General features: G+C 32.7%; 12 protein-coding genes, 1 non-coding gene and 1 pseudogene across 18 annotated transcripts in view; 10 read left to right on the plus strand and 4 right to left on the minus strand.

Annotated features, from left to right (window-relative positions):
* Nucleotides 1-1,929, minus strand: part of LOC25492992 (phytanoyl-CoA dioxygenase) — a 4,195-nt gene extending 2,266 nt beyond the window's left edge. The window contains exons 1-5 of one of the 2 annotated variants that reach the window (XM_013601359.3): nucleotides 1,725-1,929; nucleotides 1,512-1,636; nucleotides 1,369-1,429; nucleotides 1,183-1,251; nucleotides 597-715 (exon numbers count right to left, since the gene is read on the minus strand). In XM_013601359.3, coding sequence (XP_013456813.1) covers nucleotides 597-715; nucleotides 1,183-1,251; nucleotides 1,369-1,429; nucleotides 1,512-1,636; nucleotides 1,725-1,770 — 420 coding nt within the window. In that variant the 5' untranslated portion in view covers nucleotides 1,771-1,929. The remainder of the gene's footprint in view (nucleotides 1-596; nucleotides 716-1,182; nucleotides 1,252-1,368; nucleotides 1,430-1,511; nucleotides 1,637-1,724) is intronic. The other variant, XM_024781251.2, reaches the window with a different exon arrangement.
* Nucleotides 1,930-4,155: 2,226 nt separating this feature from the next.
* Nucleotides 4,156-10,612, minus strand: LOC25492993 (protein ESMERALDA 1). Its single transcript, XM_013601361.3, has 10 exons — nucleotides 9,999-10,612; nucleotides 8,471-8,540; nucleotides 7,567-7,634; nucleotides 7,382-7,470; nucleotides 7,022-7,219; nucleotides 6,026-6,230; nucleotides 5,744-5,911; nucleotides 5,390-5,557; nucleotides 5,111-5,301; nucleotides 4,156-4,973 (listed from the first exon to the last, which is right to left on the minus strand). Exons 1-10 carry the CDS (start codon nucleotides 10,362-10,364, stop codon nucleotides 4,811-4,813), a joined length of 1,686 nt encoding a protein of 561 aa, XP_013456815.1. The 5' UTR covers nucleotides 10,365-10,612; the 3' UTR covers nucleotides 4,156-4,810.
* Nucleotides 10,613-24,405: 13,793 nt separating this feature from the next.
* TRNAS-AGA (transfer RNA serine (anticodon AGA)) lies at nucleotides 24,406-24,487 on the plus strand. The gene has a single exon. It is a non-coding gene; the product is annotated as a tRNA-Ser (tRNA).
* Nucleotides 24,488-34,574: 10,087 nt separating this feature from the next.
* LOC25492995 (probable sulfate transporter 3.3) lies at nucleotides 34,575-40,658 on the plus strand. Its single transcript, XM_013601362.3, has 13 exons — nucleotides 34,575-34,991; nucleotides 35,080-35,128; nucleotides 35,204-35,411; nucleotides 35,511-35,682; nucleotides 35,989-36,054; nucleotides 38,183-38,296; nucleotides 38,433-38,549; nucleotides 38,700-38,826; nucleotides 39,040-39,326; nucleotides 39,446-39,636; nucleotides 39,740-39,819; nucleotides 40,077-40,153; nucleotides 40,256-40,658. Exons 1-13 carry the CDS (start codon nucleotides 34,701-34,703, stop codon nucleotides 40,439-40,441), a joined length of 1,965 nt encoding a protein of 654 aa, XP_013456816.1. The 5' UTR covers nucleotides 34,575-34,700; the 3' UTR covers nucleotides 40,442-40,658.
* Nucleotides 40,659-41,533: 875 nt separating this feature from the next.
* On the minus strand, nucleotides 41,534-43,142 carry LOC25492996 (transcription termination factor MTERF6, chloroplastic/mitochondrial). Its single transcript, XM_013601363.3, has 2 exons — nucleotides 42,986-43,142; nucleotides 41,534-42,818 (listed from the first exon to the last, which is right to left on the minus strand). Exon 2 carries the CDS (start codon nucleotides 42,810-42,812, stop codon nucleotides 41,814-41,816), a length of 999 nt encoding a protein of 332 aa, XP_013456817.1. The 5' UTR covers nucleotides 42,813-42,818; nucleotides 42,986-43,142; the 3' UTR covers nucleotides 41,534-41,813.
* A 2,797-nt stretch (nucleotides 43,143-45,939) lies between these two features.
* LOC25492997 (probable sulfate transporter 3.3) lies at nucleotides 45,940-49,902 on the plus strand. Of its 2 annotated transcripts, none has more exons than XM_013601364.3 (13): nucleotides 45,940-46,242; nucleotides 46,312-46,360; nucleotides 46,462-46,669; nucleotides 46,740-46,911; nucleotides 47,226-47,291; nucleotides 47,703-47,816; nucleotides 47,903-48,019; nucleotides 48,112-48,238; nucleotides 48,329-48,615; nucleotides 49,018-49,208; nucleotides 49,308-49,387; nucleotides 49,465-49,541; nucleotides 49,641-49,902. In XM_013601364.3, the coding sequence occupies exons 1-13, from the start codon at nucleotides 45,940-45,942 to the stop codon at nucleotides 49,839-49,841; spliced, it is 1,992 nt and encodes a 663-aa protein (XP_013456818.1). In that variant the 3' UTR covers nucleotides 49,842-49,902. The 2 variants fall into 2 exon arrangements, with proteins under 2 accessions (XP_013456818.1, XP_039689080.1); XM_039833146.1 differs by having other exon boundaries at nucleotides 49,465-49,535.
* Nucleotides 49,903-51,472: 1,570 nt separating this feature from the next.
* Nucleotides 51,473-58,910, plus strand: LOC25492998 (SEC12-like protein 2). Its single transcript, XM_013601366.3, has 10 exons — nucleotides 51,473-51,888; nucleotides 52,274-52,374; nucleotides 53,971-54,121; nucleotides 54,976-55,067; nucleotides 55,230-55,329; nucleotides 56,447-56,522; nucleotides 56,598-56,721; nucleotides 57,347-57,463; nucleotides 57,550-57,614; nucleotides 58,548-58,910. The coding sequence occupies exons 1-10, from the start codon at nucleotides 51,595-51,597 to the stop codon at nucleotides 58,661-58,663; spliced, it is 1,236 nt and encodes a 411-aa protein (XP_013456820.1). The 5' UTR covers nucleotides 51,473-51,594; the 3' UTR covers nucleotides 58,664-58,910.
* Nucleotides 58,911-60,663: 1,753 nt separating this feature from the next.
* Nucleotides 60,664-77,601, minus strand: LOC25492999 (uncharacterized). 3 transcript variants are annotated; one of them, XM_039832566.1, is made up of 26 exons: nucleotides 77,253-77,599; nucleotides 76,358-76,470; nucleotides 76,104-76,222; nucleotides 75,538-75,636; nucleotides 75,393-75,461; nucleotides 75,159-75,293; nucleotides 75,017-75,085; nucleotides 74,033-74,088; nucleotides 73,785-73,944; nucleotides 72,164-72,328; nucleotides 70,466-70,550; nucleotides 69,939-70,172; nucleotides 69,723-69,817; nucleotides 69,560-69,602; nucleotides 67,116-67,267; nucleotides 66,317-66,427; nucleotides 65,600-65,668; nucleotides 65,347-65,490; nucleotides 64,833-64,907; nucleotides 64,571-64,747; nucleotides 64,364-64,449; nucleotides 63,643-63,697; nucleotides 62,445-62,570; nucleotides 62,213-62,326; nucleotides 61,187-61,303; nucleotides 60,664-61,096 (listed from the first exon to the last, which is right to left on the minus strand). In XM_039832566.1, exons 2-26 carry the CDS (start codon nucleotides 76,407-76,409, stop codon nucleotides 61,031-61,033), a joined length of 2,673 nt encoding a protein of 890 aa, XP_039688500.1. In that variant the 5' UTR covers nucleotides 76,410-76,470; nucleotides 77,253-77,599; the 3' UTR covers nucleotides 60,664-61,030. The 3 variants fall into 3 exon arrangements, 2 of the variants coding, with proteins under 2 accessions (XP_039688500.1, XP_013456821.1); XM_013601367.3 differs by having other exon boundaries at nucleotides 76,104-76,230; XR_005645601.1 differs by lacking the exons at nucleotides 60,664-61,096; nucleotides 61,187-61,303; nucleotides 63,643-63,697 and having other exon boundaries at nucleotides 62,303-62,326; nucleotides 76,104-76,230; nucleotides 77,253-77,601.
* A 6,262-nt stretch (nucleotides 77,602-83,863) lies between these two features.
* LOC25493000 (tRNA 2'-phosphotransferase 1) lies at nucleotides 83,864-88,810 on the plus strand. Of its 2 annotated transcripts, XM_013601373.3 has the most exons (8): nucleotides 83,867-84,115; nucleotides 84,203-84,310; nucleotides 84,413-84,560; nucleotides 85,435-85,524; nucleotides 86,990-87,044; nucleotides 87,323-87,445; nucleotides 88,092-88,148; nucleotides 88,564-88,810. In XM_013601373.3, the coding sequence occupies exons 1-8, from the start codon at nucleotides 84,081-84,083 to the stop codon at nucleotides 88,686-88,688; spliced, it is 741 nt and encodes a 246-aa protein (XP_013456827.1). In that variant the 5' UTR covers nucleotides 83,867-84,080; the 3' UTR covers nucleotides 88,689-88,810. The 2 variants fall into 2 exon arrangements, with proteins under 2 accessions (XP_024637154.1, XP_013456827.1); XM_024781386.2 differs by lacking the exon at nucleotides 88,092-88,148 and having other exon boundaries at nucleotides 83,864-84,115.
* A 1,576-nt stretch (nucleotides 88,811-90,386) lies between these two features.
* Nucleotides 90,387-92,352, plus strand: LOC25493001 (pentatricopeptide repeat-containing protein At1g09220, mitochondrial-like; annotated as a pseudogene).
* Nucleotides 92,353-95,942: 3,590 nt separating this feature from the next.
* On the plus strand, nucleotides 95,943-100,081 carry LOC25493003 (uncharacterized). The gene is made up of 4 exons (XM_013601377.3): nucleotides 95,943-96,276; nucleotides 96,375-96,761; nucleotides 97,652-97,921; nucleotides 98,954-100,081. The coding sequence occupies exons 1-4, from the start codon at nucleotides 96,034-96,036 to the stop codon at nucleotides 99,698-99,700; spliced, it is 1,647 nt and encodes a 548-aa protein (XP_013456831.1). The 5' UTR covers nucleotides 95,943-96,033; the 3' UTR covers nucleotides 99,701-100,081.
* A 502-nt stretch (nucleotides 100,082-100,583) lies between these two features.
* LOC25493004 (putative carboxypeptidase C) lies at nucleotides 100,584-102,571 on the plus strand. The gene has a single exon (XM_013601378.3). The coding sequence runs from the start codon at nucleotides 100,736-100,738 to the stop codon at nucleotides 102,110-102,112; it is 1,377 nt and encodes a 458-aa protein (XP_013456832.2). The 5' UTR covers nucleotides 100,584-100,735; the 3' UTR covers nucleotides 102,113-102,571.
* Nucleotides 102,572-106,678: 4,107 nt separating this feature from the next.
* LOC25493006 (agamous-like MADS-box protein AGL104) lies at nucleotides 106,679-110,441 on the plus strand. The gene is made up of 12 exons (XM_024780447.2): nucleotides 106,679-106,824; nucleotides 106,920-107,134; nucleotides 107,658-107,711; nucleotides 107,809-107,841; nucleotides 108,030-108,048; nucleotides 108,137-108,198; nucleotides 108,333-108,360; nucleotides 108,553-108,614; nucleotides 108,727-108,826; nucleotides 108,940-108,990; nucleotides 109,310-109,407; nucleotides 109,561-110,441. Exons 2-12 carry the CDS (start codon nucleotides 106,950-106,952, stop codon nucleotides 109,871-109,873), a joined length of 1,005 nt encoding a protein of 334 aa, XP_024636215.1. The 5' UTR covers nucleotides 106,679-106,824; nucleotides 106,920-106,949; the 3' UTR covers nucleotides 109,874-110,441.
* A 4,470-nt stretch (nucleotides 110,442-114,911) lies between these two features.
* On the plus strand, nucleotides 114,912-120,299 carry LOC25493007 (homeobox-leucine zipper protein HOX3). Its single transcript, XM_013601381.3, has 4 exons — nucleotides 114,912-115,140; nucleotides 116,159-116,328; nucleotides 116,504-116,583; nucleotides 119,643-120,299. The coding sequence occupies exons 1-4, from the start codon at nucleotides 115,044-115,046 to the stop codon at nucleotides 119,890-119,892; spliced, it is 597 nt and encodes a 198-aa protein (XP_013456835.1). The 5' UTR covers nucleotides 114,912-115,043; the 3' UTR covers nucleotides 119,893-120,299.
* Nucleotides 120,300-131,605: the final 11,306 nt, after the last annotated feature.

Consider the following 131,605-nt stretch of genomic DNA (forward strand, 5'->3'; position numbering starts at 1 on the left):
TTCTACATTGTATCAAAAAGACCATCAAATTATACAAACTAAATCAAAGCAACTTTCATTAAGCTGGTACTTTAAAATAATAACCACACTAAAAAGTAATTCACAATCTAGCAACCTATATGCCACTATGGATGAACGACACAGGTTTATATCAAATTTAAACAACCAAAAGTTTCCATGTATTAAACCAGCATAATAACACAGTTTTCCAAGCAACATTCAATCACACACCAGTTTGATTGCTATTTGGTCCATGTCTTATTAGCGAAAGGGGTAGCTTTTCGCAATCCGACAATAAATAAGGGAGAGACTCGCCCTAACCCGAGTGCCCGAGCGATAGAAATAGAACTGATTTGTCTTTAATTTAACAGCATTGGGGTAGGGAAAATGTGTTTGCCAATCAGATAACAATTAAGTACAAAAATTTAAAGATCCAAATCACACAGCTCCTTCACCCCTCTAGGAAAACAAAAACGACATTGTGTCCAACTAGTTTATATATTTATTTCTGCCAATGCTAATAATAAAACATTCAACTTCAGCTATTGCAACCGTATAACTAGAAACCGAACATACAAAAGACAGAGAAAATGTACCTTAAATATATACATAGACTGCATGATTACTGGTCTCTTGTAACCTAAGGAGCTCATCAAACCTGAAGCCTTCTCAGAAGAAGAAAACTTCTTGAATGCAGGCTCAATCTCATGAAGTGCTGCACAAAATCACAACACAATCCCAGTCCACCAAAAGGAAAAGTTAGATTCAAAGAAAACTAAATCAACTTACACCGAACAATTATACGCTGACATCGTTCTGAAACAAACCAATACAAACTAAGAAAAGTAGTGCCCCACTATCTTGCACGCATTTTCCTAAACAAACTAAGGGCTGTTTGGATTGACTAATTTGAGGGTATCTTACTGCCATAAGCACTTGTGAGACTGTTTGCGAGAGCATACGGAAGTAGCTTATGTACATGTCCATAAACTTTTCAGGATAACTTATGAAAACAACTTATAGCTTCTATTAAAACGATTTGACTTTATTTTATCTTGTTATAAAAATAGCTTATCCATAAACACTTATATGATATACCCTGATGCTATAAGCGCGAAATTAATTTGTTTGTCCAATCAGAGCCTAATTCAACCACACAGAATATCGAAGGCATAGGCTTACCGTGGCCAACTTTGTTGAGGGATAATTGCTTTGGCTGCTTTAAGTTACCATCATCACCAAAAGCTTTCTCTAACCCAAAACAAAAACATAAAACAGATAAAAATTAAACTTAAAAAATAAAATAAAAAAAAATAAAAATTATTAGTATTACACTGAAAACCAAAAAAAATGAATTTTTATGAATACCCTCAAAGAAGAACGAAATGTTTTCAGCGCTCTCGAAGAAATAATCATCAGTCAACTGTTGCTGGAAAAAAGAAATAAAAAAGGCAATAGGAAGAAATACTTAACAATTAAATGAAAATAAAGTAAGTAATGAAGTAACTAACTTGGTTTTTGGTGGAGAAAATAGAGGCGGTGGAAGAAGGATCAAATTGATCGACTAACTGTTCCATCCTCTTTACCATGCTATCAATTTCATCCTTACTAGAAAAAGATTCAATAACAAGATAACCTGTGCATTCATATGCATATGATTGAATGGTTAAGAATTAGAATTGAAGTTATATGATCAGAGAAGTGAAAGGGTTTGTTTTGGTTACCTTGAGAGTTGAAGGATTCGAGCTGATCCGGTGTAAGCAAACCCATCGTGTTTTCTTGTTCTTTGTATTTTGCTAGGTAACGTCGATAGATATATATTCAGTCAAACAAAATAAAGAAAATTAAAACATTTATACAACGAATTTTAAGGGATTCGTATCTTATCCCGTGACTCAAAAGAATGACTCAACTCTAGGATGGTATAGTTAATCCATACAAAATTAGAGTTAGAATCTTTGATTTGAAAGTTAACGAGTATATAACATTTTTCATCATATTTTAACTTTTGTAAATTCTAACAGATTAATTATATAAATGATAAATTAATATTTAACGTATCACTCACTCTTCAATTAAATCCTTACAATATATGAATGTATTAAACGGTCGTTAAAATATATAAAAACTATCAATTAAGTTGTTATGAATTAGTGTAACAAAACCACATATTTCATAATTTTGAGACACTTTTTTTTTTTTTGTCAAGTAGCATATTAGTTAAAAATTAACCTTAAAGTGAATAAGTGAGAAATTCGGAGTTTGAATATTAACTTTTAAAATAAATAAGTGAGGAATTTGAAATCTAAATCTCAGCTCTTACATATAAAATGTTATGTTCACGAAAACGAGATTGTATGTTTTAATATATATATATATATATATACATTTTAGTGATTATATTGAAGAGAGAATATGTTTTTAAAATCGGTAGCAAATTTGGTGATTTGCAAAGAAGGTGCGTCGTGATGGTTGGATGTTGATACTTCATAGCTGTCATTATTTGTTGCATTGCATAGGAATGTGATTTCTAAATCCGAATAAAGTTAAAAAATAAACTGTAACAAATTGAAATAAAAATGGAAACATTTTAGCTAATGCATATTTGTTATAAAATTGGCAAAATTACACTTTTAGTCCCTTAACTTAATTTCAGGTAACAGTTTGGTCATTTATCTTTTTTTCATTTCAATTTGATCCTTTTTGTCCATTTTCATACACATTTTCAAGCTTCAAATCTAATATTCTTATGCAAACATAGACGAGGATCATAGATTTGAAGACTGAAAGACCATAAGAAAATAAAATCATGAATTTTAAGTTTAAAATTTCATATGAAAATGGACAAAAAGGACCAAATTGAAATGAAAAAAAGATAAAGGACCAAACTGTTACCTGAAATTAAGTTAAGGGACTAAAAGTGTAATTTTGCCTATAAAATTCAAGCAGGATGTTTCCTCTCTTGGGATTTTGTAAGGTGAAAAGTGAAGCAAAAGCTCAAGGCATGAAAATTTGCATGCTCTTAATGTTTCCTTACAAATGCAGACAGTGGATCTAGGTGGCGTGAACCTATTTTAAGCTCAATAATTGCAATCGTGATCAAATAACAGTGGTTGTGCCAAATGCATGAATGCTACAAATTTGTAACAGCTAAGAATATGATTTATAAATTTCTAGGCTAACCTAAGGCTATGTATTTGGTTGAGCGGTTAAAGTAGCATTGTCAATCTTAGCTTTCATATGCTTGTCTTGTGAAGTTTCTTGATTCCCCTCATTAAAATAAAATCAACATCCTTTTCAGGCACATCTATGATATTTTTAAGGATGTTGCTAACGAATGTTCTAAAAATATTGTTTAAGGAACTTATAAAAAAAAATCTTTAAAATATAAATCAAATACATGTAAAAGTGATAACTATATAATTTTCAATATAAAAATTACTACATTCGGATGTTTAAACATAGTCTTAAAAACATTTATTAGTATTTTTCTATTTTAAATTATCCATCACTGAGTGTTTTCCGAAGTTCATCTGATATTTTGCTATTGCATTGTAAATATAATATAATTTAAGAAATGGTAACCATTGTCATGTGCCCTTAAAATACTTATTAAAAAGTCTAAAGAAGAAATTTTATCCTAATAATCATGTATTCTAACACATTGAAAAGAAATTATTTTTACATAAAACTTAAAAATAATTTCCTCTTTTGAATCCTTTTCCAATTCCCTTTTTTTTTTTTTTTGTGGCTGGGGTTTGAACCCCGAACCTTACATATATTATGCATTGTTCATACCTTACATATATTATGCATTGTTCATACCAACTGAGTTAAGCTCACGAGAACTTTTTTCAATTCCCTTTGTTAGCATGACTCTATGCCTTATCATGTTTATATATAGTTTTATGATAGATATGTTTATTAGTTTCATTATTTTATTTTATTTTTTGACTGGGTTTCTCATTGCTTTGAAGCATATGAAATGGTGAAATGCTTCTCTTGAAAACTTCTAAAATTATCAAACGGCGCTTTATCATTCAATCTAAAACATTTATTAATCTTCACAACAAAACAATCTATCTTTTGAGAACATATTTTCACCAGTTCCTCTTAACTATTTCCACTCTTAAACTCTGTTTCTTCACAACAAAGTTGAGCAAAATTTCTTAATTGCTTGTTATGAATAGTGAAATAGTTACATTCACTGATATCATTGCTAAAACAATGTGGCCATAATGTAAAAGAATAACAAATGTGCTAAGACTAAGTCATATAACTAACAACTAGACCCTCAATGCAAGGGAAAACAAAATACGAAACTGATAACAGGAACAAAAGAAAAATAAAATAACCTAAAACAGACCAAGAAAACGGTATGGCAGGACCCTGAATTTTGTTAATGTACAGAGTTGTTGCTTGCTATAACCTTAAAACATGAATATCATACTTCACATAATGTACAGGTAGGCTGTGAAGGAATGTGAGCTTATCCTTTGACTCTAAATAGCTCTTCGATACAGCAGCTGCTAACTCATGTGTGAAACATAGCTCACTCAATGTTGTGGGAGAGATTCCTGGAAAGGAACATTTTCCATTCTGTTATGAATTGGCATCATGTGCAACAAAACATGCCACTCCCTTGATATTTGATCCAATTCCTTTGATCTTCAAAAATGGTGTGTATACCTTCTCACCGAATGGGAAGGGGGGGAAATAAAACAATCACAGTATCAGAAATGCATTCAGCGGCAAGGCATGCTCACAAAATCATAGGCAACAGAAACACCAGTCAAATTCCATGAGTAGATCAAGCTGCTGATGAAGATTTTGAATCGTCGGTTCTATTGGCACGGCACATACATTCTGGACATGGAAAGCTGTATATAGAGTCATTTGGTCTTTTGAGCTCAACTCCCTTGGAATCACTGTGTGACCTCATGTTCAGCAGTTGGCGCTTGAAACTTCTCCATCTGGAAAGTAATAATAAATTAAAGGGAGGCTTCATATACTTTCTATTAAGAAAAATATTTTCAGACTTTTAATTGATTCATTTTAGCTATGTAAATTCGAACAAGGAGATAAACACTAGTATGTAATGATACATTACCCTATATTGGGATTATCAAACAGCAATGCTAACTTCCGCTTATCAGGCTTAATTGTCTTAGAGTGTCCACCATACAAGTATCTTCTGTGGCCCAGCAGAAAATGGGGAAAGTTACCACCCTGGGTTGTGACAAACACCTCACTATGAAGACAAACAGTGTAATCTATAGCAGCCATCCTGGAAGAATAATTCTAGAACAAGTAACTCAAGTCAAAAACCATAGAACTAAACCGGTACTGGAGGGGACAAATAACATAACATGGGATTTCAAATATGTACCCTAAATGTAGAAAGTTCCTCTTCAGAAGCCAGAGTCTCCTTCGTATGCAAATTAGGAAACATTTGTAGTAGTGGAGCCATTGTTTTCTCAGCATTATATATTATTCCAGATGCCAAAAAGATAGATGTGTTCTTCGTAAAACCCATTCCCCTCAGCATCAGGCCAACCTGAAGAAATGAAGGCATTTACTATAATTAAAATAAATATAATTACACAAAACACTCAACATTTGCTGAATAAGGAAACCTTTGAAATTTTAGCTAGACTAACAACTACACACACACAAAAAAAAATGCATTGCCTGAATTTTTCTTTCTTTTCTTACAGACTAAAATCGTTAAGGAGATAATAACCTCTAGTGGGGTGAGGGGACACTTTCCGTTGATCCTGATTGCTCCAGGACGTATGATTCGGCCAGGCTTTGTAAATTTCCCTTTCCAACCTCTTTCTCTTGCAGCAATCATGTCTTGTTTCTCCTGTTTCCCACCATCAAAAATACAACAGGAGAAAGCAACCATATCCTGTGCATGGAAAACAGTGTATCATCAGTTGCAGTAAAGATTAACATGTAAATTGTAATAATGTCAACATTCACAATATAAACTGATAGACATTCATATTTGATCAAAACCAACCTCTTCAAAACGAAGATGTACAGAAACATATTTACCACCATTAACGGCACTACGTTCTCTCATTCTTTCAACCAAAGATTCACCTATGGTCAAAATAGGACTTGAAAACCGTAAAGCCTCGTAATTTGCTAAGCACCTGAGGCGCTGGACAACTGGAGGAGCATCAAAGGACAATCTATTCGCAAAAGGAGAAATTCTTATAACCCTGCATGAATAAAATTTAATTAAATTAAATACATAATTAAAACTTCCAGCCTAGCCATATTTGATAAGAAAACTCCTATTTATCCGATGGGGTAATAATGATATTTTAATACAAAACAATATGCTATCTGACATGTCCCACATTGGTTATGATTAAGGCTCGATGTGGTACTTAAGTGGTGCAGCTCTCTCCCTCCCAATTGACCACTCTTTTGTGATGTGCTATCGTCACGTGACTGAGACACGGCAATAATCCATATAGATAACCAGCAAGAAAGCAAATACAGTTAAGTGTAGATATTTGCTAAGGTCGCCGTTGTGTTGCCTACACACTTGGAGCTAAAAACTTATAAAATTAATTTTATTTAGAAATCATAAAATGTCACAAGAGCATTAGGAATTGGTGTTTAGCAGATACAGCAACATGGAAAACACCAGCTCCAAACAGCACATGTATATATGCAAAAGAAAAACCCCTTAGATGAAGCTTAAAATAATCCTATGCCATGTATAGATATAGATAAATCATTAGGGATAATTTTGACAAAAAAATATTTTGACAAAACAACAGTTAAAATATTATTTGAACTTAGAAAAAGAAAAATCAAAAGGAACAAAAAATTCCCAATAAAACGATACTTAAAAGGAATGGTGGGAATAACATAGTGCACTCCTTTCTTTCTTTTCCTAACCTTGGACAAGTACCAATCACCCCAAACTGTTTAACTATTAACTATTAGAGATCAATGTCAATGATAAAAATATTTCATACAACAAACATCGTACACTCACTTTTCTTCAAGTAACTTTGGGAGTACTACATCTCTATAATACTGAATGGATGACCATGCCTTGATTCTGAAATTGTGAACATTTGTCATGTTGCTGCCAAATCTTTCCATCAGGTACTCAGGAATCTTGTCAACCACCCGAACATCATTTTTCAGGATATCGACAAAATATTCTTCATCATAGATGTCCCTGAATTTGCTGGAAATGTGAAATATTATGGATCAGTTTGGGCTGTTTCAAACTAAATTAACAACACCATCGTGGATACCAAGAAACGCATAACAACCAATTAATATTAAAAGCACAAATATAAATAAATACAAAATATTACATCCGAAGATATAGTTCAGACGAACCAACCTAGGATCTTTCCATATGCTGTGATAATGGAAGTTTGGAATCACAAGGGTAGCGTTTAGATAGCCAGCCACAGCAACGGCATTGCATACCTATAAGCATTGACATCATTCACAAAATAAATGAGTAAGAATAAATTAAATATGCTTCTAATATTTGAAAACACATAATGTACGGAAAACACTAACCGATGTCCTTTGCTGATTTAGGCCACCATTAGCCTCTACATATATGTATCCATTTGACTCGGGTAGACCTATCAACAATAGAACCGTATATAAATTAATAATTAGAGAAACAAAGTGGTGGCAGAAGATGGTGTGATTTCTAAGATACAATAAATAAACTATAAACAGCAACAACCAACAGCATCAATTCATGCATAAGGTATCCCGACAATAATGGACCACTTCAGAAATTAAATGGCAATTTAATGCCATCATCTGAAAGATTTTATGTCCCAATATTTTTTTCCCTTTGGATAGATAAAGGAAATTCAATTTGAGAGAAGATAGAAAAAATACTAGGGTGAGGAAATGATATCCTTTAAAACAGAAAAGACTAGGCACAACAAAAAGCATGTAAAGACTCAAGAATGTAGCAAAGCTGCACAATCTCTATATGTCGGTATGACTCAGCAAGGTCTTGACACAACTGTGAGCTGAGCACCAAGAGATGCTATACACATAAGCATGAGGGCAAAGGGACATGCCGTAAAATGCAAGTGTTCAGCTCCACCCAAAAGAACCATATGAGTAATGAGTATATAAACTTGGTCAATCTACCCACAAAGCATAGACGAATCAATTGTACCAAAAGCATCGACAAATTATATATAGAACAAATTGTTCAAACGTGGATCACAGAAAATAGCAACTTGTTTTAATTTTACTATGCTACAGTACCATAAAGTTGAAATAGCAGCTATTTAACAATGCTTTGTATTAAATCACATATCGCAAAACAATATTGGTTTGTAAAAACTCTGCTATGCTATAGTGCTATAGCGCGGTTATAGCCGTTACTTGACAACATTGAGAGAGAAGAAAGAAAATGTCATCATTTATGGAATAAATACAAATAACACTATACCTTCTGAAGATCTATTTACACATGGTTTCCATTCACCACCTCTATATGGACTTCTCCATATTGTAGATATCTGAAAGAAAGTTTAGTATCATGTTATTGAAAGTAGCTAATTTCATTCCATAAAAATAGAAAAGTGTGAAGATATATGAAGTACAATGAAAGATAGCAACAAAAACACTCAAAAGTAATAATGAAAACACACACACACACACACACACGATTGGAATCTAATATCTCCAGCAATTATTCGATGGTCAAAATTAAGAATATTACGAAAGACTGAAGAAACTATCCTTATAGAAGAAGCTGAAAAATATACATATACAACTTGAAATTTTTAGATGCCAGCAGTCATGAAAAACGTAAAAAAAAATTAATTGCATGTTTGGAAAAACATAAATCACAGCTAATACATGTGTTTGGTTAACTCTGGAAATTGGAGCTTCTCACAGAATCACGTTGAATTCACCTAGGGACGCGAGGATACAAGGCTCAACGGCAATCCTGGTTAACTCTGGAAATTGGAGCTTCTCACAGAATCACGTTGAATTCACCTAGGGACGCGAGAATACAAGGCTCAACGGAAATCCAAACACATGCTTGATAGAAGAAAATGCCATATTGATAATGACAATACTGTACGTAAATGAAATATCTGCAAGAGATGCCTGAATTTTCAACTTATGAAAAGAGGCATCTCTGATTCTTTCTCCTATGGACACCCAACTTCCTTACCAATCACCTCTTTTCAGGTTTCATACCCTACCGAGTCTCAATGTCACACTTATCCCATCCTATCCAATCAAATGACACGGGCGTACAACAAGGAACTTTGTTGCTATTCGCCTATTACATGAATGTGGCAAAAATTTTGATTCCCACTTCACCAAATAACAAGCTAGAAAACACTTACGAACAATTTTCCACAAATAAATATCCACACATACCAATATAGTAAGCACCATAAGCAAGTAATTCCAATTCCATCCAACCAACTATTTACATAATCATTGCACTTTTCTTATACAGATTGTTGAAATTCGGGGATTGTACTCGAAAATAGAGTAAGCAACAAACTCCTACTTTATTATAACAATAACTAAAGTCCAATTACAAACGTATGTAGTCTAAACCCTCCAATCAATGAGCAGACTCGCGATTCTTTACACAATAACAACCCTACAATACTAACACACATTATTTACTCAACGGCTTTCTAGCAGCTAAAGTCAACAGCACATACTAAACATGAAGCAAATTATGCAAATCAGAATAAACTTACACTATTAAATATCTAACTATGATCCCACATTGCACCATCAAATTCAGACCTAATAACCTATCTGACTACAAAAATCCAATACAATTGAAATCAACCTATAAATCCAAATCTTTCATAAGCTTAATTTGAAAAACCTAAATCGGTATAAGCAAATAATTGACACTTGATTCAAGCATTCCAAATAATTCAAAATCATCAAAATTGACGGAAAAAAATAAGGATTCGAAAAAAGACAGAGAAACAAACCGCATCGGTAGAAGAGTTATCCGAATCCATATCCTTTTTCAGATTAGAATAAAGCTGAGGACTCCGATAAAGCGAGCCAGGAGCAGGACGGTGTTTAATAATCGGAACAACATCGAACGACGCCGTTCCCATATAAAGAAGCATACCGGAGATATAAATCAACGGAGCAAACAGAAAAATCCCCTGTCGCCGGAGAAGTACCGAAAGCAGCATCCAACTCAGCCTCTGCGCTAAACTCCTCCCTCCTCCACCGGAGGGTGAAGAAAATTTGCCCGCCTTGGACCGCCCTTGCCGGAGGCGCGGCGACCGGAGCGGAGATTGCGGAGATGACGGCGTCGAATGCCCGCTGCTCGGTAGCCGGTGCATTTCAGATCAACGATTCTACGTCATCAGAACGCACAGACGCAAACGCGAGTTTCTCTTTCTGTGTGTATCAAAACGGCACAGTTTTGAGAAAACGACGAAGATGAAGAAAGGAATATTTGTTTTATTTTTGTTAAATTATTTTTTGATTCGTGAAGAAAGGGATCAAAATGAAATGAATGTTTTGCAAGGTTTGGGAATTTTCTACGTTTCGCTTTCAGGAAAAAGACTCAACAAGACCATGATTTTAGATTTTGACCTTTCGACAAACAATATTAAATTACAGCTTCATCACTCATGTCCAGTTGGCTTTTTTCTTTCTTAACCAGATTATGTTTTTCTTTTTCCTAAAAAATATATTCTTTCTTTTTTTCCTTCTACTCCAAGATATGTCCAGTTGGAGTATTAATTAACAGATATTTTCTTTTTATTAGTCGATATATTTTATTCCCATAAAATATAGTAGAAAAATTAGTAAAAAAAAAAATAGAGCAAAAAGAATGTATATGAAATGAGTTTAAATTATTATGCACCATTGTATCGCATGGGCATATTTTGTTCTTGACTTATGGATAGTTTAATAGATACTAATTCTAAAAGTTATAAAGGTTATGTAGTGAAGTAGGTTTTTAGTGAGGACATAGCTATTTATATTTTAAACACCTTGTGTAGGGGTCGTTTGCCAACATGTGTTTGTCTTCAGGTCAAAAGAGTCCAAGGTCCAATAAATTGTGTTAGTTGTTGTAATTTCAATCGTGAAGATCTTGCTCATATTATTTTGAAGTGTCCTTTTGTAATGCAAGTGTGGCAAATGGCTGGTATTTGGAGTGAGGTAAACTATGTTTTCCCTGTCACTAACTCGGCCATAGAAGCTGTTTTTTCTTTGTTACAGTATCTATCTCAGGAACATGCTCAGCGTTTGGCAGCCATTTGCTGGAGCTTATGGAAGCAATGTAACCTTAAACTTTGGAAGAATGAGAATGAACTTTGTGCCAACGTAGTTGATAAATCGCGTCACCTCATTGAAACTGGCAAAATGTTAATATCATTCATAGTGTGAGTGACGATTAGCAAACCACTTTAGTTTTGCAAACGAGGCTTCCCATGCCGTCGAGCTTCCCGTCAACTGCAGGTCGTGATGTATATTGACAAAGGTCGGTGCATGGTCATCTCAAGTGTAATATGTATGTTTCTTCTTTGCAATCTATGAATCGTGTAGGCATTGGAATATGGGTGTGCGACGATGATGGAACTTTTGTTCTAGCCAAAACCATAAATTTTTCTCCTTTATGTTTTGTTCCTGTTGGTGAAGCTTTAGGTTTGTTTAATTCTATAGAATGGTTAAGTGAAATGTAGATTGACAATGTCAACTTTTTGGTGGAGTCTAAAACAACCAATGACGTTTTTCAATCCAATAGACATGATGTTTCATAATTCGGTCATATCATACTAGGGTATCAGAGACTCTTTCATTCATAGTTCACAAACTCTCGGGTGGAGTTCAACAGGCGACAAATAAATATGGTAGCTCATGCTTTACCTGGAGAAGTCATGTTATCAACTAGTCCCAATATTTATTTTTATATCTCACATTGTATTATTGATATTAATATTTTCTTCAAAAATTAAAAAAGCATTTTACCCATGAATGATGTGTTGCACAATGTTTATTGTGTTTAAAAGGGTTATGCTAACGATTCAAAAGAGAAAGTTATTTATAAATTTTATATAAAAAATGTTTCTTTTTAAAACTTCAATGGGTTGAATACACAATTTTCTTATTAAAAAAGGAAACAAAATCAACCCTACTAGAGGAAATAATACGGTCCCGGATTCATTTATAAAAAAATCCGTTAGTTTAAGGGATTTGACTATATAAGTTAGAGCATGAGTACTCATGTCTAGTTGGCAAAAACAAAAAATTCCTTTTTCTTTTTGGAGCAAATCTTGTTTTTCTATTTATAAAAAGAGAAATGTTAGGATTACACTCTTTTACACACTCCAGTAATAACTTGCCACGTCACCCAATTTTCTTATTTGAATAACCTGTTAACAGCTTCTCAGTTTGCTAACACATACAAAACAAAATTGCAATATTTTTTTTCCACCATCTTTCTACCTGACCGTTTTGTCGGAGTGAGAAGTAAAGACCATAATCGTCTTCTTTATACCATTCATTTCCATTTGTTTGCCATTCTCATTCTCAATTTCTAACAACCATCCCTATTCTATTGGTGAAATTGAAACATGAAAGAAAGAGGGATGGTGGTGAATCTGGTGATTATGAACGTGGAAGCAAGTACTGGATTCGAGCCCAACGAATAAGTGTTTCGTCTTGCTGTTGCAACGCCGACATCACCGAATTAGCACTATAAATAACAATGTTAACGACGATTAAAACACCATCCAAATAAAAAAAAATGGTCATCTTGAAATTGTCTGCAAAAAAAATAATCGGGGAGAAAGGCGATTGAAAAGGAAAAAATGGTGTTTTTCTGTTTTAACTTTAGCAACTTGTGGAACCGGTTCTCGGTAAAAGAAATAAAATGAGCTATTGGTGTGACAAATTATTATAGAAATATCTTGTTTTACTTCCACTTCAAGTTAGTAAGTTTACCAAAGATATTTTTGTTTTTGGTACATTGTCGAGATTTAGTAATAATATCTAAATTGATTTGGGAAACAAATATATTCTGATATTTTTATCGCAGTGGTTCAATTATATTTTTTTATGGTAAATGCGGGAGTTCAAATGTTCGATAGAATAATAATAAGAGTTTTTCTAATTATATCCTGTTTAATTCTGGTTGCATCTCAAAATGACAAAATTACATTTTCATAAAATTTAATTTTAAAAAAGCATCTTCTTTTTTTCTTGGTTACACCCTGAAATCCACTTCAGTTTAAGTATGTACATTTAAACTCAGTTTCATAGGTAGGTCATGTAAACTTAGTTTCATAGGTCATGTAAACTGAGTTTAAATGTACATACTTAAACTCAATTTAAGCAGGTCATGTAAACCGAGTTTAAGTATACATTTAAAAGTTCAACTTTGTTCAATGATTCTACTTAATCTCAGTTTAAGTATGTAAATGTAAACTTATTTTAAGTAGGTCATGTAAACTAAGTTTAAGTAGATCATGTAAACTTAGTTTAAGTAGTTTATGTAAACTGAGTTTAAGTATACATACTAAAACTCAGTTTAAGTAGGTCATGTAAACTCAGTTTAAGTAGGTCTTGTAAACTGAGTTTAAGTGTACATCTAAAAGTTCAACCTTGTTCAATGATTATACGTAATATCAGTTTAACTATGTACATGTAAACTTAGTTTAAGTATGTCATGTAAACTGAGTTTAAGTGTACATACTTAAACTCATTTTAAGTAGGTTATGTAAACTAAGTTTAAGTAGATTATGTAAACTAAGTTTACATGAACCTACTTAAACTGAATTTAAGTTAACCTCAACAATGTAAAACTGAAACTGTCGTACAGTGCAGTTGAACAAAAAGAAGAAAATTGAAACCAGCGTTATTGAAAAAGAAGAAAAAATTCACATATTTATATGCAATCGAGTATGAATGAAAGATGTTTTGATTCACTCTTTAATCTTCCATAGAGATTAATTGAACATCAGGATTGTTTGATCGTTGGTGGGTGAAAGAGAGTGGAATTTTAGAGTTACAATGAATGAAATCAAGATTTTAAGAAAATTTATATAAAAGGACAATTTTTGTATTATCAAAAACTTTTTAAAAAAATTGGGTGTAACCAAAAATATATAGGGTGCGAATAGAAAAACTCTAATAATAATAACTCCTTCAAAATAAATAAATAAATAATGATAATAATAATAATAATAATAATAATAATAATAATAATAATAATAATGGCAATGGCTCGACATTTCACATGTTGCCGCCGGCGAGGTTGGTGACCATTTTACTTGATTCACTCATATGGCAAGTATGCCTAGATCTTCACATCTATTTTTCAAAGTAATTTGGCTTGCTTGTGTGTGGGTAATTTGAAAAGGGAGGAATGACCGTATTTTCAACGTGACTTCCGATCCTGTCAGGGGCGGATGTATTAAGAGGCTATGTGGGGCTAAAGCCCCACATCCAACTTCCCTATTTTTTATTTATTATAATTATAGTAATAATTATTTTGGTCTCTGAATGTGTAATGAGTAGTCATAATATCTCTCAATATATTAAAATTTTAAAATTTGATTTTGCACTTTATTAGTCAAAATAGCCTTGAAGTGACAACAAGTAAGTATATTAAAAGACTAATGTGACAATATTAACAAATTATTTTAATGTTAGAAACTATTTTGACTAGCAAAGTGCACAATCAAAAACTATTTTAAAATTTTGATACATTGAGGGACTATTATGGTCACTCCTTACACATTCAGGGACCAAAATGATTATTACCCCTTTTAAATAAAACACAATATGTTAAGAATAAGACCAACAAGTCAACAACCTTGTGGAAAACTTTCCTTCAAAAAAAAAAAAAAACCTTTTGCAAAACTTGTGAAAACAAATAAGTGCAACACACTTACTATGATTTTTGAAGTTGGCTTTGCTTTTGTCGGTAGCAAGTGCAAATGTTAGCCACTGAGCCAGATTTTAACCCCACAAGCACCAAACGTCTGGATCGTGTTACTCTCGTTGAGAAAGTCAAGTTGAATTCGTTTCTTTGGTTGAAATCTAAGAATGTTTTGTTTGTTTTTAGCTACCATGAATGGTGGCGCCACCCACTTCATTGTATGAGTGTTACTATGTACTTGTTGTTTCTTGGTGATGTTGGTGTCATCTGTTGTAGACACCCGCTCATCTTGACATTGTAACTTTTAAGGGGTTCACTCTCGGCACGTCTTGTATGGGGTGAATCGCCTTTGGTTTTAATTATATATCTCATTTTGGCTTGTTCAAAATAATAGTAATAATAATAATATTATTAATAATAATAAATTATTTTTATACTTAATTTATTTTTATTTTTTTGACTAATTATATACTTAATTTATTAAATGGTTGGTTCAATTTTGTATAATATACCTTAATTTAAACTCTTAACAAAACCACTCATCTGGTACACACAAAAAAAAAAACAACTCATCACAAAAATTAAGAGAAAAAAAAAAAGTACAGGAATACGATGATTAATATTATGTTAATGTTGTAATGAGTGGTTAATATTAGCTTGTTATATGAAGTAATATTATGTAGTGTGACAAAAAATAATTTGTTTTCTTGTAAAAAAAAGAAAAAAAATTGTTTTCTGATGTTATTCCAATAAAATAAAGTAAAAAAAATGTTATATAAAAAAGACAAGTAAATGATAAAATATTTCTATTTTTTTGGTGGAGGTTCAAATGGGCTGAAGATCACGTTGTCGACCTCCATATGATATTCTTAGTAAATGAGAAAATATTCCTATAACAACGTGTACGCGAGATTTTGACACTTACTTGATTACTTGTTTGACTTTGAAGAAATTGATGGAGTTTAAATTGTTAGGGCGAAGAGGGGAAATGTAGGTTTGTATTTGGTTGGTTTTGAGACTAATGGTTGCAAGTTCATGTCTGTTTCTGGATATACGTTGGAACGAAAATTAACTGCCGTTCGTGAGCAAACTGCGATTATTAACCGCTCGCGAGAAAATAATATTAATTGACCTTGGGAGCATTTTAGTCAGTTTGAGGTGTATGTGAGCAACCACTATGCCTACGATGAAATTTTCAGGTTTTTTTTATCGATTTTGAATTGGGCTAAACCCTACTTATACGAGCTTTAATGGAAAGATTTCTGCTCTTCCCCCAGCACATTTCGCTCGCACCCTGCAGCCATTCCTAATATACCCCTGCGTTAGTTAAGTCACGCACCACTTGCCTATGCGCGAGTTAACTCACGCACGTTGGCCGGTGGCCAGAGCTGAAGAACAAACGTTTTTTGGTCTTTGGTCAGTTTTTCAACATTCAATCTACACGTTTTTTTTATCAATTATACACGTTTTTTTGACCACATTAATGGTGTTTATAACCTATACTACCATTCCCACCTATAAATACCCCTCCATACTTCCCTAATTCCTCACATCATATCACTTTCTCCCCCTCCCCACTCTCTCCCTCTATTTCTTTTTTTTTTTTTTTCTTTTTCTTTTCAATATTCTCTTTGGGAGAAAAAGTGATCAAACTTCTTCGGGGTAAAATAGTGAGTAGCCGACTTGGGGAAGTGATCAACCCTTGGAATAAGTTTAAATGTGCTTTTTTTTACTCCATAAACTTTTTACCGTGGGTAAAAAGATTCTTCTTGGGGCATAAAAAAATCAGATTTAAATTTAGCCCAAGGGTTGATGATGTATTTTCCCCAAGAAGGCTGCTCACTATTTTACCCCAAGAAGATTGGTCACTTTTTACCCCAAGAGGGAGAAAATAAGTAGAATAAATTAGTGAGTTGGAATAAATTATTGTATTGTATGAATTCTATTAATAAAATGAGATATTATTATATGCCTCAATTTTGTTCATTCCTTTTTATTTTATATTTGCTTTTATTTTCTAATTTTGTATTTAATAAAAAAATATTAATTTAGTTCATTTCCTTTTATTTATATTTGTATTTATTTAATGAATAATATCGAATCAATATTTATTTTAAGTGCATAAATAAATTAGAATAAAGTAAATAAAATAATTTGATTAAAGTAAATAAAATAATTTAGAATAAAGTAAATAAAATAATTTGAATATAGTAAAAAAATAAAAATAAAAAGTAGCCACTATGCGCCACTTAACTCAGCGTGAATTAGAATTAAAATTGCGTATTGAATAAATTTGAATAAAGTTACGTATTAAAAAAAATTGAAAAAAGGCTTAATTGAAAATAATTTAGTGCATAGTTTTATATGCACTAAATGCAATCAAAAAACAGTAAAAAAAAACGTGTAAAACTCAATAAAACCAAGGTTAAATAACCGACCAAAGTCTAAAAAACGTGTTCTTGAATTGTGACCACCGGCCAAACTGGCGTGAGTTAACTCACGCCAGTGTTAATCCTGGGCGTGAGTTAACTCATGCTAGTGTTAAACTTTGCGTGTGTTAAGCCACGCTACTGTGGCCGGTTGTTCATGCATTTTAATGCATTGTAAATGGTTTTTACACGCTTTTGTTAATTTTTTTGCATTTTTTTTATGATTGTGTATTGAATTAAAAATTTGAATAAAGTAAATAAATAAATTAGAATAAATTCAGCGTGAATTCGAATAAAAATTGCGACAGTGTGAATTCGAATAAAAATTGCGTATTGAATAAATTCGAATAAAAAGTCTAATTAAGCTCAGCGTGAATTCAATATCATAACTTATATAGCTGATTCTCAATAATACATGTTTATAAATATGTCATATCATTACATTACATTACATTACATTCGGGTTGCACCTTCAAGCTACAACAATTATCTTACCTCTGAAATGGTAAATTCAAACTGGCTAAACACCAGGACTCCAACATTCATCCATAAATACTTTTGTTCCTTTCAAAATATTAAATTCTTGTTAGGCTCGGTTTAAATGAGGGTATTGAAGTGTCAAAAGAATGAGGTACATTCCTTGACACTTCAATACCTCCATCTAAACCAGCTTAATATAAAATTAATCTTTTGAATGGAACAAAAGAACTTCCAGATGAATGTTGGAGAACTGACGTTTAACAAGTTTGAATTTCCATTTCAGGGTAAGACAATTGTTGTAGTTGGAAGGTGCACTCCAACTACAACAATTATCTTACCGTTGAATGAGGCAAATTCAAACTTGCCAAACAACAGCTATCAAGCATTCACCCGGATGTTTTATTGTTTCATTCAAAAGATTAAATTCTTGTTAGGCTGGGTTTAAATGATGGTATTTAAGTGTCAAAAGAATGAGGTGCATTCCTTGACACTTCAATACCTTTAATTTAAACCAGCCGAATAAGAATTTAATCTTCCGGGTGAATGCTTGGTAACTGTCGTTTGACAAGTTTGAATTACCTCATTCAAAGGAAGACAATTGTTGTAGTTGGAATGCACCTTACCCTACCTAATGACGATCTTCTGGCGGAATCAAATTTTTGATGATATCTTCAGTTGATCTCAACAACGTTACCCGCATATCGATCCACTGGAACATGCTGTGCTCCCGAAACATGCTCGTCACGTTTTCGTCGTTCGTTAATTCCACCCAACTGAATGATATTCTCCCTTCGTCGAGTGTTGGACGTTTATACCGAACGTGTTCCACCCTCCTTGTGTCTATGTGGTTGACTCCTTGGTTGAATTCATTCAGTTCATCCTTGAGACCTCTTAACGTTACACCAAGGCACCGAACCTTCAACCTCTGAGGTTCTCCGTCGTTGAATTGTGCATGAACATCGATCCACCCGGCCATTTCTTCAAATCTACATCATAAGAAATTAAAAACAATCAATGAAAAACTCATTCAAACATTTCATCAAACACTTGGAGTGCAAATTATACATAAACCCTAAAACTCATAACGACAACATTAACATGCAAACATCCAAACACAATTAAGCAAGATAAGTCATTTACATGTAACATTGTATCATTTCTTGCAAAAATATCAAAATTTAAACAAACCCTAAATCTAAAATAATTCTCTAAAATTCAAAACTACAACATAAACATGCAAACATCTAAACATTTAAGTGCCAAAAAAACCAAAATTTAAACAAACACTGAATCTAAAATGTTTCTAATTTAAGACAAAAAATCTAACATATAAACATTAAAGGTAAATGATGTTTGATTATGAAAACTTACTTGTGATTGGAGTGTTGTTTGATTTGAACTTGAAGGATTTTTGGATTTGGATGATATGAGAGAGAATTTTGATATTTTTGAGATTTTAGATGAGAAATGAGGAAATGAGGTGTTTTGCCTTGTTTAAGACAGCACGTAGCATGAGTTAACTAACGATGCGCTAGTTAACTCACGCAACGTTAGTTAAGTAACACAGAGTTTAACACATGCGCTACTTAACCTGCGCAAGGGCATTTTTGGCATGGCTGCAGGGTGCAAGCGAAATGTGCTGAGGAAGAGGAGAAATATAATGGAAAGGCCTGATTCAGCCCATAACTGACGACTTGTTGTTTTTGGGCCGAGACTTTCGTTTCCAGCTTTATTTCGGGTTACAACTTTCCGCACCCATCATTGTTTCTATTACAGTACACCTTTTCCTATTAAATTATATTATTAATGATGAGTATAGATAGAAATTTAAAATATAAAATTGTAAATATATGGAATATATGGGAGGGTAGATGATTTTATGAATTTATACCGACGTGATTAAAAATCATGGCGTTCAATTATTGTTTTCATTTAAACAATGAATATTCTTGCTTCTCTTTTGAAAAGAAATAATGAATATTCCTTGTGTTGTCTTGATTGATTGATTTGTATGATTTTTTAACGGAAGATGATGAAGTATCATTTGATATTATCATCGATATTTTATAAAGTAGAATCGTCGGCTGTAGAAAAAAATGTTATGGTGATATAGTATAGTATCAATAAAAGGAAGTTATGCTGTAGAACTTTTTGTTGGACTAATATATTCTAAAAGAACTTTATAAGTTGCAAAATAGAAGTTTGCTTCATCCGAATTATTTTTAAGGGTTTATGATTCTTTTTTTGGTACAAAGAGAAAAGAAAAGAAAAAACAAAAGGTGAAAATCAAAGTCTTAATAGAAACATTTCAATAAGGAAAATGTTACATAGACACCCTTTATTTCCGTACACACAATGTACTAAGAAGAGAGAAGAGGAGATGAAAGAGAAAGTGTGTTTGTATGAGGTCGGCCACGTGTCAGATTTTTTGTGGCTGTCGAGAGATGTATTGTCACCTTAGGATATCTATATATCATTACTCTTTCAACAATGTCAGTTCATGACGGTGACTCATCAACCATAATCAATGTATTCAGGCAATTTATTTTCAATTTCGCTAGAATATTTATACAACCACCGCTCTCACGAAGATTGTGATGGAGAGAAAAGAATTTCCATTGAAAAGGGTTAGAATAAAATTTTCTGTAAAGATGAGAATAAATTCACATGTAACTATCCATTAACGTTCCTATTATAATGTCTAGGAATATATATTAGCAAAAAAAAAAAGTCTAGGAATAAAACTCTCCTCTTACAAACAATGTATATGTCCAAGTGGTAAGAGACTTGTACTCCTTAAGCATGTAGTCATATTTTCGAATCATGACTCTTGCGTATGGAAAAGATATGATTGGATGGGGAGAACCGATCTTGCTTGTCCAACAGATTTCTTGGTAGAGATTAGTCATCGCTAAACGACGGTGAAAACTTCGTGCTATTATCACGATAACCCAAATAAAATAAAAAACAAAAAAAAAACTCTCCTTTTATGTTTTCAAAGGAAAGCTATACCTAGGCCCTAGCAACAAATTTAGAAAACTTAAACAAACAACTTAAATGAATTTCAATTGCCATAGCTAGTCCTTCAACCATTTAATCTTGGCTCACCCTCTCAACTCTAGATTACTAAATTGTGGTCGAATCGGTCAAGATTGACCTAACCCAACCCAGCTTAACTTTAGCTCGAACCACACAAGAACCATAGGAAAGGGACACCCTACTATATGAAGATTCACTTTAATGTTGACTACATATTATCCTAACTCGCAACAATTTTATTATGTTTTTGGGTATAGCCAAAATAAACCACACATATCTTTGGAAATCACAATTTATACAGAAGCCAACCATTGGTTGGAGTTTAGTTAGGCATGAATGATATGCTTGAAATCTCTACTAGTTACATATGCATTGTTATGTAGTACAAGGAAGAATCTTCACAACTATTTTAGCAGCTAACCTTTTGTGGCATGCATATTTGACATTCTAAGGACCACAATTTCCACCATTTACAAAATACATTTGGCACCACAGCGTACAACTTTTTTAGGTTTATATTTGAGGTCCAAAATTACAGTGAAAGAAAAAAACACGTCGTTCAACATCTCGTGTTATTATCATCTTATGAGTGGAATGACTTTACACTAAATGTGGTTTTGGTTCTTAGACTAGTCGCCTTCTATGTTGTTCTCTTTTTGACAAGTGATTTCTCTAGATAGAGGAAATGACATTTTTGTTTTTACGTGATAACTATTGTATTACCCAAATGAAGAGCTTAAACCATGATGACATGAAGGAATTATCAAAATTAAAGTATTTGATGTTGGGTCGGTCACTAAAGGCCAGAGAGACTGTCCACATCGAGGCTAGAACAACCGCACAAGCAAGAGAGACGTCACACTCTTACCCAAAACCTTAAGGCAATGAGTTTATGAGCCCTCTTATTTATAAGGTGTTCAACCTTTACTGTTCTTTCCGATGTAAGACATATAACTCACACTTGCAGACAACATTTGACACTCTAATGATAAACTTAAAGTGATTTTGAGTCGGTTATGAAACTAATCTTTGCTAAGTGATTGTGTGACAATTTAAAACTCTTCGTCCTTTCTCCAATGTGTTTTGTGGAAATTGAACTGAGCTTAATGCCACTTAACCACCTATCATAACCGAGCTTAAAGCCACCTAACCACGTGACGTACAATCATTAGAGGATTTAATTAACCGATTGATATACAATAATACAAAGACATTCACATGTAAACACATTCTCATTTGACATAATAAAACAAAAAAATATCACGAGCTTTTGATTGGGCCAATTTAGTGTATCATAATTAATGGCTTCATTTCACCTTTGTACAAAGAAAGTTTCCAACCAATTACTGCAATCTAAGATTTGCATGACTCTTGTAGATTCCGCAATACGTTCAAGGACACAAGAGTATACTTGTAGGTCATATGAATATTCTAGAATCTCTAACTGGTCTACTTGTAATCATTATTATTTATATTTCAAATTTGTGGTTATAGTCTAGTGGATTTATTTTAGCGTGTGTTTGAAAAAAAAAAATTCAACATTCTCAACTCATGGGGGACAAAAGCTACGTAATGTAGACTTTGATTGATGTGTGTTAAAGCATTATGCCACCGGGTTTTTTAGTTAGGCAGACTCAACATAAGATGACTCGATTCTTGTTTTAAACCTAAAAATAATCACATTTTTCCATAGAAATGTAGGACTCTAAACAATTGAATTTTATTCCATTCCATTTTATATATAAGAGAGTGTTATATCAATAAAAGTTAATGTATTTGATTTAATACAGAACTTTTAAATCCCTAAAAAATTTAAAGTGTAAATTTTATCTTAAAAAATTTGAAATGCCGCGATCAAATTATAGTAGTAATTTTTAAGGACTATTTTAATTTAACATTTGAAGTTATGTATTTATTTATTTATTTATCAGATGCCAACTAAGTCTATGTTTTTATCAAGAACCAATTTAAACATTTGCTTAAAGTATTAAATAATTAATAGTTCACAAATAGAATGGGTGAAAATAGTCTATAATTTTTTTTACATAAGGACTTATTTGGGGTTGGTCTAGTGGTTGGCTTGAGATCTTGGAGTTTACTCCTCCAGAGGTTTAAGGTTCGATTCTCTCTGATGCCAATTTCGGTGGGCTAAGTCCATACAGAGCTTACTCTGGCTTTAAACGGCCCCCCCACAAGTGGACGGTGGGATTGGTCCCCTCGGATAAATCGATTCTTGGATTGGAAACCGAATTTAAAAAAAAAAAAATACATAAGGAAAGTACTACATATAGTAAAAGAAACACAAAAGTTAAAGACATGTGAGAGGAGGAACAAATGGAAGAGTGTAGCTTGTTATTTTCAAATATTTTCCAGCAGGAGGGTGTCGAAGGCAAATGGGACTAGAGTCTATGATCTTGACAAAGAGTACTCTGTTCGAGTGGCCTATCATCACTCTGTTTTATGATAAATCTTTGAGATCAGAATACTATGATATTGTGTAGAAGGAAGAGGCACCTTTGACGGTTTTGATATTGATCTATAAGTTATTACTAAACCGGCTTCTTAGTAAAGATAATTTGATACATCGTGGAATGATTCCACAAGCATCAGATTAGTGTGCGAGTGATTGTGGTCAATTTGAAAGTGCAAATCATCTGTTTGTGGGTTGTGCATTTTATGGTAGCATTTGGGTGCATATCTAAAGGTGGCTTATTATACAAGCGGCTGACAAGTTACCGATTTGTGATCATTTCCACCATTTTACATATTTAGCAAGTGATTATAAAACTTGCGTTATGCTCTTTCTGATCTGGTTGTCAACCATTTGAACTCTTTAGAAGGATATGATTAGTTGTATCTTCTCGCATTTAGATCAATCATTACAAGTTACAATAACCGGTGGATTGCATCAACCTCTTCTTCTAGATGGTTAACAAATATTAGTAACTTAGCATTTGATTTTTATCACCAGTGAATTAATCTCATTCAGTGTTTTACCATGACTCCTAACTAGTTCATTTGTATTAAGTTAGTTATCATTTGTTGCCCTTGTTAGCTCTCTTTGAGTAACTAAAATTTAATTTAAAAAAATATGTTCATAATTTACATGCATTAACACAATAATCATTGAGGGATCAACAACACACCTGTCACACTAAAGAGACTAAAAATGAAATAAATTACTTTATTAAAATAGATTGTTTCTTTATTATCTAGCAATGTCCATCAATTATCGAAACAAATATCTTTTTTGCCGTTATTTCAACATCAATATATAAATGATATATGTGATCAATATTTCTCTCTTAGCATTCGCCTTAGACAATTTACATTCACTCCAAAAATACACAAAAAAATAAAAAATCATTGCACTTAAATAAAACTAAAATTTTGACTTCAAAATATAATTTCTATATGATTATTGTCTTTTTTTTTTTTGTGAAGGATATAAGATTATTGTCATGGACGTAATGATAAGCTTTTACGTGAATTACATGTAAGGTATAAGTACTATTCTAACAAACAATTGAACATCAAACAGTGGACGTGCCGGAGTGGTTATCGGGCATGACTAGAAATCATGTGGGCTTTGCCCGCGCAGGTTCGAATCCTGCCGTCCACGTTTTTGTTTAAGTTCATTTTTTTTCCTTTTATCAACATCGTACATTAAGTCATTAACCCTCGCTCTTTCTTTCTGGTAGCTAATTTTGTTTTATCCTCCACTCGATTTCTAAACAATAATTATACAATATACAAAACATTTTTCATTGATTATATTTCAAGTAACATAAAATTAAACATATGCTAAGTCAAATTAAGATGTAGTATATATGTAGACGCCTTAGTTGAAGGCAATGAAAACATAGTTTTGGCCTTAGTGTGACATATTACACAATATGATGATGATGCTGTGTTTTATCTTCAACCAAATGATCATTTTACTGTTCCTAATGGAAGTTCAATTATAACAATCACAAAATTAATGCAGTTACTCTAACTCCATTCAATTGAGCACTTCCTAACTAATTGGAATTGCTCACATGACAAAAACAATAACAACCAGGAACTATGGAGCACATTATCTGAATTAACTCCACCTTGTTTATAATGTTGTTACATCCAATTAAAAAGTGGATCACTATAGTGCTACTCTTTTGGTTGATTAAGGGTCCCTTCAAAACTTATGATCCCTCACCTCATGTTCCATAATTCTTTTTTTTGAGATTCTTCTTCATTCAAAATAGGTCAATAGCAAACACAATTATTGGTTGTATTAGTACTGTAAAGTGGCTTTATAATTTCACACCCATAACTCTTTTTATCTTACTCAGAAACTCAGTACATTTCTTTTGGTTGAGAAAAAACTTATGGTACGTTAATAACGCCAGAAACAAATAAAGTTGATGTATATACACAACCAGAAAAAGGCTTATAAGTGGGCTCTATATTTCAGCAGATTCCTTTCCCATTACTTTATATAAATTAAATGTGATGTGAATCTCATTCTTAGCTGAATATAATGCTGCCACAACTTTCTTTCATTGATTACTTTTTTCCCTCTTTCTCTGAATGCTCAAACATCTTGATTGACATTGCCAAAATAATCATTGGTATGTTGTCTTTTACTGTAGCCAAGGATTATCTTTTTACATATTTTATTACGTGTAAGCCTAATTCTGGTCAACTATATGTGTATATGAAGTTTTGAACATACATACAAATTAATGCTATGTCATACCCTGCACTTAAGAAAAATCCAATTACTAACACGTCTCATGCTTTGAACTTTTTTTTTAGCTTTGTTAAACAAATAATTAAATTTACTTTAAGTGATTACCATTACCATGACTCTTCTCCTACGAAATGGTCAGGGTTAACCGTTAACACCACAATAATAAAAGAGAAAGACATACATTGACTTTATTGTTCAAATCGCATTATCTCATTTATTATTTGCACTTCTTTATAAAACATATTTGTACTCTTAGATATACTGTAACTTGTGTGTATGTATGTAATGGATAATGCAGTGAGAATCAGAAATAGAACTAATCGGTGCATAGTTTTGTTTTAGGAAATTATTCAATGCATAGTTATCTTCCAGTAATGTAAGCCACAACATTTTCGAGAGGTTCGGTTAAAGAAGTAATGGACGGCTATGAGAAAGCATCATATCAGATCATATACATCACATACAATTGTTTTAACTTTTTATCTCCTTCATCAAAATCCCACTTGTCATTATTCACCACAATAACTGATCTACATGTAAATAAATTTTGTATTAAAAATTGATATTGATTATATTTTTTTTAATTTCTATTAAGATGTGTAAATCTCTCTTGTGGTTCAGGAGCATGAGAGCTAGTGTTGCTCCGGATGTTACTCGGTCTCTCCAACAAGTGGTATCAGATCTCTAACTCAGGTTGGTTGGTACTGCACGAGTAAAATCGTTGAGTTCAATGACGGATTCAGAAATTTTAAATAGTAGAAGCACGATATATAAAAATTTGTAGAATTATATTATGGAAACATTGAATGTTTTTTTTTTCTTCCATTTCAATATCAATAAAAACACCCCTCATTTTCTATATATAAGTAACTAAATAATCATCTAATTAGTCATCTTCCATTTGATTTTGCATCCGATTTTTTTTTTATGATATTCATATTATCAAGAAAGGATTTGAGATAGGTTTGGACCAAGAGAGAAAGGGTTTGTGATAAGTGTGGGCTATGTGGTCAAAATTCTAACTAGTGGTACATTAATACTACTAAAAATAAAAAAAAATCTAAAAACTTTGTGTCGGCACAAGCCCACACAATCTTCAAAATACATCCGTCCCTGATTGAGTTTGGATCAAATATATGATGTGAGAGACTCACACTTGAGGGAGAGATTGCTGGATTAGTGTGATTGTTTATACCAAAATTGACATGTAAATGAGAAAAATATTGGATGTATAATAAGAGAGAATCTAGAGAGGATTCATATACCTAATGCTTTAAGGTTTTTGGTGAATATGTTTAAATCTATTAAGGTCTTGAATCAATCATTGGTATGTTATTACTCGGCTTTTTCTCGAACTCTCCAACAAATTCTCATATTGGATGGAAAACTTAGTTACTTGTATTAAAAGCTACCACTGATTAATGCTTTATGATTTTGAGTTAAGAAGTCCAATTCTACCGGTGAAATCTAATGTGATGATACCTCAAACTTTAGACCCACCATTAATTTCCTTAGTATATGAAAACTTAGTTACTTGTATAAAAAGCTACTACTAAACAGATAAAAAGTTACTACTAATTTCATTTATACATCAGAAAAAAAAAAGTATTCTTTATAAGCAAATATAATATATTAAACATGGAAATAAGAGATACCCAAATACAGGTTAGAGAGTGAGAGTATGTACTAACAGAGTCCTCATAAAAACTCACCTCGTTAGTTTAGAATCTTTGTGTGACACAGTGGTGTGCAATAACGTTACAAAAACATGAAACCAAGCGAAACAATGATGAAATATTTTGTTGAAAATTGCTAGTTATCGCGAAATATAACCTCACGAAAATTTATGAGCCTCTATTTGTTTGTTAAATATCTTTCATAAACTATACCATGACCTCCCTTATTTTCCATCTAGCTAGGAAGAAATTTAATCGGCTAAATATTTTTCGTTATCCGTTCAGGATAAATTCTCTTCGGATAAATAGCAATGTTCTAGAAAGAAGATTGTTAAACTCTAGGGTAAAAAAAATAAAAAAAACTAATGCATGATTTTAGGAAGTTGTTGCTATCCACAAGAGTTTAGGTGGCGTGCATATATAGGTTGTCTCCAATAGAAACATTTTAAGTGCTACTGATTAAATATATGCAAAACAGCGTGACAAGTTCTTTCTTGAATTTACAAATGTATCAGTATCTCCCATATTCTTATACAATAACCTAATGGTATGAGAAATTTAATTGCCATAGCTAGACGTGGGTCTTCTAGGAAATTGAGCCCTTGTATTATGGCACGTAACTATTTGAGGCCACGTGGTGTTACATGTTTGGTCCCATAAGACTAATTTAAAATGAAAAAGATGTACTACCCTACACTACACCCCTTGCTTGCTTATCCTTTGGAGAAAGGTACCGACCTTTTTCATATCAAACAATTAACCCAACTTACTTTCCTTTCTTGTTGTATCTAATTGTAATCTATGTAAACAGACATTCTTTCTCAATATTCGTTGAGACACTGGAATTGATTTTTTTTATTTTTTATCACTTCTATGATCAAATTCTATCTTACTATATTGAAAAAAATTATAACTCAATCAGTCAATCTATACCTTTTTTTAGGGGATCTCAATATACACATTAATGCTGACGTTTATGACGAAAGATATTGTAAATTTTCTCATCATGGGGAATGATTTTTAAACGGGCAGTAGATTGTTTTTCAAGTTTTTTTTCTTTCAAATTAAACTTTCCTCCCTAAACAATTAAATATTATCCAGATTAATCCACAAGAATTGCTTCTTCTACTCATTCCACAAGAATTGAAGAAAATGGAAGAATGGGCAATCAATCCGCCAACTTTATCTTGATAAAAAATATCCAGAACAAAACTTGATTTTAAATTTAATATATAATAAATTTGTAAAGGAGAAACAAATGGCGATACTGGAGAATTAGGAAGGTATGTACAGAGTTCAATTTTTTATAGCTTTTGTTGTTCTATAGTTAATCTTCCGTATACTCGTATTTAATAGATACATTTTTTTTTATATAATTTATAATACATTATAAGGGGTAAAAATGGATTTTAAATAAAATAATAAGGGTAAAAGTGGAAGAAACACAATATGACAATAAGCTATAAACTATAAGCTCAAACGCTATTTAGAATAGCGTCTGAAAAATACTTTATAATATCATAAAATAAGATATAAACTCATGATGAAAAAGTTGTTATCAAACAGAGTTTTTTTTTATCAGACGAGCTTATCCGTTATAAGCTACTCCCAAATACACCTTTAGGTTTTGTTTGAGTGTTTGGAGGGGAAGGGAGGAGAGAGTTTTGGGGGGTTGAAAATATATAGAAAAATGGACAAAAAATTCACATTTTTTGAAAGAACAGTTTTTTAGAGAATGAATAATCTAATACTTATGATTAATATACTTTTATTTTAAGAATATTATAACAACATAGATTGAATTTGAAAAATTCATATAAACCCTCCATAACTCTCGCCCAATACAATTTTTGAGTTCCCTCAAATGAAGGGGATTTTTTTATTATGAGTAAAAGATTAACCATCAAAACCCTCTCCTTCCAATGTCTTCTATTTCTTTCACTTGCTCCTTCCTTTTTTCCGAAACCCTCCCCTCCCCTCCCTTCCAAACTCCCAAACAAAGCCTTAAAGTCAAACTCATCCCACTAAGCTAACGAACCGAGTATTCACTATGATTTAATTTGTTTGAATGAGCATGAATGTAAAAAAGTTTTACACCGAATTTGCATGAAAATGATCCTCTTTAAACTTTGCATGTTTTACGTTTTACTTGCACGTGTGACATAAATCTTTGTTGTATTGAAGAATATGTTGTGCTAACTTATGTCCTAAGATCAAATGTTAAAGAGTTTATACATAGAATTTTATATTAAAAAAACTTTATATATGTAAAAAACATAATGTACAATTTTTAAAATAATATTTATATATTAAGTTTTTTTTAACGAAATATACTAACTTCTTTAACATGTGTATTTAATGCACAAGTAAACATTTATTTACCGAAGAATCCAAGAATATTTATATATTTTGTTGTCGATAGAACTTAAAAAGGAGTTGCAAGATATATATTCGTCTTATAGTATACATATTCACTTTAAACAAAAAGTCAAAAAGTATTATTACTATTCTTTCTTGGTTACAAAAGTATGTATACTATTCTCATAAAATAAAAGTATGTTTACTTTTTGTATCTTTATCTAAATAAAAAAAAATCTCCAATTAAATAAAGATATTAGCAGTTTTTTAACACGCTATTTTGTTATTACACCAAATTTCCCTAAACTGGTAAACCATGTCACTTTAAAAATATATCTCACCAAAAGTAAAACTGATACTCATATAAACTTTTTTTTTGGTCCAAATACACTACTTTATTTAATATTGGAGAATTTATTAAAAAAGTATAGGTAATATTTACATACATGTGTGTAAGAATAAAGTTGTTTGAGGAATGCGAGCGACACTCTTTTTTTAATATTCTTTAACACTCATTTTTTTATTGGATAAAACTAATGTATGATCCACCACTTTAACTGGAACTAATTTCCAAAGTGTAAGACCCACCATGATTTAAGCCAATTAGAAAATGAGCATTGTAGAGAGTGTTGCTAGCACTACTCAAATAAATTTTAGTGGAATATTTTGGACCAATCAGCAAGCTACTCCCTCTGTCCCATTTTAACTGAGCCTTTGACTCATTTCACACTTATTAAAAAAAAGTGTATAAATGAAATAGATAGAAAAATGGTTTTTGAGTGTCTTTATCAACTATTGGTGCATTTTTCTTTATCATAAATGTAAAGTAGAATATATTGAATTGAGAGTAGTGAAAATAATATTAATTAGTGTAATAATTGGAAAAAAAAGTAATTAATATTGTATTAAAAAGTGAAATGATTCTATTTTTCTTGGACAATATTTTTTACAAATAACTCAGTTATTGAGTTATTATGTGACGAAGTGAGTAGTTTGTATGATTGTGATGCGTTAAGATACTTAAATATGACAATTATTGAAACCAAAACTGTTTAAATATAAGGCTTATTGATGTGTTTAGCCCTTGCAATTAGGCGGCATTTAAAAATTCGTCCCAGTAATTGCTAATCCTGGCATTTTAACCCTGCAATTGTTAATCATTTAAAATTTCGTCTCTCTCCCCACTTAATCACTGCCACGCCACATGAAATTCCAAATTTACCCCTGGGTTTTCAATTCTTTCTTCAACATTTTGTCCTCTTCTTAAGGGCAAAATTGTAATTTTATGTGTGACAGTGATTGCCACGTCATCAAATTAGTGATGTGGCAGTGATTAATTTGGTCCAAGGACCAAATTTTAAACGATTAACAATTGCAGGGTTAAAATGCCAGGATTAGCAATTACAGGGACGAATTTTTAAATGCCACCTAATTGCAAGGGCTAAACACATCAATAAGCCTAAATATAATAATGGGACATAACTCGTGAAAGAACTACGTCATGTTGGTGTGAAATGTATGCCAAAAAATCAGTTTGCTCATGATGTTCATCATGTAATACTCGTAGCATGTTTAAAATCACAGTAAATTTGATAAATTACATGACACTTTAATTTTATCAAACTCACATGCACTAAAATAATAATGATAAAGTGATTGTTTTTTTAAGAAGCCTAAAAATCCTAATCTAATACACCCCCTAAGAGAGAAGGGAGGAGAGAGAGGGAGAGATAGTAAAATCTTAAAAGAAAAAAAAAAATCTTAAGAAATCTCATGTTTTCATGAAAGAATTTTTCATGCTAAAATTTCACTAGAAAATCCCACAAAATCCATCAAAATCTGATTTATTAAACAATCCTTCGAAATTTGAATGATTTTGAATACCACTAGACTTTTTTTAAGTGATTAAGAGTCTTGATTGAATACCACATGACTTTTTTTAAATGACAAATAATCTTGATTGAATAACACAAGACTTTTTTTAAATTGAAAAGAGTCTTGATTGAATACCACAAGACTTTTTCATTATAAAAAAGTCTTTTAAAATCCCTTAGAATCATGATCCTTAGAATCATGATTCAATACACCCTCCTTAGGGGTGTACATGGGTTGGATAAACCCAAAAAACCCGTCAAACCCATCCAAAAAAACCCAAAAAAGTGGGTTGGGTTGGGTGATTGGATGGATATGGTTTTAAAAAATGAAAAATCCATAAAAAATAATGGATTTTGGGTAAAACCGGACTCATACCCAATAAACCAATTTACCCAATAATTTTTAAATTTTAATTTCATTTTCATAGGGAGGAAGAAGAATAACAAATGTTTTGATCATAAATTTAGTTTAATTTCTAAAATTGACACAACACATCCTCTATATTGAAAATAAAAAAAATATTAGAGTTACAAATTATGATGTTGCAATTTATAGTTACTTTGATGCTAAAGCAATCTTACGTCATCCAACTTTAATTTATTTCAAGTATTCGATGATCAAAATTTTTATTTAATATTAAAATTTATTATTTTATGATGCTAAAATATAGTGAAAATAGGTTACATAATTATTTTAAGAAAATAAAAAGTTGAAATTTTTTTATGAAAAAAATACAAGGACTCGTCGTTTAGTCATTTCATATTAACAAAAAAAAAAATTGGGTAACCCACTGTCCAACCCAAACCAAACCGGAAATTAGTGGGTTTGTCCAAACCCACCCATTAATTCAATGGATGGATATTTTACCTAACCCAAACCAGAATACCTTATATGGTTCGGGTCTTGGGTTTGGCTAAACCCAACCCAAATCGACCCACGTACACCCCTACTCCTTACTCTCTCTTTTCCTCTCCTCTCTCTCTCTCTCTCTCACTCTCCGATTCCTTCTCTCTCTCTCTCTCTCTCTCTCTCTCTCTCTCTCTCTCCCCCCCTCTCTCTAACTCTAGCTCTAGCTCTCCCGTAAAAAATAAAATAAAATAAATAAAAGAGTCTTTATTGAGATTTTGTGAAAGAGAGTGTGTTATGATATTTTTTCAATTATTTCTTAAAATTTATAAAATCTGTTTGAAATCCTTAAAATCATTTCAAATCCTTTAAAATCTTATGAATTAAATCCATTGAAATCTTTTATAGTCTTTTAAAATTATCAAAGTCATCAAAATCCTACAAAGTCTTTTAAAATCCTCAAGACTTATTTAAACAAAAATTATCCTTTAAAATTCTTATCCAATACACCCCCCTAAATCAATCCATCTAAATTGTCATCGAACTTGAGAACTTAAAGAGGAACACACTTAAGGTAACAAGCGAACATCATTAGACTAACTTATATGGGTTAATGATATATAGTTGAATGAGTAATGAACAAAAAAAGTGAGAGTTGAAAGTTGTGAGTGATGATTTCCTTATTACTTCTTTAAGAATTTAGTAAAATTTTAGGGTCATTTTGATTTTGTTTTATAAGCAAAATGATATTCATTCATTCAAATCGATAGAGTACATCATTTAATATTGATAAAACTGTAATATATGAATCTACGAACAAACTCATAAGTTAATAGCATATAACGACATAATGCCTACAAAAATATAAGATAAAATTAAATTGACCGGAATATCCATGACTCCGGACCTGCAACATTGACGCTCAAATCTTTGATTGAATAATCGTATTTTCAATATGAATTAAATGAACACCGTAACAAGATGAAAATCAAACAACCCGCATAAGACGACAAACAACACACCAACACACTTAGATGACGAAATCACAAAGAAAAAACTAGATCTATGTGAAAAACACTTATTTAATTTGAAATAGAGAGAAAAAGATGAAGAAAAGGATGAAGAGGGATAATTTCAGGTAAAAAAATTGACTCAAAACCACCACTCGATAAAGAAATTGAAAGAGAAAATCTATAGAGAAAAAACTAGGGTCGGAGAGGGTTTTTTTTGAGCAACGGAGAGAGTTGTTTATACCATATATTAATCATTGACGTAGATATTAATATGTCGTTGAATATTTATCATTAACGTAGATAATTTTGGTTACATCATTAACGTAGATATTAATCTATCATTGGATAACATACCAAAATTCCAAAAAAACAAATTATTTTTCACTCTATAAAAATATTGCTTTTAACTCTATAAAAACAATTTGTTGCCTCTTTAGGGTATGTTTGTTTCAAGTTTATCTAATTTATTTCTAGAAATAATATTCATTGGAATATAAAGATGGGAATTTTATTCCAAGGAATTTAGGAAAAATATGTTTGGTTAGCTTTATAATATTTCAAGGAACCATAAAAATAGGGATTATAATAGGAAAACTATTTATGAATTTATTCCCATCTCCATGAGAACTTTATTCCCACCATTTTCCTTGGGAAATTTTTTCTATTCCTAGGAACATTTTATACCCGAGAATAAAATTTAGTAAACTTGTAACAAAGATAGGCATATACATTCCTATCATTTTGTTCCTGGGAATCAACAATTATAACTTGAGACAAACACACCCAATTTCTAGTATACTCCATATTCATAGCACCAAATCAACATACCACTTTTAACACATTATGTTTAATTTGTCCAAAATTCACATCGTTTCTATTAAATTATGCGAGTACTGTATAAATTTGATGAGACCTACGTAAACTTGATCAATTAAAAGTTTATGTTGAAAAATGCGTGTTAAAATTTAAAGTGTATTGTTAACATTATTTTTTATATGATATGATTATGCATAGAATTAACATCACCGTATAATTTCACCGCTCTTGCTTGCCTTCTAGTTTTTTAATTTCTAAAATCATACATATCACATTATATTTATTATTTTGATGCTTTTCCACAGAATTAAAAATTTTGTTTTGATGCTTTTGTACTTTAGTTGACATAGGTATAGTCTTGTTTTATAGCGGTCTTATAGATGAGTTGATTATGGGGAGTGTCTAACATAAAAAGCACCATTATATTGCATCAAATCAACACAAGAACCTTATAGCTACTACTCCTATATAATAACACCATACACATTCCATTACTTCTATTCTCTTCTCTTCTCTTCAATGGATTCTAATACTTTCTCCATGCATTCACATTGTGTACAAATGGAAATACACCAAGTTGTTCCACCACCTCACAAAAGCACCTTACAAAAATTCAAAGTTAGGCTCAAGGAAACTTTTTTCCCTGATGATCCTTTACGCCAATTCAAAGGACAAACACTTCAAAAAAGACTAATCTTAGGAGCTAAATATTTTTTCCCTATTCTTCAATGGGGTTCTATTTATAGCTTCAAACTCTTTAAATCTGACCTTGTTTCTGGTCTCACTATTGCTAGCTTAGCCATCCCACAGGTTTGTCAAATTTGATAAGTACTCATGAAAATAATTAATTACCACCCTTTTGAACTTAACTTATTCAATTATGTAACTTGTTTATTAGGGAATTAGTTATGCCAAGCTTGCAAATCTTCCACCAATTGTTGGACTATGTAAGTGTATTATTTTTTATTTTTGTAAATTTTATTAACATATCTTATACTCATAATTTTTTATATATTTTGCAGATTCTAGTTTTGTTCCTCCACTTATTTATGCTGTTCTTGGAAGTTCAAGGGATCTAGCAGTAGGACCTGTTTCTATTGCTTCACTTGTTTTAGGATCTATGCTTAGACAAGAAGTGTCTCCTTCAGCAGAACCTGTTCTGTTTCTTCAACTAGCTCTTACTTCAACCTTTTTTGCTGGTCTATTTCAAGCTTCACTAGGAATTCTAAGGTAATCATTACTTCTAGATTTTGTTAGTATTATTTTTTTCCCATATGTTCTAAAAAAGGCATAAAGATAAAATAAAGTGTTATTTATTAATGATTGCAGGCTAGGATTTATCATTGATTTTTTATCCAAAGCAATCTTAATTGGATTCATGGCTGGAGCTGCTATAATTGTGTCTTTGCAACAACTTAAGAGCCTACTTGGAATCACACATTTCACTCAACAAATGAGTCTTGTTCCTGTTATGAGTTCTGTTTTCCAAAACATACATGAGGTTAATTATTATTAATTTTACTAATTACTACTTCATTTTATTTTTATCTCCCTTATCCCTATCTAACATGCTATTGTAAACACAAATATACATCCTCGTGAGTTTAGCTCAATTAGTAGGGATATTGCATGTTGTATGCATGAGTCGGGATTCGAACCTCGGACACCCCACTTCTCCACATTTAAAACACTGACACATTCATAATTCCATTTGTAACTAGAGTTGATCTCTATAGGCTAAAGATGAAGTTCTTTTCGACATTCTTTCTTCTTATATAAAATAGTTATGTGTGTTTTTTTTCTGCAGTGGTCATGGCAAACAATAGTGATGGGAATTTGCTTCTTGGTGCTACTACTAATAGCAAGACACGTTGTATGTTATTATTCTCATCAATATTTTCTTTCTCTTGCTTTTAACTTTATTATGTCTTACTAGTTACTAGATTTTTTTTTTCCTTTCTACAATCTCATAACCCTTGTCCATTTTCTGCGTGTAAGCATACCCTTTAAGAAATAGGAAAAGGCCAATATATAAAGTGGTGATAAAGGTATATAGTTTCAGGTGCACAAATAATAAAACACATGGATGAGCCTCAGAGCTACACACTGACACAGTTTGATCAAACCTGGGACGTTCACTCACTGATCTGAACTCAAACCGCTTGTCCTATGATTTTATTCTTTTCCTATGTGTTTCTGTCTCTATTTAAATCGCGATATATGAAGCACATATATTCTTCAGATTAGACATATTTCAGCGTGGGTTGTATCAATGTCTGTGTCATGTTCGTATTCATGCTACATAGATCGCGATAAATCACTTTACTCACATGAAAATAACACGAGAGAAACACTTCCTGTCTCGATTTTTACTACATAATTATGAAACTTATCGTAAAGTTATAGAAAAATAATTTCAAGTAAATGTTTCGATAGGCTTTAAAAGCTATCACTAACAAAACTATAAGAAACTAGAGTTCTAAGCTAAAAAATAAAAACATATTAACTTTCAAACAAAAATAAAATAACTTTTTTATTTTTTTTATTTTTTATTATTTTGGTTCCTTTGTAAGATGTGTCAAAACACTACATACGTGCGAAGATTGCTTTGAAAAGTAGTGTAAACAGAATGTTGAAGATTTGTTTGCAAATGCACATGATTTTTATTTTATTTTATATGACTTTATTATTGAACATTTAGTTTAGAGGGAATCATCAATAATGTTTGTCACATGAGAGTATATCAGTCAAAAACGAGGTTGGCTTGATTTGTTTTTTTCGTTAGATTGCTCTGTCAAAATGTCATGACCGTTTTTAAGAACTATGGGCTGCTTCAAGTAAAGTTTCAAGGTGGATTTTGCTATCTCAAATATTTTTCGATGTTTACATATATGTCCTTCATTTTATTAATTATTTTCTTACATTGGTCAAATTTTTAAGGTTCGTTGATATAGAAACAAGAATTATAATTCAAAATTTTAATGTTAATTTTATACAATTTAAATTGATTAAGAATCTCAAATTTTAAATGGTTATGTAAGTTTAAAACTCTAAATTCAAGACAATTATTATTTTTTTAATGGTAGGTAAAAAAAATCATTTTGGAGGTCAGACAAAATCTCTCGAGTAATTAAATGCTAGTATATTATAGAATCACATACAATCATTTTTTTTAAGGACGAATCACATACAATCATATTCACCAAAAAAGAAAAAAGAATCACATGCATTATTGGATGACCACATGACTTTTTTTTTTTGTGTTTTGATAATGGCCTTATGACCTTTGCAAGACACATACGTAATTTATCGAACTGATGGAATAAAAAAAATCAGTGACAAAAACATATTTCACCTTTTTATTATGAGAAACTATTTATTTAAAAATTAATATTAATTCATTTTTTAAAAACCGATAATACTAATGAACCTAATAGTCTTTTTTTTTTTTAAGGATGAACCTAATAGTCTTATTGATTAAATGACACATTTCCATTTTCTTTTTGAAATCTTAGGTGGTCAACATCACTAAAAGTATTTTTTTTGTCAAGTAATAGTAGCTAGAATTTTACCCGGAGTTCGAACTCCAATTATTAAGTAAAAAAAAAAAAGTTAACACGAGATCTCATAAATAAATAAAAACTAATTAACATGAGAGACAGACACAATTTGCAAATTTTGGGTTGAGATTGAGAATGTTCCAATTTCTTAGACATAAAGTTGAAATTTTTAGGATGTTGGCTCAGAATTAAAAAGGCTTTGAGCTAGTTGTTTTGTAACTCCATAGATTTGCATCTTAAAATTACGATTAAAAGAACAACCAAACTTAAAATTCATAAGTTCAGTTCCAATTGCATGCTCAAATCAATAGGCACCCAATAGGTATCTGATATATTTTCTCTTAAAGAATGATTAAAATGTCATATCCATGTTTCATTTGCATGGTATGGTAAGAGTATACTAGTATTGACAAACTCATCCAAATAAATAAATGCATGCAGAGCATGAGGAAACCAAAGCTATTCTGGGTCTCTGCTGGAGCTCCTCTTATGTGTGTGATCATTTCTACTCTTCTGTGTTTTGCAATCAAGGCTCAAAATCATGGCATCAGTTTAGTAAGCCACTTATATCATCTCCAACTCTCGCCATTTGCTTCTCAAGTCATCATCACACAAGTCTAATAGTTTTGATTCTTAAGTACATATATCCATGAGATTAATCATTACTTTTGTCTTCTGATGTTGTTGCTAGATTGGAAAATTGCATGAAGGAATAAATCCTTCTTCATGGAACATGTTGAAATTTCATGGTAGTCATCTTGGTCTAGTCGTGAAAACTGGCATTATCACTGGCATTTTGTCCCTCACTGTAAGTTTCACGATATTATTTTCCCTCTTATTATTTTTGGAAGTATATATATACACATAGAATTAGAAGCGTGATATTTATGCGTGGATAGTAGGTTTTATAAATGGCAAAAATGGATGAGTGATTTGTTTATTTAAAAAAAATAAACAGGAAGGTATTGCAGTAGGAAGGACATTTGCAGCTCTTGGAAACTATAAAGTGGATGGAAATAAGGAAATGATGGCAATTGGGTGTATGAATGTGGTTGGATCCTTCACTTCCTGCTATGTTACAACAGGTTCTTGTTTGTCACATAAATTCAAAAGGCTTTTTATCACTATAGATCTAGAGCAATTTTGTTTCAAAAGTAATTCATGAAATTGATAATTCTTGATGACATTAGTTTTCTTGAGTAAGTCAATTTCGTCTCTAAAATTGTTCGAGAAGAATAGTGTATTTGACTCATGGTATCAGAAGCACACACTTACCTCATTTAAACTATGAATTTCAGGTGCTTTCTCTCGTTCAGCTGTTAATAACAACGCAGGAGCAAAAACAGCTGCTTCGAATATAGTAATGTCCGTGACAGTGATGGTGACACTCCTTTTTCTTATGCCATTGTTCCAATACACACCTAATGTTGTATTGGGCGCAATCATAGTCACAGCAGTGATTGGCCTCATTGATATACCCGCTGCTTGTCACATTTGGAAGATAGACAAATTTGACTTCCTTGTGATGTTAACCGCTTTCTTCGGTGTCGTTTTTATCTCAGTCCAGTTAGGCCTTGCTGTTGCAGTGAGTTCATTTTTGCTCATAATCTTCACCTTGTGAACATCATATTTTGTGTATTTGCCTATATGTTTTCTTTCTTGTGCTCCTTTTGATTGACAAGAGATGACAATGCTATTGATCAGGTTGGATTATCAACTTTTAGGATACTCCTGCAAATTACAAGGCCTAAAACAGTAATGATGGGGAACATACCAGGGACAGACATATATAGAAATCTTCATCAATACAAGGAAGCTACAAGAATACCAGGCTTTCTCATTTTGAGTATTGAAGCTCCTATCAATTTTGCAAACATCACATATCTCAATGACAGGTTAGTTTCAGCATTGCAAAGTTTATCAAGTATGTTAGTTTTATTTCTGTATATTTTTGTTTCCTCTGTTACTTAACTAGTTAGTATTGACATATCATATTAGGACGCTACGATGGATTGAAGAAGAAGAGGAAGATAACATAAAGGACTCAAGCCTTCGATTTTTAGTCCTGGAAATGTCAGGTAATGTGTGTTTTTGATAGCAAATGTGGAATTCTATATTGTCTATAGCACTGTGTCATTTGCTTCAAAATTGCTGAGAATAACTCTTCTATTGATGAAACTTGTTAAATATTGATTACTTAAAGAATGTTGACTATGGTGGCACCCATGGATGTTTTGAGCTTATTACATGCACTATGTTTTACAATCTATGTTCAAGCATATCATAGAACATATTTCACCTACCCTCTTACATCATATTTATTTGAAATTTTCAGCTGTGAGCGCCATTGACACAAGTGGAATCTCACTTTTCAAGGAGTTAAAGGCAACAATGGAAAAGAGGGGTGTTGAGGCAAGGATTTTTAACTCTGAAATAATATGCTTGATTTGTTTACACGCCTTAATAGATACGTCTTAAATCTCAATACTGACTAATTCATGTGTATTATGACAGCTTGTGTTGGTGAACCCTCTTGCCGAGGTCATAGAAAAGCTGAAAAAAGCAGACGAATCTAATACATTCATACGAGCAGACAACCTTTTCTTGACAGTTGGAGAGGCTGTGGCTTCACTTTCATCAACAATGAAGAGCCAGTCAACCACGACAGAAGAAGCACATACAATCGTGCCACATTACTGATTAATATCAAGATAGACGCAGCAGAAACAGACTGCATAGAATTTGTATCAAATCAATTATTGCAACATTCTACACTTTACAGTTTAAACGATTAAAGTGAAATGTAACTTTATCAGTTGTGTTGCTGCTTATTAGATATGCCTCACAAAATTTTGTTCATAACGGCAACAACTTGATGCTTTTCAATTCAAGGGTTCATGATGATTATTTACATACACTCTCAGCACAAAGATCATAAGTTTGCACTCTCAAAACATTTCTTATTATTGCAGTTAGCAGCTTATTCCATGATATCGATTGAAAATTTGACCTTTTGCATCATACTAAACTGAATGTATTTAAGTTAATAACACAAATTGATAAAAAAAAAAAAAAAGTGTTTTCTGATAGCATGAACAAACTGGAATAAGTCTACGAATAAAAAAAAAACAAAGCCTTAACTGCAATATGATGATAAAAGAAACAAACTGGAAATCGGCAAAAGAGCAAGGTGTGCACTAAAAGTAAAGGTAACCAACAACATCCTAGATGTTGGGGGGAAATAACAGTATAAGTTTATGGATAAAATTTCCTGCCACATGATCCTACTCCACAAAATACATTTCAATTTCCAATCACAATAAAGCGCATTCATGCTTTATGACTTATGATTGAAGGAAAAAAGTGTGTCTAATGTCTACACTACCTATCTAACTAATCACACGAGTTTATATGCAAACAATCATATACTTGTGTTTTAAACAACATTGTGGACACAGATCACAAGTATACTTTGTCCTTAATGAGCTGTGGCAACTGGCAATTGTTTTCTTTTTCTCTTATAATGTTTAACATGGCACTGTTAACATAAAAGCTATGAATCAGTCAGCGAATTCTTTACAACCATTACTCCTAATCCTATTAATTTGAGTATCAGAAACAAAGCATTATGACCTCAATTGTACTTAAGGTAGACATATATCACTTTTTACACGCCAGTCATGAAAGATTAGCAAGAGATTTATTTGATGATAATCTGCAAGATATTGTTGGAATTTACCAAAATCTTGCTTGGTCGTTCACAAAACTAATCAGGCTGTAAGACAATGAAAGTATGACAACAGCAGTTACTGGATATATTACCAGCGTCTTATGATGGCAGAGGAACCCTTTGGTACCCATGCCATGCAAACACGCCTCAATCCTAGATCCAAAGGATAACTTATCATCTTAGCTACAACAGATCACAAGATCGTGAATTTCAATAAAATATCAGACACATACAAAATCACAACAATTTTAATACGAAGGTGTTCAACATCGGCGGAAAGAAAAACGAGTCAACTATAAATTAATTTCGAAAATCATAAACAAACTAAAATAGAGATGAGACCTAGTTACTCAAGGCATGTCCTTCTAACAAGCCAAACTTCAAGTGAAACTTCTTCTCATTACAGTCCAGCATTTCACTCAAGCTGCAATTTAAATTCCTCTTCTTTAGGAGTTTGTGCCGCGACACTAATTTTTTCTTCAGGCCATGACGAAAGAAGCATGGATAATCAATAATTTCATCAACTTCTCTCCCCATTACATCTACCAAAAACTTGATCCTCGGTTCCAAAGAATTCCGAACACTCTTGATCAAAATAGGAGGATAACCAACCACCAAATCAACTATCTGTCGTCCTTGAAATCCACAGTTCTTTAAAAAATCATAATTGTGTACCAAAACCTTATCCACATCTCTACTCAAAATCGACGGAAAGTTCAACGCTAATACCTGAAGATCGTGCTCAGTCAAACCTATCGACTTCAAAAACTCCGAAGTAGGACGAAGCCTTTTATCAACACTATAACCCATAATATACGGGTCCTTAACCATAATTTTTCCAATCATTCCGTTTTTATCAAGACCAACACTAGCAAGAAATTTCACAATTTCCGTCATCTTGGTCTCAATGCTATAACTAATAAGCCTAGGGTTTAACAATAAAATTTTCCCGATATGTTTTTCGGGCACGCCTAATGTTTGAAAAAATGCCAAAAGAGGACAAAGCTTCTCTTCCACACTACAAGAGAGTATTTGAGGGAACTTAGCTATAGCAGATGCAACTTCATGAGGCTTAGTTGCAAGTGTGTTGAGACATTCAACCATTGGAACAATCTTTTCATTAAGACCAAGTACAAGAATTTTGGGGCATTTTGAAACAATTGAAGGAAGTTTTCTTTCTTGAATGCCAATTGTTTTCAAATAATCCCAATTTTCATCCGCTCGTTCGCGATGCGCTGTTTCGAGACGCTTGCATTTTGTGAACATTTTTTGTATGATGGTATCATCAAACCCTCTATGCTTGAAAAACCACATCATGTTGCTGCTGTTACTCATTTCCATTTTACTCTACAAATTATTCGTTGAAAAAAAAAATATAAACATTTAGTTTACACAATTCAAGCATGATTATGATTAACACTGACACAATTATGATAAATAATAGAAAAAATTCTATAAGGTAAAAAAAAAAAAAAAGGAAACAAGAAGGAGAAATGGGTAAATTGATATGTTACCGGAAAGAAAGTTGTTGCATGGGAGCAGAGGGAATTCAGAAGGGGATGTAGATGAGTGGACTGATGATAACGGAAGTAAACTGAGTGTGAAGATGAGAAGACAACGTGGATGAAAAAGAGGATAGAGTATAGATTTCCCACCACGACGTCCTTTACCCGTTTGTTTTAAACTATTTTTTACGGTAGTCCTATAGGAATAATAGAATGCAATATATAATAGACAACGGTGAAAAAATAACACGTCATAATTTTTAGTAAACAAAATAAAACACTTCATAAAATGTATGAAAATATTATAAAAGAAAATTTGTTAATCCTATCAATAATTCGGGTATATATAATTAAGTTTACATAAAAATTAGGGTAGCCGAAAAAAAAGTATAAAATAGAAGGCATCAAACGTGATAATCGATATGCTCATAGAACAAACTTGCAGCATCAAATAAATATAGAAAATATTTTCTTAAAAAAAAAAAAGCAAGAGGATAGGTGAATAAAATATTTTATAACTTGCAGTTATAAAATATGAAACAATACAAAATAAAATTAAAATACGAGAGAAATTACTAAAGTTAATAAAGTATGCTCATTATAAAATGAATTTTATACTCTAAATTATAAAATTAATAAAGAATATTTAAATTTAATTATTAATGATATTTATCATAAATATATATATTTATGGTGATTGTAATTCAAGCATCTCACAGGAAAGGGGGAGTATAAAGTTTACTTTTCAAGAGAGGAGGGTGTATATTTTAACATAAGAGGGGTGTGAATGTAATCCAAGCTTCACTGTGATATAATACGTTGTCACATGAATTAAAAAATATGAAAACACATATGTTGTCATCTTTGTTAATTGATGTGGTAAAACATTATTGGATGCTTCTGTAAAATAATTGTCAACATCTTAATTAAACTTTTTTTTCTTCCAAATTACAATAACTTCTAGTATTTTTTTAAGGGTCTTGCTAACTAGTGCCTCCGGGACATTGTTTAAGGAATCCAAATATAAAAATTTTGTGTTGGATCGGGTTAGGCCGGACCAGACTTTGTAAGGCCTAAGTCTAACATACTTAAAAAGTTATAGGTCCGAGTCTGGTCTATTACCGGTCGTAGAATCATTTTTAAGGCATGACCTGAATTTTTTAAAGGTCTGATGAAGCCTATTTAAAAGACTATTTCATATTAAGACCTAGCAACACGTATAAGTGTACTACTAAACAGTTCAAATCTTATGAAGACCTAAAACACACAAAGAGGTATGCTGCTAAATAGCAAAACCTTACAAAGGTCTAATCACACCGTATATATGGTACTAAATGACCAAATCATATGAAGGCTTGAATTTATAAAAAAAAAACTTCAACAACATCCTTGGTGGAAGAAAAAAATACTTTTGACTCTGAACCTTTATCTACTTAACATTCAACTACCAATATATTAATACTGTTAAATTAATAAAATATTTTTTAGATAAATTTGAATTTGAGAACTCGCAATTGTATGTGTAAATTTCAATAATTTTTTTCCATGAAAGTTTTATAGAATTGAAAGTACATTAAACAGTTAGTCATATTCATTTTTTAACTTTCATCAAATCCGTTCTGGCATAGTTTGTACTTGAATGACTTCTTTAGTTAAGTTAATATATCTCATTTTTGTGTTTAAAAAAATATTTATTTTTTGAGGGGAAAAACTATTTATTATTCTCTTTTCATTTTGTCATCAATATTCTAGACATACAAGACAACACAATAGTTACCCAAAAGCAGTTATTCATTTTCTTGATCAAAAAATAAATATTGATCGATAATTTAAACTCCCTCGAAATTCTCCCTCCCTCAGATTTTCCCTCACATATCATCCTCTCAACTAAGAATACTAATATATACTCAGTGCAAAAAAAGAAAAGTTAACGGATGGCAAAAAAAATTGTTGACATTATTTTGATTTCATTCACACTCATGTGTCAAGTGTTAAAAGAAAATTTGTGTGGTGCAATTCTAAAGAAATTATGTACGGCATGCACCATTACTCTCATGTGTCAAAAAAATGTTACAGAAAATCTCCTTCTCCCAAACCTTGAAAGAGTAACCCTTCATTATCCCCTAATTCATTCTCTCTCCCTAGCTAGCTCTTTCATTTCACGTTGTCCCAGCCCTTAATTTGATCAATTTTCTCATGCCCCTCGAGTATTCTAACAATGAGAATAACTAGAACCCATCGTGGTTGGGGATGGTATGGACGAAAAAATGTTCCAATGTGATGATTTACAAGAAGATAACAATGAAGACGTACACAATAAATAGTTTTTTTACGCATAGGTTTGAAGCTTGCGGCATGAGTACCACCTTTTCCAACCGAGACTCTTAACTTGGTTTTCCTCCACGCTATGCCTTCTGGTAATGAATAGGGGTTTCATCTTATACTCTTGTTTTTATCTTTTATTTCATGTCAAGTAATCATCAAATCTAATGTCTATGGTTGTTAATATAGTATAGTAGACCTTTATGTTAATTTGGGATTAACATTGTAACAATAGCATGAGTTTAATATGTACCAAATATATATAGGAGGGGTCTAAAAAATGAGATGAAGTGCAAATTATATTTTAAAAAGACACAAAATACAAGATGTTTTAAAGAGGATTCAAATATATTCAAAGCTATTAATTATTAATGAAAAATGTTAATGAGTGCGTATTGTTTATAAGTCTAAAAAAATATTACATCGAGATACCTCAACACACATAACCATTGTGCCACACACCAGTTTTTCATACATGTATACATTACTTGTTTGGTAATTTAGCTATATCTTGTTTTACAGAGGTGACTGGAGTGTTGATTAATGGGTTAGTCGAAGCAGAATTCAACAAAAAGCAGGCAACATTGCTAAAACCTAAAGAACCAATCTAGAGTAGTAAGATATATAAATATAATTCCAATATGGAACCTAGTACTAGTAGCAATGTTACAGATTCAGAGTTCGTGGAAATACAATTGGATGTACATGAAGTTGTTCCACCACCCCACATGAGCACTGTACAAAAAGTCAGGACCAAATTCAAGGAAACATTTTTCCCTGATGATCCTATGCGACAATTCAAGGGACAACCATGTAACAGAAAATTAATCCTTGGAGCTCAATATTTTTTTCCTATTCTTCAGTGGTTACCTAATTACAATTTCAAACTCCTTAAAGCTGACCTTATATCTGGCCTCACCATTGCTAGCTTGGCCATCCCTCAGGTTAACTTGTTTAATAATTAATAGCTTTTTTAATACTCATCGTATTTAATTATTGAAATTATTTTCCAGGGAATTAGTTATGCCAAGCTTGCAAGTCTTCCTCCTATTATAGGACTTTGTGAGTATGTTAATTAATTCTAGTTTCCTATAAGTTCACAAATGCCAATGTGATAATAGGTTTTTTTTTTGGATATTAATATTTATATATATATATTTCAGATTCTAGTTTTGTTCCACCACTAGTTTATGTTGTTCTTGGAAGCTCAAGAGATTTAGCAGTGGGACCTGTTTCTATTGCTTCTCTTGTATTAGGATCCATGCTTGCAGAGGAAGTATCTCCCACAACAGAATCTGGTCTTTTTGTTCAGTTAGCTTTTACTTCAACATGTTTTGCTGGTATTTTTCAAGCAGCTCTTGGAATTCTAAGGTAATATCACTCATTTTGTTTTACTTTTAAATTTAAATAAAGTGTGATACAAAATGATTGAATTATACAGGCTAGGATTTATCATTGATTTTCTATCTAAGGCAACCTTAATTGGGTTTATGGCTGGAGCTGCCATAATTGTGTCTCTACAACAACTAAAAAGCTTACTTGGCATCACACATTTTACTAAAGAGATGGGCATTATTCCTGTCATGCATTCTGTTTTTCACCACACTGATGAGGTTGCTCATTAACACTTTCTCTCTCATAAGTTTGTAATTTAATTTAAGATGAAGCTTATATTTAGGGCCTGTTTGGCAAGCCCAATAAGCTAACTTATAGCTTATAGCATATAACATATAGCTTATCTGCTATCAGCTATCAACTATAAACTATATAAGATATCGGCCATCAGCTATCAACTATAAACTATCAGCTAGTTTATCAACTATCCGTTATTTTTACCAAACAAAGCCCTTAAACACACTTTTTTCCCTTTCCCAAAAGACTTATACTTGGTAGATTTTTAAAAATGTTATTTGTGGTTTTTCTGCAGTGGTCATGGGAAACAATAGTCATGGGGATTTCCTTCTTGGTAATACTTCTGCTCGCAAGACAGATTGTAAGATTTTTTTTCTTATTTTAATTTTTTATAAATTAAACTAATCTAAAAATTGTTGTATTTAAATTTAATAATGTGTTGCGAATTCATATAATAAATTTGTTATAAAAATAGTTAACATGAGAAAGAAATAAAAATAAAAAAATTCCTCAAACTAACTATGATCATGTTTTAAACTTCATCTCAAACAAAAATGTTTTAAACTTTTCACATATGATAAATTCAGAAATCTTTGGAAGTCTATGTTGCTCCTTAGGCAAAATAAAAATAAAAATCAAGTACAAGACATGCATATAGAAACAGTTTAACAGGTGGTTCAATCTCTTTGTGACTGTAGTATAATTTTAATTGCAATATCTTGAACATAGTGCCTAACTTGCATTGCATCTTGTCGATAAAAAATGTGAGTAGAGTATATGGAAGCCACAGCTTTTCTGGGTTTCAGCTGGAGCTCCTCTTGCATGTGTCATCATTTCAACCATCATCACTTTTGTAATCAAGGGTCAACTTCATGATATCAGTATTGTAAGTATCTATAGTGCTTATGTTATCATCTATATTATTATGATTTAGTTTCTTAACTAAAAAAAAAATGTCATGTTACTTACTAGATTGGTAAATTGCAACAAGGAATAAATCCTGCTTCAGTGAATATGTTGCTTTTTCACGGAAAGTATCTTGGTCTAACCATCAAAACCGGGATTATCACCGGCGTTTTATCACTCACCGTAAGTTTCACTCTCTTCGGTTTAATATTTTATAGGAACTAAACATATATTTAACTAAAGAATTAACGGATAGTTATGTGGTTGTGAAACAGGAAGGAATTGCAGTTGGGAGAACATTTGCAGCTATAAGAAACTACAAAGTTGATGGAAATAAGGAAATGATGGCAATTGGGTTCATGAATGTGGTTGGATCTACAACATCATGCTATGTTACAACAGGTTCTTGTTAATTTTTAGTGGAAAAACGAATGAAATCAATGAAGCATGATGGTGGTGACAAAAACATATATTAACCCATTTAAATTTCAGGATCATTTTCTCGGTCAGCCGTAAATCACAACGCAGGTGCAAAAACTGCAATGTCAAACTTAGTAATGTCTGTGACAGTCATGGTGACACTCCTGTTACTTATGCCATTGTTTCATTACACACCTAATGTTGTATTGGGTGCAATCATAATAACAGCAGTGATTGGTCTCATTGATATCTCTGCTGCTTATCTCATTTGGAAGATCGACAAATTTGATTTCCTTGTGTTGTTGGTTGCATTCTTCGGTGTTATTTTTTTCTCTGTGCAGTACGGTCTCGCACTTGCAGTAAGTTCACTCATGAGCTATACAATTTGTCTTAAAATGCTTACTCAAGAAACATCATAATTTTATGGATTTACTGTTAATGTAATTTTGTTATCTATATAAGGGCATCCGTGCAGACGCGTGGTCTGAGAGATGGTCTCACCATTTTGTTATCTAAATAACAGTCTTAATCCTCTCACAAATCATAAGTTTTGTAGTCTAGGATAACATAAGAACCATTTTCATTTTGCATAAATCATATGTTTGCATTGTAGAGTTAAACAGTTGAATGTCTATAACCCAAAAAATATTTGATATGAGAAAGCTTTTAACACTTTTATTTGCAAATATATCACCTTTTGCTTGTAGTCCTTCCAAACATGCCACTTTTTATTTTTGGGTATCATTGTTTTGTTTTATCAGGTTGGACTATCAATTTTTAGGATACTACTGCAAATTACAAGGCCTAAGACAGCGATGTTGGGGAACATACCAACAACAAACATATATAGAAACCTTCACCATTACAAAGAAGCTACAAGAGTACCTGGTTTTCTTATTTTAAGTATAGAAGCTCCAATCAATTTTATTAACATTACATATCTCCATGAGAGGTTGGTTTCATCTTAGCATATTTTATCAACTTTGTATTACCTTTTTAGCTGCATTGTATATTGTCTTCTTAGTTATTAAACCATACAATTTATTTCTAGGATATTGCGATGGATAGAAGAGGAAGAGGATACTAGAACAGAAAACTTACGCCTTCAATATGTGATTCTTGAAATGTCAGGTAACTTAAACAAATTTTGGGACTATACTATAAAATTGGAATTTGGGAACACACGCATATGATCTTTGCATTTTCAGCTGTGAGTTCCATAGACACAAGTGGAGTCTCACTTTTCAAGGAGTTAGAAGTAACATTAAAAATGAAGGGTGCTGAGGTAAGATTGCTGAAATTTGACAAATTTATTGATCTACACACCTTGAAAGATTAAAACTCATATATCAACTCTGTGGCTAATTGGAACAACTTATGGCAGCTTGTATTAGTGAATCCTCTAGCTGAGGTAATTGAAAAGCTGAAAAAAGCAGATGAAGCTAATGATGTAAGAACAGATTACCTTTTCTTGACAGTTGAAGAGGCTGTAGCTGCACTTTCATCAGGATTGAAGAGCCAACCACCTAGCACAGAAGAAGAAGAAGAAGAAGAAGAGAAGCATACACTTGTGACAGAGTGCTAATAAATCATTACCACAAGAAAACATCACAAGTTAAATAGAAGCAGCATCAAACTAGAATAGAATAGAGATTGTATATAAAGTTATCATTGTATATATTCCGATTAGCACTAGGCATCTCTTGTAGACTTGAAATGTATATGCTTTTGAGCACATTTGGCTCAGCAAAACTGCTTGTGAATATCTGAAGTTTATGCATAGAGGGAATTTATTTTTTCTTCAAATTTTGGCAAGTCATAAGTAATTTAAAACAATGATACCATTGAACTATGGAGCATCACATCCTATGTCCTTTTCATAAGTGTTGTTTTTAACTACCAAGTATACCACTACTCCAAACAAAAATGAAAAAATATACACCCACATTGCACCTTATCTACCATTACCAATAGTAAGAAAAAACAGTATAAAAAAATCATCTACTTTGTCACTTTATATTCGTCCAAAAATTATAGATAAAAGTTGAATTGAATTTTTCTTTGGTGGTGAAAGTTGGATTGAATTATACAGAAGTTGATGGCTGTCGTCTCGAGATCCAAGCATGTTAAATAAAGTTTATCTCATAAATTTTATACACAATTTATTCATGGTGATATCATTCAACATAATATGTCAGGAACATCTAACAAGAGAATGAAAAAACGTCCTTTGAGTCTAACTTAGTTGGTAGAAAAATTGTATTATCTATGTAAGAGTTGGATTTAAACCACAAATTTCTCACTTATTATCTTAAATGGTGAAAATCTAGCCGCTAAACTATTTTAAAAAAATTAAGAAAAATACCATTAACATAACATATTGTAATTTTAAAGTTATATTTATTAATTTGTAAAATTTAAAAACTATTTTAACTCGTTCGAACTGATTTCCATTCACTCTAAAATTAAAGCTAATAGAAAAATTAAGAAAATTTGTTTTAAGAAGAAAAAGGAAAATTAACTGTATGTTTTTTTTTTTTTTTTAAGAAGCAAAAAGAAATATAGATTAAAAAAATAGCGACAATTGTCCAAGCACTCTGTGTAACCATACAAGGTATTAGATTAGACCACCAAGAATTAAAATTCCAAAACTAAGCTGATTTTTTAGCCTTCACAAATGAGATTGAAGCTTGATCCTATCTGACTCAAACCCAAATATTACTTGGAGAGACAATGATGAATGTTCCTATTGAACATCAATTGAAAGAACAAAAGAAATATCGATCAATGTAGAGCACAACTCTAAATACTTCTAAAAAAAAGTCACATTCCAAGAACAAATTATTAATATATCTTTCCTTCCCATACCCACTAGAGAACATTATAGATCCTCAATGAGAAAGTTAGCCGCATGTTTGCATTTATTTTTGAGAGAGTCAACCATTTTTCTAAAAAATTACTAAAATTTATTTTAACATACCCTAGATTTCTCATTAGAATTGATTATTTTTTTTTATATCTAAAATAGATTTTAATTTAAAATAAAATTTGTAATTTTTGCCTTCAAACATTTTTACATTGAAATCCAAATTAAATTATTTTCACATAACTCATTTTTCATTACAATTAATTTTACGAATTCAGTTCAACCAAAAAAAACCGTACAAAGTCAATTCAACGGAAATTAGTTTTTTTTCTTTCTTCATGTTGAACCAAACACGAAGCAAAATCGCGTTAAGAATAAGTACTTTTCTGACAGTATAAGTCGTCAGCATAGAAAGCACGCACGCAGCTGAATTCCATTCACTTTCAAACAGAAAAACTTTTCAAACGCGAGAATGGTGAAAAAACACGTCCCAGACCCTCCGAACCTGAAGAAATACGGCGTTCCTTTATACTCCGTTGCTTGGATCCCACAATCCATTCTCAAATCGCTCCAAAACGTAACCACCGATGATGATCATTCCTCCGACGACGCTGCCGATCATAAATCTTCGCCGGAGACGGAAGCAGTTGACGCCGGAAAGTACCTCGTGTTTGCCGGTGGCGGTGGAGATAGCCGCAGCGGTATTCCTAATTCTGTGTTGCTCGCGCATTTTGATGTTGTATCGGATTCTCTCTCTGATCCACCGGTACATGTTATATTTCTTATGATTCTTGTTATGTTCTGAAATTTTGATTGATTTGATTTTGTAGTGAAAAATGAATTGGATCTGAGTTTGATTAGGATTTTTGTTGTTTGAGTTGTGATTCAATTGAATTGAATGCTTGTTTCTGTTTGTTACAATGTGAGGAATCTGTAGCCCTAGAATGCGTGTCTGATGTCCGATATAGTGTTCTCGACACTTGTGATTATGTTCAATTATGTCATTTCGTCAAATTGTGTCTGGATCATGTTTGGTGTCCGTATCTGTGTTAGTGCTTCATAGCTCTACGACTGATTTTGTAGTAGTGGTAGTGGTTCATATCACAATATTTTGTACTGCATAAGGATTCCTGTGTTTATCAATATTTCAGGTGTTTAAGCTAGGAACTAATTCCGAGTTGCCTTATAGAATGGCACTTCACCCCAATGGAGAAGGCATTATTTGTGCAATGGAAAAGCCAAAGTGTTGCAGGTCTTCTCTTCTTTTTGCTTCATACAACTGTCATTTTCATTAACTAGAAATAAATCCATATAGAATTCATTTCTCCCTTAAATTTTAATGTCGCATATTTTGAATGAATGAGGCTAGACATTTTTTTTGCTATTGGCCTACCCATACTCGAATAAACACACACACGGGAGGGGGGGAAGTGTCCTCACAGCCAAACCACTAGGATGTAACCATGAGGACAAGTGAAGTCAGACTAGTTTGACCAAAATTTTAATCCGTGCTTGGGTTGACCAGCTGGAAGATGGAAGCACTTTTCATTTGAATTTATCATGTTCCTTTGCATTTACTCTCCCACCTTATAAACCAAGTTATCAGAAACACAGATAAAGAAAGAAAAGTTGGATCCCGAATTCAGTGGTTTCAGATTTGTATGATCTATGATCCAACAGAAAAATAAAATCCATGAAGTATGATTAGCTGTATAGTATGTCGAGGAACTTCATGAGGTCTATATAGTTTGATTGTAGATCCAAATTATAGCCTTTTTATGTCGATCTTCTAGGATGGGTGCACTTCAATTATGAGATATCTTTCAATAGCTATTTATTATATTTTACTAGCTGCACATGGACTGAAGTAATCCAGTCACTTAGTTATACAACTCTCTAGGAATTTTTACTCAAAAATATTATCTCCTACCCAAATAGACTGCATGGTATTTAGTAATTCCAACCATAGCGTGTGTTGTAAGATGTTTGATAACTAGATTTTGATCTAGCCAGCATTGGAAAAAGTTGGATTGACAAATCGGCATGCACATAATTTTCTGTACACCAGTTATCAGCGATCTAATCTAATTAATTTGAAATAAATCCCAACTATAAAATATAAATAGTTTAAAGAATTCACTGTGTTTATTTATCAAAGGCAGTTTTATTGTTGACGGATTTTGTTTAATTTAGAGCAATGCAAGCAATGTTCTTCAATGTGGAAAAATTATCTGAAAAAACAGTTCCTTCTACTTTTCTTTTCCTTCTTGTGAACTGCTTTTAGAGGGTTGGCAACTGGATGATTGGTGTATGCCACTGTAAATTCCCAGAACATGTCCTAGTGCTGCCACTAGCTAAATGAAAGTATGGGTTTACTGCATTGCAGGAGGAAGTACAATGAGTTAGAAGGCAGTTAAGGTCATGTGTTGCGTTAGTCCATAATATTGTATTGATAGTTTATACTAACAAATGGCTTTTATATTCTTTTGCAATGTTACTATTGGAAAAACGAACTCCCACATCGATTAAATATAAGACCTGACTAGAGTTTATAAAGAGCGGCACCTCTCACCTTACAAGCCAGTTTTGTAAGGATGAGTTAGACCAAATATAAAAACCTAATATGGTATCATAGTCTATCAATTTGGCCACCCACCATTTATATACACGCATGAAGCCCAATAGTGCTGGGGGTGAGGGGGTGATTAAAGGTAACGCCTGACTAGAGTTTATAAAGAGTGGCACCCCTCACCTTACAAGCCATTTTTGTATGGATGAGTTAGGCCCAACCTTATAGTTACAACTAACTATAGAACATCACGATCAATACTATGCCTTGCACTTGCAGATGGTTTGACTGGGATCAAAACGAGGATGCTGAAATTCACAAGTTGGGTCTGAAGGTTTCAGAGAAGCTGCTCACCCAGTTGGATAATGTTGGACAACAATTAGCATTGGCATTCAACAACGATGGTACTACACTGGCTGCTGGTGGAGAGGTATTGGCTTCCTTTAAATTCATATAAATGAAGAGAAACTGTTTGCTACCACTGATTGCAGTTTTTAGTTACTGAAGTAAAAAGATAATTTATGGAAATTATCTCCACTCATTAATTTATTATTTTATTCTTTGTTCAACTAAGGAATATTTTTTGTAGAGATTAAAAACCAAGCTATTTTTTTCGTCCTTCAGTCAAACCGTTACGAATGTTGAATCTTCAGTAAGAAGATTCTGATGTAAGTAGGTAGTAGTATCACAAGGTTAATTTAACACATGCACTTAATAGGAAAAGTAATTGAGTATTACTTTAGTATATGAAAAGTTAATCCAGGTTATAATGGTAAGCCCAATTCATTTGTAATAGACATAATCGCGTAACCATTTGTTTGGCCCCTGACCTAGTGGGAATATACTTTGGTTGCTGTTGTAATAATCATTTGTTTGTCCATAGTACAAATATGATTTCCTTGTATCTGTTAACCCAAACCTGAAAACATTGCCGTCAATATATGATTGATTTGTGTTTTCAGAAGATTCAGCCTAAATGGGTGGCAACCGACAAATTAAATTGTAACTTGTAGCTTCAAAAGGTGTCAAAAACTCAATATGTGTCCTTTTATGTTGCTGTTCCATTTTGCTTCAACTTTCATTGTGTGGTGATATATGGTTTAACCTTTTGTTTTTCTTGGTTGAGGATTATTTTTTTTCAATAGGATAGTAGTTGCACCATATGACGTTTCAAAATTACAGTTTTTTTTTTTTTTTTTTTTACTAACAAACATAAAATTGTAGATAATTTCATTTTTGAAGAATTGACATGCCATATGATATTTGTATTTTTGTGCAGTACAGGATGGCAGTCTAAGGGTTTTCAAGTGGCCTAGCATGGAAAATATTCTCAACGAGTCCAATGCTCATTCTACTGTGAAGGACTTGCATTTTAGGTTTGATGCACATAGCAGTATAATCATTTCACTTAATTGATACTATTGGACTTAATAATTCCCAAGGAAAAGAAAAAGTTGAGAAAGGATAAGAGAAGAGGCTCTATAAATCTTGTTATTTCTGATGGGTTGTGGCTTAGTCTGGTTTTGTCTGTCTTGCAGTTCTGATGGCAAGTTGATTGTCTCTTTGGGAGGTGGCGGCCCCTGCAGGGTTTGGGATGTTTCTTCAGCAATCGTCTTAGCTACTCTAGCAAATGAAAATGTGAGCAGTTGATTAAAACCTCACTAGTGTAAGAAGTTATTTTTGATTTGATGGTTTTGTATGCATTTCTTGAAAATGTCTTTTCCTTGAAGATTAATTTTGCTTGAAATTTGGAATATATGTATATATTAATTAACTAATATAGTTTATATATAGACTTATTTAGTATAGACTTTTAGATGATATATATGTTGGCTTTAATACATTTGTTTCAAAACATACTTTTATTGGATAATGTTCATTTGCTTTATATTTTCTGGTAGAAATTATTAGCTAGTACCTACATGCTCTTTCATAGATAGATGACTTAATGTTATGGTAAAAAGTCTACAAAACAGTTGTTTATAGTAGTAGATGACATGTTGACTTAGTGGTCTACACACTTGAGCCGTCAGACCAGCACTGGTAACCAGCTTGTTTGCCCTAAACTTGACTCATTTTGCATGATTGTCAGTAATGATGATTGTTACTAATTGGTCAGACCAGCATGCGGGCAGATTCCCAGTTCAACTGATTAAATTTGCTGGTCTACTCTGGTTCTGAAAATTTGATAGTTTTTTTATGATATCCTAAAGTAACCTAAAAAGGTATAGAAGGTGAATTTGTTTTCCTGGAGTTGAGGGGCGAAATAAAGGGGATAAGGAGGTTAGGACCAAATATTTTAGAGCCAACAACATACTCCCTCCTTCCCTTGTTACAAGCCCTGACTGCATATTTCGCATATATTACTAAATTACCCTTTATGTTTAGAAGTATTCAATATCGAGTTTTCATATTCCAAAGCAAATTAGTAGTATTAATTAGAATCATGTTTGGAAGCATTTTTAACCAACATGTTCATGAATTCTTTATATTTGGATTACGTTCCTAAACATTCACGTTGAAATATTGGGAAGTATCTTATATGCATTAATTCTAATCATGAAGATGCACCCAACATTTATAATAAAGTAAAATCTATCTTTTAACATCTAAATGGAAAAAATTCTTAATGCCTTGGGCGAACATGGAAATATATGGTGCCTCAATATGATTTCCATGTTTTCAGTGCTGTTGATTGTGTTGTCATTAATTCTATATTGTATGTACTAATCATATTTTATTGAATTTCATACAGCGTGAAAATTTTAGCTCTTGCAGATTTTCTCAAACAAATGATGGGACTCAGGTCCTATATATTGCTGCCAGAACAGGTATATATTTTGCAGAAAAAATCATCTACTTTTTGTATCTTCATTTAACTGACGTTATTTTATTGTTTTGTATAGATAAAGGTTTCGGAAGCATTGTGACCTGGAATACACAAACATGGGAAAGGATTAGTTCAAAGCATATTTTGCGCGATCCAATATGTGCATTCAATGTCTCAGCTGATGGAAAGTTTCTGGCATGGTACATATTTAGACTTTGGCTAGGTTGAGGTTGTGAGACATGGAGTTAATGATGAACCCTAATTATTGACCCTTAGATTGATTTAATCCTTGCAATGATATTATGTACCCTACACATTGCAAGAATTTTTTTTTCTCATATTACAGAAAAATTGTGCTTTCTTGACCGACAGTTTTTCTGTTTACATTATCAAACCTATAGATCTAAATATTGCATCGTTAAGCTACAGTGTGCTTGTGGATGAACGAGAGGGCTTTTGAAGGTGGTGTTATGGTGGACAGTGAGTGGAAAGAGAGTTGTTTAGAGATTTTGGGAGGAATATCGTGTGCTGTGTATGATATCATCTTGAAGATTAGATTAATCCAATAGTGAATAATAATTGTCCACAGTGAACCACATGTTTGACTTGTCCTCCATAGAAACAGCTACATATTTATTCTTTATTCTTCTGGTACTTGCAATGGTACCATTGTCTTTTTCTTAAGCTACCTGGAAGCAAGTGGCAACGTAATACTTTTTCAAAGAAAAAAAAAGTGATGACTTAATTTTTGTGGTTTACCTTCTGACCTCAAGAGTTCATTTTTACAAAAACTTACATCTTTTGTTTTGGTGGGTTGATATGCAGCGGAACACCTGAAGGAGACATTGTAATTGTAAATTCAACAAATATGCAGATTCAGACAATGATAAAAAAGGCTCACCTTGGTGTAGTAACTGCTTTAGCATTTTCCCCTGATTCAAGGTTTGTGATGAATTGTTTTGCTAGAAATTTACTGTTTATGATCTGTTTGAAGGTATTTTAGTCATAGTTTTGGCTTCTATATTCAGGGCGTTGGCTTCTGTATCCATGGATTCAAGTGCGAGGGTAACAATAATTGAAGAGAAGAAAAATGGTATGTGCATATTTCATGATTTGTTGAGTTGATAATGCTACAACACATGTTCTTGATTTACAGATTTATAAATGGTTTGCACTGCTCATAATAATCCATGTAATCCTTTTTTCCTATCAGTCTGCTGATTTAATAAACCTTGAATGTTAGAGCATCTCGGATGGGGGTATTTAAAAGGATTCCATAGGGAGAATGAACATGTTCCTTATTTTTCTATCCATTTGGAGGAACCTGAAGCGGCAAAGTTAATTGCATAGATTTTGTTGAAGTAGCTTAAGTAAAATACGATAGCATTGGAATAAAAAATTGTTTTATGCAAATAAAAATTTATGAAAGTGTGGTTTACAGTTTGTTTACTTTTTTCTTTTGACCAAAAGTGTGAGTTGCATATTTTTTGTATCATTGGAGCAAAATGTGTTAGATGCATAAGTATCATGTGCATTGTAGAGACCATTTGGTAGTAGTGTATGAAACTCAAAGTGGGTTCGCCAAAAATTAACCATTGGATATGCTCGTGCCGAAATTTTGTTGAATGACTAAACATTTGTATTAAGTTAGAAAGTTAAGCACTCACTTTGCCTGATATGGATATCTGGCTCCTGAACATAGTGATGATTTATATAATATGTGCGATGTATACAATTGTGTATGCACTATGAATAGCCCTATATTTGTATTAGACTGTTATTACTTATTTCAAAGCATGTCTCCTAAAAAATTTCTGTTGTATATGAAATGAGTCAACTTTTTCTGTTGGCTTAAACATCTGTGAAAATTTGTAAAATATGAAATTATCAATGAAATATGGGATGCATAGTTCAAGATATATATTTCCACATTTGGATGATTCATCGATTGTGTATTAAGTGGCACGCCCAATTTAGCACCAGACCCAGTGTTTCTAATATTTTATTTTTTTTTCCTTGTTTTAAGGAGGAGGACTGAGCTTGTGGATTGCAATATTTATCTTCCTACTTGCAATAGCTGCTTCCTTCCTGAAGGTTGAAGGAATTGAAAAGTTAAAGCTTCAATATTACAATCAATTGTAGAAATATTTACTGCTGGTTAAACATCTTTATCAATATTACAGCTTACCTTTGAAGCATTTCCATTTTTGGGGGAAGTTTACTGATAATTTTTTCGTATTTTCATCATTCTGAGTGGTTGTACCATTGGATATGATCTGTCTCTCCAATGCTCTGTAGATTGTTTAATTATGGTGTTAAATTGTTGTGGATAGCTACATATTTATACGTGCTTGTTCAATCATATGAGTAAAATTGTTTGGGATATCAATTTGGTGTAATGATTTTATGCCATTCATATTCTCGTTTTCCTTTTCTCTTTTACATATCTTGTCTGTCTGTTTCCGACTTATAACGTAACATGGATTACATTTCTCACTCGTCTCTTTCAAAAAAAATAAAATCACTCTCGTCCATTTTTTTTACTACCATTTTTCTCTTTTAATGTTGTATCTCATTCGTTCTCCAGTTATAAGGTAATATTAGTTTTTACTACATTCACAAAAATAATCGTTATTACTACTTCCATATTTAAAATTAAGAAAGCGCTAACAAGGTTAATAAATATGGTAAAAAATATCAAAAAATTTGTGTAGTCACTCTAAAAAATGTAAAAAATGTTTGTTTCAATGCAAAATTTACTTTTTATTGCTTCATTAACTAGTGCTCTTAGGGCATTAGTTACCGCAACCTTTAAAATTATAAGGTTCTCCTGAGATTTTTCTTTATCCTTCAGAATTATTTATAACAACATATTGTTAGTCGTTGCACATCGTTTTCTACAACCTATAATACACATGATAAAAATATAAACTAATTATTTTTCTTATGGGGCGAACTTTTTTTTTTGTCAATTTTTTTAATTTTCATAATTTAGCCAATAAGACTGTTTTTTGTGTTAACCATCCGGTTCATATGAAAAATGGATCTTATTAATCCGTAGTTCAATCACAAAGTAAGTAGAGTCTTGTCAAAAATTGTTTCACCTAGGAATCGAACAATTCCTCCTTTGGGAGAGTTCATTAACCCATCGAGTCTAATTATTTGATTATAAGATTTTATATTTTGGATGAATGAAAAGTTATAAAGACTCTTCAATAAAAGGAAAAAAAAAGTTTTGATATTTAAATCACGTCAAAGTGAAACCAAACAATTTTCTTGTTCAATCAAAATGAAAATCCATTAAATGTGCTATATTATTTGATAATTTTTTTTTCCGTAAACTTAGCTCAGTTTATAGTGATAATATATAATGTGTAAGAACTGGAGTTCGAATCCCAAACAAAAAAAATTCTTTTCCTACTTTCCAAGTCTCACGCACGCCCTCTGATTTTTCAATTTTACTTTTATTCAGATTGTCTGTCGAAAGTTTACTAAAATTATTAGTAGTTTAAAGCTGCCATTGTGACTATCATCTGACCCCAACGAATAGTTGGTATATTGTGAAATTGAATTCATAAAAAATTTAACTGGTTCAGATAGCCAGAATTTGTAATTTTTTTATTTCTAAATTACGTTTATCTTTATTTCTTAACCAGATGTTATTCAACCTTAAAAACTTCAAGCAACTTGGAACTTATGATACTGCAATGAAGCAGTTGGACGATTATTGCTAACTTTCTTGCTTGGTATGTCTTTTGTGTTATTTGAATATCAAAATATAGACACCTTATGTGACATCATGTGTTTATCTTTATCTCTTATTCGTACTTCCTCCGTTTCAAAATGAATGTCGTTTAAGGTTGTTGTTACACACATTAAAAAATGCAATAATATTGTCCAAAAATATGACACTTTTACTAAAATAGCCTTATTAACTATTGATCATTTCCCATCATTATAAATTAAAGTAGAAAATGATACTTTGGAAGTTGTGTGCATAATAATAATTAAGGGTACTATTGGAAAAAAGTAATTAATAGTACTGAAAAGTGAGAATGACATTCATTTTGAAACAAATTATTTTTGCTAAAGCGACACTCATTTTCAAATGAATTGAGTATTTTGCACAACTTGTACCAATATAAAAAATATGCATAAATATCGAATAACGCCGTATTTGACATCAAAATATTAATGTCAAAGTAACATTTCTCTGTCTTTAGATGTTCATCAATAATTCATCTTTCATTATTTGAAAATTTGTATTGCGGAAAGTGGGCCATGGCCATTGGCCCCATCATACCACATTTTTGTCATCAAATTATTTACACATGGATTGGTCGATACTTCAGTTTACCTTTGAGATCGACAAACCGGTTGAACCTAGACTCAATAAATTAGTGACTGTCGTTAGCTTGTATGGACTCGCCACTTGAAAACTCGAGCCCTGTATATGAAGGTATTTCACGAAAAATGCCTATGCATAATCCTGAAAAACTATGACGACCATCATCGACGTCTCCTTTGATAAAGAGAATAGCCAACAATAGCTGACATTAGAAATGTCCACAGAACCTGGCCAAAATATCAAATAAACAATAAAAACGAGTGAAGCAGTGAATTCAAAGTCAGCAATCACTTGAGGGAATAGGGTTTTGCAAGTACCGTATTTATAGCAAGCCACCTTTCAAGCCTTCTAATCTTTGATTGCATCTCCTCAATAATGCCTTCAATCGGAGAGACTACCCTACTTGATGAGGATTCTGAAGAAGAACTGCATCCCTGTTCCAACAAGTTATTTCCGCTAAATGATAATGCCTACAGAATGATAGTGAATGCTTCACACATGCAAGGAAAAAAAATGGTACATTCAGGAATGCAGTTGCTTTGAACCAATGTAGGAGTCCTTTGCAGTGTGTAGTTGTGCACATGATCAGGCATTAGCGAGTGAAGTTTAGGATCAATCAGGTCATATTATTAAGAGGCTGTAGCTGTAACAGCCCTTATGATGTTGAAGTATCTTGGCTTCATCATTATATTTAAGGATATGATATGTTACAGCAAAATATGAAGCACCCGCTCAGCTTCTTTTTGGCTTGCCACGTCAGCATCTAAGTTTTTTTAAGAGTTAACAGAGGTTCAACATGTGTTGTTTTCCAAACTGTTCAGTACTTTCTTTAGTACTAAAACATCATTCAGTCTCTTTTATCTTTCCTCTCCTCCCATATCTAAACCTATATTTTCACAGGGTACAGTGATGATGGATACCATCCTCCATTACTATTCCTTCTCATCACTATTCTACCCAGGGATGAACCTATAAATTCAATGTTCTGAGGGCGAAAAAAGCGTGTAGATATCTCATGATATCATGATTACATCTTCCAATAGTTAAGGAATACTTTTCATATTTGTTTATATTTCATTATTTGATTTCTAATTTAATTATAATTACCGAGTCTAGAATTAGTATAAATAAGGGTTAGTATTTTGTCTGTTGTGTCACATTGTACTACATCAACAAAAAAAGGAAAGAGAGAATATTATTCACGATCTCGTTGCCTTCTTTTTTTTTGGTGATTATCTCTTTGCCTCCTTTTGTAAACACAGTCAAGTACTTATATAAATGGATAATATTTGATGAAGGCTTACATAAATAAACTAAATTTTATCCAATGAGTAATGGGGTACCTGAGATTGAATAAAATCAACAATCTCTAGCAGCCTTGTTGATTGCTGAAAATTAATCCCACCAGAACTTCTCTCTATTGTTGGTAGTCTTTCCAAAACTATTTCAAGGTAACTCTACCAAAAACAGACAAGAATACTAATAAGTTAACCGCCACCCGGACATCACAACAGACATGATTGATTCAGCACCAGAGAAAAGAAAGGGACTAAAATAAAGCAAAAATGCCAATACCTTAGTAGTATATGAACCATCCAATTTAAGCATCGAACCTGCTGCTGCCACAGCATCTTTAGAAACACCCTTTATCTGAATGTATGGACCAGGGACATCTTGTAGATGGTCAACCTCAATTAGAATCTACACAAGCAAAATCAGGGGAAAAAGAAGAAAACTTCAGTGGCAAGTCAGAAGATGATTAACCATAAATAAGCCCAGAGGTGATGATGTCAAATAATCCTCTTCCAGCAGAATAATAACATGATTTAATTATTTCAATATGCATATGCAAAAAAATGTAGTAGTATAATAATAAAAATAAACTAAGGTGGTACAACTACATAACAAGGCAGAAAGTGATTCTTGTACTTGCTAATGAGCTACTATCAGCCAGATACAATCGGAATGCTTCTTGAAAATCTACGAACTCGTGCAAAATTTTACATAAAATTCCACACATTCTCATTTCTCTGAACTCGTGAAAGTCGAAAGTAATCAGTATTTCTCATGTACCAAAAAAGAAGGCAACGAGGGTCATTGTTCAGTCTAAGCTTTAGTGAAAACACATGTCTAAATGGTAATAACCATTCTGCCATTCTGAGTAGTTAGTGGAAGAATATCAACTGTATCTTGAATCTCTCGATTGTTTTCCAATTTTCCTTCTCACTCCCTAAAACTCTCATTTTTCAATTATATAGCATAGCTTTACTTCAAACACCAGTTCTATTATAAAAGAATGATGTTCAAAAGGACTTAAAATGATTATCGTGAAATTTTCTGCTGCCTAATTGACATTATAGTTGCACCAAGTTCTATCTTTCTGAGTCACATTAGAAGGAATATCAATGTGGTTAACAGTCCAAGAGTTCATCATCATAAATCTTAACTATTCTAGTGAACATAACCCATTATAAAACTGAGTTGCTAAAACCGAATCTAACATGGTTAGAAGGAATGTCAATGTGGTTAACAGTTCAAGAATCCATCATCATAAATCTGAACTAGAGTTCTAGTGAACATAACCCATGATTATTCTTAGTTGTTAAATCGAATTTAATCATTGTGAATAAATTGTGATACTAGGATCAGCCAGTTTAGAAAAGGGGGTAACTAGGTGAAACAGGAACAAATTCATTTCCGACTGTAACTTATATCTGCTAATAACCGGAAACATGTATTTTCAGTTAAATGTAAATCATAAGAATCATGTGACCTTTCCATCCTGATAGATGAATGCAGACGCTTCAATGTAAGCAACTGCTTGATACCTGATAGAAAAGTTCTACCAATCAATAATATGTAAATACAACTGTTGGAAAAATTGGAAAAGATACATAAAGAAAGAAATGTGCAACATGTGTCTATTCTTTTGTCAGATATAAAACATCCTCAGGTTTGGGAGTCTTGTGTTAGTACAAGTGAGGGTTATTGCTTAATCTTTTGTATCTAGCGATTAACAATCATATTACACCACTCATAGCCCTAATAGTTACCAATGCTTCTACGTTTAATCTTCATTTTTCACTCGAAGTTAATGGGTTTTGATTTCCTGCAAGACAACAGTACCAAAACATGGTGGGAAAAAAACAAACACCATCCCAAATGGCAGGACAAGAACAATATATTGGAGTAAGAGATATCGCCGAGCCCTTACTGTTTCGTTGAATATTTTACTCCCACCTACTTAAGTTCAATAGAAATGTAGGGTATGTGAAATGCAAACTAGAGCATTGGACTCTGGTACACAGATTTTACCCTTCCTAATGTCTTAAATATATTATTACATAAACTTTCCTTTAATATAACTCTGGACAACATCAATAGGAACCGTGATGTTACTCTACTACCATTGTTCTTGAAGAATTCGCAGCTCAAACTCCATAACTTAATCCATAAAGGGGATGATTATCTTTTTGTATAGAAATGTGGCTTACCCAAGGTTCAGAAGACCAGCAACCGTAGTAATGCTAATATCAAAATCCACTTTAGGCTGAATGATGAAGTTTCCTTCTCTGATAGGCTGGATAGTACAAGATAACATGATATTTAATGAAAATAAAATTAAAACTGATACAGAAGATATACATGTGCAAAGATATAAGCAAATAAATGATGTGGAGAATAGAATTTTTTTTTCCAACCTCACGTATCAGTAATGCAAATCTGCCTTCACATATTCTGACCCGAATACAATCACTATCTGTTAATTGACCATTAGAAGGGATCCCAGGAAGCCTCATGTAAATGTCTATGAATTTCTGCACTGAACTGCAAAATTTTGCTGGATCAAGAATTGCTAGAATATCTTGATAAGCTACCTGTTATTTATTGCTATCTTCAGTAAAAATGTTGAACAAAACCTGGTGACATATTATGATTTACTGATAGAGACAAACCACTTACTTTTTTGTTACTCTTCAACACAAACAATGAACTCTCAGCAGAAAGCACAGGGTCAAAGTCATTTCGAATTTTAAGCTGCAATTCAATATTAAACGGTTATATATACCAACCAATTTTCTGAAAGCAACTATCTACTATCTAAAAATAAAAAAAATATTGAAAGACAGTAGGGGCAGAACTTCTATTAAAGATCTGTGAGAGCGGAGAGAAAAGGAAAGGACTATCAAAATTAACTAAAATCACTAAGTTCTGAATTATTGTTCCTGTGTCGGTAATCATGCATGAAAACTTTTGCCGCCAAAATATTTTTCAAGATTTGCAGAATCACACTATTGTAATGAGTAATAGTTAAGAGATCAGTATAAACTGAAACAAATGTGCAGTGCTTCTTGTTTACATATGGAAGTCATTAAATGGTTCAAACTAAAATCTGAAATAATCAAAACTATTGAAACCGTAACTTCCCGAGCAGCTTTATAATATGGAGGTTAAGAAAAGCACACTATCCACTAACATGTGCATGAACAAGATGCGGTTCAATAAGCTGCTGGAACATAGGAAACACTGTCATCATGATCTCATTTTGGGAAATAAAACATCCCACTCTACTCTTATCCCTTTGAACTCGTGAAATCAAATGTGAGTGAACACCTCCTACCTATTTCAAGTAAGAAAACAAGTTATTACATAGGCTTTCTTTGCTACAGATAAAAATAAATAAATGAAACAGAATAAGGCTTCAAAGATGGATGTAAATTCATTCTTACAACAGCAATCCACAAGTCAAGGGACATTCGGATATCAGGATGCAAAGCATAGACGCCTTCAAATATAATCTGGTCAAAATTAGGAATGAACACTCAAGAACTAGAATGAACAAATAGGAAAAAGAACTAACTAGCATAACATGACTAGCAACTACATCAGGAAGTATGCATACAGACAACCTAAGATGCATTGGATGCTAAATTTTGTTATTATGCACATCTGTACTTCATTTTCTGATGCCCTTGAGTGTGAGAAAACGGGAAACAGGTAAAACGTGGGTCAGGACTCTGGACAACTTTTGAATATGAAGTGTAAATGGTATAGCGTTCCTTTGTGGAACAAATTGATCAGTAAATTCCGTTCCTAAACTGATCGTTAGATACCCTTCTACAGTGTGATCTGGGATTTCAACAAGTACACTATACTGCAGTTAATATCCTCAGTGTCACTGAATCCCAACAGCAGACCAATAGTGATTATGATTCTAAGGCACAGTTTTAGCTAATTGGCATGGCCTGAATCCTAAGGAAGTAGGAAGGTTAGGCACAGTTTTAGCAAAGTGGCATGGCCTGAATCCTAAGGAAGTAGGAAGGGTTAAGCTCTAACACCACTTGTCAACTTTTGTGCAGCTATTGGCATGGTAATTTTAAAGAAATGCACAGGTCAAATATGGTCTACAGCTTTCAAGTTTCAGGGGAACAAATTTAATGACTCACCACTCCACAATCTTCAGAAACTTCAAGTTCCTTGAAGCCACTCCGAGCACCACTTTCCAAGTCAAATATAGGTACTTTTGTTCTTCGGCCATTTCTTATGTCATCAATATTCTGCAAGGGATTCAAGAATACGAATGTCAAATAATCCACAAGTACAATGGCCAAAAAGTTCCCAGAAACTTTGACTAACCAAGCATTTAAGTCAATGAAATTTAACATTGTGTTTTCAGGTGAAAATGGTGAAAACAAATAATTAAAGAATTATGCAACGCAAAACAATAGCTATTTAAACTGTGTTGAAGATACAATTGGGAAACAAGTCGTTACCGATAAACTCTACAGCCAAAACTAATTAAAGGGCCCAATAATAGATGGGTTAACGGCACTAAATCAGCATGATCATTATTAAAAACACCTACACTAGAAACCCATTTGGGGTTGGCCTAGTGGTTGGCTTGGGATCTTGGAGTTTGCTCCTCCAGAGGTCTCAGGTTCAATTCCCTCTGGTGCCAATTTCGGTGGGCTAAGTCCATACAGAGCTTGCTCTGACTTTAAATGGGGCCCCCGCAAGTGGGCGGTGGGATTGGTCCCCTCGGAATAGTCGATTCTTGGATCGGATACCGAGTTTTCAAAAAAAAAAAAAAAACCCTACACTAGAAAAGTTTTACAACAAGAAATAATGAGAAGGTTCAGGCTAGATTCTATGGGATTGAGTTGGAAGTGCTAGTGACATCAATTTATTATAAAAAATAAGTTGAGTAACCCAAAAAATTGCATTATAACTATTCAATTACCGTACCTTTGATAGCAAAGATAAATCAAGTGAGTTGAAATCATCATATTTAAAATCCTTTCCTTGTTTGTAATAACTTTCTAGGGAAACTATTTCACAACCAATGATATTTGCCATTTTATGAGCCAAACTTGTCTTCCCACACCCACTTGGACCGCCTGAAATGCATAACTTTCCAAGGATCAGTCATTTCGCATAACTAAAGCTATTATATACATGCTTTCAATGAAAATAATTGGTTAAACAAAATTCAACCCACTCTTATACAAAGAATTTGATTCATTATTCTTTAGGGTAGGATAACCTCAATATGTATTTTCCTTCTAATAATCATGTCTCATTCTCGTTTAGTAACACATGTATTCTGGTCTACCATGCCAAAGTAAATCCATATTTTCTCCTCTTTAATTACTTGTTCAATCAAAGAAGTTTTTATTCCAATCAAATCCATGTCATGAATGATAAAATGAGCATCTCCTTGATTGTGTTTCAAACTTTTTTAAAGATTGAACTTACACAAGCATGTATGAGCACCAAAATCAAACAAAAAACATCTCAAGCTATAATGTTCTTAACAACAATTCTGTTAGCAGAAAGACAAGAAGTGAGTAAAGCCAGCTCATGAGCATCTTACAACTGGGCTCGTTAACAGCTAAATGAGCAAAAATATATATATATATATATAATTGATCGTTTATAAATTAGCTGAGGGTGAGCTTTGACATGTTCCACTTGTTAGCTTGTGAGCAGGCATAATATATAAATATATACACATTGTTAAATAACAATAAGAAAAATACTTTCATAGTCCAGATGTCTCTCATTTTACTGACCAAAAAAAAAAAAAAGAAAAATACTTTCATATAATATATATTAGCATTTGCATACTTGATTACTTTTTGTTGAAATTTAGGGCCTAAATCATCCTTACAAAACCGACTTGTAAGGTGCGGAGTGCCTCCTCTTTATAAACTTTTCTCAAGAGTACTATCCATAGTTTTGAAAACCGGACCGGACCGGTCCGACCGTGAACCGGAAGGGTAACCGGTCCGTTTGCCAAGTTGGATCGGTCATGTTATTGAACCGGTGTGAACCGGCCAAACCGGTTTAAAACCGGCGAACCGGCAAATTTCTGAGCGGACCGGGTCAATGTTTTTTATTGAATGAACAGCTATTTTATATATTAAAAAAAGAGAAAACAGCCCCTGCCATGGATCGAACAGGAGACATGAATATGTCATGGGCTTCTCTTCACCACAGCAGCATTCGCTTAGTTGTGATAGTTTTTGGATGTTATTAGCTATATATATTTAAAATACCAAATGTTGTGAGTAAATATGCTTCTATTTTTTATTTTTTTTTGACATTATGATTATACATGCTTTAATTCAAATTTTAACATGTATATTTTCTCACTTTTTTTATTTCAATTTATTTTTATCTTGATAATATATAGTAAAAAGAAGTGTTTCAAATTTATTATACTCATAACTATATTATAATTAATTTATGTGTTTGATAAGATAATAATTATGTTATAGTCGTTAAACTTAAAATTTGAAAAATTATCTTAATTTATTTGATGATTTCTTTAATATTTATTAGTGTTATTTTCATTTGTTTAGACCGAGTCAACTTGTTTAATACAAAGATTAGACCGAGTGAAATGACGAGTCATCCGATTCTTTCATGCGGTTCGACCAATGACTCAGTGGTTCGACCAATGACCTAGTGACCCACTACCCTCACCGAGTCGATGGCCGGTCCGAGTTTTAAAACTATGGTACTATCTATCCGATGTGGGACTAAATCCACCACCTCAAAGCCAACACAATGAAGGTGTTGGGGGCTGCAATGAAGGCTAACCAAAAGTCGCAATTTAGGTGACTAGCGGCGGACCGCAATTAAGGCGGAATTTCCAACACTTTTTAATTGAATAAATGAAAGAAAAAAAATATTACTAAATTAAAAATGTAAGCTTGACACATTCTGCATAAAATATTACATTACGCCCGGTGAACCAAGCTTGAGCTCAACTAAACTCACGTCCAGTCCTATCAGCAAACATTGGAAGAACTGACTTGGTATCTTCAATAAAATATACTGCCTGTTGTTCATTAATTACTTATCAATTTTAATAACTCATGTTATGACCTATTTATAAGGCCTCTACCTTAAATGACATTCCACTCTTTCTGAAATACCACCTTTCATTCGTATAGATATATTATTTCATTTGTTGTTAGATTTATCTTCTTAGCCAACCCCTGTTAGTGGGATAAGGCTTGATTGTTGTTGTTAGATTTGTCTTCTTATACACATTTAGCTACTTTTGTACACATGGTTCCATGCGGTAGAGCAAGACAGCAATGTACAGGCAGTCTGCATGGAAAAAATGGAGAAGCACACAAAATGGAAGAGCAGGTATGAGGAAAGATTCATATTATTACCAATTCCAACAATGACCGGAACACCTTTATTCTCCAACAAAGCCTGGAACAAAGATAAATAAGCAGATAGGTTTCAATCAAACAAATAAATATGAATTACTTATGGAATTGCAATCTTCAAAAAATGAGATCCAAAAGAAATTTCCAAGCTTCTCCTTCTTACTTGTATTGCCTGAACTGCCAAAAGCAATCCCCTGTCCAGGTCATATGAATCAGGCATTGGAGCAAGCCTAATAGTGTCCCTGAAAGATGAGGGATCTGTGGTTGCTTCATGAGAGAAGTCTCGATACAAAGGAAATCTTATACAAACATACAGGAAAATATTACCAAAAATATCAGAAAAGGTTTAGGATATGTCCTCCAATTCAAGGAAAAATACCTAAGACTGTGTTGTCAATATGGGAGGAATCTGGAGATGTGAAATGCCATGTAGCCACAAAAGGTTCAATTTTTGATTTTGTTGGGGATCGGGTCCATGGCTGAGATAAATCCTCAAGCCCAGTAACAAGGTTAGGGGTGACACGAATTGGCTTTGGTGCAACGACTGCTGTTTCTTGACTGCCAGCCACAGCTCTATTAGGCACAAGTGGCGGTGTACTAAGACGGGGTACACCTGCAAACAAAAGTTAGTAGAAGCAACAACTGCACTGTTCACTGACAAATACAAGTCAGGGCAACAAATTAAAATCATTCTTGTTATTATACTCATGATTCAATTAAACATTGGATAGACAATTTAAGTAACTGGAAAACTAATTGAAAAAGCTTTAGCCACAAAGCAATATTATCCTATTGCAGCAGTCATCACTGATCACCACATATAAGGAAAGAGTACCAACAACAAGAAAAATAACTAAATTAACTGAATATGAAAAGACTGAGAGGAGTATGCATCCAAATCCATACCTTTTCTCTCAAGAATCATTTCAAGATATGATTTAGTAATCCAAGGTCCATCAATACCCATCCTCAATGCTTCTTTTCCAACAGTCTGCAGATTTTTTTTACGGTTCCTCACATAAGTAAACCACAAGCCAAAAATGCTATTTATTATAAAAATTAAAGAAAATAAAATATTCACGCTTAGGAAGCTTTTCATAAAATAATTTATTAAGGAAAAAGAATAGTCTGCAGAAAATAATTTCTTTCAATCTTTTGGATAAGTAACCAGGGTTAGCAGCAAGCATAAAACATGGAAAACCTCTAGTAAAAAATGCTATTCAACGAAGAACTAAAGAAAATATTACATTCATGTTCTGTAAGGACTAAGGAAAACTTTTTATAAAAGAATTTGTTGAGGATATAAAAGTGAGGGGAAAAAAACTCCCAAAAACTAGGAATAAACAACTAAACCGGAAAACAGAAAATAAAACTCGAATGAGAAAAACAAAATAGTGTTGATTCTCACTCATGATTATCAGATTAAGGATGTAATTTATGCTGTTACAAACTCTGCCATCATTAATATTAAATTGAAAGTCTCAGGTTCGATTCCCTTTAGTGCCAATTTCGGTGGGCTAAGTCCATACAGAGCTTGCTCTGGCTTTAAACGGGGCCCCCGCAAGTGGGCGGTGGGATTGGTCCCCTCGGACTAGTCGATTCTTGGATCGAATACTGAGTTTTCAAAAAAAAAAAAAAATATATATATATATATATATATTAATTAAATTGAAAGTCGCTAGTTGAAACAAATTTGAAACAGCCCATGACTATGAACATTGATAATGAATGCACTAGGAAGCATAAATCTATGCAATCAACTAAGAATTGACTTTTAGAGATATGTGCAAAATGTCATAATAATTAAAAACTTTCACGGTGATATGTGCAAAAAGAAAGAAGGTAACAAACAAATAGTTTATCCTAAAATAGTGTTATTTACAACCAAATTTTAACACACTACTGTAAAAAAATTGATAGGGTGTCAGAGATGATGGAGAGATCAATATTTCTGGAGTCGGAATGTTCATCAACTTGACAGAAATTTTTGGCCATTAAATAGGCACATCAACATTGAAACCTCCAAAACCATATTTGGAAGCTTCAAATAGCCGAAAATTATTGTAGACCAAAATCTTTGAAATTGAAACTAACGTTGGTTGTATAGAGCCAAGGAGAATTCATCACCTCCATGAAGGATTTCCAAATTTTGGGAAACTCAATAACAAAATAGTGACGGGATTGCTCACAAAAGGATGAGTCCATTCTAATACTATGTTAAAATTATAAAGGAAGGAGAATAGGAGTGATAGAGACTCGAAATAAAAGGTATTAATTATTAAATAGATATGGAGTATTAAGATGTGACACAAAATACAAAGCATTTAAACCGATTTATACTAATACTAGACTCTAAAGCAAATAAGGAAAAACAGGAAATATGATAAAATATGGAAACCACTCAAAGGAGGCTATCTAATGTTGTCTAAAATAATCTAGGATGCTATAAATAATATTTTATGATATTTTTCAAAAATTGTATCATGGTTAACACTATCTACATAAAACCAACATGGTGAGGCACCAAAAAGTGAAGAATATGTGTAGTCAGAAAGATTTTATTGAAAAGGAACATAATTTAGAGTCATAAGAAAAAGTCCATACCTTCCTATCAGTTCCTCTCATGACCATGAATGTCTCACCAAGAACATCAATGGTTTCAAACGACATTGAGACCTTGCCATAATTGACAGTTGTGGATGCACGTTTATAACTAACCACAACAATGTACCCAAGAGCCAGCAACCCACCCAATGTCATTCGTCCAACCTGTTCCAACACTACAATAATGAATGGCAAACAAAATCTGGTAAAGAGAAGAATGGGCTCATTTTTTCTCAATGGACAACAGGACAAGTTCAACGGATGGAAATTTTTTAAATGGCTAACCAAGGAATATTAGAAGCCTACAAAGTGATGAACACAGAGGAACTAAGACAATACAGCAGAGTTAAGTAAAGCTTAACAACAAAAAACACCATTTGAACAAAGACTCCAGAAAACCATTTAATCCTGAATTCATGTATAATATCCTGACAAAAACATAACCTCGCCTACTTCAATAGTATACAATGATCTTTCTCTTGTTCCCATCGTACAAACTGCAGTCACTTTCATAATACAAATTGATATATCGACAATGATCAGTTCTATTCCCTATTTAGTAATACCAGTAAATAGTAATAATACCTTATTATATTAGGCTGTAATTATTATGTTATTAGGCAAGAACAGTCAGTTATTATGTTTTATGCATCAGTTAGCAGTTATGTAATTAGACCAGCAGTTATCTATGCGACAGATTTTAAATAAATAGGAAACTGAAGGAAGAAAACAGTAGGCATTTCATTTGGGACAGGATATTAGTTGGGACTTGGGAGAGACAAAGCTCTCGAGTTCTTGGAGGGAGAGACCCAAGACTCTCGAATTCCTTGGGAAATCCATTGTGTAATTCTATTCTATAATCAATACAAGGTATTTTTAGTATATTTCTATGTTTGGTACTGGTTTCTATCAGCTCCCTTCCAAGCCCAAAAATGAATATAGGAATATTATTATAAGGTTTTCCATTGTCAAAAGAAATTCCAAGTCCATATTTTGCTATATTCTCAGGTTTAACCTGATTGTTGGCTTGGGACCTTGGAGTGTGCTCCTCCTCAAGGTCTCAAGTTCGATTCTCCCCGGTGTCAATTTGAGTGGACTAGTTTAGCTTCTTCAATAAAGAAAAGGAAACAATAAATAACTTCGTCATTACTCTGTTAACTTCCATCCAATGCAGCTAGCCAAAATTATTATATCGACAAGTGCAATCTAGGGAGAACGCTAACTTGTGCCTTTTGAAGTTCCATCTCCCTAGCCTTATTGCTACTGATAACATCTACGTTTTGGATGTCGCTCATGAGCAGAGGGAAGATGATTGGCAGTCAACTGCTAAACTTTTTTGTGTGGCGTATTAAGATTGGGGGCACATTTACAACTTCCGCAGACCCCAATATTCATTTAAGCATGGAGGGGGGGAAAAACATACATGCCACGTTCTTGTTTAATAAATAGTTTTGTTGCAGTCAGCAGGTTAAAACTTGAAGAAAGGTACAGTCTTTTGGTTATATATCCTTCAACTAAACGCTGAACATATGAGGTAAGCCCCACTCATGTTGTTTAATATAGTTCTGTTATCAGAAAAAGAAAATGATTAAGATGAAAAATAAATTGAAAATACTCATACCTCAAACTCAGCTTTCGGCCTGATAATGAAATTTTTGTCAACAATCCTTTGGTCACCAAGGGATAAATAATACCTAATTCCAGACTGCCGCACTTTGATCCAGTCATTTACCCCTGCTTCTTCACTAGCCGAAGGTGGTCTAAGGTACATTTCGATAAAACTGAAAACAAGACAGGTTTTTTAGTGAATATATTTGAAAATTTCTAGTGTTTACAAAACTCATTTGCTTCCTAAAGTGAAATACTAACTTATCTGTTTGAGCTTGATTTCCTTGAAAAGAAGAACCTGGATGTCCATCTGAAGACTGTCACAATTTAAAATATAGTAAAAAGCTTGAATTTCCCCCCGCAAAAGTCCCAAAAACATATAAATAAATAAATAAATAATCAGACAATAAAGTTATTAAAAAAAAACTATACTACATTGAGTCAGAAGAATAATAGAAGAAAAGACCTGATAGGAAAACTAATATTCAATCCTGTTTTTCTCAAAACACAAAGGTAATGGCAAAGAATAAACAGTAAAAGGGTATCCAGAACATAAATAATCCACGCTCACTTTATATTAACCACTACCAGAGAAAAGAACTCCGAGTTAGAACTTCATTCCCCACCAATCTCTTATTCTAATAATCCATATTCAAATGTCCTCTATCTTAATTTGGCCCAGCTATATTGATAAAGTAAAGAAAAAATGCCAAGCAAATTCATAAGGTTCCATTCCCACTACTCTAAAATAAATTTGATGCAAGGTTAAGAGGTAAAAAACACATGATTTGCGTGGAACAGATTAATATGATTAGTTCATAAATAATTACCACTGTTCTCTTTGCCTTCCATATATGGTAGGTTTTATTGCTTTGGTGTGTTTAAAGAAGTGATGCATTGAGTCAGAAAATTGTTTTCTTATTATTAGTAGTTTGGTTCTGTAAAGTTAGGCAATCAAACCCAAGGTTTCAAGCCTGAAGAATCTTTAGGGATGAAACCTGGTGTACCAATTCCAAATGGGGTTCCAAGTTAAGGAAGAAGACTAACTTCAAAAGCGAAAATCATGCAGATAAAAGACTTCCGATAGACAAGGAAAGGATTAAAAAAAATAAAATAAAAGGCACTGGGCACTGCAGAGAAAACCTAGCAAACATAAACGTAACAAATCAAAAACAATTAATCAAAAAAATAAATTCACATACAAAAAGACAGACATCAGTACTAAATTATAGATGATGGAAACACCTTGCTTCTGCATTTAACCTTGTAGATTGCCTCTCTAAATGATGACACAAAGCTGTTGTTAATTCTGATCTGCCAAAAGAAGGCAGAGGAAATAAAAATGTTAGCTGTGAAATTTGGACATGAGAATAAGAAAGGGACCAACCTGTGCATGATGAAGATCTGACTCAATGTGCTTCCTAAATAATGGAAAAATGCTATCTATAAGGTAATCCAGTGAACAAGAATCTCCGATGTCATAGCGAACTTTAGAAAGTAGGCTAAAATGAACGCCACCAACCTGATTTATAAAAAAATATATGTTCTGTATTATCTTTGAAATATATGAGCAACTAGTAGCATAGCGAAAGCCATAAAATACAGTACTACAAAAAATTACCACTGCAACGCGAATATCCAGTAAAGACCGCAGTTTTGCATGCAATGCATATGTACCATCAACTATTACCTGAAACAAATGGTGTTAAAAGAATTTTTAAAAAAAAATGCAGAACTCCTTCGAAAGTATAATTAGCTCAACTTACCACCCCAGATGAAGCACTCGTAATTTTTTTATAGCCAACACGTCTCTTTTGCTGATAATCAAACTCTGGAATTAAAGTATCATCGCCTTTTGTCAAATCCTAATTGCAGCATAGAAGCCAGTTAAAAAAATAAATGAAAAACAATTCAGCAAGTGAGACATAAGACTCGTTTGCATTTCTCGCTAAAACCATACACTAGTCCTTCCATAAGTACATACTAAATTAACACATAATCTAATCAGTTGCAGTCCAAGGGAAAACAACCAAAAATCAAATCACCAGGAGTCTACATGATAAATCAGCTGCTACTAATCCCTTCTATTCTTACATATCATTTTCTCTTAGGATTCTGTTAGAGCTAGTAAAAATCATATCACAGGATCCAAGAAGACGGCATTTGACAATATAACTTATAAAACTCGAGAAGGCCAAAGATTAAAGGTATAAATTTAAAGGGTTAGCCATTATCAGCCTTGGAAACCGATGAACGCATAAACTGTGGTAATTAAGAAGAGGTCTGACCAGCATTTTAGACATAGTAAAACAAAATATAAGCAATTGCAAACCTCAAGATTCTTGATCAAGGTGCCAAAATCTATAGAATCCAGAACGTTCCCTTCATCAACTCCATCACAATAATTCTCCATTGATATAACAGTACAACCAAAAACAGATGCCACCTTTTCTGTTAAGCTTCAAGAGCCACGAAACAAAGAGAAAAAATTAAGAGAAAAACCAAGGCAACAACACACACCTTTCTTCAACAAACCACATCCAAACCAAAATAATAAATACATAGACACCAATATCAATACCTTACCTTGTTTTACCAGAACCGCTCGGACCACCAATGCCAACTGTAACAAGGCCATCTTTTTTCTCTCGGAGTTCTTGGATAGATTTCACCAATAAATAATATCCATGATCAAAAGACTGCACAATTTAATTCACAATTTAGCTATAACTATCTCAAATTCCATGGATCATGCCAATTAAGCGCGCAAAAATTCGATATACGTGAATAGCAATCCCACTTTATCTACAAAATATATGTTTTACCAAAATAATTAGCAATACTACTCTATAGCCATTTTATTCATATTTTCAGCACACTTGAGGTGGTAGCTCAGTGGTAAGAGCCTAGCATTGCAACTTTAAAGTGCAGAGTTCATATCTCCTCGAGAACGGTTGTAAAATGGTCATTAATTTCAGTTATTAATAAAGAATTCCCTCTTCCCTTATTTTTTTAATTAAAAAATTATAATTAGCACAAATTTCATGGATCATGACAATTAAGTGCGCCAAAATTCAATTTACATGAACATCAATACCACTCTATCTACAAAATAATTAACAACACTCTCTCATCATTCACACTCACAAACAACACAAAATTACAACTTCACTATGAACTCTAACACTTCTGATGGAAAGCGTGTCCCCAACACGGACACATGTGATTAAGTTCAAATAATTCTTTCTTTTTTTCATAGATTGTGAACTGAACTTCAAAAACGAAATCAATTATACCACTCAGCTATCAGATGCGCTCATGAACAAGTAAAATTATGAAGCATTTAACTACACAACCTATAAAATTAAATTAAATTCAAAATTCATCTGAATTGCAGGCAAAGTGCATCGTATAATCGAGAAATGAGAATGATCGAATACGAAAACGGAAGAAAAAGTTGATGCATGTTTTATAAATATACCACATGAAGAGGAAGAGATTGAAGAATCGACGAAGAAGAAGTTGAAGGTTGTTGCTGAAAGTAATCGCGTCCACCTTCATGGAAAACACGCTGAACAACTTCATCATCCATTTTCTCCGATCAACACTACCACTTCTCTGATTCCTTTGTGGTGGTGATGGGGAGAGAGGAATCTTGTGTGGAGTGTGATGTGAAACGGAAATTGAAAATACAATTTACTTTTTTTGTGGTTGGTAAGAGAATATATATAGTAATTATATATATATTTGGAATTTCAGATTTTGGGTTGCAATTGAAAGAGAATGCGTGTCTGTTTTTCTCACCCAGTTTCCCCACCTTCTTCTTCACGTCTTTTGCTCATTCTAGTTTTCTTTTTTCTATTTTTTTTTTAATTAATTTTTTCTTTTTCTTTTTTTTGAAAAACTAATTTTTTTTCGTTATATTGTCATGCAACGATTGAATTGAAGTTATTGATGAGCACTTTATTGAATTTAGAGAAATTGAATTCGATTTTTAGTATGTACAATTCTTCGTCAGAATTAGTGTATTATTGTTGTAAATAAGATAGAAGTATAGTAACCAAATTACTTGAGCTCTAGTGGTAAGGAGCTTCTTCCAAAAACATACTCGAGAAATACCGAGTTCGATTTCCAAGAGAACAACGATTAGAAATCGATGCGAAGGCCAAAAAAATAGATCATAAATATATTATTATCGGTTTAAGAGAGGTTATGTTAGGAAAAAAAAACTAGAGAGTTCTATGTTGGAACTAAGTTTTAAAAATGTGGTAGTGTTAAATTTTTTGAATAAGAGTTTTGCAATTTTATACGGCTTGAAGTATTAGTTTTATAGTTGTGTGCATGGTATATTTGAGCTTTGAAGTATTAGAGCTTTTGTCAGCAATATGTACCTTTTTTTTAGTTTTAAAAGTCTTTCAATTATCTAGCATGGCAATTGGTACTCTTTGAACATTCTCATAGCTGCGTTTATAAACAATCCTTGTACCCGAGCTCATGCTATTATGGGTAACAAGTTTGGTGTCCGTCCTTGTATTCTATGGGTATTTAAGAGCCCGCAGTCGCACTCATTACCCTCACGCTTTAATAATAAAAAGACAATAAATAATAAAATATCGCAACTTTGTACCAAAAAAATATCACAATTTAATTAAAATATGATCTAAAATCTCTTAAATCAACTTATAATTTATTGTACATTGTAGTATTTAGCTAAATAAAAAGAATTTAAAATATAAATTATTTATCCAAATAAAAAGCATTTAAAATATAAAAAACAAGTGCATATTACAATAAATATCAAAGATTAAGGATTAGCTAACTAATTTTAGTATTACATAAAATTATAAATATAATATATGTGGGGCATGGGGGCACTAGAGTGTCGGTACCTATGCTCATACCCATTCAAATCTGCGGGTAATCACTTAAGCTTGAGCTCAAACCCAATAATATGAGTATTTACCCGCCAATCGTAAATATTTTTTTACAGATACCCGTTAAATTTAAGTATAATTGTCATTCCTGATATCAGTGGGACACAAACTCACAAAGTAATAACTAAGAGAACAATGGAGAATTTCTTTGAACACACACTAATTTTATTGTCGAAGACTTGATGATACAATATGGTACAAGCATGTGCCTTTTATAGGCTCTTAAACTTAATGTCGGTTACTAGATTTTTCTAGCTATGGATGGTGCTAGATTATTCCTATAGAGGTGGTGTACAATCAGCACTAGATTATTCTTTTGGTTACAAGATTATTCTAGGTGGTGCTACATAATATAGATATTTTTAACTCTTAATGACAAAGAGTAACTCCAAGCTTCTATACTCTTCTAGATATTTCTTGATTTAATTTCTAACATTGCCTCCCTTAAATCAAGCTTTCATCATTCCAAGCATTTTCTTCAATTTGTAAAATGACTCAATCTTCAATGGCTTTGTAAAAATATCTGCAATTTGCTCTTCACTGGGACAGTACTCGATCACCACTTCTTTCTCAGCAATTAACTCTCGTATCTTGTGAAACCGGATGTCAATATGCTTGGACCGTCCATGAAAAACTGGATTTTTGCTCAATGCAATTGCTGACTTGTTATCACAATATATCTTTGTAGGAGTGTTCTGCTCATGATGCATCACTTCTAAAATTCTTCTCTGCCACACTGTTTGAGTAGCACAACTGGTTGCTGCTATATATTCTGCTTCTGCTGTTGAAAGAGCGACCACATGTTGTTTCTTCGAAGACCATGATATTGCATCGGTTCCTAGATGAAATGCGTACCCTGACGTGCTTTTTCTTGTTTCTGTATCTCCTGCCCAATCACTATCTGTATATCCAACAAGCTTCACATCACTATTATTGCCATAAAAAATTCCTTCGGTCAGAGTACCTTTAATATAACGAAGAATCCTCTTGGCTCCTTGCAAGTGACTAACACACGGATCCTCCATGTATCTGCTAAGTAAACCAACTCCATATACTATATCTGGCCTTGTTGCAGTCAAATATCTCAAACTTCCAATCAAACTTTTGTAATGAGTTGAGTCTACCCTTTTACCATCGCTTTCTCTTGTCAGCTTCAACTTTTCTTCAACCGGCGTGGAAATTGGCTTTGAATGCTCCATCTTGAATTTCTTCAAAATATCACTTGCATACTTCTTCTGAGAGATAAAGATTCCATCCTTCTGTTGAATGACCTCAATGCCGAGAAAATAGGACATCAGGCCCAAATCTGTCATTTCAAAATAACTTATCATAGCCTCCCTGAATTCAGCGATCATCTTTGAATTGTTACCGGTGAATATCAGATCATCGACATAGAGGCACACAATAAGAACATCTCCAGGATCAATGAATTTGATGTAGAGTGTGTGCTCGAATGGACATCTCTGAAAGCCGTTTTGAATAAAATAAGAATCAATCTTTTTGTACCATGCTTTTGGCGCCTGCTTCAAGCCATACAATGCTTTCTTCAATCTATATACTTTATCCTCCTTTCCTCTAACCACATATCCTGCAGGCTGCTCAACATACACTTCTTCTTCCAAAGTACCATTAAGAAATGCAGACTTAACATCCATTTGATGTATTTTCCAGTTATTTTGAGTTGAGAGTGAAATAAGCATGCGAATTGTATCTAATCTCGCAACAGGAGCAAATACTTCAAAATAATCAATACCTGGTTTTTGTTTGTAGCCTTTAGCCACCAGCCTCGCTTTATAGCGATCAATCTCACCACTGGGTTTGTACTTTGTCTTGTACACCCACTTCACTCCTATTGGGTTCTTGTCTGGCGGTAATTCAGTCAGCTCCCATGTTTTATTCTTCTCAATTGCATTGATTTCTTCATCCATAGCTTTTATCCAATTTTCATCACGCGAGGCTTCTTCAAAAGTAACTGGCTCACAATCTGCAAACAAAGCAAAGTTAATGATCTCTTCATCAGATGGGTCATTGTCGGTACCCAAAACACAGTCTTGTAGCCGAGCTGGTAATCTTCGATTCCTTTTTTCTCTGTTCGATGTTTCTGGCTCATCAGGCTCATCAGGTGTTGTATCTACATGCTCATCTTCCTCTTCATGATCATTTGGAGTTACAATCGGCTCCTTTTGTGACTTTGATGACCAATTCCACATTCCTCCTTCATCAAATGTCACATCTCTACTGATGATCACCTTCTTGGTCTCTGGATTGTAAAGCTTATAGGCCTTTGAATTTGAGCAGTAGCCAATAAAAATACATCTCTCGCCTTTATCATCTAACTTCTTTCTGATTTGATCTGGTACATGAGCATAAGCAGTACATCCAAAAACTCTGAGGTGCCTGATTGAGGGCCTCCTTCCACTCCATGCTTCTTCGGGAGTCTTCTCTTGAACACTTTTTGTTGGACATCTGTTCAAAATATAAACTGCAGTAGCAACTGCTTCTGCCCAAAATTCCTTTGGCATTTGTTTGGCTTTCAGCATACATCTCACCATATCCATGATTGTTCTGTTCTTCCTTTCAGCTACTCCATTTTGTTGAGGAGTATATCTTGTTGTCAATTGATGTTGGATTCCATGTTGCTCAAAGAAATCTGTGCCGACGAGGTATTCTTGGCCTCTGTCTGTTCTTAGTGCTTTGATTAGACAACCACTTTGTTTTTCTACGAACGCTTTGAATGTCTTGAAGGAATCAACAGCTTCTGATTTCTGCTTCAGAAAATATACCCATGCCTTTCTGCTAAAATCATCAATGAAAGTAATAAAATACCTGCATCCACCAGGTGTTGGTATTTCAACCGAGCACAAATCTGAATGAACGATCTCCAAGAGTTTCTTTGCTCTCCAAGACTTTCCGGTTGGAAATGATTCTCTATGCTTCTTTCCCATTTGACATGTCTCGCATACACCACTTGGAATTTTCACAACAGGCAGACCAGAAACATATTCTTTTCGTGACAGATAATTCAATCCAGAAAAATGAAAGTGACCAAATCTCATGTGCCACAACCAATCATCATTTGGAATTATTGAACTCAAGCAAGGAAATTGATCATGTTGAATTCTTAGAGGGAATAGGCGGTTAGGAGACATTTTTACCTTTGTGATGAATCTCCCATTTCCATCAATCAACGTGCAATAGCCTTTGTGAATCTGCATGTTGTAATCTTTCTCAGACAGCTGTCCCATGCTCAAGAGATTATGATGAAGACCGGGAGCATAGAAAACATCACCAATAAAATTTTGCGATCCATCTTTCAATCTGATAGCAATTTGGCCTTTCCCCTCAATTGGAATATTTGAATTATTTCCAAACTTCACGGTAGATTTTACCGTTTCGTCCAGAGAAGAAAATAATTCTTTTTTCCAACACATGTGATTACTACACCCGTTGTCCAAATACCAAATATTTTCTTCTTCTGAAAGTGTATTGCTTGCTAAAAATAAACTATGTTGATTTTGAGAAGACTCACCAAAATGTTGATATGAATTCTCTGCCATATTTGCTTGATGTTTATATCTGCAGTCAGCTGCTTTGTGCCCATACTTTCCACAATTAAAACAACCATTATTTGTTCTCTCTTGGTTGTAATAACCTCTTCCTCTGCCACGGTTATTGGAACCAAAATTGTTTCCACCTTTTCCTTGATGGGATGGATTGAAATTGTTGTAATTGTTGTCTCTCCATTGGTTGAAGTTGCCACGTCCTCTTCCTCTAAAGCTTCCTCGACCTCTTCCTCTGAAATTTCCTCTTCCTCCATTGTTGAAATTGTCACGAGCTCTGGCTTCACCCATCTGACTGGATTCAGCAACGTTGTTGAGGTTCACCTGCCTCTTCAAGGCTTCCTCCTTTACTTTTTCAGTCTTCTCCAATATTCGGTTGACATGGCTTTCAATGCTTCCCTGCAACTCTGCTACCGACAAGGTATCAGTATCATGGGACTCCAATATCGTAGTCACCACATGATCATATTTCATCGGCATGGTGCGTAGAATTTTCTCCACCACCTTGCTATCTTGAATATCTTCTCCATACACTCTCATTTTGTTGACAATATTTATAACACGAGTAAAATATTGATCCACTATTTCAGAATTGGACATTTCATACCTTTCGTATTCTCTACGCAGAGACTGCAGCTTTGATTTCTGAGCTTTCTCTACTCCTTTATGTGACAACTTCAATATGTCCCACGCTTCTTTCGAAGTCTTCGCATTTGCTATTTTGCCGAAAATTGAGTAATCTATTCCTTGAAGAATTTGTGATAGTGCCAGCTGGTCCCTTCTACGAGCAAGTTCATCAGCTCCTTGTTGCAAACCAGACTCCACATAGCTCCAGATGTTGTGAGCTTTAAGATGTGTTGTCATCATAAATTCCCAATAATTGAAATCTAATTCAGAATTCAATTTAGGACCGGACCAAACGATATTGAAATTATTGTTTGACATATCTTTCTCAGAATATGCTTAATTACAATAATTTCGACACAATGAGAACTCTTTTGTTCCTCACACACTTAGACTATTTTTGACACTGACACTTGCAGGACCTAACCTGCTCTGATACCAATTTGATATCAGTGGGACACAAACTCACAAAGTAATAACTAAGAGAACAATGGAGAATTTCTTTGAACACACACTAATTTTATTGTCGAAGACTTGATGATACAATATGGTACAAGCATGTGCCTTTTATAGGCTCTTAAACTTAATGTCGGTTACTAGATTTTTCTAGCTATGGATGGTGCTAGATTATTCCTATAGAGGTGGTGTACAATCAGCACTAGATTATTCTTTTGATTACAAGATTATTCTAGGTGGTGCTACATAATATAGATATTTTTAACTCTTAATGACAAAGAGTAACTCCAAGCTTCTATACTCTTCTAGATATTTCTTGATTTAATTTCTAACAATTCCTACAATTATAGTTGTGTCAGATTATGTTACATGAAAAGTTAAAATAACAATCTTCCAATTGAATGAAATTACTTCCAACTTTAAAAGAAAGTAAATAACTTTCTTAGAGTTGAATCCATTTGCAAACTAAATCTTCTATGATTTTAACAATGAATGGATTAGAACTAAAATAAATTAAACTCTTATATAAGTGTTTTTATTTTTACAAGTATTAAACTCTATTGATAGAAGCAATATACCAAATCCTTCATACTCTTCTCTCCTTCTCCCCTCATTATGGAAGAGGAATTGGTCATTCAATTCTGATGTTGTTTTCTTCAGTGACCAACACCATCAGCATCATTGTTCTACGCCACTGTACTCTCCTTCCTCTACGTGTCTCTCTTCTTCTTCTCAATGGACAACACCTCCTACACTCGCGCCACTCCAAGGTTTCTTAACTCTTCCTCCATTCTCACTATTTTTTTTTTCTTTCTGCCTTTTCATTGTAATTTTGCTTTTTAATGTTTTGTGGGCAGTTCTGGCAATGGCAGAGGAATGGCTTTTGATACAAGAAATGATAGAGAAAGAACAAGAGGGCCGAGTGGCTCCGGAAACAATAAAATTGATGCTCTTGGTAGGCTCCTGTAAGTGGATGAACTCTATACTATGACTGAATTAAACTGTTTTCTGCTTAATTCTTGCACTAAGCAATTCACTCAAATTATGCTTTTGTTTAATATCTGCAGGACGCGAATTTTACGTCATATGGCATCTGACTTGAAATTGAATATGAGAAGTGATGGTTATGTGAATGTTAATGATTTACTATACCTGAATTTGAAAACATTTGCTAATATTCCTCTACGATCCCACACTATTGACGACATCAGGGAGGTCAGTTGATCTAATATATGTTTGTATGCTGTTGGTTTCTGTTTTAATGAGATAAAAAAATATATAAAGTAAAGTCATATTGTTGATATTTTCCAGACTCCAAAATGTTGTTTATTGTTACTGTTATGAAGCATAAACGACTGCATCGAGTTCGATGACACTTTGAACATTGAATACTACTTTACTTGTTATCCTTGTTTCGTTTCCATACAAGTTTTCTTTCTTACCCTATTCTTAGAAGATAGAAGATTGATTCTCACAACTCGTCTTACTCTTGAATAAACGGTTAGAGTGTCAGACTATGGATTAAGAATTTAGTGATCCATCCTTTCAGCAACTCATTACTTTATAAATTAATAATTTAGTAAATTGACTAGGAACATATACATGTTGTCTGTATTACAGACTTCGTCTGCCCTTGGATGTTAACCTGGTTCTGCCTGTGTTATGTTGCCTTTAAATAATTACCGGGGCTCATGTGGCATCTGTTATCTGTAAATTCATCATGAATGTTATTTTTATTTTCCAGAAACATGTTTATTGTGTGATACATATTCTGAACTTGAATCAACGGAATGGTTGCCAAGGAACTTTTATTGCTTTTGTAATCTGTTTTATTTTGCAAAACTGTTGTGTTGATTAATATCATCATAGAAGAGATTTTCTTTCCTAATTTTTCTTGTACTCATGTGTCTTAACAGGACCTATAGATTGTGTATGAAAAATATGATAAATACGGAATATAGTTTTCTTCTTTAATATTTTGTTTGATCTAGTTATTAATATGAACACTTTTCTGTAATGTTCATTTCATTTTCATATGAATTTCCTGAAGAAAATAATTCATTCTAAATTGTGTAATGGTTATCCTCAGGCTGTTCGAAAATATAATAAGCAACGTTTCAGTCTCATAGAAGAAAATGGGGAGCTACTAATACGTGCAAACCATGGCCACACAACCACGGTAAAATATACCTTGTTCATCAAATGTTGACTCATTGAGTTTGCCTAATAAGTTATGTATAATGAAAGTGATTGAAACTGTAATATGTAACACATTCAAATGGTAATGCATTCTTTGTTTAAATTTGCTTTAGTCATTGTCGTGTTCAAATGGCATCAATGGAAAACACTCACTTAAGATATGATATTGTCAGTAGAGAAAATAACTTTTGTGTTAGGCACTCAATGGTTAAGAAAGTGTATGTAAAGTGGTGTAAGAGGGAAATGAGAATGGCTAACAACCTAGTTGTATAGCTTATTTTATAAATAGCTTAGGAAACAGAGTCAATAGGCATTTAAGTAAACCATTCTGTTAAGAGAGAAAAGGTGCCTCGAGTACACCTTGTGATTGTTCCCATTCCCTGAAGGGCTCAGTCCCTATTCTCATATTATTTTGTTCTTTATTTCCACCATGCAACAGTTGATACTATCAACACGTCAAGTGGTTAGCATGTTATAGTTGTTCCTTATCTTTATGTTGTTACACCGGTAAGGCTGACAGAGGTAGAGAAGACCAAATGAGTTTAAAAGAAAATCCTAGGCTTAAAAACTAACAAATGTTGATGATAATCCGTCAGCGGGCGACTGACAAAATACTAGAGATGGAGAGGGTACAAAGTGGGGATTATGTTCTGATGTCTGTCCAATATTTTTGCTGGTGTTGGAGATTCAAGGATGTTTAGAGGTTAGGGGAAATGATAGATAAAAGAAACGCCTTCAAATTTTCTGGCTACAATTTAGTCTAAATCATATCAATATAAGATATAAGTAATACATTTGAAGCGGACAGATCATTGTTCTGCTTTGCTTTGCTATGAGAGAGGTGGTAGAAAAGTAGAAATTGAACTTGTGGACACTGGAGAACCTTGTCAGGGCCACTCACCACTGGGCAAAAGGCCTATTGATGGATATTAATTGCTCTTTGCTTCAGATGTTCTGAGCTAGCTCCAGTCATGACATTACAATAATACTTACCACATTTTACTTTGTCCTTCAATAGGTCTTGTGTATGCATATAAAAAGCTTAAAAACATTATTTGAATTAATATAGATAAACTCTTTAAATATGTCTTGTGTCAACGCATCAGGTTTGATGAATAAAAAAATTGCATTCAAACTTGTGGAAGACATTATGTGGAGAATAAGTTATCAATCATGTCTTCTATGGATTGAGCTAAACCATATTTTACTATTGTCTTTACATTGTCGTTGGTGGAAGATATTTTTAAAAAATTAACTCAGCGAAGTGAATGGAAAACGTTTTGTTGTCTACCTTTTGCCCTTTATCTGATTTGTCATTAACTCACTATTACTATATGTTTACAATGGCAAGTCTTATTGCATAAGTATCTGGTTAATGTTCTCGCTTATGTTATATTGGGCATTTGGTTGTGAATTCATTCAATATTATTTGACTTGATTTGCAGGCTGTTGAAACTGAAAGATTATTGAAACCAATCCTTTCAGTTGAAGAATTTCCAGGTGCATAATTATTGAATTTGTTGCCATAGAGTATAGACTTCATTCATGGTTAACATGATTCTTAGCAACATACTAACTACTAAGTTATATACATATTTGTGACTACAAATTATCCTTTGAATGGTGGATATGTTGGCATTTAGCAGGATTACCATAACACACTTCTATAACTACTGAAGAGCTGTATACTGTCTTTACAGATCATATTCTGTTCTAAATGATTCAATATGTATTGCTATTGGATTTGTTTCATATCTTGATTTTTCCACAATATGCAGTTTGTGTGCATGGAACATATAAAAGGAACTTGGACTCAATTCTAGAATCTGGTTTGAAACGCATGAAACGATTGCATGTTCATTTCTCTCATGGTTTACCAACAGATGGAGAAGTAATAAGTGGTAATGTTATATATTATTGAAAGAATCCTATTTATCTATCAAAAAGTTTAAATCTGGATATATTTTGTCTCATTATGGTTAGTCAAATTGGTTTCCTTTCTTGAATATTAAGGATAGCAATCAGGTTCAAAATACAGAAGGATTAATGAAAAAGATGAAGTGTATTGTGAATCTGTGATTGATAATCTAGCTTTGAACCAAATGTGGAATCCCAATGAAAATTTTCCTGTTTCTATTGCTTTCTACTTAAGGCCTGGAAAGTAAAAATTGTGAACTTATTGCGTAGGAAAGGTTCAAAACATTCAAATAATAATAGTCAATCATCCATAATTTTAATGTGGGAGTAGCTACATTATTAGTTAGTAAGTAACTCAGAACCAAATACATGTATACTTAATTGATGTAACAAGTGTCAATAACCCATCATAATTATCTATAACTTATCTGTTGGTAGATGAAGACCTTTGAAATTTGCTAGTGAGAAGTTTTGTGTAGTCTGAAATTTGTTTCAAGAATATTAAATTTCTTGCATGGAACAATAAGATGGTCTTATCTTATGAAGAACTAATATTTAACTTATTGTTTAATAGTTTTCAGTTATTAGATGTAGCTGCCTAATTTTTTTCTATTTCTTTTTTGTTCCTAGGAATCAGACGAGATGTTAATGTTCTGATCTTTCTTGATGTTAGAAAAGCTTTGGAGGGTATGATAATATTCTAAATATCTTCTGAATGTGAAACCGTTTCATTTCATCTTTTAGTCCCCAATAAGATACTAGTGAGGAGTAAAACCATTTTTTTTGTTAAATCTAGAATTAAAACGAATAAAACTTTTATTAGAATCAAAATCAAGACTCTAAGGCAGCCCAAGTGTTTGAGCTGCGAGTTTGGGACATCTAAAGGAGGTTCAGAGTTTAATCTCGCTACTAACGTAACATGCTAACGATCAAAACCTAACCTATAGAACATTCAAATTAAGTTTTTGTCTATTTTATAAGAATCAAAAACATATTTAAACTACTTGCATAGAGAAACATTTTAAACCAAAAATCTACTCCAAACAATACTATTGACTTGTGTGTGTATTGCTTCTTTCTATTATGTTTCATCCCATTTCAGAAGGTATGAAGCTATACATTTCTGAAAACAAGGTGATCTTGACCGAAGGTTTTGACGGTGTTGTTCCATCCAAGTATTTCCAGAAGATAGAATCGTGGCCTGGAAGACAGCCTATTCCTTTTTAAAATCTATGTCATATTTTGATTTTACTTATGTAAGGATATTCCAAGGGGAGGATTTCTAAATCATTGTGTATAGCTCTCGCAAATTTTTCACAAACTTTAATTCAAGTTGTTATTAGATTAAACTTGCTTGACTCCCTACTTATTTAATGATCTAAATGAGCTTACTTTGGATTATCACAAAAATTTCTATTGATATATATATGTGTGTACTGTACAAAAATAAGAACTATTGTTGTTGTTGTTGGCGACTAAATAACCTAGTGATTAGAATCTCATACCTTAAATATGGAGAATCAGAGAATTGCGGGTTTTAACTCGTGTCTATGTATCAAATGTCCATACAGAAAAATCCGATTTCTTGGAGAGACGATAATTTGAAACATAATTTATAGAAATAATGAATATAATGGTCTTTAAAAAAAATTAATACTACAAACTTATATATATGATGTCCTATTATTCAAAAAATTTGACTCCACTACTACAAACCAAATCAAACTACGAGTATTAAAATTTTAGTATCTAATAAGTTTTTTACCTCCTAATCACCATGCTTCAAAACAATACTTGTTCCCATCATATTTATAAGCAAAAAACAACTTTTTAAATTCATTAAATAAATAATGTATTTGCTCACTATATAGGCCGAATACATTAGATATTCAATAAACTTAAAATGTTGTTTTTTTCTTATAAATATGACGGAATGAAATATATGTTTTGAGCGCCAGCTCCGGTTACCTACCAACAAAAGTTCTAGACTTTTTCAACTCAAACAAAGTTGTATTTGCTCAAAAACACAAAAAACAAACATACTATGGCTCTGTTTGGTAAAAATAGCGGATAGCTGATAAGCTAACTGATAGCTTTTAGCTGATAAGCTAGCTGATAGCTTTTAGCTGATAAGCTAACTGAAGTGTTTGGTAAAAATAGCGGTTCAACTAGCTGATAAATGTAAAATGACATAAAGGGTATTCTTAATTCATAATAAAAATTATATCATTAATTTAAGTATTTGTAATTTTGTAAACTAATTTTTCTTTAAAATAATACTTTAAATTTATTAATTTAATATATCCTATGTATTATAAATTAAATTAAATTTTATTCACTAAAATTTTATCTTATATTTATTATCATTTAAGTGTTTCTACTTTATAAAGAAAATAACATTTACCTCAAAAACAAAAAAAAAAAAGTAGCACTAATAGAGTAATACTAATAACAGAGAATAAAGAAAATAACACTTACCTCAAAAAAATAAAAATAAAAAGTAACACTAATAGAATAATAGTATTTTGTTTCGTAAAAAAAAAAAACGAAGGCATATATTTAAAAAAAAAAAAAAAGGTGAGCTGATATATATACAAAAATTGGAATAAAGGGATAGTAGTCTTTATTACGTAGCTTATTATAAAAATTATAATGGATAAAAATACAATTTAAATGAAATAATAAGGGTAAAATTGGAAGAAAAAGTGAGAAGCTATAAGCTCAAACGTTACTTGGAATAGCTTCTGAAAAATAGCTTATAAACTCGTGAAATAAGCTATAAGCTCGTGAAATAAGCTATAAGCTCATGGTAAAAAAGTGTTACCAAACAGAGCTTTTTTTGTCAAACGAGCTTATAAGCTATAAGCTAAAAGCTCTTTTTTTTAGTTTCCCAAACAGATCCATAGTATAATTTCCAACATAACCTGGTCAACATTGTTATTAACAAACAATGCCACATTTGAAGTTGAATCGCCATGTTTCATCTTCTACTGCAAAATCAATGTTTCACAAAACCATTGAACAGAATCCAAAAACCAAAGTACCCACAACACTTCCTCTCCCTTCTTCTCAATAACCCTTTACCACATTACCATTCTCTTCAACAACTTCACTCTCAAATCATCACTACTTCACTTTTCCACCATTACCCTTTTCGCAACAATTCTACTTCATTACTCTTCTTCAACAACCTTATACGTTCATATTCACTCTCGTATTTCCCTCATCAAGCTCTTCAATTCTTCACACACACTCTCAACAACCTCACACTAAAACACCCTTTTTATCTTGATTCATTCACATTGACTTTTGTTTCTCATGCTTGTGCAAATTTAAACACAACCCGTTTTGGTTTTCACCTACATTGTATTGTTTTTAAGATGGGTTTTAAGAATCATGTCTTTGTGCAAACTGGGTTGCTTCAAATTTACTCAAATTGGGGTTTTTTTTGTTAATGCAGCTCAGGTGTTTGGTGAAATGTCGGAGAGAAATACGGTTACTTGGAATGTTTTTATTGGTGGTTTGATTAAATGGGGTCAGCTTGAATTTGTGAGGTCGGTGTTTGATCGAATGCTGGTTCGGAGTGTGGTGTCGTGGACTCATATTATTGATGGTTATACGAGGATTAATAAGCCTTTGAAAGCTTTGGCTTTGTTTAGGAAAATGATTGAGGTTGATGGGATAGAGCCTAATGAGGTTACCCTTTTGACTGTTTTTCCTGCTATTGCTAATCTTGGGAATGTTAAGATGTGTGAGTCGGTTCATGGGTATGTGGAAAAGAGAGGGTTTAATGCGGTTGATATACGAATTGTGAATGCGTTGATTGATTTGTATGCTAAGTGTGGATGTATAGAGAGTGCGAGTAGATTGTTTTCGGAGATGCCTGACTAGAGGAAGAATTTGGTGTCGTGGAATTCTGCTATGTCTGGTTATGCTATATTTGGGATGATGAGGGAGGCTGTGGAGACTTTTGAAAATATGGAGAAGGCTGATGTGCGGCCGAATCATGTGGCGTTTCTCAGTATTTTGAGTGCTTGTAGTCACGCTGGATTGGTCGAGGAGGGGCTCGAGTTTTTCGGTAAAATGGTGAATGATTACGGACTTGTGCCGGATGTCAAGCACTATGGCTGTGTGATAGATATGCTTAGGAGAGCAGGGAGATAGAAGAAGCTGAGAAGGTTGCTTTGCAGGTTCCACGTGAGGTCGTGAATGATGTTATTTGGAGGGTGCTTCTTGGTGCTTGTAGCGTTCATGACAATGTTGAAATTGGTCAGAGGGTGACCAAGAAGATACTGGAGATGGAGAAGGGACATGGTGGTGATTATGTTCTAATGTCCAATATTTTTGCTGGTGTTGGGAGATTCAAAGATGTTGAGAGGTTAAGGGAAATGATAGATAAAAGAAATGCCTTTAAACTTTCGGGCTACAGTTTAGTCTAAATTTCATGTGATGTGTACAATACAACCATATATAGGTGATAACATTTGAAACAGATAGATCGTTGTTCTGCCGTTCTTGCTTGGAGAGAGGTGGGTATGAACATGGGAGAAGTAACTTGTAAGGATCACTAACCACTAGGCAAAATGTCTCTTGACGGGTCATTGCTCTTTTGCTTCAGATATTCGGAACTAGCTCAAGTCATCAAATTGAAGTAATGTTTGCTGCTAATTACTTTGTCCTTCAACTGATCCCGTGTCCCGATGCATATAAGAATCTTTAAAATAACATTTGAAATAATATAAAATATGTTTTGATCCGGAGCATCAGGTTCGATTGAAGAAAAATTATAATTGAACTTCTGGAAGTAGAAGAACCTTTATTTTTTGATTAAGAAAAACCTTATATTTTGTTGTAAAGTTCCATACATCAACCATTTTTAGCAAAAGCTTCATAAGTTGTTCTGATAAACTATGCATAAGCTTTGATTTAACTGTTTCTATAAGCTATCTTGAAGAGCATATCAAAATAAGCTGGAACGTATAGCTTCTATAAGTATCATAAGCTATTTGAGTAAGCTCTGTCGCAAGATCCTATTGCCTCAGATAAATTAAAATGGGATTCTCCAAACACTCTTAATATGTCTCTTTTATGTCTGAATTTGCAGTTTGGGAAAGATTATCTTCTATTCATGAATATTGTAAAAAAAAAATTATGATTCCAAGTATCAACCAGACCAGCAAAGTGGTGGTAGGGAAACCATAGGGAACTTGCTTGGATCACAGTTTCTAAAATAATTTTTGTTTATGAATCACAAGAAATAGTAAATTATGTCAACATAACCTACCATGTGAACTCTTGAAAGCTTTTTGGTTCAGTTTAATGATGTCGTAGGCTTGGTTTTGTTACCACCCACTGTTGCCAAATGTGTATTAGTTTTGCTTGTGGATAGTTTAACTGCTAAGTCATTTGGACTATGTAGAAACTATTTGCACATATGTTTTGATTTTCATTTTCACGTTTCCGTGTACTTTCTTGTCATGAGACCATTTGTGCTCTTAATTTCTGCTACTACTTATCTGTCATGTGTCCAACTTTCATCCTCCCACTTTCTTCTTAATAATCGCTTCTACTATTTCACTTGTGTTGTGTTCATTTTTTAATTTTTGGGTTATTATGCATTGCATGAGTTGGTATTTGCATCATGATTATGCAGCATCCTTTATCTCTTTTCATTCCTTATAATCAATGGTGTTTTAATGGGATTATGAAAGATTCATAGTGCAATCTTTCTCAATTCTCATGATTATATTTGTATGGTTATGTTGTAATACCTTATTTAGAATGATGTGCTGGATTGTTTTGATGATACTAAATGCATCAGATATTAAAGTTTCTAGTCTTTTAGCAATCGCCTTATTGTGTTGGATGGTCATGGTTACAAAATGTGATGTTGGATTCACAATATATTGTTCGGTGCCATCTATGGCTCTCTTATATTTACTTTACCGTGGCAACAAATGGAAGCTTCTGATAGAACTAACATCATATCATCTTTTGATTCTAAAAGCAGACATATCAACATCAACACAACAAGTAAATGAGCTGCCTTGCAATGGTTCAGTTGCTTTCAAAGACTTAAGGTGAAGTTTGTTAAATAAATGCTTTGCTTGAAATATTTGACGCTTCAAATTTTGTTCGACAAGTTCCCGTGTTGTCGAATTACTGCCATGGTGTATGGAGGATTCTTTGCAAACTGCCATAGGCCGTAACGTCTATAACATAGGTCATACTTTTGCCATAGGCTGCAAAGCCGTGTTGTATGGCGGATTTTCGGCTAGCCACCGTAATCCGTCATTGATAGCATTACTAACACCACTTAAAACATGATTTATTGCAGGATGCTGGTACTCCCCTATCTGATACAAAAGCAGAGAGAGATATCATATATGCACCGGAAGTCTTTCCTTTGACATAGATAATTGTCATTTTATATTAGGATAAACTTTTAACTTATTGTGGATTTATGTTCTTACAGGGAGATAAACTTTTAACAATGATGAAGAAAAGTATGGATGTGGAATATAGGATGAATGTGGTGCTATCCCTTCTTCTTTTTTGCGCAATCCCTCTTTAAAGTTTTAGGTTTTTTCTAGGCTTGGTAAATTTAGGGTTTATTGAGATTTGAGGACTTTAAATTTTGAGTTCAAAGAAGATGGAAGTGAAGATATTCAAGCAACTGAGGTGTATTTGGGTGGACATTTTTTTTGATTTAAGGAAGATGAGGACGTAGATATTCATGTGGTTTATGAGAAAATAAAGTTATTAATAAAATTATTATTTCAGCATTTTTTTAATAAGAAAATTAAAAAAAGATTAAGTTGTGCACATTTTGATAGATAAAGGACCTAAACACAAAAAAGAAGTTAAAGGACGGATGTGTTACAATTAAATAAGATAAAAGACATGTAATTATGTAATTTTGCATATATTTGGTTTCTCAATTATCAACATACAATTGTATGATAATTTGTCGATCTGATCGGAATGCCCTTAAGTTCATTTATATTTTCATTTAAATCCATTTGAGTTGGTTTGATGGTGTTGACTTGAAACTTTAAAATGTGCTTCTCTTAAAATCTAGGTTCGATTCTCCCTGGCCAGTGTGAGTGGCTAATTTAGCTTCTTCAAAACGAAATAAAAATTCAATTATTGTTAGGCTAAAGCTTTTGAGCTTTCTTCCTCTTCATTTTCTTTTGTTTCTTTTTCCTCTTGTTTTTTTCTTCTTCTTTTCCTCTTAATTATTGTTAGGCGAAAGTTTTGAGCTTTATTCCTCATTCTAACGTTGGTTTTTAGAGTGAGGATGCAATTATTTCTCTAGTTGAATTAAGGAGAAAATTGCTACAATGGAAAATAATAGGGAACAATAGAGTTGCCTAGAAAACAATAAAATAGGAGATTAAATATTGTGGTATATTCAAGTTGGTTAGGATATCTGCAATTTACTGACTTGAAGTCACAAAATGTAGACATATGATTCCAGCATCTAACTTATTTTATCAAATGTCGATCAATCTCAATATGATTGGATATGTCATGTTTAACTGGGTTATATAAGCTATGCTAATAGCAACTTTAATATCAGAGTCTAATTTCAATGAAAGCTCAATTTTCACCAAAAGTTCTACTAGGACTCTATGGACCCATAATCCTTCACAAATATCTTGAGTCGTAGCTTTGAACTCGGCTTCTGCATTACTTCTTGCTGCAACTCCTTGTTTCTTGCTCCTCCATGTCACAAGATCACCCTAAACATAGGTACAATATCCATAGGTTGATCTTTTGTTTGTGACTGAGCCTGCCCAATCAACATCAGTGAAGATGGACATATTTCTTACACTAGTCTTATTAGAAAATAAGTCTTTTCTGAATTTTTCTTCAAATATCTCAGTATCCTATAGAATGTCTCTAGTTTTTCCTCGAAATGTGAATGCATAAATTAACTTACTACACTAATTGAGAAAGCAATATCAGTTTCCCAACCAATATCTGGTATCTTCCAATATTATTAAGAACACTGTCTTCTTTCCAAAGTTTAGCATTAGGATCCCAAGAATGTATTTTAATAAATCTAAAATGTATTTCTGCTATGAAATTACAATACCATTCTTTGATGGAGCAATCTGTATACCAATAAAATATCTCATGGATCCCATGTCTTTGATTTCAAAATCTACAACTAATTTCTCTTTTTTACTCCTGCCATCTCAACTATAGTAGATATGATTAGATGATTGATTGTTTTAAATTAATAAATCAACTAAATATAAGATTACATTGCCTTCGATCCTATTTATAAGAAAAAATTGATTTTTTAGATTAATTGTGTAATTAATATATTTTGTTTAGAATATATATTAAATACATCATTTATAAAAAAAATCAAAAAAATTAAACATTTCTTATAAATAAGACTCGTAGAGAGTATTTATTTGGAAAGGAAATAAATACTATAAGATTATTGTTATAAAATAAAATATAAACATAGTACACATATCATGTCAGTAGTCAGTCAAGTCAGTTGAGAAAGCGAGAATTGTGCCGTGAGACCGAAAACCTTTGAGGTATTCTCAACATGGCGGAAAATAACAAACCTGAAGAAGAACCCTTCTTCCTCACCCTTGTTCCTCACACCGATTCCGCAATCAACAACGACTCAGCCATGTCTCAACTCAGAGACTCACTCCTCTCTCAACTCACCCAACTCAACCCTTCTCTAACCCCTTCCACCCTAACCGATCGCTCTTCCTTCATTCAATCTCGCCTTCAACAGCTTTTTCATTCTTTTCGCACCCCCACTCACCCTCCTTACGCCTTGGTATGCACCCCCTCGCTCTTTCTCTCTATCTACATTACTGATTTGGATATTTTAATTTTATTGCGGAAGAATTTGTGTTTTTGTTTTTATGAGTGCAGATGATTAACAAGGCAATAACTGAATTGAAAGACAAAATAGGCTCGACAGAGGAGGCTATTTCGGAGTTTGTGAAAAGAGAATATGAGGATTTGCCGTGGGCACATGGGAAGATTTTGAGTCTTCATCTCAAGAGGTTGTGTGAGGCTGGGGAGATTGTGTGTAATGAGAATGGGAGGTATGTTTTTCCTATTGGGGGTGTGGAAGAGAAAGAACGGCGTAAGTGTGGTAGGAAGAGGAAGAGAGGGGGTAATAGAAGGGGTAATCGTGGAGGAGATGTAGAGAGAGGGATGAATTTGGTTAGTGTTGGGAGTGATGAGACTTCGACGCCAGTTTGTCAGAGTGATCATTATTCAATTGGAAATGTTGAAGAACAGACACAAGTTCAGGTATTTTGCTGTTTTGGTAATTTATGGAATTTGATGTTTGCTAAGGTCTAATTTTGTGTCATTCATTTGAATATTTTGAAATTTTAAGCGCGCGAATATCTCTAGGTCGGATTAGGTAGGCATGTATCCATATTTGACACGTGTTGTGTTTGAAACCAATACGACATTAATAAAAAAAACTCAAAATGCAGAAATTGGGACTCGAAAACACGACCACGCATGTGTCCGCTAGGCTACCACTATAATATTGTTATATTTATCAAACATTGCATACATATATTGATTAAAAAAAACTCAAATTTGGGCCCTGAAAATTTTGAGGCCGTGTGCCATGGGCCTGCTTGCACCCCTCTCCGGCCCTGACCATTCATATGATTTGTAGTCGATTGACAACTTAGACAAATGTCAAAAAACAATTAGTTTTTTCTGTGCTTTGACGCACCTTAGACACTCCTCGGAAACATCTTAGACACATCTATAGAGTTAAAGACGTGTTAAAGGCTTGAAGCAATGATGATCAATTGAGGATCAAAGACATTAAATTTGATTGCATATTTTTAGCTTTTCGGTACCACATGGATGATTGAAAGTGAAAGACTTCCGTATCTTATTTTTGATATTTTTCTTTTTTTGTACTGAAGCAAATTTCTCAATTTAAACGCATATGTGTGTTTCTAATTCTCAATTTAGATCTTTTATAATATTGTTATTCTTTTATTTATTTATAGTAAATAAATATATAACATTGTTAGTTGCTATTTTATCTCAGCTCCACATTCTGTGCCCCTTTAATCACCAGTCTGTGATCTGCGTCTGTTTAGGCTGTTGTTTTAGTAAGAAGTAAAAACATTGTTAGAATGAATATTTACTACTAAACTCATTTGTTGCAGATGGTAAAGAATTTGTCTCCGGCTGATGGTGAGGAAGAGAAGGAACGTGGTAAGGGTAGTAGGAAGAGGAAGAGGGGCAACACAAGGAGTAGTCGTGGAGACGGAGAGAGTGGGAATCAATTGTGTTGGTTAGATAGTGCTGGGACTGATGAACCTTCGACACAGGTCAGTGAGAGTGATCATTCAATTGGAAGTGTTGAGGAACAGACACAAATACAACCTGAAGAGGGAATTGTAGAACATACTGAACTGGAAGAGACACAGATTCAGGTATTATGCTCTGTTTTGGAATTTATGGCAGTTGATGGTGCTTTTGCTAAGGTCTAAGTTTGTCTCATTAATTTGTATACATGGAAATATGAAGGACAAACAACTCTAGGATTAGTTAGGCATGTATCCGTATTCGACACGCATCAGTGTTCGACATCATTGCGGTATTCATATGACACATAATCGATCAAAAACTTAGACAAGTGTACATAAGATAGTTTTTTTTTTCTTTCCATTTTGACGCACTTTAGACACTCGTCAGAGACATCTTAGACACACCTGTGGAGTTAAAGATGTGTTGAAGCAATGATGATCAATGAGGGGTTAAAGACACCTAATTTGATATCAACAATTCACCCAATAAAAAAAAAAGTACACCTAATTTGATTACGTAGTTTTAGCTTTTGGTAGTAGATGGATGGTTGAAGGTCAAAGACTTTCGTATCTTATTTTAGTGTTCTTTTTTAATGAAACAAATTGCTCAATTTAAATGCATATGAATATTTATGATTCTCAATTTAGATCTTTTATAAATAATGTTAATGTTTTAGTTAATTATAGTAAAATAAATAAATAACAGTGTCAATACTTTACTGTTAATTGTGGCATTGGACTCTATTGATCCCTTATTTGTTCTCTAAACCAATATTCATCAAAAGAAACTTTGCAGTATCTGTTCATAACATTTATGCAGATTTTGACGACGGAACAGAAGAAAAGAAACATGGGTCTGTTCCATTTTTTAACAATTATTACTTTAAAGAATGAGGAAAACATCAAATTGTGTTTTGTAATACCTAGCTTTTTTTCTTTCAAGATTAGAAACTTTGACATACATGTCTCCGTATCTTGTCGGGTGTCCGTGTCGGAGTCCTTTTTTTATTAATGCAAAATTTTATATTTTATCTCTGCCTGCATTCCTGTCCCTTTAATCACAAGTTTGTAATCTGCATCTGTTTAGGCTGTTTGTTTTAGTAAGAAGTAAAAAAATAGTTAGAATGAATATTTACTGTTAAAATTCATTTGTTGCAGATGGTAAGGAGCAAAATTTGTGCAGAAGGGTCACCAGAGTGCATAATATCTACAGGTCCAGGAATAGAATCATCATCACCAACACAGGTGCCACATCAAATATCGACCGACATTGATATGGGTATAACGACTGCACTAGTTTGTGCGAATGGAGATGATGACGAGCGTCCTCAGGACTACAATGAAGGAAATACTAATGGAAACTCTGATGAGAACCCAATGTCTGACTCTGATGGTCTTCAGGAGATGCAACCAAAGAGAAAGAGAGGAAGGCCTCGTAAGTCAGAATCTGATTCAAATTGCCAAGAGAAACCCTTGCTGCTTAAGCGAGGAGTGACCAAAAACAAGAAGAAGAAGGAACAGAATGGTCAAACTAGAGGTCGAGGGAGGCCTCGTAAGGTAAATCAAGATACTGAACAATGTGAAGAGGAATTAAAGGAGTCAGAAGAAAGGAAAGAAGAAGAAAAGTCAAGGAAAAAAGAAGAGAAGTTAAAGAAAAAAGAAGAGAAGTTAGATCAAGCTAAGTTGTATGGTGGTGAAAAGAAATTAAAGATAAAAGATCAAGCTAAGTTGCGTGGTCAAGGTCGTGGTCGAGGTCGAGGTCGCGGTCAAGGGAGGCCTAAGGTGTGTGATGCCATAGCAGAGGCACCAGCTTCTGAAGATCAAACTAAGTTGCGTGGCCGTGGTCGAGGTCGCGGTCGTGGTCGCGGTCGAGGGAGGCCTCCTAAGGCCAAGGTGATACCATAGCAGAGGAACCAGTTGCTGAAGCCACAACCATGTGAAGTTCAAGGTAGAGGTGGATGCAGACCTCTTAAATCAAAACCAGATTTAAGTTGCTATTTATATTTGCATGTATGAGTAGAAATTAAAATACACTTAGAAGTAGTTTGGTATATCTGAAATAGTCATAAATTATACCTGTGCGGTTGCTCTCGATTCTTAATTTTAAGTACATATATTTGCTAGATGTTTTCTGATAATTAGTTCAGATTGTTGGTACTTAAGGAGGAATTCTATCAGATCTTCTTCTGTTGTGTTTGTATTAGCTCTGGGAGTCTAGCTTAGTGTTTGTCGGTGACAGTCAGGTCAGCTTTGAAATTCAGTTGATATTATTTCCATATTTAGGAACGATAAAGCTGCTCAGAAGTGAGGATTGCTATAGACCAAAATGTTTTAGATAATTATGATCCATGACTGGCATGGACAGTCACAAAATTGGTGCGTTTGTGTATTGAAAGCATGTTAACTCTGGAGTTTAATGCTAAATATAGTAAAAATATTTTGGAACTTATGTAGTCAAACTCTTGAAAATGTAAAAAATGTTTTTTTCAAGTGTCTTAGGGGCACTAGTTAACATAACTTCTATTGATTAATTTTGTTGATTAATTGAACAATATAGGTACTATGTTTAGGAAATTAATACATAGTTTTGTTTGAAGAAAACGTGTTTAAATTAAACAGAACTATGCAAATTATTGATTTTGTCGATTAATTGAATAATATTAGGGGTTGGATTATGCCAGGATAAAAAAGTTCTACGATTTATATTATATTAGTCCATATATTCGGTTATAACATTGCCACAGTACATGTCTTTTTTAATGATAAAATGATGTTTCCAAAGTCATATCTGCCGTCTAGCCAATAGGGAGACAAGAGAAGAGACCCACGCTTCACATGTGGTTCCATATTCTATCTTTCTCCAAATCCTGCTTTTATACCCAAAATTTCCACTCTTTCACTGCTATCATTTGTAGATTGGATACTCATACAATATATTAGATGAAGATGGAGAAAGTGTCAACCACACTCTTCATCAACACCCTTGTTTTCTTCTGCTTCTCCTCCTTACAGTTTCACTGCTCTCTGTCAGTCTCGGATTCTTCAACATCATTCCCCAAAGAAGCCCTTCCCACAAGATCAGGTTACCTTCCAGTAAGTCACACCTCCAATTCCTCCATTTTCTATACATTCTATGAAGCACAAAACTCCACCTCACCTCTTTCCCAAACCCCACTTCTCATTTGGCTGCAAGGCGGCCCTGGTTGCTCTTCCATGATCGCTAACTTCTACGAGCTCGGACCCTATCGTGTCACCAAATCACTCGCTCTTGAACCCAACCGCGGTAGTTGGAATAGAATCTTTGGCCTTCTTTTTCTGGATAGTCCTATTGGAACCGGCTTCAGTGTAGCCGCAACGCCACAAGAGATTCCAACCGATCAAAATGGAGTCGCAAAACACCTTTTCGCTGCTATAACAAGGTTTGTTCAACTTGACCCTGTTTTCAAACATCGTCCTATTTATATTACTGGTGAAAGCTATGCTGGAAAATATGTTCCTGCAATAGGGTATTATATATTGGAGAAAAATGCTGAGTTGAAAGACACTAAGAAAGTGAATTTAGCTGGTTTGGCAATTGGGGATGGTTTAACAGACCCTGTAACACAAGTTGTTACTCATGCTGTTAATGCTTATTATGTTGGATTGATCAACGAGAGACAAAAAAATGAGTTGGAAAAAGCTCAACTTGAAGCTGTTGATTTGGTTCATAAAGGGAATTGGAGTGAAGCAACTGATGCTAGAAACCATGCATTGCGTTTGTTGAGGAACATGACAGGGTTGGCTACTTTGTATGACTATTCGCGTAAAGTTCTTTATGAGGATGATTTGGTTGAAAAATTCTTGAACATTGCCGAGGTGAAGAAGGCTTTGGGGGTAAATGTGAATGAATCATTTGTTTACGAGGTTTGCAGTGACATTGTTGGGGATGTATTGCATGCTGATGTAATGAAAAGTGTTAAGTTTATGGTGGAGAAGTTGTTGAGTGAGAGTACTAGGGTGCTATTATATCAAGCTCAGCGCGATTTGCAAGATGGCGTGGTTCAAACGGATGTTTGGGTGAAGACTATGAAATGGGAAGGGATTGTGGAGTTTTTGAATGCTGAGAGGGAGATTTGGAAGGTAAATGGAGAGTTAGCTGGTTATGTACAAAAATGGAAGTCACTTACTAATGTTGTGGTTTTGGGGGGTGGACATCTTTTGCCAACTGATCAACCTTTGAATTCTCAAGCTATGATAGAAGATTGGGTTTTGGAAAAGGGTTTGTTTGGAAGTGTGTCGTACCCAAATGAATCCACAAATTCTTTAAATGATATCTAAGTCTAACTATTTGTGATTCAACTTCATCCTTGTTTCAAGTCTAGACTAAATAAAATTACTGGAGGAAGCTATTATAATGAGAAGTGTGTATGTCCCTCAGTCCCAGTACTTGAGTGTTACATAATGAAATGGACAACCAAAAGAGTGAATTTGGTTGTGTTGTTGTTGGATTGAGAGAATCAGTGAGCCAAGTAAAAATGGTTACTTGTGCTAAATGAAACCAATTTTTATGGTGTTCAACATATTTTAATTGATGTTTTGGGTGCTAATTTTTTGTTTTGTGAAGGTAAAGTTACTGAAAGCTAGAAGATGAATGCAGCTGCAGGAACCTAGTTCTAAAGTGAATGAATGTTTGCTTTTAATTCACTCATGATTTTAACTATTCTAAAGTAATTAGTGAAGGGAGAAAAACATGTTGATATTTTTAATCACTTATGATTTGCTATGCACGTGTTTATATATTGATTTGTTTATCAAGGGTTGATATTACACACTTACTCTCTAAAGTGAGAGCGTAATCCATTTTTTCAAAATAAAAAGTTATTTTGTTCAAGGGAATAGTTAAGTTGGCTAAAAAAAAAACTCCCAACAACTAATCTAATTGATTGTTCTGCATATGTCAATGTACATATTATGCGGCAAAGGCTACGGTAGGCGACCTCTTTGGGTCTCCTACCGTAGGAGACTTGATTTTTTTTTTTTTTTGGCAAAATAGATGTTAACCATTGAATAATGAAGTTCCATGATTCTTAGCTTACACCATCAACACTGAATATTTTTTTCGTCTTATTTTCACTTTCCCATTCTCTCTCCTCTCTATCGGAATCATTCTTTCTCTTACCCAACAACAGCGCAGCAACCACAGGAACACCCAAATCTTCATCTCCTTCCCCATCACAATATAAATTCAATTGCTCCTTTTGTGCTTGCATGTTGCTTGCTCCTCATGATTATATTTCACTTAAATAACTTGAGATTGCTTCTCAAACTTCATGAACACAGATCTGCTGCTATATTTAATTTCAATTTGCAGGAAAAATGCTTCAATTTCAACTTCGGATGTCCCCAAAGGGAATTCTAGAACGATCAAAACAAAACAAAGCCAAATCGGTATTATTGAAAGATGAATTTGAATAGCATTTTAAAAGGAATTGTCAAAAAATTGATTAAATCTGCAGTTTTTATTTTTTTATTATCTTTGATGAATATGAAAGTTTTAACATTTTATTTATTGGGCTTGTTTGAAATATTAAGAGTAGAACAATGAAGGAAAATTGATTAGCATTTGAGTACCATTCTTTTCCAAATTTATTCCAGATATGAGTATTACTTTTTTGAACAATTAAGAGTAGAACAATGAAGGAAAAAAATGGATATTTAGATGGTTGGAAAATCTAGATCAAACCCGATGTTCGTATTATAAGGAACAAAGAAATAGTGTAATTGGCAAAGGGAAAATAAACAGAGAGGGATATCAAAGAAAGGTGAAAGCTCATGAGAGTTGAGAGGGAAGAAGACAAATGAAAAGATAATCAAGTGTATTTGATCTATGATGTGTTCAACCAATCTAACGATTGGAAAAGGTCCAAAGGTCAAAAAAAAAAAAAAAAAAGAGGTCATGCACGGTAGGAGACCTATAAAGGTCTCCCACCCTAAACGCCGCCCATCTTATGCTACCATTTGTCTTTATATATTAATAGAAAATTATATTTGTCTCGAAGGACATTTTTTTTTTCTTTCAATTTGAATACACCTCCAATTAATAACTCCTAAAACACTATTCAACCAAAAGAGATATTGAAGAGGCCTAAAAAAAATCCTCATTATTTTGGGACGGAGGGATTATAATCGTCTATTAAAAAAAAAAAAAAAAGTTTTTTATTATTCTTTTAAAGTTAAGGACTATGACATAATAGGTTAATGGAATATGCAAGCAAACCCTCCAAAGCACCTCGCACCAATATCATCATCACGTCATCAGACATAGTCCATAGATTAATTTCCATTTCATATACATATTAATCTGTAATGAGCTGATATTGACGAACAATCAAAGTACAATGAACATGTTCATTTACCCATTTGATATCAATAACAGAAGAAATCTCAATAGTCTAAACTGTCCACAAATAAGAAGTTGAAGAATGTTCCTTATAAATTACAAATTCGAGAATTATACTAGTACTAGTATTAGAGAACTCAGATCCAAATATAAGGTTAGACCTATATTTCTAACCTGTTACTTAATGACTAATATCATTGAAAGATAGTAAAATAGTATGAAACATAGACACCAGACACTTGTACATCCATAGACACTTGTACGAGTCAATAATTCGAGAAAATCACATACACTCAAAGGACCACTATTCAATAATTACTTCAGAATCTTGTTATGTTCAAAACCCAAATCAAGTAAAAGATGAAATCAAAAACCAGACCTCATTACTCAAATTTCAATACTCATGTAGTATGAAATTTACATAGATGTCACTATTTTAAGCTATAGGTTCATGAATCTATGGTTTACGTATGTTAAAGAAACAACAAATCAAATGAAAACAAGTTAAATAAATAGAGAAAAGAGAGTAATGAAGTTGTGATGTAATGGCGTTTGGAGGCGGATTTGTGTAGAAAGCACAAAATCCGTACTATGATACCATTTTAATTTTGATGTTTAGGGCTTGAAAAGCAGGGCACCCCATAGAAAACCTATGGGTATTTCAGAGCCATGGTATAATACTGCTCTCCCCTATATTGCTTCAGCCCTTGACTTCATCACTTACAAATTAAAAAGTTAAATGAAATGTTTTGCAAGATTGCAATGTGAGAAACGGTGAAGAATGAAATGAAACCCTAAGAACCTTGGCGGCTGTGCTACTTTATAACAACAAGGAGGAAGACAACTTCTTTTTATAGGGTCAATTGCAGGAACAAAGTTTTCATTTCATGCCTAAGCCCATGTCATAGTTGCTGAGTTGTTTGTGATAAGTAAGAAAGAGGGGTGTGGATAAGAAAGAGTCTTATCATATTGAGAGAGAAAAAAAATCGACATTTTTGGCAAGGGAATGATATAACTCAAACGGGTTATAAAATTGATTTTCACACGGATGAATTTGCTTAAAAATGTATGGGAATGACGCTTTTACCTCCAACGGTAGTTAACAACCGTTCAATCTTCCCAATAGTAGTTAACTACCATTCTATATACACAACTTAAAAAAAAAAAAACTCCAACAGTAGTTAACTACCGTAGAACATGAAAATTGATTTATTTTTAAGTTGGTTATCTATGACCTACAACTCAAATTAATGAATCGGAGGCAGATCAATAATACATGTCGGAATATCAACAAATATACGGAAGTTTGGAAAGAATGTGGTTGCCTTGACTAGCTCATGGACAATCACATTTACTTGTCTCGTAATAAACTCAACATGGATTCAAATTCGATGATATCACGCCTGCCTTTACTTAAAAATAAGTGTTAAATTTTTTTATGATTATTGTTGTTAAGTGTTAAATGATATTTTTTTTGACACAAAACAAACAACATTCATTCATTCAAATTGATAGAGTACATCGAAGTAATATAAATTCCCTAAAAACAAAAAGGATGAATCTGTTAACAAATTCACGACATCCATGTTAATAGCATAAAATGACAAAGTACATAAGCCTACAAATATGACTATATTAAAATCTCCGGAATAATCATGTCTCCGAATCTACAACGTTGATGACGCCAAAGTCATTGGTTGGATTTGCACTGGATCGAAACTGATCTGACAATCTGAATCGAACAGACACCTCAACAAGGGAAAAGACAAACAACGCCGCACAAAGACGACAAACAAAACAGCGTCGCACTAAGATGATGAAATCACAAAAGGAATACATAATTCGATGTGAAAATCACTTATTTAAATAGAAGGGAAGAAGAAAAATGATTTAGATGGGGTGATTTGGGGTCAAAATTTGACCCAAAACCACCCCTCTTTGGTGGATGAAGGAGATAAAATTAGGGTTTCAGCCGACGACTCACAAAAGAGAGAAAAGTGTTAAATGATATGTTGTTGATATTTATGAACTTTTGATATAACACTTGCGTTTTAAGTTAAGGAGTTAGATGTTTAGGTTTAAACTCGGATGAATATTAAATATTAATCTAACAACTAATTACTAACAATTGTAATTAAAAATCGTATGTTATAAATCATGAAAAATAATGATACGGTCACAATAATTTGGACACAATATTTAGACGCACAAGCGCACACACCAAATGACTTTCTTTTTTGAAAATACATGTCACTTTTTTTTTTTTTGAGAGAGAAGAAAATACATGTCACTTAATTATTTTAAAAATATATTATTTAATTTTTTCTCTTGCTACATTATTTTTTTAAATATGAATGTGACTAAATATTATATTCAAATAGTTATTACTACCAAAAACATCATTATATATCATTTATCTATGGACGATTATACCCTTTGCAATTCATTGAACCCAAAAAAAAAAAAATTACAAACAATGGCATGTTTGGCTCAATTGTGTTCAATTCATCAACAAGAAATGAGCCAAAGCAACTACGACCCTTTCCCTTACAAACTCATAAATCTCTCCCCATCCCTCCCTTTTCTCTTATCACCCATTTACAACCATTACCTTCCCTTTCTCTCCTATCCAGCGGTTCCTTCTTCTAAGGTTCTTCATGCGTGTTCCCATTTATAATTTTTTTTCTCTCTTCTATCTTAATTAGATTTCTTTATTTGATCTTTTTCCTGTATGAACACAAACAGGTTAGAGTTGATAGACAATAAATCATCAAGATGGGTCGTGTTAAACTTGAGATAAAAAGAATAGAGAACACAGTGAATCGACAAGTTACATATTCAAAACGTAGAAATGGTCTCATTAAGAAAGCTTATGAGTTATCAATCCTTTGTGATATTGATATTGCCCTTATAATGTTTTCTCCATCAAATAGACTTAATCATTTTTCAGGTAAAAGAAGGTATGCATTGAACCCTCTTCATATTTTTCTTCTTCTTCTTCTTCCTTTTACGAACCATACATGTATTGATTTAATTTATAATAATCAATCAATTTCTTATGTCTCTTCTCTTCTCAAGGATCGATGGTTGATTGTTTTTGATAGATTTTGTGAAAATTAAGATTGTTTGTTGTACATGTTCAAAGTTATAATATATACAATTGAATCATCATTTATGTTTTAGATGCAATGGTTTGTGTCTCGTAGGGTAGTTAATTCAATATTCTTTTTTGTTAGATAGTTGTATTTTTTGTTATTCTTTTCTTTCCTCTATGGATTAGGATCTATTTATTTTTTTGTTGAATAAAACCTATAGATTAGGATCTTGACCAATTATAAAGTGAAATAATTTGACTTGAAATCATTGTTGGCCTTCACATTTTATCGCAAAGCAGCATCAACAAATTGATTCTTTATTTATTTACACATACATCCAATATAATTAATGCCCATAGTGATGTTGTTATATTTTTGTTTTAATCAGGATAGAGGATGTTTTAACTCGTTACATTAATATTCCTGACCAAGAAAGAGATAAGTATGTTCTCAACAAACAATTCATTTTGCATGAGTTATATATGTTCAAAACTTCTAAACACATTTGGCTTTTTAATTTCATTATTTATTTCTTGCAGTGCTGTAAGTTTTCCTGAGCTACCCTACCGAAGGTATACTCTCAGAAATCCTCTTCTCTCACTCATTCTTCTGTTCCTTCTTCATTTCTTAATTGTTTTATCAATAAATTAATTATTATAGAACTTAATTATTATTTTTACTTGTCAAAAAAACTTGCTTAACCTTTGCTTTTTTGTTACTAATTTGTTTCTTATTTATTTATTTATTTATTTATTTGCAGGGGTATTCAGAGCAAGGAGGTAATTTCACTAACTATATCTTTACATACACTTTTACTTAATACTAATATGAATACTTTACTATTTTAGTTTATATTGCATTTTGCAGTATTTGCTCAGGATACTTCAGCAGTTAAGGAATGAAAATGACATATCCCTTCATATGTCCAAGTTCGTAAATATTTTAAATCTTTGAACTCTATTTACATTACTTTATAATAGTATTTAGGATGATCAAATTAATAGTGCTAAACTTTTGTTTGTTTTTGCTTTCCTATATTGTTTCATCTACTGCTTCAATCAAGTCCGGGAGACATTAACTCTGAGGTTGAGGTAAGAACATGCCACAATGGCATACTGCAATTTTTTTTAGAATATAAGATATAAGAAAATTATATTTTTTGAAGGATGTAAGATTCAAGAATATAAGATTTAATATAATTTTTTCCTTCAAAATTATATTATGTAACATATAGTATTTATATTAGACTTTTCTCATGATCCTTAACTTCTATTCTTAACTAGGATCTCCAACAAGAAGTTAATAGATTACAACAGCAACTTCAAATGGTAGAGGAACAGATAAGGTTCCATAACAACAAACATAGTTGATGATTAGTTTTTTCAATAAGATTGTACAAATTTTTTAAATTTTTTTCTATAAAAAATTGTTCTAATGTTTGGGGTGGATAAACACAGGAAATATGAACCCGACCCATTAAAGATGACATCTATAGCAGAGCTTGAAACTGGTGAAAAAAACGTAGTAGAAACCTTGGCCCGTGTCATGGAGAGAAAGGTTCGATAATTATTCTACTAATTTTTTTTTTTTTTTTTGGGTACAATTTTCATAGTTTATTCATATATATGTGATTTATTATTAAAAACATGGATGTTCATTCATGGTTGCAGGAACAGTTGTTGAACAACAATCTATCTTCGTATGATCCATCAGCTATTCAGGTAATTAAAGAAACTATTTTTAAATTAATATCTGATAATCAATTTCATCCATACATAACATAATATGTTTGGAATGATTTTTTTTTTATTTTTTATATAATGTAGTTTTGCTAAAAAAAAACTACATATATCATATCATATCATAGTTGTTTTTTTAGTATTGATTTAGTGGAAAATTATATATAAAATTAGTATCCGTAATTAAATTAAAATCACAAGTCCTCGTGAGTTTAACTTAGTTGGTATGGACAATGCATAATAGAAGTTCAAACCCCGGCCACAAAAAAAAAAAAAATTAAAATCGCAAAATTCATAACAGGGGATGCCGACCTCTTTTGAGAATGTTAGTTGGCTGCAAGATGGTGGACAGAACCAACCCCAAATTTTTGATACATCAGCTCCTATGGATCCTCTCAGGTTTCAATTTCTTCTATTTATCGATTTTTCCTAATTTTGATTCAATTATTAAAAAAGAAAGTCATTTTAAAGTGCATTTTATGAAATAGGGATATAAAATGGAATATTTGATCTTCAATATTCTCTCAAAAATAATATCTGGTCTATGTTTAGGGATTTGTCCTCTTCTGTATACGGTTCATTTTCACAAGGGACGAGTTCAAATGTTGTTGATCCAAGAGGTATAGGAGAGTGCCACGTGGGAAATCCAAACGATGGAAACATTCAAGCATGGCCTCAAGGATACACATTATATCCTCAACATGACATTGTAGGAACTGATCATCATCACCACAATATCCAAGATATGATGTTGCATGGGCAAATGAACATGCCAATCACTGCCTCACAAGTTGAACCTCCCAAAAATGATTCAACAGAATATGATCAATGTAACCAACCTAATCACCAGCTTCATGGTCAATGACACATACTTATATATATGCTACCAAAGATCAAAAGCCAACTCAGTTTTTTTATTTAATTTTTATTACAAATGATGTTAACTACCAGCTACAGTTTTTCATAATAGCTGGGTATGCGTAAGATAATTACGTATTATGTGAATACAAACTATACTTTTTTTGGTGACAGAAACGATACTTCGTCCTTGTATTACAAAGAAAAAAACAAAATATTCAAAGAAAAATAGTTAAGCGAGTTAATCAATTCACTTAGCGATTTATGGAGATTTTAACGACTCAAGTTTCAACTGGAAAAGACTTCACTGTGAAGAAATATCAAATCTCTAAGCAGGCAACACGTTGTGCAGTGATTTCCCACCTTCCCCTACCAATTTAAATAGCAATTCAGCTTCATTTGGAGTGGATCTTTTGATCAAATTTTCTGGAGAATTACAAAGAGAAGAAGGAGCACGAAGCACAACAATATGAAGAGCATAATTAAGAGTGAGGAATCAATCATCTTTGATGTCATTTTCATCTATTCGTGTAAATCTACCACGAGTATGAGTAGCTAAATTCTTATTTGTTGGTGGGATCATTTGTAGTTAATTATGAATCTTTTGTATAACTTTTGATCTCATGATTATACAAGTTCTTGTTATTCATGATATCGATGTTTTATTCTCATTCTTAAGACTTCTCCATAATGAAAACTCAAGAAATTGATTTTTTGTTTAATTAGTGCTTGAAAAAGAATTTTTAAATAGGAATGTTAATGCTATCGTATTTGTTAATTGAGTGAGGTATCAGAAGTAATTTTTAAAAAGCTACAACACAATTCAATCCTCTTTTTTTTTTTTTGTTTTTCACTAAATTTAAGTTAGATCATCTGATTTGAAGCTCCCATTACACATTATAGTCAAAGGTTAAACCAACCCTTATCATGAGCAATTTCAATAAGTAAAATGGAAACCACCAATTCAATATAAAGAGATTTAAAGACAACAAGATTACTAGAAAAATCTATCATAAACGAGCCTTTAAAATCTCTATAAATCCCAACACAATTGGATAGATCAGTCAGGTGATCCGTCTAGATGTACCAACAATGTTGCATTTAAGCCAATAATTGGGAGGAGCAAGCCAATTAAATTGAGTGATTTTAGGAGTAGTTGGAAGATGACAAGTAGCACCAATTTTTTTTTTTTTTTTTTATAATTTTGAATTCCTAAGTACAAAAGTGCACATGTCCTTTAAAGTAGTTAATGGATAAGAACACAATCCGCTTGATTTTATTCAACATAATATCAAGTTTAGTTTAATTTGAACGTTATCAAGTTGAAGCTTATTCCTGTACCAAATTTACTAATAAGGGACGGACCCACGTCAAACCCATTGAGGGCCAAGGCCCTCACTACTTTTTCAACATTTTTTTTACCTATATATACTACTCCATTGATGAATAAATTGATGAATGATAAAAGACTTACATTTAATAAATCTATAAGTCCCATAAGAGCACACCACACCGTATTGGCACATCAAGTTAGTTAATAAAACATTCAGAATTAACTAGCTATAGTGGAAAGTTAGTTAACAGACAAACATGTTTCTAATTTCTATACATTCTATCCAAATAAAATTTCAGATTCACATATCAATTTTCTTTGTAAGCTTCTTATGCCAAAAATGTATTTTAAAATTGTAATTGATCGCTATATGGTTAGAAACAAGCAAGCAAACAATGGAATACCAAAGTGACTGAGACATTTATTACCTCAAGTTACATTCAATCCAAAGCAGACTATTAAGTAAGAAAAGTTCTACAAGTTTCACTGTTATTATCGTATATGTGGATGTTTTGGTCTTAGGGTGGATAAATACTGTCGAGACCAACAATATTTAGCATCGAAGACCTAAGAGCTCTCAAATATTTCTTAGGTTTTGAAGTTGTCAAAAGCGAAGTGGAATATCACTATGTCAGAGAAAATACACTTTGGACCTACTTCGCGATGTTACTTGCACATCAAGTTAGTTAATAAACAAATTGTCTGTTAACTAACTTTCCACTATAGCTAGTTAAATCTCTAACCATGTTTAGTTAGATGCTTGTAAATAGTATAGACTATAAATAGTTGTAATAAGACAATGTAAAATCCTATTTGTGATTTCACTCGATAGAATTGTTAAGTTTCTTCTTCTCACAAGTTTGCTTTATTCCATTAATGGAGCTTGAGTTTCAGTTTTAACAAAAAGGGTGTTTATATTTGTAGAGTTTAATTTTTATTAATTAGTGTGAAATTATGAATATCATGTTTTTTTTTAGAGTTTTGCTAACTGGTGTTATAAGAACATTGGTTAAGAAATTCATTAGTAAAAATTTTGTTTTGAAATACAAAATTTTATTCTTATTTTAGAAATAATTATACTGCTTTTTGATACAAACTTACTTATTTTAATATTTTAATCAATGTCCTAAAGACACTCAGTGTCATTATCTTTTTTGTTATTATATTACTTTACAAAAATTAAAATATTTAGTTATTGTTGGTTCAATCATGGTTGAACGTAGGTTCGACCTTTAAACCTCGAATCTATGCCTACATCGATTTAATATTCGGTCTGATTTTGATTACCGACTTAAATTGCACTAAAAGTGTAAATGTTAACATGGAAGGGAGACAACTAGACAAGTGGGGGTATCTCATTGCTCCCCACCAAATCATGAAAGGGCTTCCAAGTTGTACATATGTTCTTTGACCCAATCATGAGTGGGGTCCCACACTCTCACACTTTTGCCCTACATATCCCAAACCTTGTCTGACCAGATTGCACCCTTTCCCCCTTCTACATTAACATGTCGCGTCAGGTTGATCGTGTGTTTTATAGGAAATCGCATACTTTCGGTTTCATCTCAATTTTAGCTTCGACTTTATGATGTTCAGCAGCACTCATCTTTTGAAAATCTCAAGAAAGTGATCAAATATTTTGCTTAATGTATTTAACTTACAATCTTATAAAAATCTATATGCAATTAGATAAAAATATTATAAGTTATGGGTCTCTAATGAAAGCCACTTGTATTACTAGTTTGTTTATGGTGGCGCCAATGAAATTGGTTGATACGTGTTTGAAAGGAAAACGGAAGAAATTGTTATAGCAAAAGGCATTCAAAATTTCCAATCATTTCCCAGTGGACCTCTGAATGGACGATAAGGCCGACTAGATTTCCATCATATTCTACAGATTTGCACAGTATTTTGTTTTATGATTTTTTTTTTTTTAACAGAGCACGTACAAAGAAAATGCAATTACTCCCTCCATATGAGTAGAGTACACTATGAAACAAGCAAAATGAAAAAAAAAATATTGTCTGAAATATAAGCAACCCTGAAAAAAGTTAAATGACAACATCAAAGTACAGTATGGCATTGTCATTATATAAGGAACACACACTATTTATTTTATTATATCTCAAACTAAATTTTAAGATATAACATAGTGATATTTCTTTCAAAAAAAAAAAAATAGTGATATTAACTTTTTTAATCCATTTTATTAATTTTGTAATTATTAATTTTCAGTCCATGATGAGATAATATTTAAAACCCAAAAACATACTTTGTAAAAAAAAACCCAAAAATATAAATAGCATATAACAAAATTCTGTTAAAAAAAACACGCACACAAATTTTATGTTTGTGTAGTAATAATATCCGGTCAACAAAGTTCTTAAAAAAATCACAACAACATGATTGCATGTTTCAGAATGCATTCAGCATGCATGCTATTCACCAAAAAAGAATATAAAAAGTTTTTGCTATAGTATTTAAAAAAGATAGCATGCCTTGTTCTTCTTAAAAAAATACAGTATGCTAATTAAAAATATTAAGTATAATTAAGACAGATTTTTAACTTTGGATTCCTTAAAAAAATTATATTTATATTTTCACATGTTAGCAAGAACCTTAAATCAAAACCAAAAATTGAAAATAAAAACTCATTTTCACAACTAAATATAAAATTTGAGAAGTGTTATACATTTTGTTTTGTTTAGTGTGTCAAGACTTATGCTCATAGTCTTATTATCACCATGGAAGTCTTGTTTCTATTATACTCACTATCTTATTGAATGAAACTAATATGGACCCTATATTTTGAAAATAAATTCACATAAAATGGTAGAATTCATATAGATTTCATCAGATAAATAAGTAACTGTTGAGAAAAAATTATTCTTAACACCCGTCTATAAAATTTTAAGTTCTAAATATGATTTGAATTGCTACAATTTATCTCACTCAATATAATAAAGGTTTTGTAGGAAAAATTATTAATGTGATCCATTATCCTTTTTTTTGTTTTTTGTTTCAGTATTGCCATTCAACTTTTTTGCTAAGTAATTACTATTTTTGCTTTAATGTTTGAATGACAAAACTGAAAAAGAAAATTAAGCTAAAAAAATTCCTGCAAAACCTTATTATAATATAATGATAAAAAAGAGAGATGTAATGATTATTAGATAGTACTAAAGTTTGTTGTAAAAAAAAAAAGATAGTACTAAAGTTGAAATATAAATTGTGTATACATGCTTACCCAAAAATTGGGTTTTTGGATTAAGGATGCTCTTAATTAGAGTGTGTGCTATTGGCAATTTGCCACCCCTCTTTGTTCTTGTATTTTTATATTTTTATATAAGTACTTTGCCAACCATGGTCATAATTCAGAAACCTAGCTACAACACTTTATATATACGCTTTTCCCACATAAACCTCCTTTTGATTTTCTAAGCATTAATTTTTTTTGGTGTTAACCATTCGTTTCTAAAGAAAAATGAATTCTGGTAGTGTTTTATTATAAAAGTAAAGTCTAATTAAAAATTATTTTATTGAAGATTTGACTCAGACTCTCCTAAATAATTTATTTTTGGTGGAGCTTATTAACCATTTGAATATAATTGTTTGGTTTTCTAAATATTAATCAATAATAAACTTTGTACGACTGATTAATAAATAATAATATCCTTTTAATTGTTTATTTGAGTTTTCTATAGTATATCTTGACCTTTTTCTCTCCAAACAATTCATCATATCTTTGCTGCTTCTGTCTTCTTTCTCCTTTCTTCTAAATTTGTTTTCTTCACTTTACCTTTTCCTCCCTTTTCATCAAGGATCTTCTTGATCTTCTTCGTCTATGGCAGTTTTACCTACAAGTTCCTCCAACTTGGAATTGACCATATCTATCCCAGGTTTTGCTTCTTCACCAATATCTTTTCTCCCCTCATCATCTGGTAAGTAACACATAGCCAAATACAAAATAGTTTCTTAATTTATTGCGTTTTGCATCTTTATCTAATATCATAATCTTCTTATTCATCTTTTGTCATTTTTATCAACCTCTCTTCATGTTGTGTCTTTGTTTAATTCTGCTTAAGTTTTTAAATTTCATTTATTATTTTTTTGGTGGTGAAATTTCATTTATTTTACCATTATTGTTTTCATTTTTAAATAAATATTTGTAACTTCTCTAAAAATAAAATTAAAACAATGATCGGATATATATGAATGTTCCACTACAGTTGTGTTTTTTTATCCCTTGAATTTATCATTTTTTATAAGAAAAAGTTAATATTAAACGGCCCATAAAGGGTTCCCACATGCTTATTATTTTTTCATCTTGAGGATATATAATATACGTGATACAACTTCCTAAAGCAAATTTCTTTTTTGGTTTAAATATGTTTTTATTCTCATTAAATATACAATTTTTTTCCTTTTAATCCTTCTGATTTTTTTAGTCGTTTTAGATATATCAATTTTTACTTTTGATCACAATTGTTTTTTTATTTGTGCAAAATTTGTTCATATTCAAATTGATCAATATAATATATATATATATATATATATATATATATATATATATATATATATATATATATATATATATATATATTAGTATTTTTTAAGAGATTAACTAAGATCAAACATTCAACATATTACATAGACTAATACCTACATGAATTAAATTTGCACGAATAAAAATAAAATAACAATGAGCAAAAGAATAAAAATGTTATATTTGAAATAAAAAAAATAAAATTATAGAGATTATTTTTTTTTGACAAGAACAAATTATAGAGATTAAAAATGAAAAAATGATATATTTTTCGGGACCGAAAATATATATCTACATTTTTTGTTATTATATATAATATATTGAGTTTCCTATAAAGAATTATGAATTTTTGTTGGGTCAAAAAAGTTGCAAGTGCATGTATAAATAAATAAAATTAAATTGGGTGTTTACAGTGAAAAAGTTGGATGTGAACCGAGTAACCATAGAAGAAGAATGGATGGCACTAGAAGAGGAAGAAGAAAGCAGCGTTAATGGAGATACTCCTCGCAAGAAACTGCGTCTAACAAAGGAACAGTCCCATCTCCTTGAAGAAAGCTTCAGAAAAAACCACACTTTAAACCCAGTAATTATACCTCCAAAATCTTTCTTTTACCAAGACCCCTTTACATGACCTTAATTTATTCATATTTTCTTTTTTGTCTCATATATAACATTTACCATGTCCATGAGAGATGCTATATTTCTACTACTTTTCCTTAATTAATATGCATATATATATAATTGGTTCTGCACTACAGAAGCAGAAAGAGTGTTTGGCAATGCAGCTTAAGCTCCGACCAAGGCAAGTGGAGGTGTGGTTTCAAAACCGTAGGGCCAGGTAAAGGTTAACCCTCTATGTATTAGCTTCCAATTTCTCATCATGACACCCTTAATCGACTTCAATATGTGTAGTGTATGTGTGTGTCTGTAAGAGATTTGATTTTTTTGTTTAGAAATAAAATGTTAGGTCATTATTCGATAAAAATAAATAAATTAAAACAAATTGTAACAATCGTGAATTAAAATCATTACTTGGTCTATTTGGCTTTTGAGGAATATAACCTTCTTTTTTTTTTTTTTTTGAGCAAGAGGAATATAACCTTTTTCTTTGTACAATGAAGAATATAATTTTATTTCAAGGAGTTATAATTGATTGTCCAGGTTTGATAGGCCACATTAAAAATTTCAAAATGTTTCTTAATTAGAAACCTCAATAAAGTGTATTCCTCTTTGTTGTTGACAATTTTTTTTTTAATGATCAAAAGAATGCATTTACGGGAATGTTCTATTTATCAACTAAGACATTCATATATGTCAATTATAGGACTATTTCTATTAAAATTTACTAAAAATTATCTAAGTTAAAGAAGGTAAAATAGTGACAAAATTTTCTAGGACTAAAACGAGCAATTGATAATGATAATATTTAAGGAGTATAGATTTTGAATTAAAGCCCCCTATAGAGTAAATTACACTTCCCTCCCCTCAAAGATGCTTGAATTACACTTCTCTCCCCTATTATGTTAAAATATACACTCCTCTCCCCTTTTATTCAAAACATATTAGAAAATTTTTCACTCCCATCCCTTAAGAGAAGCTTGAATTACATTCTCATCCCCCCTTATGTTAAAATCTACATTTTACTCCCTCGATATTTATTTTTTATTTCAAATAATCTAGAAAAATAATAATAATCTAACACACTTCGAAAAAATAGTATTACGAGTCTATTTTAATAGAATAAAAAATTAAATACATATTTTTCGCTATTTTTTATTCACAATTTCATTGACATGTAGTTTTAAACCCTATTATAAAATATGGAACAACCAAAAATAAAATTAAAATATGTGAAAAATTACTAAAGACAATAAAGCATGGTTATTTAAAAGTTAATTTTATACTCTAAATTATCAAATCAATAGCAAAATATTTAAATTTAATTATCATTGACATTTAAATTATAAAGAAATGAATTGATTTTTTTTTTAAATGATGGTTCAAAATTATTATATGTCATAAAAATATTTGTTTATCTTAAAATAGATTAAAGTGTAGTGCATATTTAATTATTAAGGGAGAGAGTTGTAATTCAAACATCTTATAATGGAGGGGAGTGTAAATTTTATTTTTCAAGGATATTTTAACATAAGAGGAGAGTGTAATTCAAGCATCTTTGAGGGGAGGGGAGTGTAATTTACTCTTAAATATAAACAAAATTGACTTTTTAGGTTCGTTCATTTAATGATGTATGTGGTTCATATTATAGACCACATACATCGTTAAATGAAGGAACCTAAAAAGTCAATTTTGCTTATATTTAGAAACGTCAATTATTAAATACTCTCTTCGTTTTAAAATGAGCGTCGTTTTAACAAAAAAATTGTTTTAAAATGAATGTCACTTTTAGTTTCCAATGCAATAATAAAATAACTTTTTATTTTCAATTGTACCATTTAATTAAGGATCTTGTTAACCGGTGCCACCGAGCACCGGTTAAGGAGCTAAAAGTAGAAATAAAAGATAAAATTTGCATTGAAAAGAGCAATTTTTTAGCTTTTAAAACTTAGAATACACAATTTCCAAGAAAATATTTTCTTTTATAATTCATAATCAGTGTCTTGGAGCACCGGTTAACATTTCCCTTTAATTAATACTATATACACTACTTTTAAAATACTCCCTCTGTTCCTTTATATGTGTCGCTTTTGCCCAATTTGCTACAACCAAGGCACAATATAACTAGCTCTCTTTTTTCTTTTCTACCCTTAATATCTTTAGTGTAACTTTTCCTTGGTAGCAATCATTCATTCACTACATAAATGCATGGCTAAAGTTTTTTGACAAGAGCATGGGAAGCCCAAAAGCCAAATCCCAAAACAAACTATCAGCAAAAGTAATCACCTACAAAGAGTCTTCCACAATTTCTTCAACTATTTCTTTTTCATTGTTGTCCAAAGAGTATTCCACTATTTATTCTTCTATGCTATCCAATGAATTTTCCACTGTTTTTTCTCCATTGTAGTTCAATGATCCTTCCACTATTTTTTGTTCATAGTTGTACAATGAACCTTCCACTTTTTTTCTTCATTGTTGTTCAAAGCAATTTCTTGTTTCATTGGTATTTTCTTTTTCATGTTTGGGTGTTTTTTTTCTTGAAATAACAGTGTCCTGTACATATTTAAAGAGAAATAGTTGTGGAGCTCTATGTATTGGAAGAGTGGGTTTATTGCATTTATTAGCAGTAAGAATTTTTGTGGCCTCGGTAAAAATGTGTCTGATGGAGTAGAGGAATTGGATTAGGCTACAATAATACTATGCAATTAATGTGTCAGATTTAGTAATTGAGAGGCTAAGAGTATAATTGACATATTACAATCTTAAATTCTAAAAGTAACACTTAAATAAGAATAATTTTTTTAGTAAATGTGACGCTAAAAAAGGAACAGAGGGAGTATTATTATTTTTTTAATGAAAAACAAATTACAAATTAAGATAATTTGGTAAAATGACATATCTTTTTCTTTTAATTAATGTATTTCTATGTGTCTAAAAAAAAAAAAAAAAAAAAACATTAGTGTTAAAACACACTGTAGTGTTAAAACTTAAAAGCATAATCATTGTTGTCCAAATGAAAGTAGACAACTCAATAACCACAGCACCATGTCCGTGTTTATGGAGTTTTATTCGGCCTCGTGTGCTACATTACACTGATCACCTCTCCAATAATTATTAAGTGCACCTTTGACCACTCAATTTCATGCTTTAGATCAACCCATGCATTAAGCATCATTCATCAACAAGTATCCATAAAAAAAGTGATTACACCCCAACAATAATAAAAATTTCATTTCATAATAACCATATCATCATTTTAATAATATTTTGGACATGCAGGAGCAAGTTGAAGCAGACAGAGATGGAGTGCGAATACCTGAAGAGGTGGTTTGGGTCTTTAACAGAGCAGAACAGGAGGCTACAAAGAGAAGTTGAGGAGCTTAGGGCTATGAAGGTAGGTCCACCTACTGTGTTATCACCTCACAGTTCTGAGCCTCTTCCAGCTTCAACCTTATCAATGTGTCCCCGATGTGAGCGTGTCACCACCAATACCACCGCCGCTGTCGCCGCCGAAAAAATTAGTCATTGATGCCGTCATTTTGTCCCCTAGAGTGTGACAAGCATGACATGCCTTGATGAACAAGTTTCTTTCTACACTCGATTGTGCACGAGTGCAAATTATTTGATTGTGTAAAACAGACCAAACAAAAAGTGAAGATTAATATGAGGAAAATGTTTTACAAGTTCTATGAAAAGGCTTGTTTTCCTATATGCTAATACTGAAGAAACTTAATAAGGATGTTAGTATCATATGACATGTTGTATCAAAGATATTCGGGGCACTTCTATGGTGCAGTCAGGAAACTGTCTTTTCTGAAAAAGATATTTTGTTTTGTTTAATCAATAAGACAATTGTTAATGTGTAATGTCAGCTAATGTACTGCGGGTGGATCATGTATAATTACTTTTGATTTATTAGCTAATTTTATTTGTTAATCATGTATAAACTCTATAATCAATTTTAAATTACAATTTCACTTTCCTCTTTCCTCGTCTCCATTACTGCAAAAGGAGAGGTCGCTTTCCTCATGTCCTTTTTAGTAATATATTGCAACACTAATAATTATTGCATTACTTTATCCATATTACAACTTTAATCAAGGAAATATGTTATTAGAAACCAAAAGGGTCTTGTTTGAATTCATAAATGAATCATTTTGATACATGCTCTTCAATTTTGGTCGTAGGAGCCTATGTTTCGAAATCGGTTTATGCACTTCCTGAAGTCAATTCACACATTCTGAAGAAAAATTCCTTTTTACATTTTGTACTTTTGATCATATAAGCATCATCAACCACAACACACAACAATAAACCATTTTCTTTCAAAAAGATTTGAATCCTGACGCAGACAACATGGAAAGAAAAAGAATAAAGATTTGATAGTTTAGAATTATGGTCCATGATATTGGACTCTGAGAATTAATTAACTATTTTATCTCAGAAAGGTTTAATTAATTAATGAATTCTTGTGTCCACTTCTTGTCCTAATAGTCTTTTTTGTTTTATTTTATTGTGTTGGTTTGGATTTCAAAGGAAATCACGAGGTTCCTTATTTTACAAAAAAGTGAAATGAAAACTTGTTTCTGTTATGAAACATGTTTCTGGTTTAATCTCAGTTTACTTATATGAAATTGAAACAACAGACCAAGTGATCAGATGAACAGATTCAGACGAGGGTTTCGAAAGGAACATATACTGTTTCAGATGCATAAGCTTTATGATTTACAAAATAATAATAATAATAATAATAATGTTTAATTTTGATTTAATCAGAGACTCAATTGCAATAAGTAAAGATATAATGACAAACCTTATAGGCAAATGTGCAATACACAATATAATCTAACGTAACATGGATTAAATACAGAATGCTCAATGATTGATCATAAAGTTAACATAAATAGAAAAGTAATTGTGATGACTTTACCATAGAATTTTCCATTCGATATATAAAGATAAATGAACCATTAATAGTACATGCCTCGGTAGTACTCTTGAAACATAAAGAAAGAGAGACATATAGCGAGCACAAGTTCGTTTGTGTTTCTTCTCAACCTGACAACCTCGACTCCTCATAAGAAAATGAGTAATGATACATTGACCACCTTATATATGGAAACCCTCCATTGTACACCTTTATGTGGCATTTGTTTAGTGGATGAAAGAGAACAAAAATTGATAAAAGGGAAGAGAAATATAAATAAAAATTGTCATTGGTATGAAAAAAAATAAAATGTCAACCCATAATTTCCATAAGAAAATAAGTGTGTATAAGAGATGGATACAGGTTCATCTAATTGGGGGCAGCTGGCCCCACTTATTCTTCATGTTATTAGAAGTTCTTGAATGATTTTATTTTGTAACCATTAGAAATTAAGCATTGTCCACACAAAATATTATTAAATATTTTTATTTGTAAGAAAATACACAATGATATGAGAGATAAATTGTTGAATAATTGTTTCGTCACATACATAGAAAAAGATACATATGATAGTGTTGAAATGAAATAAGGGTTAATAATGTTTTACCTTTTGTAATATACACTCTCTCATCATTATTATAAGTAAAAAATAATATTTTAGATTTTTTTTTCAATAAACGATGTATGTGGTCTTTAATATAGACCACATACATTCTTTATTGAATGAATAGAAAATGTTAAATTTTGCTTATAATAGTGACCGGAGGGTGTATGCCATTTCCAGTTTATCCTCTGTAATGCAAGGTCCGAGGTTCAAACCCCGACCACCACAAAAAAAAAAAACATGCATACAAAGTGGAATATTAAGATGAGACTGAAAACTAGCATAATTTAGTGCCTCCCTAGCTAAACTATGGGCAACACTATTGGTTTGTCTCCTAATAAACTTCACATCAGAGTTTGTTAAATTAGTCATTAACAGATGTCTACAATTGTGTATTATGGTCATGAAATCAGAGACACCTTCCCCTTGTAGATACTTTCCGCCACAACTTTTGAATCGGTTTTGAAATCCATGTTTATCATATTAAGGTCTCTCACCCACTACATAGCATGTAAGATGCTTGTGGCTTCTACCATTTCCACATCAAGTAAAGGTATGAAACAAGCAGTTCGACCTGTAACATATTGTTCATCTACGTCTTGAATACAACCTCCAAAACCTACTTTATTGAGAGAAATGAAGAATGAAGCATCAACATTGCATTTGAATCTCTCTACAATTGGTTTTGACCATTGGCTTATATCAGAATGTTAGTTAACTGGCGAGTTGTGAATCCTTGTTTCTTGCGCGTTCTTCCAACTGTTTAGAAAAGCCACCACTTGGTCACCAATCTGCGGGTTGTTTCTACAATATTGTTCCACACCTTGTTGTTTTTGTGTTTCCATATGCTCCAAAGGGTGACTGCAAAATTAAATTTGTCATTGAGCGATGTCGAGTTGTTGAAGTAAAGAGAAAATTAGTTTGGCACAAGAAGTTGTAGATGATCAAACCTGTTGAATTGAAAACCAAAATCCCAGCCGCTGCCAGCATCCAACACTTTTGCTTCACTTGAAGAACAAGTGTTTACCATCTTCCCCATAGTTGTCACATATGGCACAAGTTGGAGGGCACTTTCTTTTGTAAGCAAACGCATAGGAGTCGGCAAGCAATTTCGACATATACGCCACATAAAATTCTTTATTTTCGGTGGGAGTTTAAGATTCCAATTTTCGTTCCAATTCCCTGGAACCCTATGTTGGAGCATAGCATCATTATTGTTAATAATCTCTCGATATGCGCCACTGCATACCGAGTACAAGCCATTCTTCTCAAGTCTCCATGTTGCTTTATCCATATGAACCGACAATAAAAGATGAGTTTGTAAAATCTAATTCGTCGTTTCAACATTAAACACATACCAGATAAATTTCTCAATCCACTCCTTTGTATTTGGTCTAAATAAATAACCAACAACGAGAGCATCCCACATGACCTGTACTTCGGTAATAGGCTGAAAGCAAATAGGATCTTTTAGCCAGAGTTGGTTCCACAATGAAATTGTTTCCCCCATTCCAATAGTACTCCATTTTAAACCACGCTTAAGAAACTCTCTAGTAAACCATAAGCTCCTCAAACATAACTTGGGTTATGTCCTATAGAAGTACTAAAGTAATCATTATGCGAAAAATATTTAACTTTGAATAATTTAGTGATCAGAGAGTCTAGGCTGGTTATGAGCTTCCATGGCTGCTTTCCAATCATGGCCAAATTAAAAGCTCTGATACTCTTGAATCTCATTCCTCCAAATGTCTTAGGAACAGAGAGACGTTCCCAAGAGAACCCGTGCATGCCTTTTCAGTGTAGCATATAGGAAAGTATGCCTTTTCATAGAACTTGTAAAACATATGCACACATAATAGTATTGGAATGTATTAATTAATTATATGATAAAATATTCCAACAAACTTTCACTTTCGGCAACATATCTTAATAATTATATCATAATTTTTAGGTGCGCATCTAAATTCTATAATATTTAAATTTTACTTTTACATCAATAATGAGAGAATCGCAGTTGTCGCCACTAACGTATAACATGACTAAATTTCGACAATTATCAAGTAGTCTAGTGGCTGGAGATCACACATTTTAAGCACAAAGAAGTGGGATGTCCGAGGTTCGAACCCCAATCCCTGCATATATTATACATTGTCTCAACCACCTGAGTTAAATGCTTTTATGCTCAAAATTAAGTAATATGTGGTATGTCCAATATATTTTACACGTACTTTTGTTCATGTCAAATTAAATAAGTGCTCTTCTCATATCCCATATCAACAGTTGCTAAGGCCATTTATTTTTGTCTTTCATACATAGACAACAGTCATTTGTTTTACGATACTTAGATTTAAACATTTCTCATTTAAATTTGAGTCATGATATCATGGTATCTAGAAGTGATTTAGTTCTCATGCTCCATTTTATCCATTTTTTTTTTATCTTTTCACTTCATGTTCCCATTTCCTCTAATTCTTAACATTTCTTGCAATATATGCTACAAGTTCCTATGGTTAAAATTATTTTTGGAAATCACTCAAAATCTCCTAGTTGATTCAATTTTATTAATAGGTTTTGTGATTTGGTTATTAAGTTACTCCAAATTAAACTTACTTTCTTTAAATTTGTTTATTGCTGTTAGACTTTATTAACTAAGGTGTTAATTGATCATAGATGATGGTTGAAGTACACATGTAATACAAATAATACTACTTGAAGTAGGTTGTAATTTTATATTATTTTTTTCATTATTGTTTTTTTTATCGTTTGATACATATACTATCCCCCTTCGTCAATTGCTTACATTAACAATGTTGGTGCTGAATCATTTGTGTGATCAGTGTATATAGTCTAACAAATGCCATGTATATTTTGGTGGTGTTTTTGTGTGCTAGGTCGGATTACACACAGTCGAGGGTGAGTATCAATTATTTAAGGTTATCGTATATGTGTTTTTTGCTATCATGTGCTTGTGCCAGATGTTTGCATATGTTATAAATTTGAGTTTGTGTTTTTACGGTACATTTGTTGTTGTTGTTTTTTTCTTTTCTTCTTACCAACAAAACCACTAACTTATATACAAGCTTTTTTGTTTTTAAGAAGATAAAAGTTATACAAGCTTTAGTTGAGAAATATGTAAAAAGTAAAATATAAAAGTATTGTAGCATTATTAATTTCTTTATAAATTTATATATAGACATATGTTATTATACACGCATACACTAATTTTTTTATTTTTATAAATCTCACACATACACTATTGTATAATTAATAATTATAGTGTCTATTTTTTTTTTATAATTTTTTTAAAGGAAATAAGTATATAATCTTCAAGCTCGATTTAAGAAAAATATTAGGTTTCAAAAAGCAATACAAAACAATTTACATTTAAATTATTTCAAAAATAGTAGTGACTCAAACCAACAACCGGTTTTTTTCACCACTAGACTAATTCCTAGAAGACACTTTGGTTCTTTCTCCAATTCCCATTATTTAAATTAAAGAATTTAATACATAATAAATATTAAGTTTCCTAAAAAATTATATTAGTTATTAATTAAATTTAAATAATTTTGCATCCCTGGTCCAGGGTCTTGAATACGCCGTTGTGTACTACTCAATCTAGGTAGCCATTGAAATGTTGTATGTATTAATTTAGCCAGATTTATTCTCATTGTATACAGTGGCAACTTATAGTTACTCAATATTAATTTTTTTTTTATAAGCAAAGAGAGTGAACATGTATCAAGAGACAACATCGACATCCCAACTAGGTTGGCACCCCGAGAAACCTCCATCATATGCCGTCAAACTCTAAAATTTTATTAAAAAAAGGAGAAAATAATTACAAAGGAGGGGGGACTAGACCAAAACCCTCCAAAGAGAAAACAGAAAGAAAGAATAAAGAAAACAACAACAAAAAAAAAAACACCATAAAACAGATTATGGAAATCTGTAGTTGGGTAAACCACGTCCATCCCTAAAGAAATCAACATTTAACTCATTAGGAAGAGAAGACAGCCAAACCGATCCTTGCACTGAATGAACCATGCTAGTTCCGCAATAAAAATTAGAATTATGAGACATATATAAATTTTTTATCCGAGTATCAGAATTACTGATACCTCTAAAATTCCAATAGAGAAAATTCATTGAACAGTTTGATGATTATCACCCTGGGCACGGGTTTCAGGGGGCTGCTTTGCCAAGACTTGTTGCAATTTAATTTTTTGTTTCTGCTTCCTTGTAAGGACCGACGTGAAGTCTTCAATAGCTGACCTTTCATCATATTCACGAACTCTTTGCCATAGATCTAGGTCGTGTTGACTGTTCTTGCTGGGATGTACATGTTGTTGTTGTAAAACGACAACCTCTTGAGCTTCTGGTATTATCATGCTAGCGCTAGCTTCAAGAGACCTCTCTACAACAACCGGTGACACCAAGGAAGGGCGTGACCCAGAATGAACTTCAGCTTGCTCAACAATAGTATCTGTCTTGACCTGAGTCGATTCTATAGACACCTCATGCACCTCAATGTGCTCAACAGGGGATGAATGTGGCACACACTCGTAGGAACCCTTGGGACTCTCCACCAGCTCCCGTGGGTGTTCCACATCATCAGAAAGCGTAACAGAGACATCATCCACCACAGGGTTCTCCAACACCTCCCGCGATGTCATATGCAACTATTCCCCTCTCTCAGAATACACGTCAACGTGCACAACAGAGGAAGCAAATTATAACACTGGCATAGTATGTGGCAACTCCTCAGGAGAAATTCTATCAAACACATTGTGTAATGGAAAGCTGAAAGAGTTTGACGACAATGGAGGTACAGACACAGGGATGTCCGTCTGAGAAGTAGCCACTGCTGAAGTAGCAATTGAAACCGACTCCAACTGTGAGGTAGAAGCCGGAATGTCTAGTGGAATCGAAGCCAAAGATGTAGTAGTAGCAGTAGCAGTAACCAGAATTCTTTGGGTGGTTGTAACTGTTGAAGCAACCGGAACCGGAACCCAAGTGGAAGCACCCACATCATTGTTTTGCCGAGAAGTTTTCGTGGGTGCTGCCTCGGCAATAATAATTTGTTTCCCTTGAACCGTCTTGTCCTTTGGTGGCTGTGGATGTAACCATCTACAAGTGGAGACATTGTGCCCAATAGCGAAACAGTGATAACAAAACAACGGTCTCCTCTCATATTGAACCTCCACTTTGAAAGAAAATCTCTCTCTCTCTCAACAAGAATTTCATCATAAGCTCTCTTAGAAAGATCAATGTCGACTAAAATTCTTGCATAGTGACCAAAGGTACAGTTTCGTGTCGGTCCATCTATGTCAATCGGAGTACCAACCGGACTTGCGATTTCCTTCAAGGTTCTCTCCCGCCAATACTCCTGCGGTAACTCCACCAAGCGAATCCAAAGAGATGCATGTGTCTGTTTCTGAGCCTGATATTTGAAATCTTTAGTCCACTGTGATAATCTTAACAAACCCGGCTTGAGGTTGACTGTGCATGCTGCCCATATTTTCCTTAGATCATCCGCCGAGTCAAAGTGAAAGTCATAGTAACCTTTGCCGAGAGGCACCATTTTCCATCTCGCCGATGTTTTCCAAAGCTTTCCGATTTTGGTATTTAGGTCACGTGCAGAATACGGCTTATCCCCTTGTTAAGAGTCAATCGAGCCCTTAACGCATTCTTGCATTCCTCTACTCCCCTATGGTACTTGTCCTGGCAGATTTTGATGCTCAAAGCATCCCCCTTAATGCATGAAGTAGGTAGAGGTCTGTCGTCAATCACTTTTGGACTCGCTAGGGCTGCTGCAAATGATTTAGCAGTCGCTGAAATCGGTGGCACCGTTGCTGTAGAAACTGATTGCAGAACTGTTGAATGTATGGTGTCGGACACACACGGCCATGGGCACGTGTATGCCATCAGGGGTGCTAGCGCCGCCGATCAAAAACAGTACCGTTCAAATTAAGAACAACAGAAATCAATTGAATGAAACTTACACCGAACAACAGCCGATCAGTGGCTAGTGGTCAAAGACACGTGAATTGAGAACACGTGAAAATTGGATTAATCAATTGTGAATGGAATTGGTGTTGAAGAAACCAAGTGGATTCAATAGCGACAACCAAAAGCCAGACGTAATTACACAAAAGAAATCAGTTAGATATGGCACATAGAAGCAATCCCTCAATATTAAATGAATAAACAAGTATTCCTAAAATTTTCATTTACAATTTATTTCTTCTTTTCCATTTCATTATAGTTGTTTGTTGAGAAAAAAAATCTCAAATGTTGTAATATTCATGCATATCATTATTTCAAAGAGGAATGCAAGCAACAATGATATTAAATCTCTCTTGACGAGAGATGAAACCAATAATTAATGTTGGTGGTGTTCCTTGTCTAAGTTCAAAGTATTAACAATTAACAATTGTTCTATAAAAAAAAATGTAATAACTAGTGTAATTTATAATTTGTCAATAAAAAAAATAGAACTTTAATACAAGACTTTATGTGATTATTTAAAAAATAAATAGTTATTTGATAGATAATATATACATTTTGTCAAAAAAGAAAGATAATATATATACATAATACATAATATAATTGTAGTAAGAGTTAAAATTTAAGTCATCACTTTGTATTTGTAGCATGTATAATATCCATTCTCACATGACATGTACAACTTCAAGAATCATATTTAATAAATAATGATGAAGATATGTATTATTTGCAAGATTTGTTGGTAGTGTCATGCATGTAGTTGGTGATATTATTTGTGATTGAAATGTGTGACTCCATGAGTCATATTTAATTCACGAGAATAAGAAAAAAAAATCAATGGTGTATGATTTATCTAACATTCAAAATCAATTTGTTTAATTTAAAATTCATAATATATTAATTTTGGTTTTATCTTTTCTTTAATTAATATTTGGGACACTTAAATAACTAAATTTAAAAAAAAAAATCTATACTTTAGAATAAGTTCAAGATTTAATAATGGATTACGAGTATCCAAGTTGATAGGCCACAAGTGCGCAATTTCTACCGCGTAATAAAAAGTATCGATTCCACGATGATTGGTGTTGATTATTGATCTCTTTCTCTAAATTGATTAGTTAAAAGATTTGATTTTTGAAAGTGGTTTGATTGTTGGTAAAGTTTATAACTATTGGAAAAACATATTTGGATTGTGTGGTTCCCATCACAAGATATAAATTCCAATCACATGTCCTATATTGCTAAGAAAATCAAAACTTTAAAGGCGAGGTAAAATAATATAACCCATGACTCCTTTCAGATGTTGCGTATGTGCATTTTGAATCAATGGAACCTCTATTTTCATGACTTGATCCATTGATAAAATCCATTTACCCTATATCGCCTTGAAGAAATCTAGACTATTTTCATATTTTGAAATCTTTGTTTTTATCTTATAGATTAAACATCAACATTCCACTTTCATTATGTTGATTGATGTTTAAGATTATGAATTATAGTTGTTCAAATATCCATTCCTACATATTGATATCAAGTTCAACTTAAGTTCTGTCGTTGATATAATAGGATTGAATAATCAAAACCATATGATTGTTTCATAACTAAGATCAAACCATCATATCTACCTATCATTGTTAAAGCAATAAAATAAATTAGAAAATATAGAAATCATAGCAACATAGAAAGGATTGAGATCATAGAAAGTTTATCATTGTGACTTCTTTTCACAATCCCAAGATAAGGATAGTCTACTCACAAGAGCTCATCAACATAGTAAAATAAATTACATAAGCAGAAGAAAAAGATTGAAAAACTTAATTTTATCGATTAATAGTAAGGTAAAAGAACAAGAACTAACTATGAACCTTGGGATAGAATGCTAAAAATATCTAAGACAATTAGTACAATTGATATAATAAGAGTAAAGAAATTTTGGAGGGTCGAGCTTCATTGGTAGAAGAGTTTTCATTGCAGATCAATGCTTCAAAACCCTTCAAATCATGCGAAGTGTAACCGAAGTTCTCTCAAAGGTAAGGATCAACACTTATGTGTTGTTCATTTCGACCACCCATAACCGAAGTTCTCTCAAAAAGGTAAGGATCAACTCTTAGCTTTTCATCTTTCAACCCTTTAAAAATTATAATGAATGATACCGACAGTACCTAAGTGTCGTAGAGCAATTTTATAATGTAAATCCCGAATCGGTCCGTCACACTACAAGAGGTTATGATTCTCAATACACCGTTCACGACGAATTCTCTCTTCTCCGCGATTGAAGAGAACTTGAGATATAAAAGTACCGGTTGAGAAAGAACTAAATCAGCCGCCGTTAACTTTTTTATGTCTTTCAGATTGCTGCCAGAGAACTCTTTCATCGTGGATCCAGATATTCCTAATACCTTTAATCTATATTTTGATAGATCAAACAAGTTGTAGATCCGATTATAATCATGTTTAGTTTTTTATTTGCTTCTGCTAATCATTTATACTACTTTGTATTGAACATGTCTTGTGAAATTGATCTTTGTGGAAATTAATGTCTACAACACAAAAAAGTATTTCGAAATTAATTGAGACATAAGATTATTGTGCACGCTCGTCCCCTCCTCATGATCTTCTCGACATGCTAAGGAACGATGCAATGGGAGTTTACTTTCCAACAGCTTGAGTTTTTCTGTTTGCCTTCCTGCTTTCTTTCTGTTTGTTATTTTTAGCTTTGTAATCAAAAAAGAAAAAAATTGAGACAAGATTTCATATGTTCAAGTTTCGAAATGTAAAAGTTTTGTTAATAGCTTGTGATTGTGAATGATTTGAGCTAGATCCAAATACAAAGAAAAAGCAGCTACATCAAAATTAAACACTTCCTAAAATTAAACATTTTTATAAACAAAGTGGCGAGGCAAAGAAATAAACACGTGAATCCAAAATACCACAAATGCATGACCATGGTCACTTATTTTAGAATGCATATTCAAAGAAAACATTAGTAGATAAACCAAACATCAAACGACAACAAAAACAAGCACAACACTTCTCAATGGGAAAATGGGTTTGGCTAAAATCCATTTTGTTGACAAACATCTCCCAAAGGAGGTTTGTCATTCCAACCGCCACCACCCATCAAATTCATAAACCAATGTTGCTTTTGTATGACATGACTCCCTTGAGCATTTTCTTCAATCTTAGCTACTCCAATATTAGTCACCATTTGAATTTGACCTTGAGATTTCTTGGTCAACATTTCAACCCTTCTATTAATCTCTTTCAAGTATTGATCAATCAACCATACTTATGTTGTCCATAAGTTTACCTGCACTAATATATTGAAACATGAGATGAGTCATTTCCTTTTCTCTATTATCTTTCCTTTGTTTTGTCAATTGCTCTTTCGCCTTTTGGATTCTTTGTCTTAGAAAACTCTCTTGATTCACCATCTTTTTGCTTTGTTCCAATTCAGGCATTTTTCTTAACTTGTTAAGGACCCTTTGGACGGCGAGGTTTAGTATGGGAAAGGAAATTTGTTTCCCTTTATGGGAAAGTTTATGCAAGACCGTTGATATATTAGTTTTTTATCTCAACGATCCAGATTGATTACATGTTATCTCAACAATCTTCTGTATCTGATGATAATGAAGTAACGGGTCCCAGAAATTTCAACCCCAATTTGAGTTGATTTTTATTTTCAAATTCCATAATTAATTA

This window comes from Medicago truncatula, chromosome 4 (genome assembly GCF_003473485.1).
Source record: "Medicago truncatula cultivar Jemalong A17 chromosome 4, MtrunA17r5.0-ANR, whole genome shotgun sequence".
Classification (NCBI taxonomy): domain Eukaryota; kingdom Viridiplantae; phylum Streptophyta; class Magnoliopsida; order Fabales; family Fabaceae; genus Medicago; species Medicago truncatula.

Coding starts and splice junctions, on each gene's coding strand:
- LOC25492993 (XM_013601361.3), bottom strand. CDS start 10,364: ATGCACCGGCTACCGAGCAGCGGGCATTCGACGCCGTCATCTCCGCAA. Junction 6,231..7,021: donor CCAAAGTTACTTGAAGAAAA/GTGAGTGTACGA, acceptor TTATTCATGCAG/GGTTATAAGAATTTCTCCTT. Junction 5,302..5,389: donor AGGAACTTTCTACATTTAGG/GTACATATTTGA, acceptor TACTTGTTCTAG/AATTATTCTTCCAGGATGGC.
- LOC25492995 (XM_013601362.3), top strand. CDS start 34,701: ATGGATTCTAATACTTTCTCCATGCATTCACATTGTGTACAAATGGAA. Junction 38,827..39,039: donor TTCCTGCTATGTTACAACAG/GTTCTTGTTTGT, acceptor TATGAATTTCAG/GTGCTTTCTCTCGTTCAGCT. Junction 39,327..39,445: donor AGTTAGGCCTTGCTGTTGCA/GTGAGTTCATTT, acceptor GCTATTGATCAG/GTTGGATTATCAACTTTTAG.
- LOC25492996 (XM_013601363.3), bottom strand. CDS start 42,812: ATGGAAATGAGTAACAGCAGCAACATGATGTGGTTTTTCAAGCATAGA.
- LOC25492997 (XM_013601364.3), top strand. CDS start 45,940: ATGGAACCTAGTACTAGTAGCAATGTTACAGATTCAGAGTTCGTGGAA. Junction 48,020..48,111: donor CCGGCGTTTTATCACTCACC/GTAAGTTTCACT, acceptor GTTGTGAAACAG/GAAGGAATTGCAGTTGGGAG. Junction 49,542..49,640: donor TAAAAATGAAGGGTGCTGAG/GTAAGATTGCTG, acceptor AACTTATGGCAG/CTTGTATTAGTGAATCCTCT.
- LOC25492998 (XM_013601366.3), top strand. CDS start 51,595: ATGGTGAAAAAACACGTCCCAGACCCTCCGAACCTGAAGAAATACGGC. Junction 55,330..56,446: donor CTACTCTAGCAAATGAAAAT/GTGAGCAGTTGA, acceptor AATTTCATACAG/CGTGAAAATTTTAGCTCTTG. Junction 57,615..58,547: donor AATTGAAGAGAAGAAAAATG/GTATGTGCATAT, acceptor CCTTGTTTTAAG/GAGGAGGACTGAGCTTGTGG.
- LOC25492999 (XM_013601367.3), bottom strand. CDS start 77,363: ATGGATGATGAAGTTGTTCAGCGTGTTTTCCATGAAGGTGGACGCGAT. Junction 75,637..76,103: donor CCTTGATCAAGAATCTTGAG/GTTTGCAATTGC, acceptor TGCTGCAATTAG/GATTTGACAAAAGGCGATGA. Junction 70,551..72,163: donor TGAGAGGAACTGATAGGAAG/GTATGGACTTTT, acceptor AAAAATCTGCAG/ACTGTTGGAAAAGAAGCATT.
- LOC25493000 (XM_013601373.3), top strand. CDS start 84,081: ATGGACAACACCTCCTACACTCGCGCCACTCCAAG. Junction 84,116..84,202: donor TACACTCGCGCCACTCCAAG/GTTTCTTAACTC, acceptor TTTTGTGGGCAG/TTCTGGCAATGGCAGAGGAA. Junction 84,311..84,412: donor GATGCTCTTGGTAGGCTCCT/GTAAGTGGATGA, acceptor TAATATCTGCAG/GACGCGAATTTTACGTCATA.
- LOC25493003 (XM_013601377.3), top strand. CDS start 96,034: ATGGCGGAAAATAACAAACCTGAAGAAGAACCCTTCTTCCTCACCCTT. Junction 96,762..97,651: donor AAGAACAGACACAAGTTCAG/GTATTTTGCTGT, acceptor CATTTGTTGCAG/ATGGTAAAGAATTTGTCTCC. Junction 97,922..98,953: donor TGGAAGAGACACAGATTCAG/GTATTATGCTCT, acceptor CATTTGTTGCAG/ATGGTAAGGAGCAAAATTTG.
- LOC25493004 (XM_013601378.3), top strand. CDS start 100,736: ATGAAGATGGAGAAAGTGTCAACCACACTCTTCATCAACACCCTTGTT.
- LOC25493006 (XM_024780447.2), top strand. CDS start 106,950: ATGGGTCGTGTTAAACTTGAGATAAAAAGAATAGAGAACACAGTGAAT. Junction 108,361..108,552: donor ACATTAACTCTGAGGTTGAG/GTAAGAACATGC, acceptor ATTCTTAACTAG/GATCTCCAACAAGAAGTTAA. Junction 108,827..108,939: donor CCCGTGTCATGGAGAGAAAG/GTTCGATAATTA, acceptor TCATGGTTGCAG/GAACAGTTGTTGAACAACAA.
- LOC25493007 (XM_013601381.3), top strand. CDS start 115,044: ATGGCAGTTTTACCTACAAGTTCCTCCAACTTGGAATTGACCATATCT. Junction 116,329..116,503: donor AAAACCACACTTTAAACCCA/GTAATTATACCT, acceptor TCTGCACTACAG/AAGCAGAAAGAGTGTTTGGC. Junction 116,584..119,642: donor TTTCAAAACCGTAGGGCCAG/GTAAAGGTTAAC, acceptor TTGGACATGCAG/GAGCAAGTTGAAGCAGACAG.